At 42.9% G+C, this 144,179-nt stretch overlaps 1 protein-coding gene across 1 annotated transcript; it reads right to left on the bottom strand.

The window, feature by feature from the left end:
- Positions 1-34,857: 34,857 nt before the first annotated feature.
- UCK2 (uridine-cytidine kinase 2) lies at positions 34,858-111,144 on the bottom strand. The gene is made up of 7 exons (XM_058539724.1): positions 110,781-111,144; positions 55,095-55,254; positions 54,165-54,261; positions 49,460-49,602; positions 42,782-42,879; positions 40,283-40,331; positions 34,858-38,794 (listed from the first exon to the last, which is right to left on the bottom strand). The coding sequence occupies exons 1-7, from the start codon at positions 110,877-110,879 to the stop codon at positions 38,655-38,657; spliced, it is 786 nt and encodes a 261-aa protein (XP_058395707.1). The 5' UTR covers positions 110,880-111,144; the 3' UTR covers positions 34,858-38,654.
- Between the last annotated feature and the right edge of the window lie 33,035 nt (positions 111,145-144,179).

The raw sequence follows: 144,179 nt of genomic DNA, 5'->3' as shown, positions 1-144,179 counted from the left end.
TCAGCATCTGCAGCACTGCAGATTGCTGCACATGGTGAACCTCCAGGTTGCTTGAGAATAGGTGAAACTGTAAGTGGTAAATACTGTAATTCCCACTTTGCAGAGTTCTTGTGAGTGTTAGAGACTAGCCCAGGCAATGCCTGGTACACCATAGGCACTCAATAAGTGCCAGTGTGGTTACAATGTAGCCTCAATCTAGCTACATATGGACATGCACATGTATCCCTAACATAGTGGCCTCTCCAGCCCCGGCTTACTCTCTCTCTGTCTCTCTCTTTCTCTCTCTCTCACACACACAGTTTCCTCTACTCCCTGCACAGTGTCTGAAATTCTAACACTAGATATTCTGTTTTTTATGTTTGAAAATATTATGTCTGTCCAAGAAAGGCCTCTAGGAAAATGAAAATAAGTTTATGTGACAATATAAGCCTTCATCATCTAACATCTCATAGAAGATTCTATAAGTAGGGGCCAATCCAAGGAATGGGGTTTAGGATCATGAACACTATCCAATTGTTGGGATAATGGAGGAAAGAGACCCAGAAATATAGAAAGAAGATCTTTGGCCTTTAGAGCTAAAAAGATCTTGGAAGTCCTTTAGGTCAACCCCTCATCACAAGCATGAGGACACTGGACCACAGAGATATGAAGTGACTTGCCCACAGTCCCAGACCCATTGATGAGAATGCTGGTTCCCCATCCCAGACCTCCTGACTCCCTCTTTACTGTTCTTTCTACACCATGCATCTCCTGAAGACCGAGGTTGGGAGGCCTCAAGGACCACGTTGCTGGAGCCCACCCTACACAACCATCCCTACCTCCTCCTTCCCCTGTCCCAGGTGTCCTGTCTTACAAAAGTTCACGCACCCACACAGCAACCCCCTTTCCTATATCACCACCATTGACAGAAAATTCCAGTAATTAAAAAAAGAGAGAAAGTTGGTGGGGAGGGGAGGAAAAACAAAAAAAGGGGTTTCCCCACGTATAAAGCCCCAGCAGGCCCCAAGGAAAGCACAGCTGCTCCAGCCTTCTGATTTGAGCTGTTAGCAAGGATTCCAGAAATTCAGCTGCTAACAGCAGCAACGGAAGTCTTGCCTGCTCAGCCTCCCGCATCTGCTCCTGGGCTCCAGGAGGGGGAGAGGAGGCCAGCCCAAGGGCCTCCTAACAGATGGCAGCTCCTCTCCCTGTGGATGACTTCACTGGGGTAATTACGACTGATGAGGGGGCAGGGAAGCCTCCTTGCTGATGATAATTAGCCAGGATAAATAAACTGAGCCCTGCTTGGAGGTCTGGGAAAAAATGAAATACTAATATTAGTGGCTGCTGCTCATGGAGCACCTACTAAGTGCAGGCACTTTACAAACCTTTTTTTGATTAATACTCTCTATAACCTATGAGGTGTAGGCTTTATGATCTCCATTTTACATGCAAAAAAACCTATAGCTCAGAAAACACTAAAGCAACATACCCAAGATCACACAAGCAGTAGGCAGCAGCTTCAGATTTCAAACCTTAGTCTGACCGGTGGGGGAGCCCATGTGTTTTCTGGGGTGTCACACACATACTCATGATGTCACTGGTGATCCAAGAATGTGGCTAACCAATGTGAATCCAGTACCTGCTCTGTGACAGACACTACAATGGCCCTGAGCATCCAAAGACAAATAAGACACCATCCCTTACTGAGGACCTTACATTCTAGAGGAAAAACAAAAACAGAGACATCAACAGTAATTACACCATCAAGTGGGAAATTCCTTCACAGAGGTAGGTCATCACCTGGATGATTTTTTTTAGTTTACTTCTTTTCCAGTGTTCTCAGGACCACCCTAAATGGCCATAAGGGCATGGATAAATAATAAAATGTTTTTGAGATGAAGAAATACGTCATAAGCGTGAGAAAGAAAGAAGAGAAAAGAGAATTATATACCTATGTGTTAGAACAGGAATCCTCAAACTAAGCTAAGAGGATACAACAGGGCACTTGTCACAGCCACTCAGGTCCTAGGAGGGTTGGCTACCAATCACCAGGGCTTCCTTCCACAGCTCAAAAACATTTATAGTGGATAAGAGATCACTCAAGTCCAACAGCCGCCTTCCTTATTGACAAGAGACCCTATGGCTCACCTCGTGTCTTCCCACCATTGGTCTCAAAAGGTCATCAGGCCTCCCCATTGCAATAATCTTTCCCCTTGATAAGCAAGACTGGAAGTAGAGCAATTCCATACTCAAACCAGCTCCAATCTGCAGAGGTTGGATGGTCATCTCCCAGGATGGGACACGAGGCTTCCTGCACTGAATAAGTCAGAGAATTAAATAATCTATAAGTTTCCATTTCATTCTGAGGGTCCCATGCTATGTAATGTAATCTCTGACAAAGAAAAGGATGAGAAGAAATCCATTTAAGGATTGAAGTTACTGGAAGATGACAAAGAACCAAAAATGAAAAGGTAAAGAACGTAATAGGCCAATTTTACTTGTGAATCTATTTATTGAGCACCCATTATTCACCAGGCGGCAGTTCTCAGGAGCAGTGACCAGGAGAGACCAGAAATCTTCACCCTCAAGGCACATACCTTTTAGTGGGAGGAGACAGACAATCACCACATAAACAAAGAAATGTAATAAGGTAATTTCAGGCTCCAGTAAATTCTAAGGAGAAAATAAAATACGATAATGTGATATAGAGGCATTGCAAAGCTTCCTAACTAGGAATCTCGGGAAGAGGCTCTCTAAGAAAGGGACATTTGAGATGGGTTATGAATAATGAGAAAGAGGTAGCTCAGAAAAGATTTAGGGGAAGAATATTGCCCAATGTCAGAGTAAGGGTGGTATGTTCAAAACCAAGGCTGCTGAAGCTAGGGAACAAGGGGGAATGCGGAGAGAGAGGTAGGTGGGAGTCAGATAATAAAAGGTCTTGCTGGTCATGATAAGGAGTTTCATTTTATTCTCATTACAAAGGTAAGTCATTGGAGGCGTGTAAGCAGGAGAGTGACCTGATCTGATTTATGATTTAGAAAGACAATTCTGGCTGCTGTGTGGAGTTTGGGCTGTAAGAGTGGAGGCAGGAGGACAAGTTAAAATATTACAAATGGGATTCGGTACATTAAAAAATAATCTCCAATGATGAAGTAAAGTGTATCCCATCAATACAAGGCTAGTCCAACATTAAGAAATCTGTGAGTATATCATATCACAAGTTATAGATTATTTCAATAGGTGTAAAAAGGGCATTTAATAAAATTTGAATGCATTCCCAATAAACAACATTTTAAGATGTGAGATGGGTTGTTCCTCAACATGATAAAGGGATTCTATTTCCAACTGACATCACTTTTTGTGTGTAAAACACTAGAGGCCCAACACAAAGACACCCACCATTTCCATTGTGGTTTATTATTTTATCCATAAAGTTCTAGACAATTCAATAATATACGAAACAATAAATAAGAAGCATCATTTGGAAAGAAGAAAATTATCATTATTGACAGAGAGTCGGATTTATTTTCCTGCTGAGAATCTAACCCTTGACATGAGCCTACTGTGGGTCAGGTGTTTCTGATACACTCCCTCGCCAAATCCTACAACACTTTAAGGGTGACATCTTTCTTCTCATTTGATACATAAAGATACGTAACCTTCCCAGCTATTAAGAAGGGAAGCTGAGATCTGAACATAAGTTTGCGGTTACAAAGTCTGTGTTTTTACACCATGTTGCCAAAACATAAAAAGATAAAGTCAGAAACTGCCAGCACTTCCTCTTTCCTGTGGTCCTGGATCTGTGGAAATGTTATCCCACCTCCAGGACCAAGGTAGGAGCTAGAGCCTGCCGGCATCTCAAAAGTCTTAGTGCCAAAAGAAGGTGATATGGCTGGCAGCTGCCTCCTTCCCTGCATCCCGGGGTCCATTCCAACTGGGAAGAGGCTCCAGAGCCTCGGCTGCTCAGCATAAATAATGCTGAGAAACTCTGCATTTAAGTGTGAGTCTTAGCCCTTCCAAGGAATATTTAAATTTTGAAAGAAGAACATTTTTTACCCAGATGAGGCTATAATTGGTTGAATTGTGAACACTATTTTAACTGTGGGAGGGTCGGTCTTTGTAGTTTCTCCTGCCTCCTCCATGCTGCTGCCACAGTCACTTCCCTCCTTCCTAGAAGAGGGCTATAACCTTAACCCAACTCTGGAAGTGTGCCAGTCCTGCCCAGAAGTCACATGTTGCTGCACAAGGTGACTCAAAGAAAGATCTTAGGCCCTTGACATATGACTGCACCTGACTTATCTCTTCAGACCCAGAAGAGGCTCAACCCCACATCTAGGGATGCCGAGAGTTGTCCCTAACCAAGAAACTCTGCTGTCTGAAGCTCCAAGTTCCCACCAGGACCATGGAACTTTCTCTTTCCATTTCAAATGACAACATCAGAATAAAGTATATCTCTTCCCATTTTCAATAGAAATCCTCAATTCAAGGAATTGAGGCCTATCACCTCTCCAAGATAGAATTGACTTACATCACTACATTTTCCTCAGTACTCTTGAAATACCAGTGTCATGGGCAAAAGGCAGTTCACGAGCTGCCTCAGATCTGCCTGAATCCAAAGTTGGCAAGACCAAACTGGCCTCTTCCCAGTTGTCAGTCACTTTGAAGCTTTTCACTCTCCTTTGGATGTTTTCTTTCCTCCCACCCTGAACAACACAATACCCACCTGCAAGCAACCGCCACATCCTGGCACATCTCCCATCTCATCCATCCAGCATGGAGCAGGTGTGGAGCTTGGATATTGTAGAGAGGAGATGGGAGGAACAGAGAGGATGTGCAGACGGGGAGGGAAACAGGGGAAGAAGGGAAAAGAGGAGTACCTGAAGAAAGCCAAGAGGATGCCAACAGAGGACTCTGAATCCACAGGGTGGTGGCACCTGGCACCAGTTCTGTGTCTTAGAAGCACAGATCCTAGGGGAAGTTTCTCTGTCATAGCCTGAAGCACTTGTTACTGTACCATGAGGACCAAGCTGTTCTCAACTCATGTTCCAGCCAAGCAGCTGAGCACTGAGGAATGTGGTATTTCACTGTCCTGGAACCTCAGGAATTCTGTCCTCAAGGAGGTCTCCCATTTCTTCCTGACCAAACCTTGCTCAGTACTCTGGAAGGAGAGCCAGCAGTGCTCAGCAGCCACTCTATTCCCCACCCCAGAACCCTGGACAGCTCCCAGAACCCTGGACAGCTCCCTACAGCCCCTGCAGCCCACCCCTTTCAGAGATTTCTCACAAAGCTACGCAGTTTACCTCTCTTGTGTTCCAGTCACATAAACAATAAAGACAGACAGATTTTTCAAAATAAATTTGGGACCACCAAATCCACAAGCAGCGTTGGGTATTCTGCAGAACACCAAGTCTCTTTAAACATGGCTCCCACGTCCCCCTCTAGTTGCCCCGTTTATCATTTATGACAAGATGTTTATTAGCAGGAGAGCAGTAAACGGTGAGTGAACATCTGAAAACAGGGCTATAAAATCCTGTAAATCACAGCTCTGCACAGGCAGCCGGTAGCACTGGGACAACCTCTCCCTTCATGGCTCTGGAAGTCATGGCAGGCCACCATCTGCACTGGAGTCATTTACCCTGCTCAGGTGCTGCATAGTTCCATGTGGCAGGCTTTTTCCTAAGTAAACTTGCTCTGTCCCCTCCTCACTTTGTTTGCAGAGTTCCTACTGTGTGCCAGATGCTGCACTCAGTATCAGGACCTGAAAATGGCCCCAGCCTTCTGGGAGCTCATAATATATAAGCAAGAGGCAGGGGCCAACACCAGAGTTGCATCCTTTGCTCTCTGAGGGATGCAGTCCTCCTTTCTTTCTGTCTTTATGTCTCCTACCACTACCATGTACCCTAAGCTCATATTTCTTGTGCAAGACCATTTGTATGTATCCTGAAGTGAGCTTGGCCATGGATTACTGATGATCCTCCAGAAGGGTCACATGGCACTACCACGTACTTATAGGTCACAGAGAGGCAAGTTTGGCCATGATTGGAGAAAGATTCATTGAACTTCATTCATTGTCTTCCTGGCAGAGGCCACATCACTGTAGTGCTTCACCTGCACAGCTAGCTGGGCCCACTGCTGCAGCTGCTTCCAGTCTCCCATATTGCTCAAGGCACATGTGGCAACATACCTCACATCTCACAAGTCATACCTCACGCCTCGTGCATCCCACTTTCTACACTGCAGGACTCACTGAGCCCCACTGAGCCACTGTGCATACTCACTGGCTGGCCCATGGGGCTTTTGCTGCAGACAGGCAGGGAAGGAAGGTGTCCACTGGCTCATGCCTCCACCTATGTCATGGTATGTGGCTTCCCCAGCTGCCCAGAGGGGCCAGGGAACACAATCTGGGAATACAGAGGAGTTAAGACTGCATGGGGGAGAACTTTAACTGATCAGAGCAGGAAGATAGGAAGGAAACAGTGGATCAATTCTTTTCCTTCCCTCCTCCCAACATCCTATTACCAGACTCAATGTTTCTGTACAACCTCTCCAGAGACGTCCCATTTGATGGATCAATGTTTTTTGGTAAACTGTAGCCCGTGTGTTAACTCACCTCCTTGTGTTTGTTTTCCCTTCCTCCACCTCATTTCCCTTTTCCCCTCACTCTCGCTGCCCTGGGATTGCACTCTGCATAGAGCATGTGCCCATAAGTTGTGCTTCAGGCTCTGTTCCTAGGGAACTCACGCAAAGACACCTCTCAACCATAAATGATCAAAAATAACTTCCTCACAACCTTCTATTTGGCCTGTTCAGCCAGTGTCCACACAGCCTGCTTCCCGCTTTGCCTCAGAGCCAGCTCCCTGCTGCAAGTGGGAGAGGAAACCAGGAAGGAACTTTTCAATGGGGTAACAATGGAAGGTGAAGAAAGTTTACTCATGGGTAAATGGAATGAGCTCCTCTATCAGCCTGGGAGGCCAGGCCCCTCGTTGACTGGAAGAAGCATGTCCCCAGCTGGGAAGACTAGCTCTATGACATACACACACACACACACACACACACACTACCATCCTAAGTTCTCCAGGGCCAATGATGGTGTATGTGGGGGAGAAGGAAGGGAAACTGTAAGATGCTTTTCAGTTTGGAGCACTATGACGAGCCATTTCCCAGCTGGCCTTTGATGGGGCAGTGCCAGCCTTCATGGGTACTTATGACATGCTTGGCACTTTGCTGAAGATACAACAGCAAATAAGGTTGCTCCTGCTTTTAAGGAGTTTACATCTCAGTAGAGTGCACACACACTCCAAACCCATAGCTCATCAAGCTCTCCTTGAGATAAATGGCATGCTCTTGCAATACAACTGTCCAAGAGATGGGATGAAATGTTAGTCCATGAAATGGCCCATTGACTGAGGTGTAAGGTAAAAGGCCATGTTTGCAATGTGAACTTTTTGTAAGGTTCTGTACTTACTACATACAAGCAGGCTAGAAGCTAAAAATACAAAGATGAATGAGACCCAGATCTTAACTTCAAAAAGCATAAGTCTATTTCAGGGCACAAATGCGTTCATAGTTTTAATATAATGTGGTATCATAATAGAAATACATGTTGGGGGCAGAAAGGAAGATATCTGGTCTAATCAGGAATGCTGAGTTAAGTCTTGAAGAATGTATAAGAGGCAATCTGATAAGAGAAGGTGATACAGGAAAAAGGAATGACATATGAAAAGGCTCAGAGGAATTCAACCATTCTAAAATCTCCTACTAACCATTCCTTCAAGTGTTCCTCATTGAGAAGCCCCTTGCTGCTGCTTCTGCTGCTGCTGTTTTCACCACTCCTACCACCAGCCACACCCTGCGATGACGTAATCCGGGAACCTCCGCATCTATTTGGAGTACTACTTACTTACTTCTGGCCTTTCCCCCCAAAGCTTTCATGAGTATTTACCCTACTTGTTACATGGAACAGTGGCTTGGTTAGGCAGATACATAAGAGGCCTCCCACATTCCCATCTATAACTCAGCTCAGTGGCTCCTCAGGCAGTGATCACCAGCCTGGAGGGGTGGGGTGCGTATGGGGGGAGGAGAGATAAGGTAAGAGATTGGAATGTGTGCAGTATGAAAAAAAATCTTGGAGAATTTACTAGGAAATCCTTGAGGGGAGATGGAAAAGTTCTGTATCATGATAGGGATTTGGGTTACAGGGGCATGTTCATTTGCCAAAGCAGAATAGTTAAAATCTATGCGTTTCAATGTATATAAATGTTACCTTTAAAAATTGTAAAAAGATAATAATAAAACTGAGTGGAAGCTGAGTGGTGGAGAGAGGGATAGATGAAACAAGGATGGCAAAATGATGATAACTGTTGAAACTGGATGATGAACACATATACTATTTGGTTAACTGTGTATATGTAAAGATTATATTATTTGTCATGAGTGGCCAATGAAGTCTCTGTTCTGTTAGCTTAGTGGCCAGCTAGTGTTTGACAGAGATGTCCTTAAACACCTGGAGCCAAAAAAAGCAAAAGGAAAAAATACTTTCCTGGTCTTTGCATATGGGCTGTGTGTAGGGGCACTCTTTCAATACTTAGCCAGGCATTTGCAGCTCTGCCTTAGCCTTCACTTCCTGCTTGCCTGGAATGTAAAGGTCAACCAGAGGTGAAAGCTTAGGATCTTCTCAGGTCTTTTCTGAGCATGCCTCCAGCCCTGGCCATGTGTGTGGCCTTCCAGATTCCCTGGTATAGGCAGGAGATTTTCAAAGCCCTTATTCCATATCTCCTTCTGCAGGCTCTTCCTTCCCAGGACTTTCTCTCTGTTCACTGCTTGCCCTGACTGTTACCCTTTGCCACAAGTGTCTGCAGCTAGTATCTTCACCTTTAAGTGCATTCAACACACACCACGTGGGGAAGTCGCTTCAGCCCTGAGAAAGCTCCCAGGCAGGAGAAACAAAGGCAAGCCCTTGAGCCTATCCTTCAGGGAACTGCCAAACAGATCAAAAAACACACCACAATTCTTTGAAAATAAGGTTTGTGTCACTCCTTCCGGTATCAGCAAGCTTCTTCAGGAATGCAGATCACCATCCTCACAGCTGCTGCCCAGCAGCGGAGTGGGGGCTGGTGAGTGGGTAACTTAAGACAACACAGAGCTCACTTTCCAAAATTCAGCAGTTTTCTTCTTCATTAAGCGTTCTCTTGGTTGTTGCAAGTTTTTTTATTAGATTCTAGAGTTCTGAAAACATTGATTCTGACCGTTTTTGGCAGCTTAATCATTGCTTTAGTGGAGGGACAGACGTTTTGAGTTCCCCCCTCTGTCATTTTTGGTGACATCAATGCTATTTACTCTGTATGTATTTCAAGTTTTTGTAAAAGCCCCAGGTAACTCATAAATTATAACCACTTTGCTTCATCCAAGTGTTTAAAAATCACTGGTTTACATGAATTCTGGCTTTCTCTTTTCTGATATGAGCAACTTTAACTCACTGCCCACCCCCACCTCAGTCCTTTGGGGTAAATGAACCCTAGAACCACACTTCATCAGTGTCCCCCATGTTGTCACCGGTATCCACCAGGGGACCCTGTGTCAGCCAGCTCTGTTGGTTCACCTCCAGCCCCTGGAGGATCCAGAAGTGATGAGATGTTACACAGAGCACATAGATCAAGACTTACTGGATGGGCGTTGGTTTTCCTCCTTCCAAATTCTGAGCATCCCATCTTCAGTCTTTCTCTGTCTTTGCGTTATTTTTCTCTTATGAGAAGCAGCACACAGAGAGGAAAATGAGGAAATTACACCCAGATAAGCACATCTGTGATCCCAAGGACCATTCATCACTAAACAGGGTCTGGCTTTGTTATTGTTCTTTTGTTTTGTTTTCAATCAGTGTGGACATTACTTACTCCCACTTCCCACAATCTCCACCAGACCCTTGGCAGACGGGCATCTAAAAGATTAGGCTTTTTTCCTCTTGAACACACTTCGAGGAAATCTTTTCTAACAGCCACCTACCTGCTAAGCAGCTGACTACTTTTGAATGCTTTCTCTGACTTTCTCTTTTTTCCATTTAACCATTTTAGAGGATGTTTCTGGCCACCTAGAGGGAACTCTGAGTAACAAACAGCTCTCCATGTGCTTGTTTTTCCTAAACCAGATGCATGTAGCACCTGGCAGCTGAGTGACTTGGGGAAAATAGCTTCTTGTCACACCTCTCTGCACTCCACCAGCCCAGGGAATCATTAGGGATTTCAGAAATGGTGGCATGGAGCCTGGCATTGCCAGTTCTTACTTTTCACAGAACTATGGGGAATGTGAAACTCTGCAACCGTTCTTTCCCTTTTGTACAGTTTCTTGGTTTCATCTTCGAACAAGTTACGAGTGTATTCCTTTTCATTTGTTAATATTTTTGTTAAGGTATAACTTAACATCATGCTACTCTATGCCCAAAAGAAATCTCAATGTCTCCTCACTGCCAACAAATTAAATCCAACATCTTTTCAAGTCTCAAACAACCTGAATCTGACCTATTTATCTAATTCTATTTCATATTGCATAGGGTGCTATGATCTAGGCAAAATCAAACATCGTCCACTTTGTGAACTTGCCCCTCGTTATCCCTCTTGTGCAATTTTGCTCATGTCATTCCCTCCACCTCAAGTACCCTCTCACTTCGTTGTGCCTGTTGAACATCTAGCCATCCTTCTGGAGTCAACACAAACCTCAACAAATTCAGAGCTCACTTTCCTCTTAACCTCCACAGCACTTTACGGGTGCCTCACATACTACATGTCACATTCTGCTTCATATTGCAGCTACTGAGCAGTAGGTCTGTCTCTTCCACTGTGTTAAAAGTTTCCACTAGGTAGGGAAGTTGGTAGAGCCACTTTTGTTACTGACAGTATCTCGTATCTATTAGACACTCACAAATGTTCTCCTGAATGAATGAATGTTAAGTGAAAGGAGAAAGAAACAGCATGCCAGTTGTTTCTCCTGGGCACCAAGCAGCCCCCAAGTAAAATTAAACCAATATCTGTCTCCTTGCAATACTCTATTTAGTGCCTGTGAAGCTGCTGAGTTCAGTTCCCCAGTGTAGTGCTCACTGAATTGACTGATCAATGCCTAAGGGATTAGAAAAACTCCATTCCAGATGCACTGCCTCTTCGCTTGCTAATTATCTTCAACGTCTCCTGAACAAATTGCTCTGTAATCAGTAACTTCATCCTCTGCAGAGAGAGAGCCTGGGTCTAACTGAAGATGTCTGAAAAACAGCTCTGTCCTCTCCCACCTCCAACAGGGATAAGAGGGCAGTCAGCAGGCCTGAGAACAGGGCCTCACCCAGAAGTGGGTTCAACACACAGAAAGGAAGGCTGCAAGAGCTCAAGGGAATCTTTGTGACTATCTGGCCCAGTGCTCTCCTCTTACACACAAGGAAAGTGCAGACCAAAGGAGGGGAGGCATCACCTCCCCAAAGTCATGTGGGTTCCTTAAAGGCAGAAATGGGACCGGAACTCTGAAGTCCTGATTCTCAGGACTGTTCTTACCGTCAATATGCCAGTGTTTTCCCAAACCTGCCTGAGCACACAAATCACCTTCTTGATAACAAGAAATAATCGTTAAACCTTTGTTACCACCGGGTTATGGGTGATAAAGAATGCAGGCTAAAAGGTGACTGAGGTTTCATGCTTAGGGGGATTGGAAAAGGAGAAGGGCTTTAAGAAGAGAGAGGGGTATCACAAGTTGATGCTGAATTGCAGAGGGGAGGGGAGAGGAGTTCAGTTTTGGAAACGTTGACAGCTGCAAACCAAGCACCGAGCTAGACACTGCAGGCAATGCAGAGGACAACAAAATGTTTTACGATCTCACTGTTACAAACTAGTCTAGGGCATGCCACATCAGTGGCTTTGGATTAAGCGCTACTGGCATTTGGAGGAGAGGAAATGACTGTGATCACTAAACGATTAGCAAAGACTCCTTGGAGGAGATGATACTTGAGCCAGACCTTGAAGGAAGAGCAGGGTTTAAATGCTGCTGCAGAGCACTGAGGAGCCAGAGAAGTGGGAGGAGGCGCCATTTGCAGGGCATTTGAGACCAGCCATCATCAATTAAGGGGCCAGGGAGACTTAAGAAAAAATGTTCAGATCAGTCAAGTAAATGATGTTTCTTTTCCACGGTCTCTTCCACTTCTCTCCTCTCGGTGCTCCTTCCACATCCCTGCACACTCACTTTCCCCACCTACGTTGCCCAGTGCCTGCTCATGACAACATCCCACTTGGATCTGTCTGGCCCTAGACGATTCCCATAGTCTCAACCTTCTCAGTCCTTCTCCCCAGTTCCCAAAATAAGCCATCCCCATCCCATTTCTGATCACCTCCCGGCCTTTCCAAATGACTGACTGAAGAAACTAATACCAAAGTGTCCATAATAGAGAGTAATGCAATATATTATTCCAACAATAATACTTGTTAACTGTTACCGAGGGTTTGCTATGTGCCAGGGCCTGTGCCAAACAAATGACATATAGCAGCTAATTTAGTGCTCACAGTTTAGTGTAGTAGATATGGTTATTATTGGCATTTAACAGAAGAGTAAAACAGGTGTAGGAGGCCAAATAGTGCCCCCCCACCCCATGAAGATGTCCACACTCTAATCCCTGGATCCTAGGAGTATGTTACCTCCCATGGCAAAAGGGAGTTTGCAGGTGTGATTAAGTTAAGTATCTCAAGATGGGGAGATTATCCTGGATTCGCTGAGTGGGCACAGTGTAATCACAAGGGTCCTTATAAGAGGGAGGTAGAAGCATCAAAGTCTGAGAGAAGATGTGATGGTGGAAGCAGAGGTTAGCTCCATGCACCTTGAAGATGGAGGCAAGGGTCATGAGCCAAGGAATGCAGGCAGCCTTTAGAAGCTGGAAAAGGCAAGGAATTGGATTCTCCCCTAGAGCCTCCAGAAGGAACGAAGCTCTGCTAACACCTTGATTTTAGCCCATAAGACCCATTTCAGGCTTCTGATCTCCAGACTATAGGACAATAAATTTGTGTAGTCTTAAGCTACTAAGTTTGTGGTAGTTTGTTACAGCAGCCATAGAAAACTAAGACTGGGTTTACACAAAATTTGCACTTAAACAAAGATCTTTACTATCTTAACTCTATGGAGTTTCTTCAAACAAAGGAAATTTTATAAAATCTGGCAGGCCGGTAGGAGAGACGTGCATGTGTGTGTGTGCATGTGTGTGTGTCTGACTGTCTGTCTGTCTTGCGAGGTGTGAGTGGGAAAGTGTTGTAAGGAGCAGCTGCTTGAGTACTTGGAAGTTCATCAAAATGGCAACAATCTGGAGAGAATTCCCTGAGTGGTTAATGCCACACCCAGGATGAGACTCTGACCCAGGTCACTAAGGAGACCTGGCCAGAATGGACCACACAGAGACGTCACTCCTTGTAGGGCTTTCATAACCCTTTCACTGCCTTAATACTGGAATCGGTGGCTGCAGTCTTTGTTCTCCAGGAGCCTGCTGTCAACCCGACTAATTAGGGTGGTGCAATGATCAGAAATGGGAATGGTAAAGGGAAAATTGCTGAGCGGTTGGCTGCTCATTGGAGAAGGGCTGTGCCTATTACTCCCCATTAACAACAGAAAGGTGGGACTTTGCATCAAACCTCAGCCCTAATGTTGCCTGGCTGGTTTTTCTCAGCCGTAGGAGACTCTGGGCAGGAGTTGCTGAAACAGTTGAAAAGCACTTTATCATATAAGATTTATTTTGCATTCAGCAAGGCAAAGTAAAGTTGCTCTGCCGGTGGTTAGCTGGTGGTGGGGCACCCGAGCATATATTTCAGAAAAATATAGTCAGTTATTGAGAGAAAGAAGTAAAAACTACGCTATGATATGATGAAATGGTGTAAAAACTATGATGTGATGAAGTGGCTCTTTACCTCCATGGTCTTCCCCCAAAGAAACCCATATCCCAGTCTAATCATGAGAAAAATATCAGATAAATCCTAATTGAGGGACAGTCTACAAAATATCTAACCAGTTCTCTAAACTACAGCGTGTACTGGCAGCTACAGAGACCGCCATGCTCCGCAGTGTGTGAAAGCTCTGGCTCCCTGCTATAGGTCCCTTACCACTGAGGCCGTCCTAAAAACGTGGCCTCAGGATCCAGGCATGCAGTTCTCCTAACCTGAGAAATAACCGCAGTGAATAAGTACCTACACTTGCACATTCAGGGCTCAGGAGACAGGAGACATGACCTTGGGCGATCGTCCCCTCCAGACTGCCGGCTCCCCATTTGTACAGTGAGGAGGTCGGTTTAGATCAGGGCTTGTCAATCTCTAACTGCAGTCGAATCACCTGAGGACCTTGTTAAAACGCATTCTGATTCAATAAATTTGGTGTGGGTCCCAAGAGTTCACTTCTAACAAGTTCCAAGATGAGGTCGATGCTGCTGGACATCGACCACATTTTGAGAAGCAAGGGTCTGGATCTGTGGTTCTCAAATAGAGAGGATTTTGCCCCACAGGGGACATTAAGCAATGCCTGCAGACAGTTTCGGTTATCATAACTGGAAGGTGGGTACTACTGGCATCTAGTGGATAGAGGCCAGGGATGCTGCTCAACATCCTACAACGCACAGGACAGCCTCCACGACAAAGAATTATCCAGCCCAAAATGTCAATAGTTCTGAGGTTGAGAAACTCTGGTCTAGATCAGAGTGGCGCAGATCAAACTTTAGTGTGCATCAGAATCTCCTGGAGGACTTGCTAAAACACAGATTTTGGCTCTTCCCAAGAGTATCTGATTCAGTAAGGCTGAGTGGGGCCTGAGACTTCACATCTCTAACGTGTTCCCAGGTAATGCTGGTCCCAGGACACACTTTCAGAACCCCTGGTCTTGATGATAGCTAAGATCCTTGCAGCTCCAGCTTGCCTTGCTCCTCTCACTGCCCACACAGAGGAGGCAGCAACTCCTTATTCTAGAACACTTCAACACAGTCAGAACTTGATTCCAAGGCAGGAAACTCATTGCTCCCCTGTGACAGCATTAGATCAAAAGATAGGGCAGAATTAAGAGGGTGGAGGGGGACCAACTCCATCTTGAAGAATATTCCTGATGCATCTGGCCTCATGTTTAGGTGGACCTACTTTTAAAAGAAACTAAGAACAGTCCTTTTCCTGAGGCTATAAACAAAGTATTGGGGGACAGCCTACACCCAATTTTACTGCCCCCTCCATTTTTCGTTCCCACAAGTGAAAATTAAATGTCAGAACCATGTACAGGGATTCAGCTGATAGGCAAAGGATGTCGTCTAGGATGAAATCTTGGTAGGCCCATGAGATGGCACACAGTTTGACCAAACCACCCTAATGCCTCCATTCTCCTCCCATGAAACAGCACAGAAAAAACTATCCCAATTAGCCAAGATCACGTAGGAATGAGTAGGTGCACTCCCACCTCTCAGCTTGCCCACTTCTCTGTTTGACCTTGAGCAAGTCACCGCACCTCTCGAAGCCTTGGTTTATAATTTGTAAACAAGAATGGTACAAGTACTTCACAGGGTTCTGGGGAGGACTTGTGCATGAGGTCACATGTTACTGATTTCCTACTATGTGCCAGCACCATTTTAAGCATCAGGGCTACAGCAGTGGACAAAACAGACAAAAATCCCTGCCCTGCTGGCTCACAGCAGGCCTTCAAATTTTTTGTTGAATTTACCAAAGGAAAATTAATGGGGACACCTCTCCTAAGAGATCTCCTAAGCAGCCTCCAATCCACTCAGAAAGAAAAGCTCCACCAGGAGAGGTAGCTAAAGAAGAGAAAATGGAGCCCAGTGAGGCCCTCTCCAGCAGAATTTATTTTTAGCTCAGTATGGTACAGGGCTGTGGCTCCCTGAGCTTTAAATATTAAGGGTGTCATTATGACTATTTCATTACCCCGAGCAGTACATTGCAAGAGACAAAGTAGCTCAGTGTGACCAGGCAGGAGGTGAGGTTGGCTGGTGTCAGAAACCTGGTCCTTTTGGGCAGGGAACTGAGAGCTCCTGGAGGACAGGACCGTGTCTCATTCATCACAGCAATAATGTGGGGTGGGCCCCGCTTTGCACCAGGCATGGTGCTGGGTACTGGGGACACAGTGGCACTCTGGGAATGGGTGCTGAGTAACTGGCTCTGCAGCAGACTGCCAGACCCCGTCCCAGGACTGCTGAGAGCCAGAGTCCTTTCTGGATGAAGGCTTCTTCTAGAAGATAGCCGTGAGCTCCTGGCCAGTCAACAGAGCAGATTTGTCCAGGGCTTCTGCAGGCCCAATGTCGTGGGTTCAGTTCAATGGGGCCAGCACCTACCCTAAGCCCACCCCTGACCTTAGTCTGCCTCCCATCCTCCATCACGACTTTTCTTTCAGAGCCCCACCTGGCCCCACTGGGCTGCTTATCCCTGTTGCCTCCTTCTCCCAAGGTAAGACTTCTCCCAGCTTCTGGGCCTTTCTATCTATATTCTTCGATGCTCACCCAGCCTGGGTCCCTTTCTCTCTGTCCCCACTACCTGCTGTTGATGGCTACCTAGATGAGATCAGTTATTCTCCGGGCGGGGGTCAGCGGAGGCGTCTTACCTGTGTCGCTCCTCCTGCAACATTGAGTCAGTAAACATACATCTAAATATTTTCTGTAGAACTTATGGAGACTATTTCTTAACCCAAGGGAATAATGGATGTGGAAATTTGCGGCACGATGAAAAAATGTCGGAGGATTAAAAGTAAGATATACTGGGGGTGGGGACATTTACTTCCTGCTGCGATGGGCTGCTAAGGTCACAATAGCCCTAAGAGATAGATATCGTTGAGGCAAATTTTTACAAGTGAAGAATCTGTGGATCAGAGAGCTTAAGGAACTTTCTCAAGGGTCACACAGCTGGCAAAAGACCCTCTCCCACCCTAGGGTTTTCTGACTTTGAAATCGCAAGCCCATCACCTCTCATTGGAGGAGGGAGAATTAGCGCAGTAGAGACCATCCAGGAGGATCCTGGCCTGCTGGTAAAATGAGGCCTCCCCCAACATCTGCACTGAACCCACTCTCTCACTTTCCCTCCTAGCCCCCCAAAGCCCCAGTCTTTGGAGTGTACCTGAAACAATTAGAGAAAGAAGTCCTGCCTGTGCCGACGGTGAGAATGAAGACAGTTCGGGTGTTCCCTGACAAGAGTCGCAGTCCAGATCCAGGTGGGAACCCATCCGAGACCTCAGAGGTCCAGGCCAGCCAACTCTGATGGGGATAGCTGGCCCTCTGGAGCGTGCTTCCCCGAGCTCTTCCCCGGGAGTTGATTGAAGCTACACAGGCCAACTGAAGCAAGTTTCAGCCTAACAGCTGGTAGTGGCTTGAAACGGCAGCCTTCCTGGGTCACACTGGCATTTTAACAGCCGTCTCCACGTTGCCACACTGGGAAAGAGGAGACACATTTGAGAGAGAAGCAGGGCCTTTCTTAGACCCAGAAAATTTTTTGATTCCCCAAGTGCTGCATTTCTATTTCTTACACAAACCTTCCCACTGAGGCTGCTTCTCATTTCTTTCCTATCACAGTGGGAAGAGCTCACTGGCTTTCAGGGCACCCTGCCTGTCTCTTTTCGGCAAGGCAGCTTAGCCTCAGCTGGGCTAAGCTGCCTTGCCTAATTAGGCAAGGGCTCCGTCTAATGGGCTCCCTCAGCTCTTCCCCAGCCCAGGCTGGGAGTCTCGGAGGGATCCCTGATGTCCCTCCTGTTGCCTCTCTGACTCTGGGCAACCCTCCTCCACCCCAGTGCCACCTCCCTCCTCCCCACACCTGCCTGGGATTTCTGTCTCGGAAATGCCACCAATGCCTTTGACTGCTGCACTCCTGCCGGCTCCAAGCCGACCTGCTGATCACATCCTCCACCACCCCTACCCCAATGCATGTGACAATCTTATCACGCCCATGGTAAGATGGAAAGGGCCTAGCACTCAGAGCCAGGTGATTCAGGTGTGATTCCCAGCTCTGCCACTTGTTAACTGCATGGCCTTACTTAGGACACGTCATCTCTAGCCTCAGTCTCCTCACCTGAGAAAGGGAGAGGAAATTCATCCCTGCTTCTCTCACAGGGTCATTGTGAAGGTCAAATAGGATCGTGCATTTAGCGGCCAATAAATAATCTTCCTATCTTCTCCTCCTGAGCTCAGAACTAATTGAGAAAAAAGACAAATATGAAACAGAGTGGGGTTTTTTAATCAGTTTAATTGGTAGAGCTGAATTGGAGAACATGGATTGGATTTGTGGCCACTGGGGCTTCCTAATATATCCCTATATGTCCCTCCTGAATGCAAATATGAAAGCAGAAGGAATTCATGAGTGGCACTCTGGGACAAGGAATATAACATTTTTATCTCCAAGAATGACTCACGAGACCTGAGGCAGGTGGGACTGTCACTTGTTACAGAAGAAAAGGCTACAGCCCAAAGAGATGAGGTAACTTGTCTAAGCTCACACAACAAGTAAGTTGCAGGGCTGAGATCTGAACCTGAGTTAGTTGATTCCGAAGCCCAGGCTCTCACCACTAGCCGGGGGGGGAACCAGGCCCAGCCAGCAGGTGAGTGACTTTACAGCCACTGGAGGCAGAGGCACAGAACAACAGTTTCAACCCAGGGGTAATGCTTCCACTTTCAGAGCGATTTCACACGCATTATCTTGTTTTATTCATTCACCCATTCAATAAATATTTATTGAGTATGTCCATGTGCTAGACAATCCTCTCAGCTCAGAGGACACAGGAGAACACAACACAAAGTCTCTGCCCACAAATGCTTACATTCTAGTGAGGAGACAGACCCAAAAGAATTATCTATAGAAGGAAAGATCGATAGATGGATCCAGACCCAGACATAGATGACCTCAGCGAAAAAATTAAATCAGGGTTAAAAGATAGACAGAGTGGTCAAGGATGGCTGCTCTGAGTGTCACACGCAGCAGAGACCCAACTGAAGTGAGAAAATGTGAATATCAGGAGAAGAACATTCCACGCAGAGGGAACAGCCAATGCAAAGTTCCCAAGAAGGGAGCCATGCAGTGATCAAGTACCAGCAAGTAAGATATTATGGCTGAAATCAGCAAGAAGGAAGGTGGTAGGAGGTGAGGTCTTAGAGCTAAGGGCAGGTGGGGGACAAGGGAGACAGGGAGTGGGATACACAACCTTGTAGATCACAGGGAAGACTTTGGATTTTATTCTTAAATGTGTCGGGACCTGGAGGATTATGGAACAAAAGAGTGGTTTGATTTCATTTACATTCTTAAAATATGGCTGTAGCTGTTATGGGGAGAACAGGCTATAAAGGGCAGGAATGGAAGTAGGGAGACCAGTCTGGGTAAAAAGCTACTAGAGAATTTCATTGGACAGTACTGGCGGCTTGTACCAGGGGTAAGCAGTGGAGATGTTGAGTAGCAGTTGGATTCGGGATCTATTTTCAAGGTAGAGTCAACAGGACTGTGATCCTCACAACCTGCCTATGAAGGCAGCTGGTGAGTTTTATCCCCAGAAACAGAAAAGGAAACCCAGAGCCCCAGAGCACGGGAGAAGATGAGTGTGGGTGTGGGAGGTGAGCAGTTAATGAGAGCAGAACCTGCTCTGGAGGCAGCTCCTCCAACCCTGGCCAGAGACCTCTGCACTGGAGACACCAGAACGATGCAGAACGTCCAGCTAGAGGCCCAGCACCAGCCACTGAACCATCCTGGGTTCCTCACCCCTCCCCTGTCAAGATGGCAGGCCAGATGCACCATCGAACGCTTGTTGTGTGTTTTTCAAATGACATTTCCCTAGTAGTGAAAACACAGCATGCCACTTGAGTGCAAGATGGTGGAACAAAGGCACAACTCTGGGGGAGGCATTTCAAATCCCTCCCATCCAGGGAGCCACGCCGTATGTCCCACCGAGAAGCTGCTGACACTTCCTTTCAATACACGTTCCTGAGCACCTGCTGGCCAGGTGGTTCCTGAGGTGCCAAGTTGTACATTACAGGGCGCTGTGCTCTTAGCCTGGTGGTGGGGAGAGAGGCCGCAGGGACACAGGAGAAGGAGCAAAGGATGAACCCAGGAGTGAGGAAAGGGGGCCAGGAAAAGGTCTTAATGTGTGCCTGAGCAGGATTTGGTGACATTGAGGGGGAGGGTAGACAGGTAGGACAATATGTGAGCAGAGGCATGAAGGTGTGAAAAGCCATGGGCACAGAGTATGCCCGCACAGGGAGAGTCTAGTGTGACCTGAGCAATGGAAGCTGCAGCAGAAACAGCTAATATTTACTGAGCAATGTGCCAGGCAAGCCCTGCACGAAGAGCTTGAAGGCATTCACTCACTTAGTCCTTGCAACACCGGGAGGCAGGCATTACATGGCCCCATCGAATGGGATGAGGAAACTGAGGCTCAGAGAGCTTAAGTGACTTGACCAAGATACCACGATTAGTAAGATATAAAATTTGGATTTTTTAATAAATTTTTTTTTACTGAAATATAAAACACATACAGAAAAGATGACAAATCTTAAGTGTACAGCTCGATAAATTATCACAAAGAGAATACACACAGTAACTATCACCCAGATCAAGAAACAGAATCTCACCATTCTGAAGCCCCTCTCCTGCCCCTCCCCAAACCCTTCCCTTCGCTCCTCCCCAAAGGTAAGCACTATCCTGACTTCTGACTCCAGAGAATAGTTTTTGGAGTTGAGATTTGCATCCAGGTCTGTGGGAATCTTAAGACCAGGATTTTTAGTGGGCAGAGTGAGATAAATGGACTTCTCCAATCTGGTTGGGTTGGCATACCGTTGCCAGGATTGTTTTCCCAACCACATGCCATTCTGTGCTATTCTCCTTGCAGTCTCCTTGGTGGCTGCCGGGAGATGGGTGACAGCTCTAAAGAGAACTCTGGAAACAATTTGGAAGCCGCCTGAACCCAGTCCAGAAGAGTCCCTTCTGTGCTCACTGACACAGATATGCACTAAACTATAGGTCAATGAGGTTTCCCACATCCCATCTTCAGGAAAATACGATTTAATGACTAGTGTGTCCTTTTGGAGAGAGCAAATAAATAGCCCTGAACAGTGTCCTTGAATAGATTTAACCATATTCTCAAAATTAGGGATTTTAATTTGTGAAATGTGAAGAAAACTCTATAGTCATTGCAAAATAAAATTTAAAAACTCCAGTTTGTCAGCTGGATGATAAGACTCATCCCCTACTCCCCCACCCCACCACTTGGTCTGTGTTCTGTCACAAAAACAAAAAATAAGCATAAACTTTGCTGAGAAAGACATTAGCTTGGGTTCCACTGAAGCCCTGAGTAACACAGGCTCTAACCTTCACCCCCAATCACATTTTAGCTGAATCCTCAATGCAGAATTCCATGGCCTAGGTCTTTTCTGACCACCGTTCTCTCAACAAATCTTATTTTCTGTGTGGCTCTTCACTCAGGACAAGATCAACCCCTGACTGTCTCAGGAAGCTTCCATAAGGACCTGCTCTCCTTACCTAACAGTACCTGAGTATTGTTGGTTGGAAACAGTCTAATGAAGTAATATCCCTCCCCTACATGCTACTGTGAGTTCAGGGAGGAGCCACCTAAAGGGAGACTTGGGCCAAGCCACAGAGCTGATTAAAAGAAATACGCATGAAAAGATGTTCAACATCACCAATTATTAGGGAAATGCAAACCAAAATCACAATGAGATATCACCTCATGCCTGTTAGAATGGCTATTATCAAAAAGACAAGAAATAACAAGTATTGGAGAGGATGTGGAGAAAAGGGAACCCTCATATAGTGCTGGTGGGAGTGTAAACTGGTACAGCCACTATGGAAAACCGTATGGAGACTCCTCAAAAAATTAAAAATATAACTACCATATGATCCAGCTATTCCACTTCTGGGTATTTATCCAAAGAACACAAAAACACTAATTCAAAAAGATATATGTATCCCTATGATCATTGCAGCATTAGTCACAATAGCCAAGACTTGGAAATAACCTAAGCGACCATCAATGAGTGAATGGATAAAGAAGATGTGGTATATATACAATGGAATACTACTCAGCCATAAAAAAGATGAAATCTTGCCATTTGTGACAACATGGATGGACATTGAGGGTATTATGCTAAACGAAATAAGTCAGATGGAGACAGACAGATACCATAAGGTTTCATTCATATGTGGAAGATAAATAAACAAACGAACGCATAGATACAGAGAATAGATTGGTTGTTACTGGAGGGGGAGGGGGCAGGGGGAGGGCAAAAAGGGTAAAGGGGCACATGTGTACAGTGACAGACGGCAACTAGACTTTTGATGATGAACACGATGTAGGCTATACAGAAGTTGAAATATAATGATGTACACCTGAAACTTAATATAGTGTTATAAACAAATGTTACCTCAATTAAAAAAAAAAGAAATGCAGATGCTTCAACAGAGTCTGAGTTAGAGAAGTCAGTGATGAGGGCCTTTAAAATGCAGATATGAACGATACAGTCCCAAATGGGGATGTTATATGGGAACATGAGGCACAGGCCAGGAGGCTAAGGTAATAACTATCTACTGGTCACATGAGCAGGGACCTCCTGGGACTAGCTTAGTGGAGAGCAGGGCACTTGCAAAGATATCCAAGAGGGCGAGAGTGGGAGGCCAAAACTCAGTCTTTGAGATAGCATGAAAGAAGGGGCAGCAGGAAGTAGGGTATAGAGTTTAAGCTGTGCCATCAGAAAAGACATGGATTCAAATTCTAGCTTCTCCATGCATTGCTGATTTGACATAATTTACTTAACCTCTCCTAAACCTCAATTCCTTTTATGGAAAGTCAGGTAATATAACCCACCTCATAGAAGTCAAGTGAGATTTATAACAAAATAATGTATTTCAACCATAGACTTACAGTAGAGGCTAGCTAGATAAATGGTTGATGAATGAATTGATGGGGAGAAATTTCAATTATGCCCCCTGGTGGAGTTTTGAAGCCTAGCACATTGGAGAATGAAAAGCGCGTTTAGGAGATGGTGTAACTATAGGATGTGTCATGGCCACCACACACACACACAAACACACACACACAGAGTCTACCTCTGCCACATCCTCCTTGCTGCTATAGCAGCAAACAGAGGCGACCGTGTATTAGCCCTTTCTCCCTGTGTTCACGCACACAAATGCAACCAAGAGAAAAGTCTCCAGATCTGAGTGTGTCCAGAAGCCGTATTACAAAATATCTGTCAGTGGGCCGGCCCCGTGGCTTAGTGGTTGAGTGCGCGTGCTCCGCTGCTGGCAGCCCGGGTTCGGATCCCAGGAGCGCACTGACTCGCAGCTTCTCCGGCCATGCTGAGGCCGCGTCCCACGTACAGCAACTAGAGGGATGTGCAGCTATGACATGCAACTAACTATCTGCTTGGACTTTGGGGGAAAAACAAACAAATAAATAAAATTTAAAAAATGTATATCTGTCAGTAAAGTGGATGGTATTGTTGCTGACTGAGTGATCCTTTCAAGAATAAATGAATATCTAACATAAAACAGCAGTCAGAGAACCGATTAGAACCATCTCAGAAGAAATGCTCTTCTGAAACAGCCTTTCCTTTCGTGCCCACCCCAGCAGTCCCCTACACACATGTACACACACTGCTAAATGTCTGCGTGGAAACCTCACTGTAACTGAAGGTTTTAAAACACTGGTTGTCATCAAACTGATAAACAGATTATTTTTAAAATAGACTCTAGTGGCAGAGGGACCTAAGAATCTCACTGAGGTGTTCTTTGGTGCAGCAGGAAGATAAGCATGGTGACATCTCCCAGGCTGTCCCTCTCTCCCCTCTTCCCACGGACTATGGATAGGTACCTGAAGTCTCCCATCAGCTGGAGAAGGAGTCAGTCCCTCAAGAGTGAGCAGGGATGGGAAAGCCATTCACTAGCCATTCGGTTCCTTTATCACATTGGTCCTGAAAAGTGAGTGGCTATTCTTCTTGGGAGCTTGTTCAGGGGTTAGGGCAGCATCACACTCCACCCATACAGCCCAACTCCACCCTGAATCTCCTCTTCCCCAGGGCCCCTGCCTGGGGAAGGAAAGGAGCCCCTCTCCCCAGGCTGAAGCAAATCCCTCCCACAGAGCCTGAGACAGGTATCTCCTGCTACGGGAGACACCCCTTCTCAGATGTGAGGCTGCATCGTGCCCGGGGAACATCACAGCATGATGTCCAGCCCAGCACTGCAATGACACTGCTATTATCTCAGCTCTGAAGTTCATCTGAACCAGCCTGGTATACATACAACAACCAGTGGTGGGTCTCCTCTTCTGGAAGAGTTTACATTCTAATCAATTCAATAAATGTCCACAGCGGACCCAACTTCCCTGAGGGCATTTTAGGGAAATTTATATGAACAATTATTTTACTGCCTCGTAAGCATACGGTACTTAACGAATTTGCAAAGCATTTTAACTATTACTTCACTTAAATATGACACAACCCTGTGAGGTGGTAAGGACTGATATTATGATCTCTAAATAAAAAAATTCAGGCTTAAGAGAGTGGTTAATCCCGGGTCACACAACTAGTCAATTGCAAAATTAGGCCTAGGAGGCCTCTGGTAGGAAACCCTGATGGGAATGATAAGACATATACACATGAAACAACCATATGAAGAGGTTGGGTGAGACTGAGAGGGTGGGTGACACAGGTCCTGTAGGCTTCCTTCTTGCAGACGGAGCATTCTGAGTTCTACAGGGAAGATATTAACAGTTCCTTCTTCCTGAGACCCCCCTGGTCTAGGAACTGGAATCATCCCTCTTTGCAGACATTCCATTCTGCCTTGTAAGAGCGCTGTGTCTATACATGAGTGGCCACTGGCCATTTAAGAGGTCCCTGAGACTAGAGCAGGCTTGGCGCAGTACCTGGCACAGGGAAGGTGTAGGATATTTTTGAATTGACTGTCCTACAGCTGTTCTGAAGGTTAAAACAGGACTTAACTGTGCTGTGGCTCACTCCCGCCATCTAGTGGCTGGTTCTGAGAGAAACAGACCACAGATCGAGCTGTTTCCCAAGCCTATCTGGCAGCATCCCCATATCTAGGCTACAGTCCACCCTTCCGGTCAGGAACAACTCAGACACTCTTTAAAAATATATGTGTACCTCATGCTAACACAATGCCTGGCTCCAAAACGAAAGCCAAATAAGGAAATCAGCCAACTATTAGGCATGGAGTATGTGGACAAGTACTATGCTAGAGCACATTGAGATACTACAGGAAAAGAACATTTCACAGTTCCTGACCCGAAAGAGCCTACAGTTTAATTTGGAGTAACTATACTCCACAGCCCAGACATCCGGCACACTTCACATACTTAGAGCCGTGGAAGTTTGAGAACGTCAAGTAACATTTGACCCTGTAGACAAAGCAGAATTTTTCTGGAGAAAAAAGTTTGAGAAACCAATGGGATACTTGTATTTTTTTCGCTATCATGGCTCAGCTAACCAGAAAACTCTTTTGCTACAAAATACCTAGAAATTTTGGATGAAATACAAAAAAGTTTTCTTAATGCATACTTGAGCACATAAGAAAATGAAGAAATTTTACATGTAACTGCAGACTCAGAGAGAGAGAACAGAGAGAATGGTGGGGAGGCACATTAGAAAGGATAAGAGCTTATAAACTTTCTAGAATAAATGAAACCCATAGACCTTGCTAATCAGGAAGCACAAGTAGGATAATGAAAAATAAATCCACATCTCAACACTTCATGGCAAATTGCAGAACATCAAAGACAAAAAGAAATCTTTAAAAAAAAAAAACATGGAAGAAAGTAGAAAAATATGTTCAAAATGTTGAGAGAAAATACACAGCTAAATTATCATTCAAAAGTGAAGATAAAGACATTTTCCAACAAAGAGTGTACCACTAATATCCTTTGTGAAAGAATCACTAAAGGATGTACGTTAGGATGAAAATGGAATCCAAAACGAAGAACAACAACAGGAAATGAAATCATGAACAAAAGCATTAGTAAAGTTCTGGGTAAATCGAAACAAGCACTGACAGCATAAAACAATAATGATTTTTAAAAAATAATAACGATAACTAATTAAGGGATACTAAGGTGGTGCTGTAAAAGCAAGGTGAATCTAAAATACTTAGCAACACTAACACGTAAGATGGTCAGCGTGATCAGAATTAAAGCTTTCTAAAGCTCTCCTATTGTTTGGGAGGAAGTTAGAGATTTTGTCAAGTCAAGTATGCATGTTAATTCTGAAAGATAATCACTAAAGTAAGAAAACTATAACGTGTAATTTCCAAACCTGTAGAGATAATAAAAGTGAATATAGAAATCTCAAGAACTTTTGGTTAAACATGGCAGATTGAACCACTGTGTTATCCCTCCTGAAACCACTCTAAAAATAATATTAACACTAAGTGAGCTTAGCAAGGTTACAAGATAAAAGACCAGCATACAAAAAATCAATTGTATTTTTATATACTAGCAACAAATAATTGGAAATTTGAATTTTAAAAAATACTATTTAGAATAGCATTAAAAATATGAAATACATAGGAATAAACTTGACAAAAGATGTACAAGACCTGTAAACTGAAAACTATAATGCATTGCTGAGAGACATCAGAGAAGACCAAAACAAATGGAGAGAGATACCTTATCCATAGGTCAAAAGACACAACATTGTTAAGACGTCAGTTGTCCCGAAATTAATCTATGGATTCAAAACCATCCCAATTAAAGTCCCAACAACACTTTTTGCAGAAATTGCCAAGCTGATTCTCAAATTCATATAGAAATGCAAAAGACCTAGAAAAGCCAAAACTGTTTTGAAAAAAAAAGAACAAAGTTGGAGGGCTAGTACTCTCTGATTTCAAAACTTATTATAAAGCTACAGTAATCAAGATAGTGTGGTATTGACATCAAAATAGACAAATAGACCAGTGGAACAGAGAGTCCAGAAACAGGCCCACAAATATGAACAGCTGATTTTTCACAAAGGTGCAAAGGCAATTCAAGGAGGATGGTCTTTTCAACAATGGTCCTGGAACAAATGGATATCACATGCAAAATATTGTACTTCTGTCTATACCTCACACCATAAACACAAATTAACTCAAAATGGATCATAGACCTAAATGTAAAACCTAAAACTATAAAACTTCTAGAAGACAACCGAGGAGAAAATTTTTGTGACTTTGGTTTATGCAAAGATTTTTTAGATATGACATCAAAAGCACAATCAATGAAAGAAAAAATTGATGAATCAGACTTCAAAATTTTAAACATTAGCTCTCTGAATGACAGTCATAGGAAAATAAAAAGACAAGCCACAGATTGAGAGAAAATACTGAAAAGGACTTGTATCCAGAATATATGAAGAACTCTCAAAACTTGTTAAGAAGACAAACAACCCTCCCCCCACAGAAAAAGGGCAAAAATTTAAATCAAACAATGTGGATAATTCTCAAAACTATGCTGAGTGAAAAAGCCAGACAAAAAAAAGGAGTCCATACTGTATGATTCCACATACATAAAATTCTAGAAAATATAAAGCAGTCTATAGTGAGAAAGCAGATCGGTGGTTACCTGGGGAGGAGGGGTCGGAGAGAGGATTACAGAGGGCCATGAGAACACTTTAGGGGGTGATGGATATATTTACTATCTTGATTGTGGTGGTTTTACTAGTATATACATATGTCAAAATTTATCTAATTGTACTTTAAATATGCACAGTTTACAGTATGTCAATTATACCTTAATAAAGCTCTTTTTTTAAAAACAAAACAAAAATTTTATTGAGCTATCATTTATTGAGCGCTTGCCATGCTTGACTGTTTTTCTGCTTATATTATCTATTTTACTCAGAGCAGGAATGCACTCAGCTAAAAGACCACATTTCCCCATCTCCCTAGCAGATAAATACAGACATAGACTAAGTTCTGGCCAATGAGGTGTAAGCAGAAGTGTCATGTCTGAAAAATCTTCCTTAACATGAATGACATGAAGCACGCCATTCTTTTCTTCTTCTTCTGTATGGAATGCATACCTCTTGGCTGGAGCTCCAGCAGCCTTTTTGGACTGCAAAGTGATCTTGAAAATATAAGCCAAGCACTGATAATAGAAACATAAGAGGCCTGAATTCCTGACAACATGATGAAACCATCATATTAGCCCTGGACTTCCTATCCCTAGACTTCGTTTATGAGAAAAATAAACTACCTTACTTAAAACCAATTATTTGGGGGTGCTGTTGTTAGCTTTTCTGTTATATGCAACTGAACCTAATCCTAACTGAAAGAGCCTATTTCAATGACGCTTGGTCTGGTGGAGCTACATCTCAGATTTTGGGAAGGCTAGATCTTGTGACAGGTTGACACTTTGACCCAGAGGTAAAGAGTGAACAGCATCCTCATGCTTCCCGCTGGTTCATGGACGCTGCATCAAAGCCATGCTCTCCGACGCAGGCTTTGACTCCATGTATCCACTTTGCTGTTTTATCTACTCTAATCTCTTTTCTGGCTGTGTACAGACATCTTATTTTCCTCGCCAACGCATTGGTCTGAGTCAATTTTGATCATTTCTTAATACCACTTTGGCCCGGTTACACTTGCTACTGAAAATAAATAACACACTTTGATTGTATGACAGTTTTTATTGTTTCTAACTCATGTTATACCTATTCTTTCACATGATCTACTAAACCATTAAGTTGAGGAGGGCAGAGATCACGCTCTCATTTCTCAGAGGGAGAGGACTGGTAGGGGAAGTGATGTGACTTCCAACATCACAAGGAAAGATTGGAGGTTCAGACCAGAACAAGGCTCCCCAACTCTGCGCCCATCCTGCACTGCATGCAGAGCTCTCCCCCCTCACTCAGTCTTCTATTCCCCTTTGCTTTTCAAATGTCTGTCAAGCACCTGCTCTGTGGCAGAACCAGACCGTGCCAAGCGTTGGGGATACTAAGAAGAGCCAGACACACTGGTAGCTCTCAAGGAGCTCCCTGTGCAGGAGGAGAGACAGCTACTTATACATAATATGGTGCTGTGGACTAGCATGCTGGCAGGAGTGTGGCATCTCTGTGTAAACGGCTGAACTGCGGTGAAGATGATTCCCTGGTGTCTTCCCTTATCTGTTTTTAGGAAAAAACTAAAGGCTTCTGGGACTTCCTCCTCTTTTCATCTCATTATCAGTCATTTCTACTTTCCATTTCACAATCATCTCCTTTTGACCTCGGCAAGATAAATGGATTGTTAAGGTGTTCTCACCTATTCAATATCATCTCAAAGATTTTGCCTAACCACATTCCCTATTGACAGCTTTCCTTTTGTTTCCCTCCACCCTGAATTTCTTTGAAAAAGTCATTTTATCCTCATCCATTGCTTAACCAACATATATTCTTCCTGCTGTGTGGTGATCCCTTCTGCCGTCGCTGAATCTCCCTTGAGCCCTTCACTCCTTCAGGATTTCCTCTTTAGCTGTTTTCCTGGCATCACTCTTCACTGGGCTTTCCAAGGGGGCACCCCCAAACCTGGGCCTCTCCTGAAGGACTAAGCCTTTGGCCTCAGGGCTGGAAAAATGTAACCTTTCCCAAAGGGCAGCATGATGGCGAACCCCCACCAGACCAGGGCCTAACCAAGGCCCAGCTTTCTAGCTGACTAGCCATGACCTTGGGCAGGTCACTTGCTCTCTCTGGGCCCCAGTACCCCCTTTGGTAAAGGAGAGCATTCAGCTGGAGCCCTTGCCCGGCCCTGACACAACAGAATTCTAACTATATTGACCTGCACTGTCCAATATGACAGCTACCAGCCCTGCAGCCATTGTGTCCTTGAAATGTGGCCAGTCCAAGTCAAGATGTGCTGTGAGTGCAAAACAGACACCAGATGTCAAAGACTCGGTACCAAAAAAGAAAAATATTTCATGAATAATTTTTATATTGATTATATGTTGAAATAGTATTTTGGATATATTAGGTTAAACAAAACACAATGACAAAATTAATTTCACCTTCTTTTTACTCTTTTAAATGTGGTTCCAAGAACATTCTCACTTACTTTTGTGATGCTCACTGTATCTCTATGGGCCAGCACCGCACAGCTGTCTCACAAGAAGCCAGCCCAGCGCCACGGCTGGGGCCAGGATCTCTCAAGACACAGTGCAAGGGAACACCTTTGTCTCTGCCTTTGTCACCAGGTGACCTGGAAGATTTGGATCTAGCGCAGGGGTTCTTAATCTGAGGATTAAGGACAGAAGCCTTGGGCAGAATTCAGGTGGTCTACGAACTTTAAAGTTTACGTCTTTATTTTCACTAGCCTCTAACTTGAAATTTAGCATTTCCTTCCAATATGCATGTAGGCAACAAATCACAGGAAGATTAGTTGGACTTGTCTGTCAGCAATAGAAATCAGCTATTTTATACATTACAGTCATTGCAGAATTTCAAAATATCATTTAGGTCCATCACTGCTACACAATCGTGGTAGTCATTAGACCTGCTGCTGGATCTTGGTATTTGATGTGTTAATAAAGAAGCACATATATATCTATATCACAGATTTGTTTTTGTTTTGATAACTGTGTTTCAATATAATTTATTTCCTTTGACGTTTTTTGGATGTTATTTCATGTATGTAAAAACATTACTCTAAGAGGTGGTCCTTAGGCTGCAGATTGCTAGAAGGGTCCATGGCACAAGAAAAGATTAAAAACCCTAATCAAGAAAGACGAGGTACTTTCATCAGCCAGGGTCCCAGCACATCCTGAGTGGTGGGGGACACCTGCCCAGAAGGGGCTGCCACGCACAACGTAGGCTGTCCCACTGAAGGTGCCCAGTGCCTCTCAGCTTGTCTGCCCCACAGACTGACTCTTCAGCTACAGAACCAGAGGACGTGCTATCTGATCCCTTCATTTTGGTGCCAGGACTTTTGATAGTCACTATTTTGAGGTCTTAAAATGCACACCATTAAGTTTTCGGATCTATTTGAAATGACTAATAATATGTACAACAGATGTCCTTCCTTACTCCATCCCTGAACCCAACTCCAGTCTCAGAGCACCACACCAGGGGAGGCGTTGGGGTTGACAAGAGGCCCAGAAGTGGATGGGTCTCAGTTTGGGAAGCTCCTAGCCCTGGGGTGAGCTAAAGCTGTGAACCCCGTTGAGTACGTCTCTGAATCAAAATATCCTGTTTTGGTTTTGCTAAACCCTCCTCTGGCAGCAGATGAGGTCAGCCTGGGGGCAGGGCTCTAGCAGTGGCTGCAGAGAAATCTAGTTTAGGGATTCTTCCCTAAACCAGCCAGCCTCTCCCAAATGCCTTGAGCTGCAGAGAAGAAACGGCCTTCTAGGAACTCAGTCTCACAGCGCAGCCCAATTACTAAGAGCACAAAAACAGCCACCACTCCCTGGGCACCTGACCCCCACGCACAGTCCTGCCTCTCTGCCTACACACCCTCATTCAATACTCAGGCCAAAGCAGGGGCCTTGTCCCTGGGTTACAGCCTGCCCAAGACCACACAGCTATTATGTGAAGGGGCCAACATTTTAAGCTAGGCCTGTTAACTCCAAAATTACTTCCCCCAACAGGCTGCCTCTCCCTTAAGCCAAAGCCAGACAACACTGAAATCGTTGAGCAGAGCGAGAACATCCTTTTACAAAACGCAGCTGACACCAACTAGTCAAATGTAATTTTTAAAAGGTTCTCAATGATCCTCTCTCCTCATTCTCCTGCCTTCTGGCAACTGAGTGTGTATTACCCAGGTCCTCCTTCCTGTAGCTGCCAGAGAGAATCAACCCAAGAATAGACTCATCTGAACTTTTGCCACCAACGCCTGCCCCTGGAGAAGCTCCGAGAGGTCGTGCAGGAGGGGGGATTTTTTTTTAAGCCCTGATCGGGTCCACTGCAGACCTAGAGCCAAGTAGTAGGATCTTGACCCAGTCACTTTGCCCTTGGCCCCTCGTTTCCTCATGTGTAAAATGAGAGGCTTGAGCTTAAATGATTTCAAAGAAAACTCTGAGAATTCTCAAGGGAGAGGCCGGGAGACTCGAGACGCCCTCTTGCCAGCTTTAGCCACATTTCTGTTTTCTACACTGAGACTCCAAGGTAAGACTTCAGGAAGGACTCCATGACTGTAACCTGCTTGAAGGCCACTGGACTAGACGACTCCTAAAAGCTTGCTCAGCTCTGAGGACATCCTAAGGAACCTTCCCAGGACAGCTAGAGTTTAGAGTCTCCTGGTGGGGAGGGGGGCGTCTTACAACCTAAGAGGGCAGTGCTGGACTTGAATGGACTTAAGAGCAGACTCAAACCCTTTCTCCAGTCCCCACACAGGCAAGGAAGAGCCTTAAGCAGCACAGACAACATTTCTGGGAGAAACGGGCTCCCCAGTGCAATGAGCACGACAGATCTGACTGATCTACATGATTAAATACACAAGGCCCCTGGTTTCCAACCCTGCCTATGCATCTAATTCACCTGTACAGTTGGTTATACAAGATTCTCTCCCTAGACCTACAGAATCAGAAGTCTCAGGAATAGATCAGAGTGATGGCTTTAACAAGCCCCCCAGGGATGATGATGGTCAGCTTGGAGAACCACTACAAGAGATTGCAGCAATAGAGAAACTAAGAGGGTCAGCGCCTATCTGCCCTAGTGAAGCCTTTAATAAAGATTTTCCAGGAAAAGAACAAAAAGGAAGTCACAGCAGCAGTTAGACTTTTTGGCGCATTCTGACAATTCCCTTAGAAACCATGGCAGCCAAGCAAATGACATTAGTCCCATAACCCAAGGCCACCCTCCTGTTGAGGTGAGTCCCACCACTAGGTGGCAGACACGCACCAGACAACCTTCCCATGCAGCCTGTCCCACTTCCTAGTAGCTTTAGGTTAAGTCTGTTCCCTCCTCAGTTAAACCAGAGCAGAACCACATTCCTTACATACTTTGCAAGACTGCTTTAAGGATCAAATAAAGCAAAGTGAAAGTGTACGGAAGGCTGGAAAAGTCCGATGTAAATATTACCATTAAAGTTCGAAATTAACTGAAAAGAACGAACATGGAATCTTGAAACATCTGCAACTCTACCTTGCATGAAAGAATCCTGGGCTTTTCACCATAAAACCCCATCATACACGTGAGCTTTTCTGGCAGAGGCCATGCTGGCTTTCCCTGGCCCAGGAGCGGGCACTCAACAAACACTGCATTGGACTCCATGTCATTCTGGACGACACACCACAGGCACCACTGATCTAGTCCAAACAAACCCTCCATATTAGAGGGGCAGACCAAGCATGGATTGGACTGTCTGAAAAAATGAGCTTGTGTAAGGCACAATTTCGTGTTCTCTGCCCCCTCACCTCCACTCACTAAATGAGAATATATGTCTGGATTTAGTCCCAGCTCAAATTGATTCACACGGCTATTTTATGTTACTTTAGTTCATAGTTTATTGAAAAAATATATAAGCATATATCCAGGCATAGCCCAAGATTTAGCAAGTGGGTTAATTTCATTCTGGGTTTTAGAAAATGATCTGTATAAACTCTGCTTTAAAATAGAAATCTAAACATGCGCCAGGACCAGATGATGATAGAAATCCATCTCTCTGGTCCCATCCTCTCAAAGCAGACTTTCCCACATCCCAAGTCTCCTTCCCCACCCCTCTTCTTCAAAACCTTTAAGCAGGTTCTAACAGGTTTCTTTTAATCTGAGCTGACGAATGGTTTGATTAAAGCAGCTCTAGTCAAATGGGTGTCTCCTAGTTGTGCAGCAGAAGGTTGGCTCAGAGGATGTTATGACAGAAGGGTGGGAAGACAAAGCAAATTCGCTCAAGGGCTTCACTGGCCTGCACCACTGTCCGTCCAGTTAAGACAAGGAAGCAAAACTGAGTTCTGAGAAGTGAGCTGAGTCCCAAGCAAAGCACGAACTCCAGAGGTGGTCCACATAAGACAGGCGAGATGTGAGAGGAACACAGAGAAAACTGGATCACAGCTCAACTGGCTTGCACAACCACTACCTGTGCGACCCAGGCAAGCCACTTACTCTGTGACTCACAGTGTCTTCATTTGTCTGAGGACGATGGTCACACTTGATAATACCAGCTCTTGCAGAGACACCTAAGTGTTATTTAAAAACACAGCAGCCTTCTGAAGGTGGATCCTCTTAAATCCTTTGGATCTGCTGAACTTCTTGATGGGTTTGCACCTGCCAGTGGAATAAGTCGCTAGAAAGAGCAGTGGCTCTGCACAATAATGAGGGTCATTTGTTGCCTGGGAGGCAGTGGGGGAAGGGATGAAAGGGAAGCTGAGAAAGGTGGAGAGGTGGTGGGGGGCTAGGGTGCTCAGAACAGCACAAAAGCCAATTCTTTTAAAATCCTCAGTGGTGAATGACCTGGGTCTTCTAGAAATGGGGAGATATATGAACATCTATATTGACTGATATATGAATATCAATTAGATGTATTCAGAGTAATCACTTTTCATATGTATGTGTATTCAATTTGAAGTTGTTTGCATTGTTATAACATAAACTTTCCTCCATCCACCCCCAAAAGTTTACTTTGTTTAGGTTTTGTTTTGGTTTTGAGCATAGAAGTTGAGGAAGGGGTAGTGAACGGCCCAGGGAAGGCAATGGGGGAGGAGACTGCATAAACCAGATGACATCAGTGAGAGCAGGGAGCCCAAACATCCCAGAGAACAGAGTCTCCAAAAAAGGGACAGAGGAGAAACGTGCAAGTCACTCATCTTGCGCCAGCTGACTAGCCCAGGATCGCGAGGCTTAGCGACAGCGTAACCATCTCCACTCAGCAAGCTCCCCTCCCACCAGCCACTGAGCCCTCACAGCCGCTGACCTCGCTCACTGCGCCTCCTCCAAGCACCACAAAGAAGGCAAGAGCTGGCTCTTTTGGTTCAGTCTTTATTTACAGCAAAGTACATAGTATGTGGTCATTTCCGTTAACTACTAACAATAAAGGCAGGGCAGCAGAAAGAAAAGGAGAAGAGCAAGCATCTGAAAGAAGGAAAAAAAGCCTAAGTCTTGCTTTAGCTACTCACCCTGTTCCTGAGGCAGGACCGGCTAGGCACTCATGCCTCTAAGGGCAGCAAGGAAGCTGACAGCCACATCAGGTACCTGGCCCAAGCAGGGCAGCAGAGGGCTCAGAGACAAAAGATCCAAGGGGACTCGGAGCTCCTGACTCCATGATGATCTTTCCAACCTCTCTCTCCCTTGTTTCATCTGACACCACGACTGTCTCCCCCACTCCACCCGAAGCACAGGTGAAGAGCAGGAATGGTAGGGAAGTCCAGTCGGCCCTTCCCAGAACAGCTCTGGAATGGCTGACAGGCAGCTGGGAGACTTCAGGGCAGAGGAAACTCTTTCCTGCAAGAGGCTACTCTTTCCCTCCAATGGCCTTGGGCGCTAGCAAAGGTCCAGGCTGCAAAGTCAAGGAAGCTGCACAAGGGCAGCAAAGCAGGTGATGCACAAACGAGCTGGGCTCCAGTCCCTCCTGCTTCCCAACAGCTCTGAGGAGCGTGCGAGCCTTCAGCCTGACCTAGTGGCCTAATGAAACTGGCAGCCCACCCTGGGCATGGAGACAAGTGTCCAATTCCGAGCCCAGGAGAGGCAGGAAGCCAGTGTACATACGACCGCCTAGCCGCCAAGGCCAGAGCGGGTTGTTGCAGGAACAACTGGTTCCGAAGGGTGAACTGGAGACCTTTCTCTCCCACCCTGCCCCAGACTGCTCTTCAGAGATCCTGTTGTCTAACCACCGCCTCTTCGAGGGCTCACCCTATCCACTCCAAATCAAAGGACACCTGGGGTCACAACACTTGCATCTTCCTTATACAGACTCCCACCTCTCTGTTCCTATTGGTCTCAGGCTGCCCCAAAAAAAAAGAAACCTGGGTCAGCAGAAGCCCCATTAGCGTGAAGGAGTGTGAGGCCAGGCCTTCCCATGACACAGCTTGGATGCTTGTGTCCTAAACACTTGGTCCACGGACAATACCTGGGCAGGAAGGGAGAAGCAAGTGCCGTTGGGTGGCTCTGAAGCCAAGGGATTCCCATACACACACAACCGACATTGCTCCAGTCTGCTCATCGGTGTCTCCTCCCTGGACAGCAGAGGACCCAGATGACTCGTGTCATGATTTCTGGCCTAATGATTTTTCCCCTGACTCTCCAATGGAATCAGAGAGCTCTGAAAATATCAAGTCCAGGATTTGTCATTTAGAAAGCTCAAGACCAGATACTTGTTGGCCAAATGCTGTGGTTGCCATAGAGGGGCAGAGCTTCCCAGCCCTTCGTTGCCTCAGGCGCAGTGTGTCACACAACCAGAGGAGTCATCAGCGCTGCCCAGTGAGCATGGCCCAGTGCCCCCACCCCAGCCACCAAGAATTGATGATGGTTCTACCAGGAGGCAGGGCAGCCCTAGAGTTGTTGCCCAGCTAGCACTGGGCTACTCAGCGACATTGGAGGCTTGGTCCCAACACCATAGGTAGATGAGGAAGCGGCTAAGTAAGTCAAGGCTCAGAGATGAGAAGAATCCATCTTCCAAGGCAGTGGGATACACAGCCAAGGCACTAAATGGTTTGGCACCTGGGAGCTTCAAGTAAAGTGGAGCGTGCTACCCACCGAAAGGCCGGGGCTCCCCCTACATGGGGATGGGCTTCTCCTGAGCACACACAGGCCCCACCAAGGCAAGAGGCCCTTGGATCCTCAGGATCCTAACCCAGGCCTGCCACCCACCCTTCATCTCAGAACCCTACAAGGCATGACTAGAAAGATAACAAATACTGATTCTGAAACACATACTCCAGAACTTATCCATCCCAATGAGTACCGGCCTTCAAAGGAGGCACCTCGGGAGCCTTCCCTTGATCCAACCAGGTGGTTGCTGCCATTGGGGGCTCCCTCCAGAGCCTGTAGCACAGTCTCCTGAATGTCTCAGGGGTGGCAAAGCTCTGATGGAGATCATGTCTGATTTTTTGAAACAGCAAAACAGAATTTAGAATCAACTTGAGACCAGAAAAGGGGAATCAAACGAGATGGTGCTGAGGTCTAAGGGGACAATTCAGGGTGACCAGAGAGTAATGGCATCAGATTTACCTGAATGGCTCCAACGGCCTATGAAAGCAAAGGAAGGAGAAGAGTTCCCCAAAATGTTCCAGGCAGTGGCAGCCACATGGAATAACTAAGGGCATAGCCTGCCAGGCACTGAGATGGTCAACATGGAAATGACAAGGCTCTGGCTCTTCTGCACTTAAAAGCTGAGGCTTTAGGACTTATAATCATACTTCCTTGATCTTGCTTGGTCCCCCCATTTCCTCTACCCCTCCACCAAGAATCTTGAGGAATCTGTACTTCTTGCAAAGAAGGAAATTTCCAACAAGAGGGAGCCCTCGGGAAAGTCGGAATTCTTCACCCCAAATGTTTTCAACCTAAGACTCCAACTATGACTTAAATACTCTCTTTCTTCTTCCCTGCTCTACATACCAAGCAGCCACCATATCAGGCAGCAGTATTGTAAGTAAGTAAATCAGGTTGCCTGTGATACTGCTAGTGACAATCGCTGCTGAAAGGTACACGCTACCCTCATCTTGCTGTAAACCACCACGCCTCGGTGAACAAAAGAGACTACTCCCTACACAGGCAGAGCTCTCTTCCCACCCTGTGAGGGGCTGCCAGCTGTCCTTCAGCCAGCAGAGGTCCTCAATCCAAGCCCAGGCTGCAAGGGGCCACTGTGCACTCCACAATCCAGGAAAGAGCCCAAGGGATCTGATCACTGACTTCCCTGGGAGGCAGGAGAAACCAGGGTTTCCTCCGACATCAACAGGCACGGTTCTATCCCTCCTTCCCCATTCTGTCAGGAAGCAACCCCATCAAGTCCCCATCAGGGAAGGAGAGAGAGGCAGCTCTGGCTTTTGGAGAGACTGAGAAGGGGGAGAGTAGGAAAGGAGTTAGGGAGCTCCCCAAGCAGCCAGAGGTCGGGCGCAGGCCAAGAAGAAAACGCAGAAGACTTGTTCTCCTCAGTGGGCCTCTTCCCTGAGTTTGATCTTTGAGTGGAGGTCTTGCCTAATTTCAACTCAGAAAAAAAGAAAAGAGTATCATCGACATATCATTGAGTTCTGCTCCAAGAAGGCGGCATCTGGTAGGGAAGACAACCAAAGGTCCCCAACTCTACTCCCCTCGAGTCCCATAGGTACTCAGAGCAATGAGACATGAGCCTCCCTCCTCACCCCCGTCTCCCACACAGACGCCTGAGCTGGCCCCACCTGGAACACAACAGGCAGTTTCCCCTTGGTGAGACTCCAGCTCCAGTCCCAAAACACTCAAGTACAGGTCCTCCTGCAAAATACTTATGGCAAACAGCTTTACAGTATTTGTACATTTACACAAAAATAGATCCTTTTATATATATATATGTATTTATAACTGGTTACACGTTGGATTCATAATTAGGCATCACCAGTAGTAGTTGGCACAGTTTGTCATTTAAGCTCAGGGTCAAGTTCTGTTTCATTCTGCCGCTCCAATGTACAAAAAAAAAAAAAAAAAAAAAAAAATCAAAGGCATTTCATCTCCATGGTCTTTTCTTAAATACAGCAATGTCATAGGAAACCATATGTACAGATGAACAGTGCCTCCTAACCCCTCCTCTTGTCTCTTGAAGATAGGGGCCAGGGTCCGAAGGAGACGGGGGTCAATGCGGCCGGCTGCTGGACTCTGAAGCCTGCCTCTTGCGTGAAGGGGTATAGCCGTTGAGATAGCCATTGGTCTGCCGTTTGGAGAGCCCTCCGTTCAGGATGTCCTGGATGTGCTGCACGATGAGGTTGATGGCCACTGTGGGGCAGAGACGAGCGGAGTGTTAGGGACGCACAGAGGGATGGGAGCACACGTGTAGGGCTGTGTGTCTATTTGCATGGAACGGCACACAGGAACCAGAAGCTAAAAACTCTTCCAGGTAACTGGCTCTGCCACTTGCAGGCAAGTCACTCCAACTCCCCAACCCTCCAATGTGGCTAATATGACCTCCCTCACAGGAGAGTTCTTAGAGTGCAACAGACAACGCCTGGGACACAGTAAACCCTTAATGAATGGGCTTCTTATCAGGAGATGATCAGAGTCACGACTGGATGAAAGCAATCAATCAAAATTCTGTAGACGTCAGGACCAGTCTTCATTCTGACACCATCAACTAGCTGTAAGACGCTTCCACTGGGCAACGTACCAGCTCCTCATCCCAAGTAGAGCGACCCCACAGAAAGCCTCTCCTCCAAAGATATTAAAAAGATGGGACTCTCTTTTCCTAGCATTAGAGATAAGTTATACACCTAAGGAAGTTATCAACATTAACATCACCAGACATGGGATAATCAGCAAGAGCTCTCTGAGGTGATGCACGAAGAACACAACGTCTCTTCCCTGGTACTCTCTAGATTGTATGAAATGAATCCAATCATGAGGACATGAAGACAAACCCGAGTTGAGGGCCGTTCTACAAAACAATGGGCCTGTACTCCTCAAAAATGTCAAAAGAGATTTTATCAATATTAAGTTTCCTGAATGTGATGATGGCACTGTGGATATGAATGAAAATGCCCTTATCTTTAAGAAATACAGAGTGAAATATTCATTGCTGTGATTAACTCCCAAATGACTCAGAAAAAAAATAAAAACTTTTTAAATGGAGAAAAACTGAAATAAATTATAAAGATTATATAAATTATAAATAATAAATTATATTTTATAATAAATTTATAAAGAATAATTTTAATAATGATTATTTTTTTAATTAATTAAAATAATTAATTTTAATCTAATAAATTATAAAGAAAACAGGGTCTTCTTACAGATCAAGCCTGCCTCACTATGCCTATGTCCAAAGATATTCCTACCTCCTGGACAAGCCAAAACAAATAAGTAAATGCACTAGTGGTAGCAACCACTCCCTTTAGGAAGGGCTACCTTGATGGCAAGTCATTCTAAATTAGATTAAGAAGGAAATCTGCTTTTACTAAAAAAATGGCCTCAGATACAAGGTGTCCAAGTGTCATCACTGGGAATGACAGTAGAAGATAGTCTACAGTCCTCTGATTTCTGCCAGAGAAGCACAAGTTCACATCTGCCCTCATATACATACATACATATTCACAGGGGCCTGTTCCCAAGGCCAGAAGTATAGGTAGAAATTCTTTTCTGGCTCATAATAGCAGCCTAGTGGGTCAGCACATCCATAGAGCCTTGACTGGTCACCACATCCTGCCCCGAAGTATGATTGACAAAGAGCAGAAGCAATGCCCCACAGGATGACACCCCACGAAGACTCACCTAGATTATCTGCACCTCTAGGAATTATCACATCAGCGTATTTCTTTGTCTGTGGAGAAAGATATTTACATTGCATTAAAGAGGAGTGCAGAGAGAAACTGGCCCAAGGCCCTCTCCCAGGGAATATGGGGAAAGGGCCAGCCTTCTCACTACCGATTCCAGAGGGCGGCAGCTTGAGGCTTCAAACGGAATATTTTTTATCCACTTTATCTAAATCATAATAAATCAGCTTTTTCTTGAGTTCTGATTATTGACGTTTAACATTGTGTCAGCTTACAACCTGCACAGAGAACATGGTCTTTGAAACCAAACACGTAATTGCCTCTTCCCCACTAGGAAAAATATGAATTAAAAAAACCCAGGGGCGGGCCTGTGGTTTAGCGGTTAAGTGCACGTGCTCCGTTACTGGCGGCCCGGGTTGGGATCCCGGGCGCGCACCGAAGCACCGCTTCTCCGGCCATGCTGAGGCCGCGTCCCACATACAGCAACTAGAAGGATGTGCAACTATGACATACAACTATCTACTGGGGCTTTGGGGAGAAAAAGGGAAAAGAAGGAGGACGATTGGCAATAGATGTTAGCTCAGGGCCGGTCTTCCTCAGCAAAAAGAGGAGGATTAGCATGGATGTTAGCTCAGGGCTGATCTTCAAAAAAAAGAAACAAAAAAAGAAAAACCCCAACTAAAAGGGGGAGCAGTTCACCTTGGACTTCTACACACAGTCTTTCTAGCACAAGCGTAAACCCGGAAAAAGTAATCCCCATTGATGACATTTTCATTGGCTCTGTTATTACATTATTGTTTTTTCTAAAGGCCATGATTAGACATAATCCTTTTTTTTTTTTAATTGTTTGAGATTTTGTGGACCATTTTACAAATAACTGTGTCCTGGTGTATAACCTAAGTTTAGGGTAGGACCACATGAACAACGCCTTCAGTACGTGGGCATCTTTACTCTGTGCAGCTTCCAAACAAGAACTGCTGAAACCCAAGTAAGTGTGTCAGGATCAAACCCAACTTGACCTAGGCAGACAGTTTATCAGGTCCAAGCTCCTGGCTCACACGGGAATGAGCTGATCTTCCCTGAGCAGAGTGGCTAGATGGTGGGAACAAGGAGAAACAACCCAGAAAATGTTTGTGCAGAATTCTGAGCTCTATTATAACTAAGTTAAACATCAGAAAATTGGTAGTTAACTCTAATGTATGTCCAATAATAAGTTTACTTTGTGTTCTTATTATTAAGTTAAAAAGAGCAGGAGAGGTCCTCAGATGGATGGACAGATGGATAGAATTTCACAGGTCCTGGCCCCCTCTGCCCTCTTCCCAGAAACCTAATCCTGTAACCCGATCCTCTCCAGGAGAATGAATAGGACATACTCAGGCTGACTCACAAAGTCCGCCAGTCCCCATCTGAAACAAAAGTCTGGTTTGACGCAAAACCTACTAACATACTTAAAGAAACAAAGGCGGTTTGGGATCTTAGTTTTCCAGGAGAGGAGAAAGAAAGAAGTTAATTATTAGGAGAAGCAGAGAAACTCCCACACTCGGCCTCACTCTACACCTCTTCTCAATGCCCTCACAGACTCCAGTCTCCCAAAAGATATCGCCCAAGACCAGGCTAACACCCCACCTCTCCTGCTGGGTCTCAGACCTGAATTATAAATCATGAGGGAGTTAGACCAATGGTTTTGCCAACCTGGAGAAGACACCTGACACAGGTGTAGGAGTCTCCTGAATTAAATACCTCTCCTTCCAAAACCACATCTTCCTCCACCACAACCCCACCACTCCACACCTCTTGTCCCTGGCTGCCTTCTCTCAACATTCACCTGTCTACCCTAGAAAGCTGAGGGGTTTCCTGGGCTGAGGGCTAATTCACTAAAAGCTGAGAATTTCCCCTGTCCCCAACCTTCCTTCTCTGAAAGCCACCTCACTAGAGAGTTCCCAGCTGCCACAGGGAGGACTAATGAGTCCGTGCCAGGATGGAAGTTAGGAAGCATATTCCAGCATGGCTCGATGCTTCCCAAATGGGAATTTATACAGGGGCCAAAGACAGGCTCAAAGCAGGGCTCAGGTGTAGTGGCAGAAGAGACTCAGAAGGGAATACCCTGTAGCTGAGCACTCCCTGCCCCAACACTCCAACCATCACAGACCTTCTGAAGATCCAAATGGTCCAGTCTATCCTTAGATATGATGCACCCTCAATAAAGGGTCTCACATCATGAGCCCAAAGCAAGAAGCATAGAGCTTGCTGGAAATTAGACAGCAGGATCCTAAAGGGCTACCCCGAAAAAGAGTGGCAGGACAGAGCTCCCAGAGCACACAGTGTTAGGACCCCAAGAGCCACAGGCTGTCCTTTCTTGAGACTTCAGGAGAGAGGGTTGCTCAGAGAGAGGAAAGAGATTCAAGCTGGGGAGCACCGTCAATTTGCATACCTTTATTTGTATGATTAAATTTTAAATGGTCAATTCAACAAAAAACAAACCAAGAACCCAACTCACTGGCAAGCAGAATTCCTCAAAGGCAGGCTTGACAAACGTAATGTACTGAGATAAAATCTGCTCAAGGTCCCTCCCTCTTTCGCTGATGTCCCTTAATACTAGAAGAGAAAGAAAAACAAGAATCAAGAAAATGGTGCATGAGCCAACACAGGTCCACCCTCCAAGAGGCAGACCAGGCTCACACAGGCTCCACAATGACTCTGCATGATTCACAAGCCGGATTCCTGAGAGACCTGGCCAAGAGCAGGTCAGCAGCAGCTTCGGGAAAAACAAATTACATTTTTATGTCTCACTACAGTCAAATTCGGCTACGACAAAATGCTCTCTGAGGCAAAAGGCTGTCCAGCCTAGGCCGACCGTCTTCGTGTTTCAAGCACCATGTGACCCAAATAAAATTTCATTGTGAACCAAAAAAAGCAGGACAGTTCTGGAGAGCTCCTAGCAGGAAGTGGACGGGGCCCAGAGAGGTGGTGGGGCTTCCTGCCAAAGGGGGCGGGTTGCCGGGAGACTTCCTCCTTTGCTCACCTCGGTCCTGTCCCCTTGCACGCACTTACCTTACCTGTGTGCATTCCAGTGACCTGCTTCTGATGTGCCACCCCATCACGCCCGGCTCCCACCCACACTCCAGCCCCTGTGGGGTGGAAGGCAGGCGGAGGGTCCGGCTGTGGTCAGCCATTCCTGCTGACCTCCAGAGGTTTGCGAATAGATAACCATTTAGGGAAAGACGAGAGAACCATGGTTTAGGAACCTGTGTGCTAGAGTTCTGAAGCAGCCCAGATTGACCCAAACTCAGCATCTTCTACCTTCTTCCTCTCGGGCATTGTTATTCAAGGACTTTCATCAAACACTGTTTTTAATAGAGTCTTTTGGGGGCCGGCCCTGTGGCTTAGCGGTTAAGTGCGCGCGCTCTGCTACTCCGACGCACCGCTTCTCCGGCCATGCTGAGGCCGCGTCCCACATACAGCAACTAGAAGGATGTGCAACTATCACTGGGGCTTTGGGGAAAAAAAAAAGGAGGAGGATTGGCAATAGATGTTAGCTCAGAGCCGGTCTTCCTCAGCAAAAAGAGGAGGATTAGCACGGATGTTAGCTCAGGGCTGATTTTCCTCAAAAAAAAAAAAAAAAGAATAGTCTTTTGTCAAAAAAATGGAAAAGGGTATAACCATGTAAGCAACTGGAGTACTGGTTCTACAACTGTACATGAACCTCCCTGAGCCTCAGTTTCCCCCAAACTCAGCAGTGAGTTTGGAAGGAGATTTGTTTTAAATCTTAGTGCCATGAGCTGTTAAATCTTTCACCCCATCCATCCATCTACAACCACTTGCGATGGCCCCTGGGCTCCTCTCGACCATTTCTCAGGATGCAGACTCAAGCGTGGGATGAAACGCACCGTAAACAAACATAGGGAACACCTATGAGTGAATTTCTGGAAAGCCATGCTTCTAAATAATTCCATGTTTATGTCCGCACATGGGTGCGCATGAACACACGGCGGGGGGTGGGGGGGGGCAGGAAAGAGGGCAAGTGTTGTGGTTCTGATCCAGGCTGGCACGACGTCTGTAAGATCAGATGACTAGGAAACTGTCAGGAAGACCACATTCCAGACAGTCAGATCCCAGTGCTACCACCACCTGACTTTTCTACCAGCTCCTCGACTTACAAGGGTTTCTCCCACACGAGCACTGGTAATAAAATGGTTGGTTGGTTCCTAATGCGTCAGGACTAGCCTCGGAATCCTTCCCACCCACCCACCCACCCAGACCAGCGGCGGAGCCTTCCCCAGCCAGGAAACAGTCTCTGTGGATATTTCGACACAGGGCCTACTCTGGCTGCCCCAGCAGCTCTGCCAGGGAGACTCGGCCAAGGAGGAGCCCGAAGAGCTGCCACGTGGCTCACCCTCGTAAGCCTCTGGCACACGGGGCTAACAAGCTCAACGCGGCCAAAACACACAGCACAGGGGCCTCCAGTTCTTCACACGTCTCCAGATAAAGTCCAAAGAAAAAAGGAAGCCAGACCAAAAGGCTATCAGAGCTGGGAAAAAACAAACACGCGCCTGCACTTAGACAGCTTTTACTTATAAGCCCTGCAAAAGCCTGGTGCCGGGCTTGTTTCGCAAGAATATGGCTTGCACACAACTGCTGACAGCTTTAGCATGGTAGGAACCTTCGTCCTTCCCCCAGCACGCACCTACATGTGCGCACGCTCCTTTCTCATAGCTCTCCACTGCCCTCAGCCCGGGCCTGCAGCTCCCTGCCATCTTGCAGACCTGATAGCTTTACCTGTTACGTCACTGGAGTGAGGACGGGCCAGGGAGAAAGCAGGTGGCACAGGTGAGTCACACTGAGGCTGCTCAGGAGCCCAAAAGTCACTTCTTTTTCCACCATCTGGAGCAATAGGGGCAAAACTGACCTGGATTTGAATCCTGAACCCATTAACCACGACCTCTGTGACCTCAGATGAGTTTCTTAACCTCTTTGAATCTCACTTTCCTTAACTGTAAAATAGAGGCAATAATAATACCTTTCCCATAAAGTTGTTCCTTAGGAATACAGAGAGATGTACATAAAAGTCTCTATTTAGCACTGCGGCGGGCACACGCGTTCAATAAACCTGAGCTTCTATGATGATTACGGTGACAACAGAACCTGAGGAAGCTTCAGGAGGGGGATAGCTCCTGATAGAGCAGACCATTGGGAGACCATTGGGAGGGCAGGAACCACGAACTCAGGGAAGCGTGTTGGACCCAGCTGAGAGCAGGGAGCCTGCAGAGCAGCTGGAAAGGTGGGGGTGGGAGCGCAGGAGGGGTCAGCAGGGCACAAACACATGGGAAGCCTGGAGGGAGACACAGGGAAGACAGGGAGGAGTCATCATCCTACAGTTTCCACCCTGGAAAAGGAAACAGGAAATGGGTCAGAATGTTGCCCAGACATCGGGAACGTGCAAAATCAAAAGGCATGGCCCGCCTCTGCTCCCCAAGAGGCTTCCATCGAGTTATCACCTTAAACAGACCGAGACCCCTCCTTGAGCCAAGGACAACACAGGGCCAGCCAGTGTACTGCGCTGAAACGCCCTGCTCCTCAGGCACAGTCAGGAAACGGGGCCAAGCCAAGGACTGCGTCAGAACAAGGTCTTGGCATAAACCGGAAACTCGAGAGACTCAAAACTGGCTCCCTCACCATCACTCTGACCCCAGCACATTTGCTGGGTCAGGATGGGCCCTTTCAGAGGAGGAGTGAAGGGCAGGAAACTACGAGTCTACCCACCTTCCCTGCTTGGCTTCCACTTCAGCCCTTCCAAATCCATCAGTGCTCCTTCTGGTCAGCTAAAGCCAAGACTATTTAGAAGGACCCCGAATAAATACAATTCCTCAATGGTTACGTCAATTCACTTTTAAAATCAGTTGAGGAAATGTGTTATTCTAGTAAAAGGACAGACTATCTCAAGACCCCAGCCTTAACTCCATGTGAACTGGGCACAGAGAATTATGGTGGGAGACAGCCTGGGTGTCAGCAGTCCTAGTCCCCCATCTCAGTTCTTCCCTGTCCCCAAATTCAAGGGTGGGTTAGGGTAAATAACACACATAGAGGGAAGGAGAAGGCAAGTACTGCTGAAAGGAAACCAATTCTCTAGAAGTACAAGGGGTCCCCAGGGGAAAGAGGTCTTTCCAAGGCTGCAGAACTCAAAGGCAGATCCCCTCTCCCACATGATGGTCAACTTGGAATGTGAGGGTCACATGCCCAGGAGGGTGTGACACACAGATGGGTAAAACCATGGGGCTAACTCCAGGAACGTTCTTATGCCCAACAGCTGCTCCTGACCAACCCATCTTCACCCTTACCATGCACCCTCCCATCCGACAAAGTACACGCCAGGCATGTTTCTTGTCCTATGTGGACGGAGAATTAATTTGTAGAGAGAGAACGTGGAAAAGTCCCACAAGTCCACCAGGAAAGTGACTCTCCAGTGGGTGACATGAAAAGACAGCAGATCTGAAAGAAGAAAGCAGCAAGGAGCATCAGGGCAGGCAGGGGCTATAGAACTGACCCTAAGAAACCCGCAGAGAGGACTACCATCACCTCAAGTCTTTCCCCCATTTCACATAAGGATCCCAGTACAAGAAAGGGAGAGAGAATTTTCTGTTTAATCTACACTATGATTATCTGTTTGATTTAGAGGCCAAGATTCATTTGATTGCCAAGGACATTGCCACTACACAATTTTGGTTCTAATTTCTCTTGCAATGCCTTGCACTCCCTCCTCCTCAAGCATAACTGCATCCCCTGGGACCTTAGTATCACCTGCTGGACTAACGATGGCACAGCCCAATGTCACCAGCTCCTGAAGATGTGACCACTCAAGAGGTTCTCACCAGCCCTGAAGGAAACTCAGGAAAACAGAACAGGGGCCGGCCCCGTGGCGTAGAGGTTAAGTGCGCACGCTCCGCTGCTGGCGGCCTGGGTTCGGATCCCGAGCGCGCACCAGTGCACCGCTTGTCAGGCCATGCTGTGGTGGCATCCTACATAAGTGGAGGAAGATGGGCACAGATGGTAGCCCAGGGCCAGTCTTCCTCAGCAAAAAAATAAAAAGAGGAGGATTCGCATGGATGTTAGCTCAGGGCTGATCTTCCTCACAAAAAAAACAAAACAAAACAAAAACAGAACAACATCTTACCACCTCGGGTGAAGCAGATTTCTGATCTACCACATTGATATGTATTGACTAATGCACTGCCAGGCATTTACGTGCATCACCTCTAATCACCACAACTACCCCAGGACTACTAATCATTAGATGATTAACCAATAGAAAACTGAAGTACAAAGAGGTTAAAACATAATTTACCCCAAATCACACATCTACCAAATGGTGGAACCAGGATTAAGTCCAGTTCATGTGACTCCAACTTTTTTCCCGCAATGCGTCATGCTGCCTCCCTAATTTGCCAAGCTATTATGGACATGGAGCAGATCAACCAAGGCAGGACCTGGGTTTGTGGATTCAGGTGATAAACCAGGTCCTGGAGCAGATGCATGAGGGATTGTCAGGCTCAGTTATCTCAATTATCTATCAAAAACGACCACGCAAGTCTCAACTGGCCAGAGTCACACCCTAAAAAACAGGCCTGTCTCCCTCATATTACCCATAAAGAAACCCAAGCCTGCGAGGTCACAAGAGCCCCTAAAGTCACAAAGCTGGCTGAAGGTTCTGCTGGGACTAGAATACAGGCTTCTCACTCTCCTTCTTTTTTTCGTCACAGAGTCCTACCTCTCCCCCACTCACCTGGGAGCTGAAATGTAGCTCCATCTTACTAATAAAGTGTGGATCCTGTTACTACTTGGGAGTGCAAAACCCAGGGACTTGTTTCTCCATATTCTGCTGGTTCCATTTATAGTTCCTGCAATGAGAGTACTGAATTGGATAAACTACAAATTTGTTTCATGAACCGAGAAGAGAAAATTTCACAGACTGAGACTGGAGCTTACAAAATTTGAATTTGCCAATGATTTGCTCTGTGACCAGGAGCTAGCCTTGTCATTTCCTGTGTCTCGCTTCTCGTTCGCATAATGGACACTCAGAGCCTTAGTCACCTTCCACTCCTCTCTTCGGTCACCGCCACCCCACTGCCTTTGCTGGGTCCTGTCAGTTCTAACTCTGTGGGTATCTTTCTCATCTCTCCTCATCTCTCCATCCTCCTCCCACCATCTACGGATGACAGCTCTACCTGTAGTCCAGATCAGCAAAACAGTCCCCCTGGCTGCAGTCTTCACTTATATTTCCCCAGTCAGAATAATCTTCCAAAAGAGATCTGAGGCCGCGTCATTGCCCTGCTCAAAAGCCCTCAGTAGGAACCAAATTGGAAGCTTCAGTCCCCACAACCTGCCCCAAGCTACTTTCTCGTGTCTCTTCATATAGCCCTCTGTGAACTCCAGCCACCTGCCTGTCAGAACAAGCCATGTGTGTCTATATTTGCACCATGTACCTTCTTGGGTTGCCTACACCATCACCCGACCACATCCAAGACCTACCCCTCTTTCTCCTGAAGACTCCCGATCGCTCTAGGGCAAACAAGCTCTCTGTTCAGTGTCCTACAGAGCTGAATTCACAAGCTCAGCTCCCCAACCCACAAGCAGTCCTGTGTCTTCAGTACACAGGCACGAGGGTCTCACACAGGCCCATGCTCAGTAAGGCCTGCAGAGGGAACCACCGACTTTGCTCTGGAGCTAACTGAACAGAGTGACACAACCTCCATAGAGCTTTCTGGAAAATGAAGGGCTAGAGAAGCAGGCTGGTAGGATGAGGTGCCCAGCACTGCAGGCACAGGGTGTTCCTGCCCACAGATGTCCTACGGTTGTTCTTGTCTTGACTGCGGTGCCTGGGAAAATCAGAAGGAACTGAGCATTTAATCAAACCTTTTTCCAGCAAAACCGTAATGTAAACTTCTTATTTCATCTCCGTGATCTCACAAGTCTTGTGTTATCCAAAACAGTAAGTGACTAACCCCTTCTCAAACATCACCAAACATTTGGGCAGCAGTACACCCTGGGGCTGAACTGACGCAGCTGGGCTGGGCCACGTGGCCACAAGGCCACCTCAGGGAAAGCACAGGCTTCAGACTCAGGGAGGGCAGGGAGCTGTGGCAGGCCACCAACAGGGCCACCGAAGGCTTTGAGAACGCACCTCTGCGGGAAAGCCGAGTGTCTGCATCTGTGTCCACAAAAAGCTTCATCTGGAACAGGTCCCGCACCTCCTGGGAGTAGAAGGCCAGGATCCCTTCAAAGAGCACCACGTCCGCGGGGTACACAGTGACCGTCTCCTCCTTCCTGCAAAGCACAGAGCAGATGACGGGCCCAGCCAGGCAGGGTGAGAGAGGGAGAAGGAGAACAGAAGCAAGAGCACGCTGGGGGCTTGGGGTCCTTCCCCCTCAGACCTAGGGTGGGGCTGCAAGGGTTTAGCTAACACAGCCTTATAGAGCCCTCAGACCACCACCAAAGACCCAAAAAAGGGCGATCACGGCTGGGGCAAAGGTCTCCATTGACCAGTTCTTCTGGGCTTTTGCCATAAAGCAGAAACAAAGGGCAGACATCCTTCTCCTTGGGAGAAAAAACCAGCTGTTGAATGAAGAATAAAGACAGACAAAAACAGATGTGCTTTTTTTTTCTCTGAAGGCGTCTCTAGGAATGCTCTCAGGCCTGGCATTTATGGAACCTAACACTCTGAACTTTCAAAAACAGAAACTCACAGTTTTCTCCCAACAACCCCACTCCCTCCTCCTCCAATCCTGAGGCAGCTGGAAGGAGGGAGGAAGGGACAGAGGGAAAAAAGAAAGCTCAGAAAAGAGGATGGAGAGGAGAAAACTTCTACGTGGAAGTAAAGACTCCCGAAGTCTGTGTGGTCTGGCTCCGCCACAGGCCAGCTTTGTGGCCAGGGGTCAGTCCCCGAGTTCCCTAGAGCTCCTCTTCCTTATCAACAAAGCAAGCACACACATTACCTCATCCATCTATCCCACAGGGGTGGGAAGCCCAAGGCAGATACTAATGAAACATGACTTTTCAAAAGCCAGGGGGGTGAAACATTGCTAAATGGATAAATGGGGCCTGCTGGATCCAGCTCGCCTCGCCTCAACTTTCATTGTATTCTTATCCTTTGAATCTGTCCTAAAACTACCTTGCACGTCACCTACTGACTCTTGCTCAAAATTCACCGAAAGGGAAGCAATGAGTACCACTGCAAGGTTCACTACTCACCCCGACTAGTGGACCAGCAAATGTCTGTGAATAAAACAAAATAAAACAACTTTTTTTAAAGTCTTAAGACAATAGGTTTATCTGCGCAAACACAGGGAGGTCAGAAGCAGCCGCCAACTAAAGAGGATGACACTCGAACTTCCCTCCCATAAACTCTCAGATTCCTTCTTAGCTCAGACCCTTGGGTTTCTGCCTAAATTCTAAGGCAGGCACTGCTGGAAAAGCTACTAAGGAGGCAAAATATGCAGCAGAAAAGGACCAGGTTCGTAAGATTAGGAGACTCTCTAGAACAATGGTGTAAGTCCAGATGTACACAGAATCATCTGGGGAGCTTTGAAAAAATATTTATACCTGGACGCCATCCCCCTGGGGCTCAGATTTCATTAGTCTGGGGTGGAGCCAGAGCAATGATATTTTTAGAAAGCTCCCCAGGTATTTCTAATGTGTAGCCAGGGCTGAGGAGCACCAGTTTAGAGGAATGTCAGCTACCAGGAATCAGGCTGCCCACTGTGGTTCAGGATAAGGAAGCAAACTGGGCAGAGTCCAGAAGGGAAATGGATAGGGAAATGGATCAATGAGTGAGTGAAATAAAGCGACTCCAGGCAACCGCCCTGGGCCAAGGAGAGGATGAGAAAGGCTTTGCTGGAAAGCAAAGAAAACATGTGTCTGGGATTCCCAGGCTGCCATGTAAAAAACACACTAACGGAGAGCACAAGGACCATGCTGGGTTTACATATACTGACGCTCCCTCAAGTGTTGATCAGGATGCCTAACTGATCAACACTAGAAAGGAATAGGTGGTTTTCCAACTCAACAGACACGCCTCTCCAATCCTGGGAAAGTAAGGAGAACACAACTGCTTGCTTTGTGGTTCGTGCCCAAAGAAGTTGGAATCGATCATGTCCCAAGTCCACACATAGGTCTGGGTGGAAGAAACTTTCAAAACAGCTCAGAGCTAAAAATATTTATTGAGCAACTACTAGCCCAGCATGTGAGAGGAGCCACCGGTGCAATATTCAGCTTAAGAGTTTAGAGCGTGGCTGGGAAGTCCACATACGAAACCCAAACTATCAGAGAAGTCCAACCTTCTCATTTCACTTATGAGGAAGGGAAAGACCAGAGAAGGGTATTTACAGCAGATATGTGTCTTCTCTGTCTTAGTTCAACATTTGTTTGTATGTCACCACGAAAGGCCCATGGGTTGGGCAGGATCTGTTAACCCTGAAGAGCTGGGTCCCTAATGAGTGCCCCTTGAGAGTTAGGGGTATTGCTGGTGCGGGGGTGGTGGGGGCAGGAAAATTTTCACAGAAGAGATGGGTTGTGGACCACTGAAGAACAGAGTTTTAAAATGTAAGGTATGAAAGGAATCAGGAGAAAAAAGTGAAACATGTCTGGATGGGAATTCTGCTGGGGTTTCTTTGGTTAATACATGAACTTGATGGAGGTGGTGCAGCACAAGGCACTCATCTTCTCCTCCATCCCTCAACTCTACGCTGGTCAGGTCCTGACTCCTGCCAACTACCCTCATGTCCACTGCCTTACTTCAGGCCCTTATTGGTCTCTCATCTGGGCTACTCCAAGGGCTTCACAAATAGCATTGCAGATCCTTTCTTCCTGTCACCAGAATGACCCTTCCAATCCTACACAGCAGCCATTGTGGCTCCCTACTGCCAACACATCTGCACTCCTGGCCTTGGCGTCCATAGCCCCTCCTGATCTGAGGCCTGCCTAACTCCCAGCTTCCTTCTTCTCCTGCGGCTCTCCCCACACACCAGTCCCATCCCTCCACACCCACCCAACTGCAATTCCCTACCAAGCTTGTCCCTAAAATGCCTCCCTACCCATTACCTTGGAAATCTCTTTCCTCAACAACTTCTTATGTTTTCCAATATACAGCTTAAGTATCCCCTCCTCTATGCCACCTACTCTAAATACCGCAGCCCTGCCTCCCTCCCTTACACTCCACCACAGGCCCTTACCTTCGTTGTCATGCTGCATTTTAATTCTGTAGCAGTGCCCCGCCTTGGACCTGAGAGGTAGTGGGCTAGACTGTCTCTTGTCAACTTGACATTACCACCACTCCCTGCACAGGCTAGAAACTACAATTCCCAGAATCCCTTTCCCCACAGGTTCCTAGGTTACTTTGCCAATGAGAGACTTAGAAGATGAAGTGAAACAAAATCCGTAATTTTTAGATCATAATAGCCAGCAAGGAAACTTTGCAGACACTCCACAAGTTCCCACCTCGAGGCTGTGGGCTCAGATGCGGCAGCTTCTTGGACTTGCCATGAACCCTGGCTTCTTCTCCACTGCCTCAGGCTGAGTCGGTGGGGACTATTTTCTCTGATTCTCTGGCTGCAGCCTCCCAGATCTTCACCCTCCCAGCCCCTTCATCATTCATGTTAGCTCCAATTTCTACACTAAACCTCTTTATTCCTGCACGGTCTGTAGTGGTTTGATGCTGGAGGAGGATCTTGAACTTTGAATCTCCATCACAGTAGACTCTGGTCCATAATAGGAAGTGCTCCAGAAGATACTGGTGAGGGATGAAGGTGAGTACCAAAGCAGCCTGGCTTTCCATCTCAGTGTGCTCTTTCTCTTGTTCCTCCTCTAACCAAATCTCTGCCACACCCTCAAATTCTGGCTTGTGAGACAGGCATAGAACGTGTGAGGTTTACTGCATTAGAGGCTGCCTGAGATGTGTACTAAAGGAACACACAGGGAGATAAAGATTGGGCTTTTGATTATAGAAACATTTGGTAGCAAAAGATGTAAGAGACCTAATTTCTCATTTAAAAAAAAAAAAAAAAAAAACCCAACTCAAGAGAGAATGGAATCCAGGAAGGAAGAATGAAAAGCAGATGGGAGAAACTTTCAAAACAGCCCATGGCTAAAAACAACATTTATTGAGCAATTACTAGTCCAGACTATGGAAGGATCTACACGTGGTACAAGATACTATTTAAGAGTTTTGAGTCGGCCTGGGAAGTCCCAAAGACAACAGAATGAGCAGAGAGCTCTGCACAGCTCTGAAGGAGCGTGGGGTCCGGCCAGCAGGAGTGAAGTCCTCCAGGAGGCCCTTCCCACCACTCAGAGGGCAGGGAGATGAGATTGAAGTCAAGGCAATCCTCTATTCCTCATCAGGAGCGTGAAAACAGATAAATGGAAAGGACTGGTCTGATGTGGTTGAGGAACTCTCTGGAGGGTTTAGTCTTTGGTCTCTGGCAACCTCAGTGCCCTTACTCTCTCCACACAGTCCAATCCCAAGTAAACCAAGAGAGCAGAAAGAATAGTTCTTTGTTCTTCTTCCTGCCCTTCCTCTGCCCCACCCCCTTATATCTTATTCCAGGAACAACAGTTCGGGGATGTGGATCAGGACAAATGTCCCTGACTTGAGCCCAAATTCATGAACCCATCCTTCAGTGTTAACGGAAGGTGATGACCGGACTGTTCCAGGAAGCACCTGGATAAACTCTCTAACCCGTGCACACCCATGGCACACGCCACTGCCACTGCCCCCTCACAGACAGGCTGCAGCGGGCAGCGGACAGTGGGAGGACAGAGGCCTGGTGCTCGAGAAATGGGGATGCTCTGGGGAGCAACAGGTAGCAATCCCCAGCCCAGAGCAGCTCACTTACCGGGAATGGGAGACAAAGTCATACACGGGAATCTGGACTGTTTTCCCTTCGGTGATTTCTTTGAGTGTTTTGAAGATGAGTTCATTGTCAAAGGCATCTGAAGGAAAGCAAACTTAAAATGTTTCTTAATTTTAAAATGATTTCTCCTATAATCATGCACAGGACATCCCTACAAACCTGTGTTTCACATATGTATATCACACCCTAGAGAAGCATATCCCCCCCTCAAAAGCCAGATTTCTACCCAAAGCAGAATGCAAACTCTGTGTCTCAAAACAGAATGTATGAATGAGTTCTGAGAAGTGGATTTCTTTTTTCTCCCTTGATAATGCATCCCTGGCCTCAGACACCTCTCTCCTCCCTCTCAATTCAGCTGCTGTCCTGGGAATTGGCATGTTAACCTGGAAAGCATGCTCACGACGAGGGGAGTGCAGCAGGCACCACGCCAACAAGTTTTGATTGCAACAATGATAAGCAACTCAAACCAGCTAAAGGGGCAGTGTGCTGATCTGGGACTGTCAGGGCAAAAGTCATTCAGATAGCCATCCTGGACCATCCATCTCCGTTTCTGCTGGTCAGTGAGTTTCACACACACGCTATGTGCGTGCACATGCAGGGTGGTGGGGGAGGTTGTGACACAGGCTGCTTCAGATCAGAGGAGGCAGAAGAACCAGCTGTGTATGTTCTATCCTGTGTCTGGCCCATCTTGAGTAACAGGCTCATACAGAGTCACCCTTGTTCAGACACAGATTCGATCAGTATTTAAGGAGCCAAGCACTACATGATGTGTTGCAAAATTCCTTCATATAAGCCCCACCATACCCTGTAGGTACCTATTAGTCCTGTTTTATAAATGGGAAACAGACTCAGAGAGGTTAAGCAACTTCCTCAATCCACAAACACACATACTCCTTCAATTCCCCAACTTACCCGGGTGATCAAAATTGAACTGGCCCTTCAGGGCTTTGGCCTTCTGCTCTGAAGTGAGGACACGGTAGAAGCTATCCTGGCTCAGGATGACCACTTGTTTCTGGCGATAGTCCACCTCATTCTGTCCAAGGAGCTGCACAATCTTAGCACAAACGGAAGACTGTAAGGAAAGAAGAGAACACCAAGGAATACAGGGAAGTCCAGAGTCACCAGGCTGATGCACAAGCCCTAAGGAACAGCTTTTAGAAGGAAGAACCCAAAGGCTACCATCTTGTATGATGGATCAGAAGGATACGCCTGCTGAGAAGGAGGTCTGGGTGTCCCAAAGTCTCTTCTTCCCCTTCCCTAACACAACTTATTACTCTCAGGTATCCGCAGGGAAGGCAGGGGAAAAGAGGGCAGTAATTTCTACCTCCTCTTCCATAAATCCTTTCCCAAAGCCACTAATAAAAGATTACACTAATTTATTCTTCCCTGCTTGTGCCCTGGCATAGATATACAAAAAGGGCAGCAGGAAGTGGAAAGAGGGCACATTGATGATGTAGATAGGCCAAAGGGCCTCTGGGTCATGAAGTGACTGGGCATCCATGGGACATCTCTCAGCCCCTGCACATCTCTTTGTGTCAACAGAGTCAAAAACCACAGCAGAGAGCTCAGCTAGTTAGTAGTAAGGCCAAGGTCGTGGCTTTCATGCTACTTCTGTTGGTTTCTTTTGCTCTAGTCCATGGCCGTGGACTTCTTCACCCTCACAGTAAACCACGTGGCCTTTTCACAGATGTGTGTCACCACTTACGGAGCTGGAGTGATGCAGAACACAAGCAGCGTCATTACCTAAATTAACTAGTGGTATCCCAACAAAGAGTGGGGATGCCAGTTCCACAGGAACTCAAACCCACACGCTTCATGTTGTGTTGCTAGTAACACACCTATCTACCTCTTTTTATCTCCAATAACACACACTCTTTGTATCTCCAATAACACACACTCTTTGTATCTCAAATAACACACACTCTTTGTAAAGGAAAAGTATAAAAACACAGGCACTCAGGGGCAGGCCCGTGGCTTAGTGGTTAAGTGCGCGCACTCTGCTACTGGAGGCCCAGGTCCGGATCCCGGGCGTGCACTGATGCACTGCTTGTCAGGCCATGCTGAGGCGGTGTCTCACATACAGCAACTAGAAGGATGTGCAACTATGACATACAATTATCTACTGGGGCTTTGGGGAGAAAAAGGGAAAAAAAGGAGGAGGATTGGCAACAGATGTTGGCTCAGGGCGGGTCTTCCTCACAAAAAAAAAATAACTAAAAATTTAAAAAATAAATAAAAACACAGGCACTCAAAAGCATGAGATAGTGAAGGATTGTCATTACCAAATAACTCATTTCTTTTTTTTTTCACTTGATACAAAGATTAGTTAAAAAGAAGAATGTCTACATTACAAAACCTCTAGAAGCTATAACCCAAGCCTCCTTTATGGAACTGGTTGACCTAATTACAAGAGATGAAAAAATTAGCATAGTTAGAGGTTACTCGGGCTCAGTCTTAGGAGCCTTAGTATAAAACTTATTTTACCAACTGACTTTAACAGCAAAAACCAGGAAACTTTTAAAAGTTACAATTCTTAGAAACCCATGTATTTGATTTGTCCAAGCATAAGGAAGACTGGCCATTCCTGTCGCATTAGTCAATGCAAATTAAACTATTTTGCACAATACGTTCTGTTGTACAAGTTGTGACACACAATCAAATAAGGATCTTTGGAGGAACAATACTTTGACTCAGTTGTTGATTATTTGAAAACTATTTTACTTTTATGACATTTTTTGCATATTAACAGAGAAAAGCATTTAAAACTACTTAGGATTTTTGAAACAGCAGATATGTCACCAAAAGAAAAAATCATAGGAAGATGAAACTCATGTCTTAAACTAGATTCAAAAATGAAAGTAATACAAGAGAATCAAGGGCTCTATACAATTACAGTCATGCACCACATAATGACCTTTCGGTCAATGACAATGATCCCATAAGATTAGTACCATACAGCCTAGGTATGTAGTAGGCTATACCATCTAGGTCTGTGTAAGTACACTCTATGGTGTTCGCACAACAACGAAATCTCCTAACAACACATTTCTCAGAACGATAGTATCCTCAATGTTAAGCAACACACGAGTGCATAAACTATACGTTTTTAAAGATGTGTAGGCCCATAATTTCCTTTTCTTAATTTCTATCTACTTCTTATATCCTAAGGGTATAGGAGGGTAAAGTTTATACCTATAGCCTTTACCAGTAGATAGAATTTTTTCTAGAAGTCCAAAGAACAAAAATGAAAAGAGGGATTTATGGAGCCAGATATATAAAATGTATCTGGTTATTCAAATCATGGAATTTTTTATTTATAGTTAAAACCTACTAAATGTTTTTTTTATTATGAATAGTAATCCCACCACTGCCCCCATAAAAAGCATATAAAGAGGTTGTACTACTTAATTTTGCATTAAATAATCATTTTCCTTAACCCAGGCACAACTGAGGACAGAACCTATACAATGGCCAATAAAATTGGGTTAATGAGCAGACAATAGGTGCAATTCTAGAAAGTTAGTGCTTATCACAACTCTCTTTATCAAGGGTAAAGTCAGGTTGTCTTGTTGGTCCACAGCTGCCATGTCTCGGTCCCATGTTTTCAAGGACCTGGTTGATGATTCTTCTTTCCACAGACGCAGCATCCCCAAATACTAACATCTTCACTGATTATTTATCAGGTGTCAGGTCCTAGGCCAAGTGCTCCATTACAGCCACCCTTAGAAGTCACAAGAGCTATCCTTTACAGATATGGAAACCGAATTACACGACTCGCCTACAATCATACAATCCTGGTTCCTTTTTTCCTCAACCTAAAGGCAATAAGAAGTTTCGAGATAGAAGAAACCCTTTATCACTCAGGAAACAAACTTCGCTGCGCGAACAAGCAAAGAAACACTTGCCTCTAGTGTTATTGATCTAATATTTTCTTCTTCCCCACACTTGTTAAAAATGGGCCCCCCCAAAAATCGAGATAACTGTTGAATCAGGACAACAGGTACATGGGAGTTCATTATACTATTCTCTCTACTGGTGTGTAGGTTTGAATTTTCACACAATCAGGAGGAAGGAGCCCTACAGAGGCTTCACGCTGCCGTGAATGAATGGTTTTTTTTCTTACTTAATGCCCTCCTTTTATGTCTCCTTCACTTTAATTTCCCTTTTCCCTAATCCTGCGCTCTTTAAAAGAATGAAATGGAGCTGTGTAGTGTGTTGTTCCCTTACGAAAGGAAATAATTCATTAATGATGAGGGTTCGACAAGGCAGGCAATCATGAGGTTATAGAATACGAAAAATGGGAGAGGGTGAGATTGCTATGGTGGGCTAAGACTTAAAAAAACTATGGTCACAAAAAGACAAACTGTATGATCCCACTTATGTGAGGTTCCTAGAGTAGTCAAATTCATAGAAACAAAGTCAAATGGAGGTTGCCAAGGGCTGGAAGGAGGAGGAAATGGGGAATTGTTTAATGGATGTAGTCTCAGTTTTACATGAGGAAAAAGTTCTGGAGATTGGTTGCCCAAAAGTGTGGATATACTTAACACTACTGAAATGTACACTTAAATATCATTAAGATTGTAAATTTTATGTTATGTATATTTTACCACAATTAAAAATAATAATTATTATTAGTATAAGAATCCACGTGTAATGGGCAATTTCTTCCTATGTGCTAGGTACTGGGCTCCACATTTTTAAATTATCTCATTAATACATTACAACCATATATGATGGAAATTATTAATATACCCACTCTACTGATGGTGAAGACTGAGGTGAAAAGAGGTTAAACGACTTGCCCAAGGAGGGCGGCAGTGAAGCCAGGATTCCAACTTGAGCGGTCCAACTCCATCCTGAGCCCACCCTCTTACTAGAGGCACCTCAAAGGCAAACTGATACTGCCCACTGGAGCTGGGGCTAGGCTTAATTATGCATAATGTCTCCATATTCAGTGCGATGCATCCAGAATATATTCAGTCCCTGCCACTTCTAGGACATTATTTTAAAGTGGGGTCGGGGGGATCAACCAGCTAAGACTGTGGATTGCTGTCTGCATACAAAGTTAAGACCAGGTCAATATGAGGTTATCTTTAGGAAAAGAGAAAAAAAAATCATATAGAAGAATCAGTGAAGGTGATTTACAATTTCTTCACTTGTATGGCATTTTGAAGACATTGTGCTCATTTAATTCCATTACAACAGGATGTTACTGTTTTATCTTTTTTTTTCTAATGAGAAAACTGAAGCTTGGAGAATCAATCAAGTTAAATGACTTGCTCAAGGTCACAGAGCTGCATCTCAAACCACAGATCTTCTAGCTCCAAATACACAACTCTCTTCTCTATTCCAGAACTGAAGAGGCTTTGGCATGGGCCCCAATATTCTCCATAAAGTTACTCCACTTCTAGAGAACAATGATGGGGGAAGGGAGACATGGAGGGAATTGGTTAGAAATATAATACTGTTTTGTCCCACTGCATCATTCAAGTCAACATTTATGTTAAACTTCATTGAATTTCATATAACTAAAGGCAGGCAAGTGATTTGTATATTCAAAAGAAGCTCAAAGTATGTACACATATACACATATGTTGGAGGTATCTGGAACCTAAATTTGGATTATGTTCATAAGAATCCAGCTGTTAGGAGCCAGTAATTATGGCCCAGAGAATTCTCTGAAGAAAAACCTGTAGGACTAAATCTCATAAGCATCTACAAGTGATGGGGAGCAACTCACAATGATTTTAAGATTCCTTCCAGCACTGCAATTCTGTGAACAGGCCAACATTCAACTTCACAATCAGGCCAGTCCACCAGATGTGCTAAACAATGTGCCAGACTCCTTCCTTTCTCAGAGTCACTTCCCATCCGGGAAGTCCCCAGGAGCAGTCAATAGCTACTCAATGGGCCCTTCCAGCTCGCAGGGCAGCTGTTGAGTCTGCACTGGTACCTAAATTGCTACGGGATGTATATTTCTCTAAAACGATTCTCACATAGGAGGTGGCTCAGACAGCCTAGACATCATCTTAGTGTGCTATTTCTAGTGTGTGTGTCTTCCAGGATCTAATCTTTAAGATCTCTCATCCACTTTCAGTATTGCCGAATGGGTAAAACAAACAAAACAAACAGGGCAATTGAGCTCTGATAGCCTCCTTGTTAAGAACCTTCCACCCCAACACCTACCTGCTAAGAACCTGGACGGAGCTTGAACCGGACAGCTCAGAGTAGCTTCAGGCTGGGTGTGTCCCCAGGGGAACGGGCGGGTATTCTCATGGGCAACCCTACAGAAGAGTATAGGCTAAGGGCCATGCTGCCCACAATTTCAGAATCCCATCCAGTCGTCCGTCCCACTCTGAGAGCTGCTTCAGAATCAGAGGGAGGGCTGTTCAGATGGAGGAAACCTAGCAACCGCACAGCCCAGGGCTTACAAGCGCCAGAGAGCTCCAGGTGAGGCACATCAATTCATCACTTCCTCCCCGCCCTTCAGAATGGGTGGTGGACATCCATTAACACCTGCCCTGAACTCACCACCCAGCAGCTCACAGTGCCAGAAGGCCAGACAGCCTCTTCAGGCAGGAAGACCCCATCCAGCTCCTTCACTCTGGGACTGTGTACAAGTCACCTCAATTACTCTTGACAGTGGCTTTCCCCATCACTATCATTAAGTAAGAAACACACCACTAACTTATATGGGGTCCAGCACGGCCCCCAGACGTTACATCACTCCTTTGGGGGCAGGGGTTGCTCTCCCCCAGCTCAGAAGCTCTAATTTACAGGCATGAGAAAACCAAAGCACCAGCAATTTGCTCTGGGTGAGAGAGAACAAAGCTCAAACCTGCTGACTCCCCTCCTGATCAAATCAACTGTGTGGCAGCCAATACGGAGGTGTCACTCAATGCTTCCCTGGGAATATCTCTAAGGCCATCCAGTCTTGAGGACATGGATGACCCCAGAACCCAAGCATTGCTCAATTACAATACAATTACCACCATCACACACACACCCACAAATAAATAAGATCTAAGTCAGACACTACATTGCTATGTAATAAAAGTGTCTTAGATGCCAAAAAGCAGCCACAGGTTAATCTAATAACCTAAGAGCTCCTAGAGCACGGGGACCAGTTGTGACTCAGCTTTTATTCCCAGGGCCTGGCAGGACTCAGCACCTGGGAGGCTCACTCAAATGTGTGTTAAATGGATTACCACAGGAAATGTCTGAATTCACCCAGCAGTCTTCTTTTTCCTTCAGACCTGAAATTCAAAATTATAGTTTGCCCTGCTCATCCTTAGCATCAGCCTTGATTCCATGCTAAAGTACATAACATACTCAGGCAGAGACAGCTAGTTGTATACCTAAATCTCAGACCCTGAGTTTTAGGAGAGAACATGACTACACTTCACAGCCTCCCTTGCAGCTCATTGTGACTGTCCTAAGTTCTGGCCAATTAGATAAGCAGAAGTGTGAAGTGGCAGCTTCCTATAAAGATCCCTTTTTGACTATCTTCTTCCTCTTGGCTGGAATGAAGACTTGATGGATGGAGCTCAAGCAGCCACTTTGCAGCATCAATATCATGCTAATTAAGGGTAGTGGAACAACTAAATAAAGGAGCCACAGACTCTAACGATCATAGAACTGAGACAGGAATAAGAGTGAGGTAAATTATCTTGTTTAAATCTCATTGTTTGGGCTGACCCCGTGGCTTAGCGGTTAAGTGCGCACGCACCGCTACTGGCAGCCCGGGTTCGGATCCTGGGCGTGCACTGACACACTGCTTCTCTGGCCATGCTGAGGCCACGTCCCACATACAGCAACTAGAAGGATGTGCAGCTATGACATACAACTATCTACTGGGGCTTTGGGGGGAAAAAAGGAGGAGGATTGGCAATAGACGTTAGCTCAGAGCCAGTCTTCCTCAGCAAAAAGAGGAGGATTAGCATGGATGTTAGCTCAGGGCTGATCTTACAAAAATAAATAAATAAACCTCATTGTTTGAGGTTTTCTGTCACTTTCAACTAAAATGATCCTAATACTGATGTCAACACCCACATACCCAGTGTACCTTAGTGTAAATGTTCTCTTGAAAGCTGGGGTAATCCTCATATCCTGGACCAAGAAGCTACCTTATGCATCACAGGTGCCACAAGCATCTCATCAGCCAAGTTACTTCCATATGAGTTTTAAAAGGTGAGGTAAGGAGCATTTGCCTGGACCAATATCCCCAGACAACTGGGCACCTCTCTGCCACCTTCCAGCCTCTCTCTATGTATTTGCCCTGATGTGTCAGCACAAGATTAAACATCCTCCCCATCTTTCAGCACCTTGTTTGTGCTGTAGGCCAAGCTTTTCATAGAGGAAGCAGTCCCTAGGAGGGGGAAACCCAGAAGATTATAATTAGTACTAGATACAAAATTCCCCACAATAGATGCTCTCAGTTTTAACTCCTGATCCATATGCTGGTGCTGCCAATGTGTTCCAGCCTAGAAAAACCCAGATGTTAGATTGCAGCTGAGAAAAATTCTGGTTGATCAACAGTCACCAACAGAAACATGTTGCCAGGACTTTTCGGTGAGTTGTCAACCTCGTTAAACTCTATTCCTAGGAAAGCCATTTTAAAAATTCACTTCTGGGTTTGTAAAATTACATGTTTGGCTCTGCCCTCTTGAGAGTCATGAGTATACTGAGAAACCCCCTCAAAGAGCACTTACTCATGAAATTAAACAGGTTTAGAGTCAACTAACTGAGGGATCATGAACAATAGCTGACACACAGAACATACTCGATGCCAGGAACTGTTCTAAAACGTTACATATCCTATGTTATTTAATCCTCAAACCAACTCTATGAGGTGGGTGCTCTTGTTACGCCCATTTTACATAGCAGGAAATGGAGGCACAGAGAAGTAAGCTAAGTGACTTGGCCCAAGATCATACATTGAGAATGCAGCTGAGCTAGTCTTCAAACAGGCAGGCTGGCTTCACGACGCATGCTCTTAACAATCACACACACTGCCTTGCCTTGCCACACCATCAGAAGGGGATGAAAACCTCTTCTCTTTCCAAGAGCCACAACAACGCTACAAACACAGGCATAGTGCCAACCACAAACATCCAGGAGCTTCCAGGAGCAGAACATTCTCAGCAGGGCTCTGCGAGTTCCTCCCTGCGGGCTCTGGAGAGCAAAGGCTTGTTGGGCTTCCTGAGAAGTTAATATTCTGATAAATATTTTACTAGGAAAAGAGCATGACAAGTCACTTCTGATCCCCTACAATTCGTTCTTTGGTAGAAAACGGTATCTAAGGGCACGCTAAAGGGGGCTGAGACTGACGTTCTGGGAAACAGGCGAACCCACGCAGGCATTCGGGGGCAGAAATGAGCAAACTTGAAAACCTCTCGCCACATTCGAGCAGATGCACTCTTGCTGGCTGGTGTGTTGTGACGTGGCGCCACCCTTTTAGAAAGCAGTACAGAGTAAGAATCATAACAACATTGCTACCCTTTTACCAAGTAACAGACTTACAACGAGATCAATGAAGGTTACAGGAATGTGAGTAAATGTGTAAGCGGAAAAGACAGAACAGAAACCGGCATGTATGCCATGACTAAAATCATGTAAAAGATATGAGTCAACACGAGGGGGGAATCAGGATAGCAAATTGGTCAAAAATGAAAATTGCTGTATTTCTTCTACATCATCTTAAAAAAAAGGGGAGGTGGGGGAGAGTGCCCATACTCCTCACGTGAAGCCAAGTTCTAGTCTCACCCGCAGCCTTGTTAGCAGCTGCCACCAAACAAAGGCAAAATGTCAGGCAAGACAGGCCTGTGCCTGGACTCAGTGGCAATAAAGGCCACACAACAGGATTAAAATCATTCAGGATAAAACAATGACTGATTTCAGTCTCCTCTTGCTGATTCTGAGCCTGAATATGGAATTTGTGGATACTTCTTTGTATTCCCTACAGGACAAACATAAAAAGGTACCACACACACACCCACCCCAAAAACCTGAACGCATCTCCGCTGATTGCTGGCTTTGATGAATTTGCTGCTCATGAGGCCCTCTCTGAAAGGTGGAAGCAAACAGGAGCCTGCTGGAGGGTCGATTCTCACAGCCTCGTGGGTGCAAGTGAGGTTGGGTCTATTTCCTTCCCCTTTTTCTTGAGGGTTAGGAGGCAAGCTAAGACCCAGCAAAGTGAGCCCCTTATCCTAGGAAAAGACGAGGACATCTTTGGACGAGGCATACCAAAACCCACCCACTTGCTACAGTCTGGCTTACTGAGCAAGGATAATGTGCCTGTTACAGGAACTGTGGCCCAGGACGCCAAGTCCTTCTCGGGGAAAGACACAAAAAGCAAGCTGACTTCCCCTCTGTTTTTAAAAAATGAATGGATAAAGGAGAGCACAATGTGCCAGTTGGATCCTCTGCTGAATCTTTTCCAATGGAAGGCCACACATGGGTAAACATTTAATGTGGACTTAAGAGAGCACAACAGTGCTTTGTTGTACAAAGTATGTTTGAGTTAACTCTTCCTCTCCAGCAGTCCTTATCCAAACCGTGGAAAACCAGAAGTCAGACTATCTGGTTATCAAAAGATTTTTTTTTTAATTTCCTCTTTAGGTCTCCTCCAGCAGCCACATCTAACTACAGAGCAGCAGGGGGAGGAAACCGAAAGCATGCGTCAGTCCCCCAATTCCCTTCCTTTTTGAAAGTCTCATTTACTGTCTTTGAAAACTCAATTTACTAATTATTCCTCATAGCATTTGAAGAAAGGGTTCAAATCCTCTATCAGCAGACTCAATTCCCTTGAGCTGCTCCTTCTAGATTTTGACAGATTCACCATTCATCACCACCTCCTAAGCCTCCAAACTCCTCTGGAAATCAAAAAATAAATAAAAGGACTCCCAAAGCTACACAGACCATGTTACTCTATAAAGGATGATGAGTTTACCACATTGAAAGTCATCATAAAATTTTAGGGCTAATCTACTGTTGGCAAATAGAAGGAGTTAAAGGAAATATCCTTTGAAGAGAATGATTTTCTTTTAGTAATTTGTGAAACTGAAGCAACTATCATTAAATACAAGCCAAACTTTTGGTTTAGACCCACACGAATATGTCCGACTGATTTACAAACATGCAAATGCAATTCAGTGGAGGAAGGACAGCCCAAAAAAATGAACCTTGACCTAAACCTCATACCTTATATAAAAATTAACTCAAAATGGATCATGGGCTTATCTAAAACATAAAACTATAAAACTTATTAGGAAAAAACATAGGAGAGAGTCTTCAGGATCTAGTGCTTGGCAAAGATTTCCCAGACTTGACACCAAAAGCATGGTCCATAAAAGGGAAAGTTGAGAAAAGGAATTTCATCAAAACTAAAACTTGCTCTGTGAAACGTTCTCTCTTACGAGGATGAAAAGACAAGCTACAGACTGGGAAGAAATGTTTGCAAAGCACATATTCAACAAAGGACTGGTATCTAGAAATATATATAAGAATTCTCAAAACTCAACAGTGAAAAAACAAACAATCCAGATAGAACATGGGCAAAAGACATGAAGAGGCATTTCACCCAAGAGGGTATACAGATGCCAAATAAGCACATGGAAAAATGTTCAACATCATTAACCATTAGGGAAATGTAAATTAAAACCAAGATGGCATGTCACTATACACCTATCAAAATAGCTAAAATAAAAAAAACATTAACACTAAATGCTGGTGACATTGGGGAGAAAATGGATCACTCATGCACTGCTGGTGCAAATGTAAATGGTTCATCTACTCAGGAAAACAATTTGGCACTGTCTTGAAAAACTAAACATACAAATACCATATGATCCTGCAATTGTACTCCTGGGTATTTATCCCAGAGAAATGAAAATCCCAGAGAAATGAAAACATGTTCACGCAGACACATGTACACGAATGCTCATGGAAGCTTTGTTCATAATAGACAAAAATTGGAAACCATCCAGATGTTCTTCGATGAGTAAACAGTTAAACTCTGGTGTCTCCATCCCATGGAACACTACTGAGCAATTAAAAGGAACGAACTAGTACCTGTATGAATCTCCAGAGAATTATGCTAAGGTTAAAAAAAAAAGCAGGGGCCAGCCCGGTGGTGCAAGCGGTTAAGTGCGCACGCTCCGCTTCGGTGGCCCGTGGTTCGCAGGTTTGGATCCCGGGCACGCACCGACGCACCGTTTGGTAAGCCATGCTGTGGCGACATCCCATATAAAGTGGAGGAAGATGGGCACAGATGTTAGCTCAGGGCCACTCTTCCTCACGGAAAAAAAAAAAGGGAGGCGGGGAGGATTGGCATCGGACGTTAGCTCAGGGCTGGTCCTCCTCACAACAAAAAAAAAAAAGCAATCCTAAAAAGGTACATACTGTGTGATTCCATTTATATAACATTCTAGAAATGACAAAATTACGGTAATGGAGAACAGGTTAGTGGTCGGCAGGGATTAGGGACGAGAGGGGAATGGCTGTGGTGAGAGAAGGCAGAGGTGGCTAATAAAGGGCAACATGAGGGAGGGATCCTGTGGTGATGGGGATGTTCTGTATCTTTGCTTTATGAATGACAATACCCTGGTTGTGTTTTGTAATACATCACCAATGGGGAAACTGAGTAAAGGGTATATGGGATCTCTCTGTATTATTTCTTACAACTGTATGTAAATCTACAATTATCCCAAAAAAGTTTACCTAAAAAAAAAAGGTAAATTAATGACAATCTATCTTCTGCGATTTGTCTTTTATTTTATACCAGAAATTCAACCTCTCACCTTTCAAAATTCTTTCTTCCTCACAAACCACTGTTAATTACTAATTAATTGGAATGGAGTGAATGTATTTTGCATGTAGGACAGACATGAAGGGGGGGGGGCAAAGGAACAGACTGTGACCCTGAAAGAGATATGACTACGTCCCAACTCCAGCAACTTCAGAATGTGATCTTATTTGGAATAAATATCTTTGCAGATGTAACTAAGGTTAAGGATCTCGAGATGAGGGCCGGCCCCGTGGCTTGGCGGTTAAGTGCACGCGCTCCGCTGCTGGCGGCCCGGGTTGGGATCCCGGGGGGGGCGCACCGACGCATTGCTTCTCTGGCCATGCTGAGGTCGCGTCCCACATACAGCAACTAGAAGGATGTGCAACTATGACATACAACTATCTACTGGGGCTTTGGGGGAAAAAATAAATAAATAAAATTTTTAAAAAAAGGATCTCGAGATGAGATCATCCTAGATTAGAGGGGACTCTAAAGCCAAAGACAAATGTCCTCATAAGAAACAGAAAAGGAGAAAACACCGAGACATGGGGGGAATGTCATGTGAAAATGGAGTTAGAGAGTAGAGTGATGGATCTATAAGCCAAGGAACTTCACCAGAAGCTGAGAAAGAAGCATGGAATGGATTCTCCTTCAGAGCTTCCAGAAGGAACCAATGCTGCCAAACACCGAGATTTTGGATTTCTGGCCTCCAGAACTGTAAGAGAATAAATTTCTGTTGTTTTAAGCCAGCAAGTTTGTGGTAATTTGCTATTGCAGCCCTAGCAAACTAATAAACCCGTCATTTTTTAACGGGTGGGTTCAGTTTCTCTCTTCTTTTTTTAATCACAGAGGATCTGAGCACTTTCCCTCAACTTCTACTTATGTATACTCCTGGACACAGTTTTCTTCTTCTTCCAGAGGATCTATGCCATAAGGATGTATCATTTCATTTTATAATCTTTTCCCACAGAGTTTTTCCTGGTGTTTCTGTTTGCTCTCATAGTACACTATTGCTAGCAGGCATTATTGGAGTGTCTACACATCCAATGTCCTGGTTAATAATTATCATACATGCTAAACAGCCTCAATCAATTTTTAAAGGCTTCAACTATACTTAAAAGTAAAAGTACACTGAGCACTGGACTTAATCTAATGTTTCCCTGGTAACTCAGAAGCTGCTTCTAGATCCAGCAACGTGCTTCAGGGTCTTCAAGATGAGTAGCAATTATTAGGCTGCAGATGTGTAAAAGTGTCCTTCAAGAGAGCTTTTGTGCTTTGATAGAAATGCCCAACAAACCTCTGGGCAAGATAGATTAAAAAAAAAAAAAAAGGCACGATGGATGAAAATTACACACTTATCACAAAGTTCTAAAAGGTAAAAAATGGGTCCTTCAGAATCAGGCTGGGCACACAGGACCTGGCTTCATTCCTGACTACCACACTCACACCTTATATCTCAGGCCACTCAACCTCTCAGACCATTACCGTCCCTGTTGCAGACTGTGAGGAATGATACCCACTCTACAAATGGGCTCTAAGTATTCATGGGCTAATATACATAAGACGGTGGCTAACACAAAGTACATGTTCAATAAAAATTATTCCCTTCTCTAAGAGCCCTCAAATTTTCATTTATACAAAGATTTCCTGGAAACAATCTATTGGGAAGCTTTTGATTTTGTAACTCAGTTGAAGACTTCATTATGATTCACGCTCATTTGTTTTATTTTCTTCACATCTACAAAACTCTACAAAAAAACTGCATCTCTGTCTCGCTTAGAATTCTGTAATTTGTCCCGGCTTCATTGTTAAATCTCGGTGATCTTAAAACCTGAGCTGAAATTCTGGGTTTCTTTTTTCGTAGTTCTTACTTTGGTGTTTCTATTTACTTCTCTCTATTACCCTTTTCAAGGTAGTTAACTTTTTGACTGGCAATACCTCCAACATGGTACAAAATAGCAAAGAGTACAAGTCCATCCTATATCCCAACCACCTTTCTGACTACTTCTTGGCAACCCCTGTTTTCAGTTTCATGCACATCCTTTCAGAGATGGTCAGTTACTGCATATAAAAACATGAGTGTGTGTAAACTTTTCATAATGCTGTCTGTACTTTCATTCACTTACATATTTTGAAGATTATCCCATCAGTACATTTAAAATCACTTCCTTTTTAAGGGCTTCATAGTATTCCATTGTACGAAGGAATAGCAGCTAATCCTCCACTGATAGACTTTTAAATTGTGCTCAACTTTTGCTAAAACAATGTATGGGCATATATATCTCTCTGTAGAATAAATTTCTAGTAGTAGATTTGCTAGGGCAAAGAATCTCTTTTTTTTTTTTTTTTTAATTTCCATGCATAAGACCAGATAGCCCCAATTATCAATAATTTATAGGGCCCGCCCCGTGGCGTAGCAGTTAAGTGCGCGCGCTCTGCTGCTGGCGCATCCCAGGCATGCGCTGAGGCACCGCTTGTCAGGCCATGCTGTGGTGGCATCCCACATAAAGTAGAGGAAGATGGGCACAGATGTTAGCCCAGGGCCAGTCTTCCTCAGCAAAAAGAGGAGGATTTGCAGATGTTAGCTCAGGGCTGATCTTCCTCACAAAAAAAATAATAATAATAATTTACATACACCTATTTCCTCATTATATCTAACTTAATGCTATCTGTCTAATTTACTTTTCTATTTTACGTGAAGAAAACATCTTTTATATGCCTAAAAGCCTGTTTTTCTTTTTCTGAAACCAGTCTGTTGATATCGTATCCTCACTTCTCGGTTGAGTTAAAGGTCTTTTCTTATTGATTTATAAAAGCTCTTTCTATATTAAGAAAACTAGCCATTTCTCATTTGTATCACAAATATTCTTTCCAGCTATCTTTTTACTTTAAAGTGATGTTTCCTGAGGAAAATTTTTATTTATATAAATTGATAATTTTATAATTTTTTATTATGTTATATTTAGAAAGGACTTCCTCACACAGAAATTTTATAACAAATTCCCCTAAGTCTTCTTCTCAGTGACCCTCTCACTCTTTCTTTGCCTTCATCTCCCAAGATCCCAATCAGATCAAAGGAGAGCCACAAGAGGGCACCAATCCAGCAGCTCTCTGAACCCTGAACCTACAGGCCAGACACTGAGGGAGCAGAGGGCAAACAACTGAAAGGAAATGAGATCTAACAGAGTGGCTTGTATGGAACTTCCTGTGCACATACAAAGAGTTACAGAAAACCTGCAGCTGTGTCCCTCTGGAATTCATCCGGAAAGAGGCACAGGATCAGCTTTCAACCTTTTGGCCCACAGCTGCACACGTGCTAAGGGATCTGGCTTGTGGTACCACTTTAAGAGCAGAAATCTGTAGCAAGTTTGGAAGACATCATTGGCAAGATAAAGGCCATTGGTAAAGTCAACTTTCTTTAAAACACAAGGTATATTTTCCCACCCCATGCAGAGTATTCTCTTAAGACTGTGAAATCCTGTTTCTCCCTACCATGACAAATTGCTAAAATAAGCGCGCGCGCACACACACACACACACACACACACACCAAAAAACACCACAAACCAAAGACTAATGGGGAATTTCAGTCCAAATAAGCCTTCAATTAATAATACATATATAACTGAAGATAGGAAATTAAGAGGCACATTAAATATCATGTGTTTCTAATCTTACCATGATAATTTCCTTCTCCTTCCCCCATCTCACTTGAAATGGCTTCTGCAGATTTCTAGGAAATAGTACGTAGAAAGTTCCCTCAGGGAAGCTTCCAGTGTGCTGTCTGTCCATAATGAAGTGAGAGGCTTGAATCTCTTCCTCCCACATCATTCAAACAGAACCCTCTTGCCAGAGACTGCAGCTCAATAACTCCCGTGAGTAGCAGCTAAGCATCTTCTTTCATACATTAAATTTATCTTCTCACAAATTGTACTGGGAAAACTAGAGATATCCACATGCAAAAAGAATGAAGCTGGAACCTTACCTTACACAATATACAAAAATTAACCCGAAATGGATCAAAGGCCTAAACGTAAGAGCTGAAACTATATAACTCTTAGAAGAAAACACAGGAGGAAAACATCACAACATTAGATTTGGCAACGACGTCTTGGATATGATATTAAAAGCACAGGCAACAAAAGAAAAAATAAACAAGATGGACTCCACCAAAATTAAAAACTTTTGTGCATCATATTACACTATTAGAGGCCAGCCCCATAGCATAGTGGTTAAGTTCAGCACGCTCAGCTTTGGCAGCCTGGGTTCGGATCCCAGGCAGGGACCTATACCACTCATCAGCCATGCTGTGGCGGTAACCCACATACAAAGTAGAGGAAGATTGGCACAGATGTTAGCTCAGGGCACATCTACCTCAAGCAAAACAGAGGAAGATTGGCAACAGATGTTAGCTCAGGGCAAATGTTCCTCAACCAAAAAAAAAAAAAGTGATTATTTTTAAAGGAAAAAAAAAGTACACTATCAACAGAGTAAAAAAAGCAACCTAAGGAATGGGAGAAAATATTTGCAAATCACATATCTGATAAGAGACTGGTATGCAGATACACAAAGAATTCCTACAACTCAACAACAACAACAAAAACCTGATTTAAAAAATGGGCAAAAGACTTAGACAGACATTTCTCCAAAGATATATAAATGGCCAATAAGTATACGAAAAGATGCTCGACATCACTAATCATTAGGGAAATGCAACTCAAAACCACCTCTTCACACGCATTAGTATGGCTATTATCAGAAGAAAAAAACCCACAGAAAATAATAAGGGTTAGCGAGGACGTGGAGAAATTGGAACCCTGTGCACTGTTGGTGAGAACGTAAAATGGTGCAGCCACTAAGGAAACCGTATGGCGATTCCTAAAAAATTAAATCGAATTACCATATGATCCAGCAATTCCACTTCTAGGTATATACCCAAAAGAATTGAAAGCAGGAACGATATTTGTACACCCTTGTTGACAGCAGTATTATTCACAATAGCAAAAAGATGGAAGCAACCCAAGTGCCTCAAGATAAGTGGATATACAAAACATGGTATATATACACAATGGAATCTCTATTCACCCTTAAAAAGGAAGTTGTGACACACCCTACAACATAAATGTGCTTGAGATAACTCCTCAAGGAATTAAGCCAAAGGAAATAAGGCAATCACTAAAGAATAAATACTGTACAATTCCACTTATATGAGGTTCCTGGAATAGTCAAATTCATAGAGATAGAAAGTAGAATGGTGGTTACCGGGGGGTGGAGCAGGCGGAACGAGGGGTTCTTGTTCCATGAGTGCAGAGTTTACGTCGGAGAAAATGAAAAAGTTCTGGAGATGAATGGTGATGATATATGTACAACAATGTGAGTGTACTTAATGGTACAGACCGGTCACTTAAAAATGGTTCATGGGCTGGCCCCGTGGCTTAGCGGTTAAGTGCGCGCGCTCCGCTGCTGGCGGCCCGGGTTGGGATCCCGGGTGTGCACCGACGCACCGCTTCTCTGGCCATGCTGAGGCCGTGTCCCACATACAGCAACTAGAAGGATGTGCAGCTATGACATACAACTATCTACTGGGGCTTTGGGGGGAAAATAAATAAACAAATAAATAAATAAATAAATAAATAAATAAAATCTTTAAAAAAAATGGTTCAAATGGTAAGTTTTATGTTATGTATATTTTACCACAATAAAAAAGTTATCTATATTACTACTTTCCTCTCCATCACTAAACTACGTAAATCAAGGGCAAGGACCTTATCTCATTAATCTTTGTACACCTATCCCAGTGCCAAGCCCTCAATAAAAGCATACTGAACCTAAGGCACATTTCTCCGATCGAGTCTCTAAAACTAAGATGTCCTTCCTCCAGGTTCAGGTTCAGACTGCTGAGAAGTAGCACCCAAAACCATGAAGGGGGCAGGGAGACCTTGTTATATAACCATTTTCGCAGTTATAGCAATCAATTCCCTCACTAACAAATACTTAATTAAAAAAATCAATAGCTTGCATTACTAGTTACCAACTTCAAGCCAAGCTCTTCAGAGGTGCTTTCTTCCTGGTACAGGCTACAAGCACAGCATAGACTTCAATGTCCCAGAGTTAACTCCTCTTCCAGGAAGACTCACAAGATAGCTCTTTGAAAGTACCTTTGCTCCCTGCTCCTCCTTTTCCTTCTCCCGCTACTCCCTATACTGGCCAACTGCTTAGTTTTCAGCAGCCGTTGCTCAGTTTCCAGCTGCACACCAAATAACTGTTTAAAAAGCCCAGGTTTGTGAAGGAGAGTTAGATTTTGGTGCTACGTAGATGGAGAGTATTAGACTTGGTCTCACGCCTTTAAAGAATCAAGAATCTTGACATGGGTTCTGTCACACCTGATGGGAGGCAAGGCTGGTTAAGTGAGTGTTCTGTAATTAGTTATCATGGACATGGTTATCCTAGTTAACCACCTTCCTCCCTTTTCCAAGCTTTCTCACAGAGTCCTTGGCTATGATCAAGGGTGTACTCATTTCAGATCTCCTTGACTGTCTTCTCACAGTAGATACTTTGTTGGAAGAGCTTCCTACTGAAATGGAATGGAGAGGCAGTGGCTCACTTTTTTGTGCAGGCAGGAGGTTAAAAAAGACAATATAATATAGGTCTTTTTACATGAAAAACATAAGATATATATAAATAGGGCTGAGGGGGAAAAAAACACCAATTGACCCTCTCCCCACCAAAAAAAAAAGGCAAGAGCAAAAAATGTTAGGAACAACAACAGTTTTTCTAGTTTTTTCTGCTGTGGCTCTCACTGCTGCCCTTGCCCTGCCTGCTGTGGGAGCCTCACTGCAGTGCCACCCCAGCAACACACCGTATCTGGGACGCAGCTGTCCTGTGAAACTACTCACAGTGCTGCCAACAGTAAGCACCAAGGATTTTGCCCACCAATTTGGCAAGAGTATGAAAAGTGTTCATCCTTTTAACCAATAATTCGACTTCTAGGAATTTATCCTAAGGAAATAAAGAGAAACAAAAATTTTATGAAGATGTTCATCACTGCAAAAAAAGTTGATGACACCCTACATAGTCAACAATGAGGGAAGTGGGATTTGTTAAGTAAGTTTTGGACAATGCATACAAAATGTAATACAGCTACCAAGCCATGTTTGCAAAGAGTATTTGATAATATGGGGAAATGTTCAGGGTACATTAAGTTTAAAAAATTAAGATACAAAACTATTTTTATCCTCAATTTTGTCCAAAACCAAAAATAAGTTCCAAGGATGTATATATATTAAAGTTCAAAGAGAAATATAATAGTTTTAACAATGGTTAGGTCTGGGTGAAGGAAGTAAAAGTCATTATTTTTCCTCTTTATACTATTCTAATTATTTTTTATATACCAAATGATAAGGCTCAAGCAGATAAGAGGTCCAACCCAGAACCCCATACACGAGATGCTAATACCCATAAAAATAATAAAACATTTGTTTCTCAAATGTTATTATTTTTTTAAAAATCAGTCTATTTACAGTCCTTAAAAATGACTGCTAAGAGGAAAAGCTGTGCACTCTGGTGAGGTTTAAAATCCATTATCATTAGGACAGGTAGTGCTTGGGTGGAGATGGAAAAAATTCTGTGGTTTCCTTTTCTCATTTGGCACCCCGCGCCTGACCACTAGCCAAGAATGCACAAAAACAGGTGGCAGATCCAGGACGCTGATTGTGTGGGGTCACTTACCTGGTTGTTGGAAAAATAAGGCAAGAACTATTAAAGAATAAATGACATGACTTTTTATAACACATGTAAGGTGACTGCCATATTTAACAAATACTTAACATAATTGATACCTACCATATAAGCTTTCTAAGCACATTTCAGAGAACTTAATCTTCATCAAAGACCCAATCAGTTTGCAAACCAGCAATTAGGAAGCACAAATGACCTCTATGACTCCACTACTAATAATCTGCATTTCTAGAACACCCTATTTGAGGTTATTCAGGCTCGATCATACTAAGTCCAAAACCAATTTCGAGCATGCTTTCTTAGCATCTGGTTCCAATGATGACTCCCCTTTAAGCCCTGGCTTAAAAAGAATGTTTCCTTCTTTACAAAATGCTTTACAAGTAGTCCCTAACTTACAGACACATTGCCATCCAAAAGTTCACTGGCTATGCAAAAGTGGGAACACATTTTTCCATACAAATGAGTGGGGATTAGGTTTCCAGCATAGCTTCTAATGTCAGTTTAACCCATACTGCTGATGAAATACTGAAGACCTACTCAATAGAGAAAACAATACTGCAGCCATTCTAAAATTCAAATAAAAAAGAACACCAGTGCAACTGAGTACATGTTGGTGCTTGGGGACATAGAAAGACCTATGTTTCTTCTGAAACGTTTTTCTTCATGCCACTCACAGAAAATGGGCAAAGTGGCTTGTTCTCCAATACAACCTGCCTGCCTCCCTTTGGACTTCTCTACTCCAAACCTCTCTGTTCCACCAATTTCCTGCATCCCCAGAGATGAGTCCTCAGGTGCATAAATCCCTCTTATGGTCAACCTGCAAAGCAGACCTGGGTGCCTGGCACAGAAGACGGCATTGCCCTCTGAATGGACATCCCAATAGGTCTACGTATCTTCTCTCGGGGCCCATAGGTTCACACATAATTACATGTTTCTTTTGTTCCAGATCTGGCTGCAGGCAGCTGAGAACCAGACAGTAAGAATTATCTCTAAGTAGCCAAATGGCTATCAAAGGCCCTGATTTAACTAAAGCTTTGCTTTTTCTACACAGAGAGATCCTCAATTATAGGTTATTTATTCTTAATCTTTACACACAAATCTAAGGAGCTTCTCTTCCAGATTTGAAGTGAAAAGGAAGGTAACTAACAAGTGTTGAATGCCTCCGTGTGACACTATTTTATTCTCATTTAAGGGTTTAAGTGTCTTGTCAAGGCCACAGGACCTGTGAGCAACGACACAGGACCTGTGTGCTGAAACTGGACCCCACTTGGCTGGTTCTGAGGTCACTGGAGGCAGGGTCGCTGCCAGGAGCCAGCAGCCACCTGACTGTCCTATGAAGGTAGTAAAACAAGCTGGCATAAGTCTCATACTGTAGCAGTTCCATTCACTAACTTCTCCTTAGGGAAACAAAGGGTGTTGGGAATACTTCTCAATCATTTCTCTCTAAAATTAAGTTTTCCCAAGTGTTAGTACTTAAAAGGGGCTATGTGAAACACTATTAACCCCGAGATTCTAGGGAGTGGGGTTCTTACTCCCAAGGATGTCATACTTCCAGTTACCTCAATTCACCATCACCTTGTGCATCAACACGCTGAGCAGTGGTGATGTGGCCAGATTACAGCCCTGTGGATGTTTTCTGATGTGGATGCAGCCCTGCCCTGGCCCAGGCTGCCTTAGCAAGGGCTGCTTCCCTCTTCAACGAGGGTTTGTCGTGCGGCAGGAAGAGACACTTAATAGCATAGGGGAAGGGATTAGTTTCTAAGAGTTTTATTATCTGAGACTACTCAAAAGGAAGGAAAAACAAAATGCATATGAACAAAGAAACAGGAGAGACAAACCAGGCGACTTTAATGTTTTTAGTCAAGTATTTAGAAATCAAGGATTTCTACCAAGGCTGTAAGAGGACTTATGATTTTCTTTTCAATAAGCAAGGACCTTTAAGTGGGAATCATTAAAGAATAAAAAATGGTGAGGGCCTCCATCAGAACTCCTGTTTCCCAAGGGCCACTCATAATTATCAATCAGTTTACTGAAAATGATAAGCTAATTTATTAAAATCATAAAAGTGGCATGATGAAATTGGTATATATTTCCCTGGAGGCAGGATAGCATGGTGAAGAGAAGACCGGCTTGAGTTACGCAGATCTGTGTTTGAATCCAGATGTGGCTGGGTGACCTTGCAAAGTGGTTAACCTCCTTTAGCCTCAGTTTCTTCATCCATAAGATGGCCAGGTAGGGGATATCTATCTCATAGGCATGTAGTAAGCAGTCAATAAACCACAGCTAATTCATTTTACTACTGTTAAGACACAAATTATATTTGATAAGTTGCTTTCTTTTCTTTTTTTTCTTTAAACGAAAAGTAGTTTCAAGCACCTACTTACATCTGGTAAAGTATTAGACATTTAAAGCAAACTATGTAGACTTAGTCCCTACTCTCTTGGAGTTTATCATCACAATCCTAAGGATACTAACAAACAAGGGAGTGAAAAGATATGAGATTAAGAATTTATTCTGTATAAACATCCTGCATAATTGCAGGCAGGTGAGCTGGAGTTCTTGGATCATGGTCCCCTCCCCTTTTATCAACAGTGGAAAGACTTAACAGAGAAAGAGGCAGCTCCACAGTGGGGGTGTGCACCCTTAGAGATAACTCCGGGGAAGAAGGGAACAAAAGTGGGAAAAAAGAACAACTAAGAAGTTAATCCTGCCAGGCAGGTAGTCAACACAGCCTGAAAACAGACAGTGGGACAGAGGGCGAACATCACAAATCTACCCTGCAGCACAACCAGCGCACATGGAGTTAAGGCCTGAGTGGGTGCCAATGCAAGTCCAGGGCTCCTGTGGGACAGGATGGGTCCGTACCACAGTAAATACAATGGTGATGTGAGCCTATTCACAGCTGTGAGCAATGAATGCCGATGGCCCTGGGCCCACATAGCAATCCAAAGAAGAGTGCAAACTGTCCACCCACAAGGAGACTGGGGGCGAGGGGGCGGGTGCCGCAGTGGAATGGGAGGCCTGCTGTCATGGGCAAGGCAAAGAGGGCAGGGAGGGCAGAGTGTTCAAAAGAGAAGGAGTTTGGGAAGGGACTTTCACTTTCATTCCAGTTGAACCTGTTAACAGGGTCCTATTTAGGTCTGAAATGCAGGGGAAGGTTCAGAGATCCGGGCCCAGAGGGCAGATGACACTTGACTGACAGCGGGGACACGTGTAGTATGGAGAGTAACTGAGAGACCGCCGCAGAGGGCAGCTGAGGTTGACCAATTCAGACAGCAGCCAAGGATGGAGGCTGAGAGTCTCCAACACAGGAGGAGGATGGCGGCTCTGGACTTGAACATCCAGAAAATTTAGGGGTAGTGACGGATGTCAACCTCCACTGTTGAGCTGCCAGCAGCCTCCTCAGCAGGGGAGGATGGGAGGACGGCCACCCAGAACACCTGTCCCAGGAAGTTCAAAGTACCTGTGGAGAACATGGCCTTTAATTACAGTTCTCCTTTCTCCGTGTCATAAATGTCACAACTCAGTGGACTGTCTTATCTTTTTCATTCTTAAAAACATATGGTCATTAAACATGTAGAAATAAAAAGCCATCTCCGCAGAGGATTTATTTATCCAGCAGATGCCAATCTAGAGAACTTGATTCGTGGTTCTCTCAGCCTTTCAACACTTACTTTGCTAACAACACAGTCCCTGAAGGCCTCACAGTGATGACTACAAAGCAGCACCCGCTCCCACAGTTATTTTCGCTGCCATGAAGAAGGCTGGAATGCCTGGCTACTCCTAGTCACCGCTGCCTCATCAGCAATTCATCTGTTCTTGCAAGAAGGGTCCCTGGCCCGGTCGTTGTGACCATCTTCTCAGTGACCATCTTCTCGGAGATAAGGAAAGGAAGGAAAGATTCCTATAGTGCAGGCGCTAAAGTCTCTGAAACTCCCCCTCCTGCACTTGGGCCTCTCCTGGGCTGAGAGATGAGCACCAGGCAGGGAGTCAGCACCAGGATCACCGTCAACTTAGAGAAGGGGATACGAAGTGAGCACTGCTGGCTCGGCAGTTTCTGCTGACATGTCCAGACACTTCTGCTGCAAGGCCTGGCATAACCTTTCTGGACTTGGCCACTGTCTCCAGGGACAAGTTCCCAGGCCTATCAGAGCAGCTGGCTGCTTGCTTGTTCATCTGTCAGCAAAATCGAGCTAATGTAAGCAAGACTGCCAAGGGAGCAAACTGGGAACCATAGCCACTCTCTGCATGACACCCAGGGCAGTACCAACAGACCCACCGACACGCGCACACGGCATGCAGGAAGCGTTGGATAGACCCACATGCAAATCCTTGGTTTCATCCCTTGTTGGCTGAGCAACCCTGGGTAGGTTAGTTAACCTCTCTGATCCTCCATTCCCTCTGCTGAAACAGAGGACCAGGACCTCCCACCTCAGGATATTAGTAAACGGGCACCTTTTCATCCTTATGTGCACCTTGCACAGTGGCTGGAACACTCACTAAATGCTAGTGGCACCTCCCACGCCCGCCTCATGCACACACCTGATATACCCTAACTCCAGAGTTTTTGTAATGGCCTAGAAAGCAAACCTTTCTCCAGTCCTCACCACGCTTACCCCCCTCAGTTTCTCAGAGTGCTAATTCTAGAGGCCAAGATCCTCAAAACTCCTTCTGTAGGGCTCTCTGGATCCCTCCAGCAGATACAGCCTGGGGGAAATCTCTCCTGGAGGACACAGCAGGCCCGGTGAGAGCATCTAACTGTTCAATGTGTGAGGCCAACACTGACAGCCTAAGGCAAAAGCTGGGAGGGGTAAAAAGGGGAAAGTAAGACACCAGGAGGGAGGTGCAGAATGACAGACAGATGACAGCCAGAGCACCAGGTGAAGGACATGTGGCATACAGTAGCAACGGGATGTCATTCAAACGCCTCGGCTTGGCACAGAGGGTTGTCAAGCTGGCCTTCAACTGCTGCTCCTGCCTCTCACTCCTGCTCCGTACCGGGTGTGAGCACACACTGCTGTTTCCAGCCCGCAAGTTCTGTCTGGAAGGCCACCCTGAGCAAGTCCCTACCCCCTTTCCAATCTGGCTAACTCCTGCTCATCTTGCCTACTCCGACTCAGCCACCACCTCCCGTCATCTGCCTTCTCCACCTTCCCACCCCTGCAATTACGTCTCCCTCTGGGTGTTCCCACTGTACCCGGCACTCCATATCATGCCACTTACACAACTGCACTGTCATCGCCTATATTAGTTATGTCTTCTATTGCCTTACTCATCTCTGTATGCCAGGTACTAGGGATACAACAGGCACTCAATGTTTGCCAAGTAATTTAACGACTCAGGTGGTACTTGGTTCCATGGCTTGCCTACTGCTTTGATGGAGCCTCATCAGCTTAGCAGAAACCAGGATTCAGAGAGAACAGCGTTCAAGTCCTGGCTCCGCCATCTGCTGTGTGTGCCTGGGGAAGACACTTTCATTTCTGAACCTTACGTTTATCATGTATTATAAGAAGGAAGGATGAATAAGACCGTCTACCTCACGTGACTGTGGTTGACCTCAGGATCACTCGAGAAAGCAGGTGTGAGGGAACTCGGGTAACTGTAAGTCCACATGCTTTCCTGGGCCCCTAAAACCATTCTCACTGCAGAGAGTGAAGCCACAGCACATGTACAACTGCCTTCCGAGTCTCATCCGTGTCAACCTGTTGCCAAACGTTAAAAAGAAAACCCAGGAGCCTGTGAGGGCAGCATTTAACGCACATCCTTAGTTCTCAGGCTCTAAATACTGGTCCCAGTTGACATCTGCAGCTGCCAAAAGAGTGGCATTTGACTCTGGAAGTGTTTTCCAATTAATTTATCTATTAAAGCTCTCCAGCTCCCACTAGCAAGCCCAAAGCCGAAGAGGTAGGCAGGTTAACAGTTAAATCACCACCTGGCCAACTACACACAAGCAAGCCAACACCATCATGGTCACAACTCCTCGTTCACTCACTGAAGTCATTCCAAGTCTCTCTTCCTAAGAGACACCCTCTGGCCAGTTGCAGGATAAATACACACAGGAATGTCGACTAAGAACTAAGGGTGGAGTGCTTAAAAAGAGGAAGATATTTTTTTAAGCCCAATGCCTTTAAAGCTCATTACAATTTACTTAGGGAAAAAAATTTAAAGGATGACAAACTATCGTTACCTAATATCTAAAATGCCAGGTATTAGGGATACAACAGGCACTTAACATTTGCTGAATAAATTAATGTATCAGATGGTACCTAGGTACCATAAGTTGTCTACTGCTTTGATGGACCTCAATCAGCTTAGTAAAAACCAGGTTTCAAAGAGCAGATTCAAGCACTGGCTATGCCATTTACCAGCTTTGTGAGTTTGGGGAAGACGTATCTCTGAGCCTTAGTTTTATCAGCCATTATAAGCGGGGGTGGGTATATATTGTATATAATATGTAACATATTGTTTAGAACATATAATACGTAATACCCTCTACACTGAAAGATACACATCACCTTACCATAGATAGTTCTTTATGGTTTAAAAACATTTTCACCTATTATCACATTTTATTCTTTCAACACCCACATGCCACAGACACCTTCTGCTTTACAGAGATGATCGAAAACTGCGGAGGTTAGACAGCTTGCACCAGCGCACTCCCAGAGGCTGAGCAGAGAGCAGATTCAGAGCATTTCGACTTCTCTACTCGGCGACTCTTACCAGTGTTCCATGCTGGCCAGGACTAGGAAACAGTACCAACTCTCCCCTGACCAGGCTGCTCTGTGATGCTGCACAGGCTCTCTAGCCTCACCTCTGCACCACCTGCTGTCCTGTAACCTCCACGTTCTACATCACAGGTGGCCCCTGCTTCTAAGCACTGCAGTCTCAGACACAGCGACTGCCAGCACATCACCCAAAGCAAGGTTCAAATAGCACATATTCTACCGCCCTGCGTGTGTCCAGGCATCAATGGAAACCCTGGGATGTGCAATTCAGCTGACAGAGCTTATGTGGGTCCCAGTTACACAGGACAGAAGGAGCTTGTGATAGAAAATGCAAAAACTGGGAAGTGACTGAATATATATGTAAAGACAGTTTTACTTCCTACCACGCTGGATTCTGTGCCTGTTGAAATGTGTTCAATTGTGAGCTGTTCTGAAACAAGATGCAAGGAAGTAGGTAGGATCTGTTGCTATATATAAGCACCTAATTTTGGGACATCTTTGCTGCAAAATACATGGCGATTCAGACGGGGACTAGGAATAGGCGTTTATGGAAGGCATTCAGAAAGCCTGACTCATTGCAACTAACCTTCACATACTAAGGCCGACTACTCCTGGAAAGAAGTCCTAAAGAGAGCTGGTTGGACCCTGCCAATTACAATTATGTCATTTCAGAGATAAAGAACATCCTTTTCATTTATTTCACAAGCATCCATCCCTCCAAGTTCAAAAGAGGGAGAAAAAAAGCATAGCAAACACTGCACTACTTACTGTTCACAGCTGAAAAAGAGGCCATCGTCATGTTCCCCCGGGACATGCTTTATTATAATTTTATTTATTTATTTATTTTTTCCCCCAAAGCCCCAGTAGATAGTTGTGTGTCATAGCTGCACATCTTTCTAGTTGCTGTATGTGGGATGGGGCCTCAGCATGGCCAGAGAAGCGGTGTGTCGGTGCGCACCCGGGATCCGAAGCCAGACTGCCAGCAGCGGAGCGCACGCACTTAACCGCTAAGCCACGGGGCCGGCCCGGGACATGCTTTATTATAGATTCTGTCCCTTCTCTTTTCAGTGCCCCTGCATACAAAGTACCTAGCAAATTATTAACTACACCTTCAGAAGGGAACTTATTTAACTTTCCAAACCCAGTTAAAATCTTCTCGGGGGCAGCCCCGTGGCGTAGCGGTTAAGTGCGTACAATCCACTGCTGGCAGCCCGGGTTTAGATCCCGGGTGCCGACGCACCACTTGTCAGGCCATGCTGTGGTGGCGTCCTATATAAAGTGGAGGAAGATGGGCACAGATGTTAGCCCAGGGCCAGTCTGCCTCAGCAAAAAGAGGAGGATTGGCATGGATGTTAGCTCAGGGCTGATCTTTCTCACACACACACACACACAAAAAAATCTTCTCAATTATCTTCTCCTAAAGTAGGGTTCAATAAGTGTGAGTGATCTGTAGGAAAAACATGGGGTATAAAGGAAAGAGTCTGAGCACTGGAGTAAAGAAAGTGAGCTATTATTTATGGACTAGAAAAGATACGGAGAACAGCTAAGTGGGGAGGGGAGGGAGCTGCTTCAGAGTGAAGAGCTGAACAAAAACCAGGACAGAAACATAGAAAAATCCAGATTTTCTTTAAATCTAAAGAGGTTCAAAAGATGTATTGTTTAAAAACAAGGAGGCTGAGTTAGCAACGTGCAGTCTAAGAGGCGGGGTTGGGGCGGGGGGCAGGATACGCGTCACTGAAAAGGCCCTGGCACCCTGCGACACAGCTCCACTGGTACACTGATGCACTGGTCAGGGTGGTGATGGGGCCTTACCCGTGCTCTCAGTTCTCTGCATTATTTGAGTGATCAGGTCCTAGAGGGAAGGCAGAGAAACCGAACTTTCCTTTCCCATGGGATGTGCGAGAATCACCTGAATGAAGCGAACTGACATCGCAGGACCAGACACCATTTGTTCTCCCGCCCTGTGGTGGGGTGGTTTCAGAGGCAGAGCCCCATTCTCTGTGTGGGATGGTGCAGGCACTCTCAGGCCTGCCACCACGCTCTGTGGTGCCTGGGGAAGCCATTCCAGAGCCCACCACTTGACTGCTTCCTACCTCTCCCTCAGGAACTCTCCATGGGCATTCTGCCTCACAGCCGGAACCCCAAAACGAAGGGAGACATGAAGGGGGCCTTAACTTGCACGCTTTCCAGGGAGCATGGAATTCTGACTGCATACCTCTAGTTGAGAAGGCTGGTGAAAGTTCAGCACCCAAGAATCTAAAACCGTCCAGGAAGAAACTTTGAAAGATGAGATCTTTATATTCAAGTAACTAAATACAACTGCTCCCATAAACGGACATTCCGAAAGCCCTGCCTATTTATCCAGAGCCTTATGCTTCTGTGAGTTAAGAGCTCCCAAGAAGATAATTCGCTTGTCCCCAGTTGCGAAATACTCAAGAAAGGAGACACAATTAGGGCGTGGAGATGGGAATAAAAAAGTTCCAAGAAATCACTGGTATCTAAACCTGGTAACCCTAGGAGCCCAAAATAAATACTTTCCATTATTTTCACAGGTAATAAGCACTAAGGGGTGGAGGGAGTGGAGAAGAAAAAAAACAAACTATGAAATGCATTCTGACTGCGGGATGACATTCAGGGAGGGAGACACTGAGGTTAAGCAAAAGAACTGACCTCCAAGGACTGAAATTCCTTTTTGGATAAAGACTCTTTCTGCCAATACCTGGCTGGAGATGGAGGAGGGGGAAAGAGAACCCACTGGATTTAGCAGGCAGACATCATACTTGGCCTGCTTTCAAAAATATAAATATTTGGTATATTTGGCATGTTTCATTTATTTTTCATGAAGACCAAAAAATCTCATAATTATGCCTGACAAGTAAGGGTTAGAAATGCAATATGGGAATATCTTTCTCTTTTTACTTTGCAAATACAGGTGGGCATTAAAATCACTGAGGTGGTCTGCTCTACACTGAGTTGCTCGCTAGCAGCTGAATTTTCCCATCTCCCCCCCGTCTCTGATTAGGTCCAGGAGAGAGACACCGTCAGTCAGTCCTGCTCTTCCTGGTGCCTCCCAGCGCCAGCCTGGAAGCCTGACAGCAGTCCACAGTTTCAGTCTGTTCTCTATGCAGTGCTGCCAATCTCTGCGGGAAGATGGAGCTCACAGAGGCAGGACTGGGACCCTCATGGTAACCCACAATAAAAGGGGCAACCTGGAAGAAAAGAAACCAGAGCCAGGGCACTGGGAGGGGGGCAGCTTTGGGAACAAACAGCCTTTAAGAGGAAGACCGCTCTTTGATATTTGAGAGACATTTGACTCAAAGCAATAGCAACAGCTTTACCAGGTTGACTCTGATTCTCATCACTCTATATGAGGGCTTTTCAGCAAGTCCCAATTAGGGCAGACTGTACCAGGTATCCAGGCTGGGCTCTGGGGTCACTCCTGAGAACCGCACCCAGATCCGGGAAAAAGAACAGGGGCACAAAATGAAAACGATCAAAAAGAAACTAAGACAAAGGAATGAGCCTGAGAATCTGTGTGCTTGTGGGTGAAGCCAGGAGACAAAAGGATAAACCAGAGAGAAAAGCCATCATCACAATGTCACCTTTTACACACTCTTCTGCTCCCCCCTGGGGGTAAGGGGAAGGACGTGATCTGAGAGATACCCAGGTGCACTGGGCCAGCTCCAAAGATGAGACATAGGTAACAGGGGGAACAGAATCTTGTGTTTGCCTTCCTGAAGATTCAGACTATGTGACCCGGAAGAGACTTTAAGGGCTGTTTAACCCAGTTCCCCTCAATTTGTACCTAAGGAAGGGGACTATTCTGGGACACACAGCGATCTCAGGTTCTTTTCCCTAGTCCACATCATTTCTGGGATTTGATTCCAGTCAAATCCAGTCAATCGTTCTGAGTAACAGGTCTTATTAATTATACCTACTTTACATAGAAGATGACCAAGTACAGAGGTTATGACTTTCTAGGAGTAGCTACTCAGCAAAACCTGGTAAAGGCTGGATGAAAAATGTGGATTAGACACCACACCAAGAACAGAAAGGGAAGAAAAAAGATACTGAACAAGAAAACCCTCTGCTATTCATTCCAAGAGACATGTATTCCTGTCTAAAACTAGCTTTTCCAGTTTTTACAAATATTCTAGATTATCTCACTGCAATCACCCTCCAAAACTGGTGGCTAACTCCCAATACCAAAAGTTTAGAGCCAAAGATAGGAAAAGGAACTCTATTTTAAGCAGAAATTAACCTTGTGTTTCTCCATTGATGCTGGATCTTATCATTTTCTATAAAACTATAATTAGTATCCAATCACTGCCTTCCGCATCTTATTTCTGCACCTTCCCACCCCACCGCCCTGCCCTGCCCACTTCCCTCTAAATCTCAGAGGCCAGAAAGTCCCAGACCAGGGTCACTTCAGGACTACTTCATTAACTGCAGCTCCACGGAGAAATTCTGCTTTGGTTCTGGGTTTCCTGCACCCCCTCCCAGATCCAGAACCCACAATTTTGCCATGTACTACACAAAGACGATGTTTTGCCTCCAGTTCAGATTCTCAGAGCAGAAGCTCTGCACCACCTGACCTCTTCTATCTGGATCATCAGTAAGCACCCGAGATCCAGGAAACCACAACTCTCCCTTTTCCCTTATCCTCTGCCGCTCACCCCACTCTGGGTAAACTGTACCAAGTAAAAGTAAATCAATATTGACATTCCAACTATGGAAATCTACCTAATCCTTCTGTTGAATGCATTTTTAAGAAATCTCTGCTCCTCCCTACTATCATTCTCATTTACTTTTCATAATCATATTAATTTGCCTTTTCCCACATGGGGCTCATTTTGTTCCAACTAAGCAGTCCCACCTTTGCACTCTCCTGTGACACACCAAAGGCTTTCTATCCATAGATGACATCAGCCTAAGGATAAGGACATGAAGGGCAGCTAGTATCAAAAGCTGACACAGACCTATAGATGACCCATTTCTACTCCAAACTCTCAGTCTATCTAAAAACCAATGTTTCTTCTAGAAGTTTAAGCTCTACCAATTCTTTATAAGATTCCAGGATGGTTGTACAAACCAATGAGGTAAAACTGAACATCTGAGGAAAAAAATGAGCAGGTCACAAAGTAAAGCTAAATTGACATCAACCATATGACAACCTTTAACTTCACTCATAACTAAAGGCAAATCAACAATACCCCATTCATCTTTTTCAACTCAGATTAGCAGTTAAAATGTTTGCTAACGCCCAGCACTCTCACACATTGCGTGACTCAGGCGTGAACAATGTTTCTACAATCATAATAATGTAAACACTAAATGCCACTCTAACCAAAGCTTGATATAATTATATTAGAAGAAAGAGAAGATGTGTGGGGAAGGGGGAAGTGTCAGTTAAAAACCTAATTGTCTACAATAGGAAGTCAATAAAGAATGCCTAACAGAGGGCCAGCCCTGTGGCATAGTGGTTAAGTTTGGTGCCCTCCACTTTGGTGGCCCAGGTTCACAGGTTCAGATCCCAGCCAAACCTACACCACTCATCAGCCATGCTGTGGTAGCATCCCACATACAAAATAGAGGAAGACTGGCACAAATGTTAGCTCAGGGCGAATCCTCCTCGGCGGAAAAAAAAAAAAAGCCTAATATAGGGATGGGGAAAATCAGGAAATAGCAGTGTAAATGTGATTTTTTGAAATAGAGATAAATAAAAGGAGAAATAACCAAGAGTTGAAAGTGGCTGTCTCTGGGAAATGGGACAGGCTGAAGGAGGAAGGACTACTGATTTTTGGTTTTGGCCTTGCAGCAGAGATCATTGTCTTTCTTGTCATCATCAGCTTCATCTTCACAAGCAATAACATCTACTGGCTGTTTACCATTTACCAGGCAACATTTCAGTTGCCTTCTTTGTATTATTTCATGTAATCCTTACAATCTTTGAGAGGTAGACACTATTTTGGTATCCACTTTACAGATGAGGAAAATGAGGCACAGCAGGAAATGTTGCCCAAGATCGCTGCACTAGGAAGTGGCAGAGCTACAGCAGTCCTATTTGTCTTTTTATACCATATACATTTTTAACTTTTAACAAAGTAATAACATACAGGCTAAACTGTAATCATGTACATGCACACAAGCAGCAGCATTTGGAAACAAAAATGGCCAGTTAAATATGAGGGTGTGAGCTATTTCCAGTCTACATGATATAAGGCTCAGATGGGGACACTGCTGTCACAGCAAAATGTGATTATTTAATCTGAACAGGTACTCCCTGCATACAGGCTGAGCCTACATGTCCACCCAATTACTGAGAACCTCTGTGCCCTACGGCGGAAAACTCCAAACTGCCCTCCCTGGAGTTTATTCACACCCACCTCATTTTCTGAGACTAGAAAAAAATATTTCTAATTTCTAAATGAAGTCAGCTTCCAGGATTCTTGTAGCCTGAGACTGAGAGTACATTAATATCCATACCACAAAGGGTTCTTTGCTGTCCTCATGCTCATCTCTGTGATGGAACACTCTCCTCAGCAAAATGTGCCCACTTAACAAAATTCTACATATAGTTTCATGAGATTGATGGCCCTTCTGAAGCCCATCCATGGACCCCGGGCTAATCTAAGAATGCTTGCTCTGGGCCGGCCCCGTGGCTTAGCGGTTGAGTGCGCACGCTCCGCTGCTGGCGGCCCGGGTTCAGACCCCAGGCGCGCACCAACGCACCGCTTCTCCGGCCATGCTGGGGCTGTGTCCCACATGCAGCAACTAGAAGGATGTGCAGCCATGACATACAACTATCTACCGGGGCTTTGGGGAAAAAAAATAAATAAATAAAAATTTAAAAAGTTTAAAAAAAAAAAAGAATGCTTACTCTGCAGGAAAACCCTCTGCTCCCACTGGAGGAGAAGAGAAGGAAAGACAAGACCTAACCACCTCCCAAATGTTATTATAAAATGTTATCATTAAAAAAAAATTTTAAAGCAGTCTTTTTTTCCCATCAGCACAATTATAGGAACTAGGAAAAGACCACAGTCAGTAACCAGGATGCTCAAAACTCCAAATAAGGTATATCCTTAGAATTCTACATTAACTTTCTTTACAGAGATAGCATCTTCTAAAAATCCACCGAAAACAGATGGCAGCTACCATTGCAGAAGCATCCTCTCCCCAGGATATTGCTGATAAGGCAAAAATGTTTCCCAAATCTCAAGGAAACTGACATTTAGCTAACGTAAAACAACCTCAGATTCTGTTAATTGTTGCACAGCTAAGATAATGTCACATCTCAAGGGACATGGTCCCCAAGGAGTCATGGAGAAAAAAAATGTTTCCCAAGAGGGGCAACATTTATGTAAAGAGGACTATATCTGTGCATAAGTATATGATTGTAATCGAAAAGAAAAAGCTTTATAAGGAAAACAACCTAACTGTACTGAGGAAGGGTCCTGAAGGACTTTTCGCTGGTATATTTCATGTTCCTTCCACACACCTGAGTTTCAACAGTGAGCAGAGCCTCCTGCTGGGTGCTGCCTCCAGATGCCGCAGGAAGTGAGCACACCTGCCCTGTCGAGGTCACACTGAGACTCACTAGAGCAGAGTGGATTTTTTGGACTCTGGAGGGAGGTGACTTGGGTTTAAATTCCAGCCCCACCACTTCGTGCTGACAGCCTTTTGGTTAGTTACTTAACTTCTCTGTGCTGAAATCTCCTCATCTGGAAATTGGGGATAATTACAGTAACTTACCTCACAGGGCTCTTAGGATTAAAGGAGCTAATACATATAAACCACTTAAAAGAGCACATAGTCAGTGCTCAGAAAATATTAGCTATTATTAGTAAAAGTTTTTTGAAAGGAAATAGATAATAAGCACACAAATAATTTCAGATACTATTAAGTGATATAAGCAAAATAAAATAAGGCAGTGGAATAGAGTGACTAAACATGCTCCAATAGTGTCATGCCAATGTTTTACAAAAGCATGTGTTACTTCTGATTAAGAAAAAAAAAATGTGGGGCCAGCCCAGTGGCGTAGTGGTTAAGTTCGTGCGCTCTGCTGAAGCAGCCCGGGGTTTGCAGGTTCGGATCCTGGGCACGGACCTATGCATCGCTTATCAAACCATGCTGTGGCAGCGTCCCACATATAAAGTAGATGGAGATAGGCAGAGATGTTAGCCCAGGGCCAATCTTCCTCAGCAAAAAGAGGAGGATTGGCAACAGATGTTAGCTTGGGGCTAATCTTCCTCACAAAAAAAAAAAAGAAAGAAAGAAAGAAAGAAAAAGAAAAAGAATGTGGCAAAACGTGATAAAAGTCTTTCTTTCTAAAAAATTAAAACCCTGTGGGGGGCCGGCCCGGTGGCCCAAGTGGTTAAGTGCACGCGCTTCGCTACAGCAGCCGAGAGTTCGCCGGCTTGGATCCTGGGCGCGCACCGACGCACCACTTGGCAAGCCATGCTGTGGCGACGTCCCATATAAAGTGGAGGAAGATGGGCACGGAGGTTAGCCCAGGGCCAGTCTTCTTCAGCAAAAAAAGAGGAGGATTGGCAGATGTTAGCACAGGGCTGATCTTCCTCACACACACAGAAAAAACCCTGTGCCACCCCTTAAAACACCTCAACTCAAATCTGAAACTCAAACATCTGCCTAAGAGCTCAGTAGAAAAGCAAAGGTTTTTGCTATAAATAGAGTTCATTTAAAGTTGCCTTTCCCATGCTTATATACAATAACTCTTGACATAAACCAGTGGTTTTTAAACTCATGAGATCAAAGTTTTTGGCACTAGTCTCATGCTCCAAACCATCAACCAACAGTCCATCTGCCCTCCCTATACCCCATGCCCAGCCCTCTCACCCTCCACACACCTACACACTCACATGGCCCATCTCACATGGCAGGCAGGGTAGAGGGTAAACCATATCCAACACAAACACGTGTGCCTCCTGCAAGTACACTTCTTACCAACACTATCCTAATGTTCAGCTCTGTAAAGAGCAACTACCACAAAGATCAGTAGCATTATCAACTAAGGACTATATAAATGAGATTAACTTTCCAGATCTCAAATTCTGACGTTAGAATGAAAAAAAAAAAACGACCCAGATGAACCCCTATGTAACTCAATCCCACAACTGTGGCAAAAAAAAGAAAAAAATACCTCCTTAAATTCACTGAAGTATTTTTGAGCACCTATGATATTCTAGGCATAGCAGATAGAGATGAAGGACATTGCTCTTCAAACTCACAGTCCACTGGGAAGACAAGTAAACAGCAGCACAGGGTGCTAAAGGAAGAAAACACAGGATGGGAACCTCAATTCAGACTGCAGTGGAATGACTGAGAACACTTCCTAGGGGTCTGAAGTGACCAGACAAAAGGGGAGAGGACAACATGTCAAGCAGAAGCAGCAACACGTCCGGAGGTGTGGAAGTGAGATCTCTGAGATCCGGGAACTGGAAGGAGCTGACAATTAGGATGGGAAAGGACAGCCATGGCCTATGGGAGTGGCAGGAAGTAAGGCTGGAGAGACTAAGCTGTAAGGCTTACTTCGGAGATAGTGTTGGCAGCAAGACTGAAGGCAAAGAAGAGCCACTAAAGAACTTTAAGGGAGTGACAGGCATGATCAGAGCTGCATTTTTCTTAAAGATCACTCCAGCAGCAATGTGCAGAATGTTTTGAAAGAGTTCCAGATTGGCGGCTGGGAAGTCAGCCACTGGAGAGTTATCCAGACAAGAAATGATGGATGGGAGCGGGAGGGTAATTTCAAGAGAAATTCAGAAAGCAGAACTGACAGGACCCTGGAAGCCTGGATGGACGTGGGAGGATGCAGGAGCACTGGTTGGAGAGCAGCAGAGATGGCACAAGGTTTCTGTCCTGTACATTTGTGTGGAAAGAAAATACAGGTAGTGTAGCAGATGTGTGGTTGGAAGGAGAGTAGGTTAGGTATTAGGGGTCTAGTTCTGAATAAACTTAGTTCAAGAACATCAAGTGGCAATGCCCGGTAGACAGCTAAATAAATGGGAAAGGAAGCCAGGAAAGGACTCAGGGCAGGAAATAACCAGGGAGTCATCCATAAATGGAGGAAACAGAGTATTGAGAGGGAGAAAATGGTGAAACAAGAAGGGGGTTCTGAGACATGAACATTCACAGGCAGAAAAGCACCCACAGAGAGGACTGAGAAAGAACAGTGAGAGAGGTAGGAAGAAAGCCAGCCAAGAGTGGAGAAATGAAGAAAGTTCCCCAGAGGAAATGGTCATTGTCAAATGTTACAGAACAGTAAGATAAGGAATGAATCACTTTAACGTATTTAAGGATGGAAGTGATTACTAGTGACCAGCAGGAAAAGCTTTATCATAGCCATTAACACTTGTCTCCAACTCCTCTCAACCTCTGACAGCACTTACTGACTGCAACACTTACTCGGCACTTATCACACTTGCAATAATCAGGCGGAAGCCCTTTCTATGTAAGAGGCTAAGAATACAAAGATGGATAATCTGCATTCCAGGATCCTGGAATCTAGAAGCCAGAGGTATAACAGCTGATCATAATACAAGAGGATGAATGCTACAGAACAGTAAAGGGAATATATTTAGTTCAGTTTGGCAGACATTTATCAAACATCTTCCATGTGGTCAGGTACTATGTTAGGCACTGGGTTAGCACAGATGAGTCAGACCTGGACACGTAAGCTCCATGAGGTCAAGAGTTTTACCTAATGCACTGCTGTATTCTCAGCATCTAACAGAGTGCCTGGCACTTTGTAAGAAATCAATAAATATTTATTGAATGAAGACATGGACCTCTTCTTTCAGGGGCAGCCAAGGGTGAAAGCTTCAGAGGAGACACTTTGTCATCTGGATTAGAGGAGCAGGATTTTGCTAGGCACATGGTGACTTTATTTTCATATTTATGTATCTCCTATACAAGACTAAGTTCCTAGAGACACACAAGTCTTGGTAACCCTACAGCTGTAAAACTGCCCTGTCTCTAGTAGGTCATCAGGAAACTGTTGATAGGAGGGGGCAGTGACGGGCGGGGCTCTCTGAGGTGCTAGTCATAATCTATTTCTTGACTTGGAGGGTACTTACACAGGTGTGTTCACTTTATGATAATTCACTTAAAATTTATACACTTTCCTATGTGTTCTAATTTTAATTAAAAGGCTTTCTAAAAAAGTAATGTTAATAAACTGCTTTCTCGTCCCCTAACTACCCATTCTAAGAGTTCACTTAACTCTTTTAAAGAAAAGGTCCAACTTAACAACGACAGAAAAGGATTGCTAAGGCCTACAGCAAGGTGATAACAAGAGAAGAAAACTGAAAGGCCAGTCATAGAAGAGAGTGGCCAGTATGGTGACTAGTCATGGGCCTTATCAGCAAAGAAGAAAGGTCTCTGCCTCAAGTAAATAACATCTCAGCAGTGAGAATCAAACTGTCCTAACAGGTCATTGCTATCAGTGCCAACATGCCTGAACACCGTCAGGCTCACGTGCACGGGCAGCTGTGCTGGTTAGAAGTGGACAGCAGGGCCGACCCAGTGGCTTAGCGGTTAAGTGCGTGCGCTCCGCTACTGGCAGCCTGGGTTCGGATCCCGGGCGCGCACTGACGCACTGCTTCTCCGGCCATGCTGAGACCGCGTCCCACATACAGCAACTAGAAAGATGTGCAACTATGACATACAACTATCTACTGGGGCTTTGGGGAAGAAAAAAAGGAGGAGGATTGGCAATAGATGTTAGCTCAGGGCCAGTCTTTCTCAGCAAAAAGAGGAGGATTAGCATGGATGTTAGCTCAGGGCTGATCTCCCTCACCAGAAAAAAAAAAAAAAAAAAAAAAAAGTGGACAGCAAGGTGGCCAAAGAGCCTGTGGTGACAGCACAACTGCCCCAGGGCACAAACCACGGTGTGGGCAGGCGAGTATACCCACTGCAGAAATATTGGTACGTATAAACTTTTGCATGCATTTTCTCATGGGATCCTAACAACTCTCCAAACTAGACACTATCTCCTTTCCATAAGTGTAGAAATGAGTTCAGAAGAAACAGATTAAAAGTGGTCAAGCTGGGATGTTAACACAAGCGTGGCTGACGCCGAAGCCCATGTTATTTCCACCCCATCGTGCCATTTGGACTTACAGCAAGAAAGCATTTTCCAACAAACCAGGGAGCTCTGCTTCAATCCTTGTTTGAAGTGGAGACATCATAAAGCTTCGATTCTATTACACCAAAAAGACCTTAAACCCCACCAACACCCGCAAAAGGAGCCTGGTGGCAGACCTGGGATTTAGCTCTTCTCAGAGGACATGCCCAAAACACAAGCTTTTCCACCTCAAGCACGACATCTCTGGATCATGTCCTCCAGAAACCAAATGGTCCACCCAGTGCACACTCTGGTTTGTGTCCTCCATAGTCAGACAAGGGGGACTCCACTTGCATCTCCTTCCAGAAGAGTATTCACTGCCTCTCTTGTTCAAATACTACATGTCACTCAATATTCTGCCCCTTCTGCTTTCAAGTGTTTACTGTCTCTACAAAGGAGGTGGAGAAAAATGAACCACCGACTAATCAAAATAGCATGCTTTACCTCAATAGAAAAATCAACAGGTCTCCAGTAGATGCGCCTCACCTGAAACAGCAGGGCTGTTAGCCAGTCTCCTCATCAAACTTATGAAGAAATTCCAGAGAAAGTTCCCTCAGACAACCAATATGCCATACAATAGAAACGCACCCTCAGAAACCCTCCACTGAGACAATAGGCAGGCACGCCACAGCTGCTTCAATAAATATCCACTGATTCCAGCACACCTGATGGCTGAGACGTCAACCCATGAGTCACAGAGATGGGACAGGCTATCCATGGCCCCCTGGGTATTTGCCCTGGGTTCTGAGTTCTATTCCTGCTCAGAACTACTTCTTATTACCAATCTTATCATAAATTTACTGGAATAGTAAAGACCATAACTGCTTCAGTTTACAGAGTGTTTGCATTTCCTTTGTTAAAAAAAGAAAGCGTTTTAAATAGCAGCATCTCAGATCTTAACACTGCTGTTTTACAGCACAAACTAAAGTTTATACTACATATAATTATACATCATCTGTGTTGATGAAAGGAAGAACACGAATAATCCCAATGGGACAATACAAAACTACACACATAGCTTTGGAAAGTGTCTTTGTCATGTCAGGTCTCTCCAATTCAATAAGGACATATCTTATTCCCTACAAGCCACACTAAACTCAGAGGAAGCTAAAACGCTACCATATTTTCTCACTCTATAGCTCTGCTCAGCACTTTCCCAACTCCAATCCATGCTACAAACGGCCTATATTCAGGCTAATGCAAGCTGCCCAAAGCAGAGACAGCTTTTCTCTAAAGAGGCTGGATCTACCTTCCCCTAAGATAGGAAAGACAATCATTTTGGCTTAAAAGATCTACTGTTCTAGCATTTCTTGAGTTAAAGTAAAGATCCAGTTCATATCAACAAGCATTTAATTAAACAAAATAGATGACATCTCTAGTAAGAACTTGACAGCAAGATGTTAAGGTTACTCACCAGTTGATTTTATATTTTTAAAAATGCACCACTAAACAGGCCCCTAAGCCATCTAGCGTGTACACCTACACTGAGCTCTGCGGATGGCAATGAGCCAGGAATCCTATCCAGGGACCACAAAAGGAAGTACAAACGTGACGAGCAAAGGGACAACTACCCACATCTCCCAGCAACAGCCAAAGCAACCAGGTCTAAATGCTGATAACTAATATTAGAAGAGGTAACTGAGCAAAGAAGTAATGCACTCTTCAAGCATTTCTTCAACAAATACTTGAGTGCCTGCTGTGTGCAATTTTAAACAGGGTGACCACAAGAAGGTGAGCGAGTTAATCATACTGATCTCTGAAGGAAGTGCTGTCCTCGTAGAAAAGAACAGCCAATGCAAAGAACCATCTGTAAGACCTTGTGGATCTTTGTAAGGACTTTGGCTTTTATTGGGAATAAAATGGGAAGCTGTTGCAGGATTTTGAGCAGAGCAGGGAAATTATTATCCAACCTTCATTTTAACAGGATCACTCGGGCTGCTGTGATGAGAACAGAGCACATAAGAACAAGGGCAGATCAGAGAGATGAGTTAGGACACTACTCCAATGATCCAACTGAGTGATGCTGGTGGCTTGGACCAGGTGGAAGCAGTGCAGGTGAAAAGTGGTCAGGTCACGGACATATAGGAAAGGAGGCAGGGCCATCAAGATTTCTTAATGACTTGGGTACAAGTGAAAGAGAGTAGTCAAGAGTGACTCCAAGGTTTTAGGCCTGAGCAACTAGAAGGATGAAGCTGTCATCAACTGAGATAGGGAAGCTTACACGTTGAGCACGTTTGAGGGGAAGCTCAAGAGTTAAATATTGGACGTACTGAGATTCGTGTTATATATCCAAGTGAAGATGCCAAGGAGTTTGAGAAAAAGGTCCTTAATATTTAGTTAGTCAACAAACATTTATGAAAACCTACCTAGACTGTTTTTAGCCCACGTATGAGCCTCAGACAACAGTGAGGGAAAACATAGTCCCTGGGCCTAAGAGCTCAGTCTAGAGAAGAAGATAGACTAAACAAGCAAGGATCACACAGGGTGGCGGGGATTCTATGACTGAGGTCTGTTAAGATACTTTAGCAACATAGCATAAGGACACCCAGTCATGCCAGAGAGGACTGCCTAGGAGAGGCCATGACAGAATGCATACAAAAAGATGAGCAGGAGTTATCCAGGTAAGAAAAAGGAAGGTGGGTGGAGGGAGGGATGCTAGGAAAAAGGAGCAATGTCTGTGACAGAAGGCTACAGGATCCTAGGACCTATGAGAAATCCAGCTGGTATCCAGTTGAGGTGAATGTTGGCAAGTGGCAGGGGATGTCAGACTTTCAGGACCTCACCAAAAGATTACAAATGCCAACCACATTATGCAGGTTCAGATTTGAGAAGTACTTGGTATGTGTAATCAGTGGTGAGAAAACAATTATAGGATACTCAAAGCTAGTTACAAAATTGTGGAATGTTAAGGGCTGAAAGAACCCTCTTCTATAGATGAATATACTGATGCTTAGTAAGTAACTGGCAAAGCTAGGCAGGAACCCAAGTTTCCTAAATCAAAGAGGTGATGTGAAATACTAATGCTGACACGAAAAAGTGAATGCAAAGAAAAGAAAGAAAGCCCTGAAAGGGTGCTAATTACTAACAAGAACACATATGAAAGAATAAATGTCACTGGAAAGGTAAATATATAGTAAAAGTAGTAGATTAATCACTTATAAAGCTGGTAGAAAGGTTAAAACACAAAAGCAGTAAAAATAATTATGATTATAATAATTAGTTAAGGGATATACAAGGTAAAAAGAAGTAAAATATGACATCAAAAACAAAACATGGGGAGGAGAATAATAATGTTGAGCTTTACAATGGGATTAAACTTAAGTTGTTATCAACATAAAATAGACTGTTATAGATATAAGTTGTTACATGTAAGCCTCATGGTAACCACAAAGCAAAAACCTATAGTAAACACACAAAAGGGAAAGAGAAAGGAATATAAACACACCACTAAAGAAAGTAATCAAACCACAAGGAAAGAGGGCAAGAGAAGAAAGGAAGAGAGAGAAACTACAAAAAGAGCAAAAAAAACCCCACAAAACACAATTAACAAAATGACAATAAGTACATACCTATCAATAATTACATGTAAAGGGACTAAATTCTCCAATCCAAAGACAGAGTGGCTGAATCAATTAAAAAAAAAGACCCATCTATATGCTGCCTGCCTACAAGAAACTCACTTTAGATGTAAGGACACACACAGACTGAAAGTGAAAGGATGGAAAAAAATATTCCACGCAAATGGAAACCAAAAGAAAGCTAGAGTAACTATACTTATATTAGACAAAATAGACTTTAAAACAAAGACTGTAGTAAGAGACAAAGAAGGGTATTATATAATGATAAAGGAGTCAATCCAATAAGAAGATATAACATTTGTAATTATTTATGCATCCAACATAGGAGCACTTAAATATATAAAGCAAATATTAACAGACCTAAAGGAAGAAACAGCAATACAATAATAGTAGGGGACTTTAATACCCCACTTACATCAATGGGTAGATCATCTAGACAGAAAATCAATAAAGAAACATCAGCCTTAGATGACACATTAGACCAGATGGACTTAACAGATATTTACAGAGCATTCCATCCAAAAGCAACAAAATGCACATTCTTTTTTTTTTTTAAGAGTCTCAAACTTTTTTTTTTTTTTTTTTGAGGATCAGCCCTGAAATAACATCCATGCCAACCCTCCTCTTTTTGCTGAGGAAGACTGGCCCTGGGCTAACATCTGTGCCCATCTTCCTCCACTTTATATGGGATGCCGCCACAGCATGGCCTGACAAGCGGTGCATCAGTGCACGCCCGGGATCCAAACCTGGGCCGCCAGCAGTGGAGCATGCGCACTTAACCGCTACACCATGGGGCCGGCCCCAAAATGCACATTCTCATCAAGTGCACATGGAATATTTTTTAAGATAGATCATATGTTATGCCACAAAAAAAGTCTTAAATAAATTTAAGAGGACTGAAATCATATCAAGCATCTTTTCTGACCACAAGGGTATGAAGCTAGAAATTAATTACATGAAGAAAACTGGAAAATTCACAAATATGTGGAGATTAGACAACATGCTACTGAACAACCAATGGGTCAAAGAAGAAATTAAAAAATACCTTGAGACAATTGAAAATGGAAATGTAACATACCAAAATTTATGGGATGCAGCAAAAGCAGTTCTAAGACAGACGTTCATAACAATAAATGCCTACCTCAAGAAACAAGAAAAGTCTCACATAAACAGCCTAACTTTACATCTCAAGGAACTAGAAAAAGAACAAAGCCCAAATGCAGTAGAAGGCAAGAAATAACAAAGATTAGAGAAGAAATAAATGAAATAGAGACTAAAAAGACAATAGGAAAGATCAATGAAACCAGGAGTTGGTTCTTTGAAAAGATAAACAAAATTGACAAGCCTTTAGCTAGACTCACCAAGAAAAAAAGAGAGAGGACTCAAATAAATAAAATCAGAAATGAAAGACATGTTACAGCTGACACCACAGAAACACAAAGGATCATAAGAGACTACTATGAACAATTATACACTAACAAATTGGACAACCTAGAAGAAATGGATAAATTCCTAGAAACATACAGTCTACCAACACTGAATCTAGAAGAAATAGAAAGTCTGAACAGACCAATTACTAGTAAGGAGACTGAATCAACAATCAATAACCTCCCAACAAACAAAAGTACAGGGCCAAACATTTAAAGAATACCAGGGGGCCGGCCTCATGGCACAATTTTTAAGCTTGGCACGCTCTGCGCTTCGGCGGCCGGGGTTCACAGGTTCAGATCCCTGATGCAGACCTACACCACTCATCAGCCATGCTGTGGCAGGAACCCACACAGAAAATACAGGAAGACTGGCACACATGTTAGCAGGGTGAATATTCCTCGAGCAAAAAGAGGAAGATTGGCAACAGATGTTTGCTCAGGGTGAATCTTTCTCAACAACAAGAAAAAAAAGAATACCAATCCTTCTTAAAATTCCAAAAATAGAAGAGGAAGGAACACTTCCAAACTCATTTTACGAGGCCAGCATTACCCTGATACCAAAATGAAACAAGGACACCACAAGAAACGAAAATTATAGGCCAATATCCCTGATGAAAATCCTCAACAAAATATTAGCAAACTGAAACCAACAATAGATTTAAAAGGCTCATACACCACGATCAAGTGTGATTTATTCCAGGGATGCAAGGATGGTTCAATATCTTCAAAAAATCAGTCAATCTGATATGCCATATTAACAAAATGAAGGATAAAAATCATAGGATCATCTCAATAGATGCAGAGAAAGCATCTAACAAAATTCAACATCGCTTTATGATAAAAACTCTCAACAAAGTGGGTAGAGAGGGAACATACCTCAACATAATAAAGGCCACATATGACAAGCCTACATCTAACATGCTCCACAGTGAAAAGCTGAAAGCTTTTCCTCTGAGATCAGGAAGAAGACAAGGACGCCCACTCTCACCACTTTTGGACATAGTATTGGAAGTCCTAGCCAGAGCAATGAGGCAAGAAAAAAAATAAAAGGCATCCAAACTGGAAAGGAAGAAGTAAAACTGTCACTATTTGCAGATGACATGATATTATATACAGAAAACCCTAAAGACTCTATCAAAAAAACTGTTAGAACTATAAATTCAGTAAAGCCGCAGGATACAAAATCAATACACAAAAATCTGTTGTGGTTCTATGCACTAATAATGAACTATCATAAAGAGAAATTAAGAAAACTATCCCATTTACAATTGCACCAAAAAGAATAAAATACCTAGGAAGAAATTTAACTAAGGTGAAAGAACTGTATATTGAAAACCACAAGACACCGATGAAAGAAATTGAAGAACACACAAATAAATGGAAAGATATTCCATGCTCATGGATTAGAAGAATTAATATTGTTAAAATGTCACACTACCTAAAGCAATATACAGACTCAATGCAATTCCTATCAAAATTCCAATGGCGTTTTTCATAGAAAGAGAATAAACAATCCTAAAATTTGTATGGATAAAAGATTCCAGGGGCCGGCCAAGTGGCGTAGCAGTTAAGTTTGTGCTTTCTGCTTCAGCGGCCCGGGGTTTGCTGGTTTGGATCCTCGGCCCGGACCTACTCACTGCTCATCAAGCCATGCTAAGGCAGTATCCCACACAGAAGAGCTACAACTCTACAACTATGATATTCAACTATGTACTGGGGCTTTGGGGAGAAAAAAGAAAAAGAGAAAGATTGTCAACAGATGTTGGTGCAGGGTCAATCTTCCTCAAAAAAAAAAAAAAAGATTCCAAATAGCTAAAGAAAACTTGAGAAAGAACAAAGCTGGAGGCACCATGCTCCCAGATTTCAAACTATATTACAAAGCCATTGTAATTAAAACAGTATGGTACTGGCATAAAAGCAGACACATAGATCACTGGAAAAGAATAGAGAGCCCAGAAATAAACCCACGCATATATGTCAATGTACAACAAAGAAACCAAGAATATACAATGAGGAAAGGATAGTCTCTTCAAAAAATGGTGATGGGAAAATTAGACAGCCACACACAAAAGAATGAAACTGGACCACTATCTTACACCATTCACAAAAATTAACTCAAAATGGATTAAAGACTTGAACATTAAGATCTGAAATCATAAAACTCCTAAAAGAAAGCATAGGTGGTAAGTTCCTTGATATAGGTCTTGGTAATGATTTTTTTGAATCTGACACTAAAAGCAAAAGCAACAAAAGCAAAAATAAACAAGTGGGGTTATATTAAACTAAAAAGCTTCTGCACAGCAAAGGGGACCACCAAAATGAAAAGTCAATCTACAGAATGGGAGAAAATATTTGCAAATCATATATCTGATAAAGGGCTAATATCCAAAACCTATAAAGAACCATACAACTCAATAGCAAAAAAACAAACAATCCGATTAAAAAATGGGCAGAAGATCTGAATAGACATTTTCCCAAAGAAGATATACAGATGGTCAACAGGTCTATAAAAAGATGCTCTACATCAGGGAAATGCAAATCAAAATCACAATGAGATATCACCTCACACCTGTCAGAATGGCTATTATCAAAAAGACAAGAAATAACAAGTGTTGGCAAGGATGTGGAGGAAAGGGAACTCTTGTGCACTGTCAATAGGAATGTAAACTGGTGCAGCCACTATGGAAAACAGTATGAGGTTTCTCAAAAAGTTAAAAATAAAACTATCATATGATCTGGCAATTCCACTTCTGGGTATTTATCCAAAGAAAACAAAAACAGTAACTCAAAAAGATATATGCACCCCCATGTTCACTGCAGCACTATTTACAATAGCCAAGATATGGAAACAACCTAAGTGCCCATCAACGGATGAATAGATAAAGTATACACACACACACACACACACACACACACACACACATATACATATATACACCCATACACACACACACTGGAATATTATTCAGCCATTAAAAAAATGAATGAAATTTTGCCATTTGCAACAACGTGGATCGACCTGGAGGACACTATGATAAGTGAAATAAGTCAGATGCAGAAGGACAAATATCTTATAATCTCTCTTATACTTGGAATCTAAATATATATATTACAAGCTCTTAGATACAGAGAACAGATTAGTGGTTGCCAGACGCAGGGGGTGGGGTGGTGGGAGTAATTTGTGGGAGCACAGTAACATTGTGAAATGTTTTTCATTTTTTTAAGTTTAAAAGAAAGGAAAAAATATATATATATTTAATCCTAAATATCCAAAATATTATTTCAAGATATAATCCATATAAATAATTAACAAATGAAATTTAAAAATACAATTAAAAAAAGTGAATGACTTAATGACTGGGTAACAAACCCTTTTACAAGTCTGGAAGTTTCCAGTTTTCTGCTTTCAACAAAATAAAAGGTGGCAAATGGCAAGCTGGTTGATTCATAAAAATACATCGGGTTCTGACATATAATTTGAAAGGTAAAAACTGAGTGACCTTGATATAACAAAAGTCCTTCCATTCCCATCTACTTATGTCAACAGTGTTCTCAAGGTTTATATCTATACAAGTGAAGAATCTTATTCTAGCATTAGGTAGTCATGATCCACTAATACATGAAATGCTTGGTTCCATCTATCTCAACAAGTTGCTTTTCAACAAAATTCTACCTTTTATGTTTAATTACTTATCAAAATGTATATCTACTTGTCTTGACTAATTTATGCTAATAGCTAGCAATGCAATCCAAAAGAAATTAACACTGAAGAGACTTATGAGAACAGGAATTAAAATCATTGCAACGTACCTACAGATTTTTGTTGCAGAAGGATGCGAGAATGACTAAGAAAAAAATTTCAAGCATAAAAATAAAGGAAACTAAGTTAACATTTTGTGGGAGAAGTGGAATTGAAAAATAATTTCACAGAGAAAAAAGGAAAAATGAACATTTCTGACTCAAATAAGAGTTTATTCATGTATTTTTAAATGAATGACAACAGGTCATATTATTACAGTATTTAGAGCCCACCAGATACATTTAAAAGCATGAACCAATTACTTTAAAATATTAATATTTACAATATATCAGAAATTACATCCTTAGCAACTCTTTACTCACATGATGAAAAAACTGATATCAAAACTATGAGACAGGATAAGAATTCCCCAAAATTCTCTTAGCAGTTACGGATGCAAACATGTTTGAAGACCCTGGTCCAAAATCACAGATCAGTCACTCTCAGCACCCCATTCCACTACAAGCTCTCTCTATATAGCTGAGAAGGACTACCGACCTGCACAGGGCAGACAGCGCACCCTCCACTCTCAGGTGGAGGCAATCCTAGAGACGTCTGCGGATGTTGGACTTCCTAGAGGACAGAAAACAGAGGATGCTTGCTGATCTAGATAAAAGCATCTCAGGTTTTAAAACGGCTCTTCAGCCAAGAAAAAAAAAAATGACCAAAAAGTCAGACCAGAAAGCATTCTTCTGGAATGATTAAAGCAATGAAGAAGCATAACTCTACTTTACCTACACACACCAAATTCTTATGCTTCCACCATGTATGCGCCAGGCAAAATTCTTACAAAAGCCCTACAATAACATGCCACAAGTCACACAGAGGGCATGTGGCAGAACCTTCTGTCACTATTATTGCGAAAATTAATGCTCTACCAAAGTGAAGTGTGTTACCTCATAGGACAGGAAGAAAAAGCACTGCTGGGCATGTGTTCTGTAAGGTACTCAAGGTTACTATGTAGGGTATTCCAGGTTACTATGTAGGGTATTCAAGGTTACTGTGTAGCGTATTCAAGGTTACTATAGAAAGTATAGGAGGTTCAGAGACACTCTTACACTTTTCCTGTGGTTCCATACAGAGTAACCATGTGAAAATAACTGCTTTTTAAAAGAAACCTATTCTGGGCCAGCCGCGTGGCTTAGCGGTTAAGTGCTTGAGCTCCACTACTGGCGACCCGAGTTCGGATCCTAGGTGCGCACCGACGCACCGCTTCTCCAGCCATGCTGAGGTCACGTCTCACATACAGCAACTACAAGGATGTGCAACTATGACGTACAACTATCTACTGGGGCTTTGGGGAAAAAAAATTAAAAAAAAAAAAAAAAGGAAACCTATTCTATAGAAAGATCACTTCTAGGGGCAGGCCCCATGGCATAGCAGTTAAGTGCACACGCTCTGCTGCTGGAGGCCTGGATTGGGATCCCAGGTGCACACCGACACACGGCTTGTCAGGCCATGCTGTGGCGGCGTCCCACATAAAGTGCAGGAAGATGGGCATGGATGTTAGCTCAGGGCCAGTCTTCCTCAGCAGAAAGACGAGGATTGGCAGATGTTAGCTCAGGGCTGATCTTCCTCACAAAAAAAAAAAGAAAGAAAGAAAAAAAGAAAGATCACTTCTAATAGGTGGCAAAACAAACTGATTTTTTTAGAATTATCACCCTCTCCCACCATCATTCAAAATTCTCAAAGCATATGCAATTGGTTTTATAACCAATGCCCCCATATCTAACCAAATTGCTACTTACGAGAGCCCTGAAAGCCCAATGCTTTATATGATTCTTTATATTTTTCAGGTTAATGTGTTAAATAGTCTATTGACGGTACTTTTATGACTGTAAATACTTTGGCTCTCTCTGCGTGAATTCTCATGGTAGACTAACTCTTGCGTGCGTGTGAACTGAATGCAGATTAGGATTTTTTTTTTGTCAACACCTCACAACTGTTACATCTTTTATTTTGTCTTTTAGAAAATCGTCTTTTCTCTTTTATTTTCATGTAAATTTTGCAGTTACTTGTTCATTTGGAAATATTTCACTTTCAAAAATAAAGTTTTGACTTGCTGTTTTATGTAGGATTGAAAGAAAACTAATATTTATTAAAATCAAATGATCAAATTATCTGTTAAAAAGATATTTGAAAATGTTTCCACTGTTAAGCAACTTTGTTGCTAAAAACCGTGTGCACCTATAAAACTCATAAACAGAAACAAACTTGCAAAATACTCCAAATGAGGATTTTCACTGGGTTTTTATTTTTATTTTATTTTTTATTTTTTTGTGAGGAAGAGTGGCTCTAAGCTAACATCCGTTGCCAATGTTCCTCTTTCTGCTGAGGAAGATCAGCCCTGAGCTAACCTCTGTGCCTATCCTCCTCCACTTTGTATATGGGATGCGGCCACAGCAGGGCTTGACGACAGGGAACATAGGTCCACGCAGGTGAGGGGGGGTGGGGGGGGATGTTGTTCAGAACCTGCGAACCCCGGCCGCCCCGCCGAAGCAGAATGCAGGAACTTAACCACTACACTACCAGGCCAGCCCTCAGTGAGTTTTGAATCTATTAGTTAAAAAAGTTTAAATGGAGCACCTCGGTTTGCAAAAACAACTGATAGACAACAGGGAAGACGAAAATTTTCTAGCTGGTTTTTAACAAAATCCACTGCATAATTGGGGGATGGGGGATGGTTATTTGGTAAACACTGCAAAGGATGAGTTTCTTGTACTTGGATCTTTTTAGTGCATAACTTTTCCAAACATGACAGTCATTAAATTAAGATTCAAAAGACTAAACTTAGAATCAAAAATTCAGCCTGGTATTATCACCAAGACTAATATTACCAAGATTATCCAAGATCCATGAATCACCACATATGAAACAAGATTTTTAAAAATAAAACATTCTTCAGTCACAAATAAAAAATATTTTAGTAAAAGCCAAAAAGTTTTATACCATTTTTAAAAACCACAATTTTTAAGTGTTTATTTCATTTTTCTCATCCTTTCATAATTCCTTTTTGTTTTATAATTATATATGGATTATACTTATATAAGTCATATATATACATGATACATTATGATAAAGAGATGACCAAATGCTTTAATGATAAGTTGACTTAGTGATAAAAATGGTTTAACAGACAAGAAAGCGTACACACACACACACACACACACAGAGTATACCTTCCAACCATTTTTATTGATTTAAAAAATTGAGACACACGTCAAAAAGACCTCAGAGAGTCTGAGCAGTTCCAACAGCACCAAATCAGAGCCAACTAGTAAAAAAGGTCAAGTCTTCAGCAGCGAAATTCCCAAATACAATCTGTCTCCATCACAGAACCTCATACAAGCCAGACTCAACAAAGCAATGATGACATCAGGCAGAAGACCTAAGCAAAGGCTACACAGTGAGCTGGAGTTAGGTGACCACAGACAGAGTGCACATCAGAAACCACACTCCAAGACACTCAAACAAGGAATAAAGGAGGAAGCAGCAAACCACAGGCACAGCTGAGGAAAGGCAGCTGCAAGAGAGGAACTACCAGAGGCTGCAAGACCTGCTGTTTCTTCTTTATTCTACCAGCCACGGCACTAGCCACTGGCACAATGAATAAGAGAATTTCAGGCAGGGCAAACAGCAAATGCGAAGATCCTTGGGCGGGGAGACAGCATGGTGTGCCAAGCAGTGGGTGTGGCTAGAATAGAGAGAGCAAGGCAGTCAGTAGGGCCAGATCAGGCTGGGCCTTGATGGCCATGGCAGCAGTTTGGGGTGGTAGAAAGCATACAATGCAGCTCTGAGAAAAACAGCAGAAGGACCAAACCAGTCCCGTGGCTCTGAGAGCACCTGACAGAAGGAGGGTATGGAATGAGCGGTCTGGCCAGATGGCCATGGCTGCTGAGGTTCCAGGAACAGGGCAGTGGGAGCCAAGGAGATGCAGGTCCAGAGCACATTCCAGAGCACTCCCAAAGTAGATGCTGACTCATGGTCAAGCTGAGCTGAAGTGACAGCCCACATCTCTGAGGGGATTGCAATTTCCTCTCTTAGTCTGTATTACTCATACAGTCAGACAAACCTCCCTAAAAATACCAATAAGGTCGCTGCTTGTGGAGAAAGTTCAAAACAGGTATAGATTTAGAAAAGGGAAAATCCAAGTTCTATCACTTACTAGCAATGTGAACTCAGGCAAGTCAAAAGTTCTCCTAACCTCATCTTCCACTGTCATCCACCAATGGAAGACATGTGCCTGACTTCAAAGGGAAGAGATAATCAAATGCTTTCATGATACACTGACTTGATGATAAAAGTAGTTTAAGCAGCTTAGAACTATAAAATACCGAAGAGACTTTCTCTTTTATTTCCTTATATCCTGACTTCCCCTCAACTCCAAGCACTTAATACAGTGTTGTGCACAATGACATTCATTCAACAAATATCTATTTAGTACATACTAAATAAATGTTAGGCTGTGAACAAGCAATACCAATGTATTATGGTTCAAGGGGCTTTTTAATTTTTGGTCATTGCAACATGAGTAACACAGTTCAACATGGTGTCAACTGTGGCTTCAAATCGTAATTCAAATGGTCTTATAATTAAAAAATGAAAGGATAATTATAAATTATGGTCTGCCTAACTCAGTACAATAAACACCAAACACTAACACTATATCAAACTCGGTAATGGGCATTAAGGCACAAATAAATGAGATGCTCATATAGAACTTTTATTATAGTGGGGAAGCAGTCCACAATTAACCACAGTACAAGGCAAAAGGTGGTAAACTATGGAAGCATTAGAGACAAAAAATAACTCTGATTAAAGAAATGGAGGGCCGGCCCCGTGGCTTAGCGGTTAAGTGCGCACGCTCCGCTCCTGGCAGCCCGGGTTCAGATCCCAGGCGCGCACCGACGCACCGCTTCTCCGGCCATGCTGAGGCCGCGTCCCACATACAGCAGCTAGAAGGACGTGCAGCTATGACATACAACTATCTCCTGGGGCTTTGGGGGAAAAAAATAAATAAATAAATTATAAAAAAAAAAAACGAAATGGATAACAACGCTCCCTGGAGGAAGTATTAACAGAACTGAAGCCTTAAAAGGATTAGATAGAGGCCATTCCAAAGAGAAGACCATGAACAAAAAGTTTCAGTGAAAGCAGGTCCATAGATGTGTCTGTGTGCATCTGGGTGTGGGGGAGGGGGATAAATAAGAGTGGGAAAATAAACAGTCTGGGAACACATTTGGGGGGGATCGTGCTGTGCTGAAATATCTGACCTGTAGTCTGGGCAATGGAGAGTCACCCAAGGTTTCCAAAAAGGAGAGAGACACAATCAGAGCTCTAGCTAAGGAAGACCACTCTGAGAAGCTATTTTAAATGGGCCAAAGAAGTCACAAGGGCAATAACATGAAGAGAGGGAATGGCATCTAAAGTTATGGATATATACACAAGCAAAGAAGCTTAAACTGTTCCCGTCCAGGGTTAACTTCTTACTCTCTCTAGACCTTAGGAGGAAATACAAGAATCTGGTTTTTAACATAGATCAGAATAACTTTCTCAACCCACCACAAAGTTGTAAGATGAGTTTTTAACAATGATTTGCCATGTCAGCCTAGCAAAGCTTACTGTAAAGTTCTAATTCATCTTCTTTTATAAAACAAACTAAAAAGTGTGGTATATGGAGCCACAATCACTCTTTTTGCCTTCTACAACCAAAATAATTTAGTCTGAGATAAAATACTTGTACTCAGGGCAGCCACAACATTAAGACTAATTAGAACCCTCAAGGGAAGCTGAACAAGGAGTTGTTTTTTCTTATAAAGGAGGGATGGGAGAGGGGAGAGAACTATCAAGATCTACACTGCGAGGCCACCGGTACAAAGCAATCGGCATTTCCGCTTCCTTTCAGGTCAAGTACCTCTGAAACATTCCTGTAGCCATTCCCAAGTAGCCCGTTTCCAAGCTGAAGGGGTAACTGTGTTCTTCCCGAATGCCTTACTCAATTCTTCTTAAACAAGGCAACAACAAGGACTGAGCAGCACTGATCTAGCACTGGCTCCGCCACCAAATACGTGATCTGAATACATTATTTTTCTCATCTGTAAGTGACAAGACTAAGAGTTGGACTCCAGAGGCTCTGAGGTTCCTTCTAACTCTAAAATTGTCATTTTTGATGATGCTCTTAGGCCCTTTGCCTTCTCCCAAATTCCTTTAACAGGCACATAACAAATACCCAAGAGCTAGAGTATCAACCTTGCTTCTAGACCTTCCTACACCACAAGGTTCAGGCCTTAGACTTCCCAAGGAGGTCCAGTTTGTTGATGCTGACCATCCTTTAAAAAAAAAATAATCCCTATTCCTTGGAGGAATAACAGAATCAAGATATAATTGCAGCAAACCAACTGCAATATGGAATTTTACAAGTCCAATGCTCCTTTGGACTTTAATAAAAAAAATATAATCTTAAACAGTGACAAAGTACTTATCAATGCCCAGAATGTACAACATGCTTTGAAAACTACATGCAAACAGACTGTTTCTTGGAGTTTTTATAATCTTCCTCCCTAATGAAAATGGAGACAGAGAGTTAGTTACTCCCATAATGGCTCACCACCAGCTCCCACCTGACACCTTAGGGAAGTAACTCTTGCAACTTGGACTGATTATCAACTGAGAACAGGTGATGACCGAGGAACATACAAGAATAAGAAGAACGGTTATTTCACCTTTTAGGATCTCAGTTTCCACCTCTGTAGTGACTAAATTTTTTATTAGATTACCAAGGTCATTTTGTTTCTAAATGCTACACTCATCTGCCAGTTTAAGTCTCCTTCCCCCAGGAGGACTGGCCCTCAGGTTAACATTTGGACCAACTGTATGCCAGACCTCGTGCTGGGAGCGCTGGGAATACAGCCAGGAACAACAGGAAACGGTCCCACGCAACAGGAATTGCTATAGAAAGAGGGGGGGTAAGAATAATTCTAAAAGAACAGGTAAAGCTTCCTGAACGAGCCGGCATCCTGGTTTTGCTTCCAATTACTAGTAATAGTACTAGTAAAGAACATGTAAAAATTTTAAAAATAAAAAATGCATTCAACTAGGAGCGAATGCCAACCTACACTTCTGGGACCTAGAGTAGGCAGATTCCCAGCCCTAGGAGCCAGGGAGGAGATTAACTTAATAAAGAAGTTCCACAGCACCAGCGGCCGTGCCTGGGCGCCAGGCGCCCAAGTAGTCCAGACCTGGAGCGAAAAATGTAAAACCAAAATGGAGGAGGGGCCACGGAAAAGTCGACTCCGGAGCGAAAACCTCGTGGCTGGTTTCTCATGGCGCCAACCAGCCTTCCTGCTCTACTCTCCCCAACCCTCGGAGGCATCATCCCGCCTCGCCAAACCCAGCGCGCAGCACCCATCTCTCGCAGACTCCCCTTGAGGTGCCCGTGCTCTGAATGAAGTTGGAGGTTGTCAAACGGTAGGGGAAACAAGTAGCCACATCTTAAAGGCAGTTAGGGGAGCAAAGAAAGAAACATCTGGGAGGACTCCACCCTTCTCCACCTGCAGAAAAAGCCTGGGGTAAAGGGTAAAGCTAGGAAAGCATTTCCTTAGTCTCTCCTTGCCTTGCTGATAAAACAAAGCAGGCTCCGAGGGCAGTCATTCACCCAGAGGGTGACCCCTTTCCGTGGACCCAAACCGCGTGCGCCCCAGACATCTCAGAGCATGGAGCCAGTACAACTTTCTCATTGAAGCCGACCACGTTTCCTCTTATAAGCATAAAAAAAGAGAAGCTCCGACTATTATTATTTCATTGATGTCACCGCACCTACTTGGCTCTCAGGATTTTACCCGGAAACCCCTGCAATCCCCAGCCCCCACGTCCAGCCCAAGTGGGGCTCCCCTTCTCCGGGACGCCGCCTCGCGCGTTCTCGCAGCCCTCCGGGCTTCCCGGCTCGCTCCGCCCTTGGCGCCGGAGCCGCGCTGCTGGGCGAGCTCATCAGTGCAAGGCTGGGGGAAGGGGGTGCATCGGGGGCTCGTTGGGGACCCTGCTTAAAGCCCTCTCCCCCAATATCGGACTAGCAAAACAATAAGCATCCGCTTTCTCTACCACTCCCCCATAGGACCCCTGCCGCGAGTTACCGCCGCGGGGGAAAAAAAGCGAGAGGGTGCGCGCCAGCCCTATGATCTGTGGCCGGCGTAACCTCAAGGGCCCGAGTCACCGCCCGCCCGTCCATGCCCCGCCGCGGAGCCCCGAGTCCGCGCCGGGAAGACTCGGCGCTGGAGCGCGGCCAGGAGCCGAGGCGCGCGGGCCACGCGGTGGCTGCAGCAGCTGACACGGCCCGCGGGCCACACGCGCCGCCGCCGGGCCCGGGGTGGGGAGGGGAGCGCGGCCCGCGGCCCCGCCGTACCTTGCCGCTGGCCGTGCCCCCGCTGACGCCGATCAGGAAGGGCTCGCCGCCGTTGGGCTGCTGGTGGTTCTGCAGGGTCTGCTCGCTGTCCCCGGCCATGGCTCGCGCCGCCCCTCCTCCCGCTGCCTGTGCGAGCGGACGCACGCTTCCCGCCCGCGCCCGCGCCGGGCTCCCTCCGCTTCCCGCAGCCGCCGCTGGGCGCTGCCCGGATCGAGGCCCTGCGAGCCGCTCGGAGCCCCGCGGTGCTGGGTTTCCCGGAGGAGACGAGAGCCTTCCTCTGCCCGCAGCGCCTGTCCCGGTTTACATCCCAGGCAGAGGTCAGCGTGATGCTGCTGCTCCAATCCGGGCGGACACCGCGCTGCTATTCGCCGAGGCGAGGCGGCGAGGCGTCTGGCCCCAGCCTCCGCCCCTCCCGGGCCCCGCCGCCGCCCGAGGTCTCTGGGAAAGGTGTGAGCCCGACCCTCCTCCCTACCCACCCGGTTAACCCTTTTCCCGACGACCTTCTGCGGACTAAGGGAAAAGAAACGAGCGTTCTGCGTTTTAATTTGGTATGATACCACCTATTTCAAAAGGGATAAAAAGCTAGAAGGGCAGATCAAATAGTAGAGGGAATGCACCAGGTTTGAGAAGCAAAATTAGAACAAGCTTGTAAGATGAAGATGAAACAAAGAGTTAATATCTTTTACCCATTATCCAAGCTAAAAACTTGTGTTTTCCGAAAATGAGATTTTTTTTTTCCCCTTCTATTTGCCAAAATAATATGTCAGCCGCTGGCTATAAATATTTCCTCTCGTGGAAACCCCCCAATACCATGCTCCTAAATAGGCGACTCCCTAGAGTCCTTCTGGGTAATTTGAGGGGCTTATCTGAAGGGCACCCTCCCTCTTAACATCAACGCCCTTTCAAACCACAGTTTGAAATCCCAAATACTGAGATTCCTGCGGAGTTAGGGTTTTTAGAAGCATTAAAATATGTAATGCCACGTTGACCCATTAATACCTGTAATTGAACTGGTTTTTCGGAGATGGGCAATTAGTCTTGGTTAGAAAGGCGGTATTTGCTGGTGACTCAGAGCAGCCTCTGAGTCTGGATTTCTGGAGCCAGACTTCTGCATTCACATGCAGTTCCATGAGCAAGTTACTTAATCTCCCTGTGCCTCAGTGTTTTCATCTGTTAAATGGGAATAATAATGGCAATCATATCCTAGAATTCTTGTGAGTATTAAATGAATTATTATATTTAAAGTTCTTAGAATAGTGCCAGGCACAGTCTAGACTGTACATAAGTGTTCAAAGAGAAAAGGCCCCTAAAGGGCTGAAACTGGAAAGGGAACTTTTTTGGGGGTACAGGGGAGAGAGGTAGGATGTGACTAGTAACTTCCAGCCTCTGCCCTGTGAACCTGCAACTGGTATCAATGAGCTGATGGGGGTCCTACAGTCTAAAAGAGAACTTAAGTTGGTAGCATTCTCTTTTAAAACTCAGTAAATTACCTTAAATTCAGAATTATTTTGAAAAAAATTACTAAAGAAAATTAAGAGTATAAGAAAACAAATGTTCTTTTCACTTTTGAAATAGTTCAGGTCACCATCCAAAACCGAGCTGCACAGAAGCTCAGATGGGAAACTAAGATGGGGAGAGTGGCTCCCCGGTACCCAGAGGCATTTAGGAGAGGTTAGCTGGAAGGAGAGTGCCTTACCAAATGGCTGTGGGGTAGGTGGGTTTTAGCTGATTCATGAGTCTGCCTCTTCTCACCAAAGTCTTTTCTCCACTAAAGAGATCTAAGGGTCTTCAAGGACTTTTGCAGAGCCTTTTATAGCCCAAGATAAGGCCAAATGGAATTTGGAACTTGATGGACCCATAGCTAAGGGTAGCTGAGAGGAAGAAGAAGAGGATAAAAAAATACCACATCCTCCATGAGCTTTTCCCAAATCCCCACCTTCCTTATCATTCCTATAACTTTTTTCCATTATGTTTTATTGTAAAAATTTTCAAACGGCAAGTTGAAAGATTTTACAGTAAACACTGATATACCCACCACCTAGATTCTGCCATTAACATTGTACTAGGCTTGCTTTATCACACTAGTCATCTACCCATCCCTCTGTCCATCACATGTTTATTATAGTATTTGTTTCCCTTTGCTTTGTTAGTTCTAAGTGGATTACTCTGAACTTGTTTATACATTTCTTGCTTTTTTTTTTTTTGATTACTATAGATCCCCAGTACCTAGAACAGTTTCCGGCACGTAGTAGGGCCTTAAATAAATATTTGTTGAATAAATGACAAGACACCATGTCTCATTTCTACATTCCCAAGGCCCGCTGAGCAGAATGACTGGCAAGTAGGAAGCATTCAATACATCTTTGTGGAATGAATGAAGGAACAAATGAACGAATGTGGAAGAGGTAAGAAAGTACCAACAAGTAAACTTCACTTCCACCATTTTCGAATGAAAGGTGGTGTTCACTAAATTGTATTTATGTGATTACTACTCTTATTTCTGAATGTTTTCTTTTACTGGCATTCTAGGTAACTGTTGGTATCTAGTCCTAGTGTGTGCATCTCTTAACCAGTTAAACTAACTCATTAACTGAGATCACTCATTACACTTTTCTGCACCCTGTTTAATAATAATAATATTTGACCTCTGTGCGTGAGTTAATATACATAAAAGTGCTCTGACAGAAACAAAAGCTGTCTATATAAAGCTAAGGCCTAATTAGCAGAGGATGTCCAGCTGCACTCCGCACTCCCTGTTTTCACTTTGCTGCTTTCCTCTCTCATTTCTGTCCCTAGTGCTTACTTACCTACATATTAGGAAGTTACCCCCATCCATTTAAATTATTAAGATTATTCACAGCACTGGTGACCTCAACAAGGACATTTGCATCTCTGCTCTCTATAAAGCAAGGCAGGCTATCTGTGCTGTTCCCTGTGCTGTGTCATCCTCTCTTGGGAGCCTGGTCACCAAATCCCATATCTAGGGATGTTCAAATCACGTTTGAGCCTACCCGAGCAATTACACTGCAGATTCTGAATTAAGTGATTTCCAGCTGTCCTCCTTCCCCTCCCACTAAGAAAAAAAATCAAACGTTTTCAATAAAATCCAGAGTTAGAACAGATTCAAGGAAATACATTTTGTTGGTATCTGTGATCTTTCTTTTAAATATATATATATACACAGATTTCAGTCTGATGAAGTTCTGGCCTAGTTAACGTTTGGGGATGAAGTCAGCATGAGTATGCAACTGCAGCTAGCCAAAGGAACAGTTAGAGATATTGCCGTTGATAGTCCTCTGTCTGCCTGCCTTCTCTCCTTAAGTAGCTATAGTTCCAAATTTTGCCTCCAACTGAAAAGTTCTACCTCTAGGTGCTTCATGCACTGTGGTTAATTCTCTGATTGTTTATCACATTTCCCAACCAGAAAAAAATATTATCACACTTTAGCTTTTCCCTGAAGCATTTTAGTTCTCTGTAGTGCCTTTCTAACTACTTTCCGCCTTTTATCAATCAGCAGTTGCTTTGACAGATCATAAATATTGTTCTGAAAAGATGACCAGATGATATTAAAGCTACTTCATCATCTAGCTCTGTGATCTTAATCAATCACGTTCTCAGATACTATTAGGCAACATGATATAGCACAGTCTCAGAACAGCAGTGTCGGCAGCATCTGGGAATGCAGATGCTTGGGCCCCACCCCAGAACTAGTGAATCTGAAACTGTGAATGGAGCCCAGCAATTTGTGTTTGATAAACCCTCCGGGTGACTCTAGTGCCCAACGAAGTTTGAAAATTACTGATCTCATGGAAAGAAGACAATGAGCTCTAGTCAAAAAGCAAGGTTTACATCCTTGCTTTGTTACTTTGTAACCTTTGGCAAGTTACTTAATTTCTATAAACCCCAGTTTGTTCAACTGTTAAAAGATACCTGACTTGTAGGATGGTTGTGAAAATCATGAATATATATTGGCACATAGTAGTTGTTAAATAAATATTTCCCTTCCCTTTCTATTTCTATCACAGATCTCTGATTTATCACAGAAGTTCCACCATTTAGGGATGAGGAGTTCCAAAGGTAAGAATTCTTAATCCCCAAGGACACTTTAAAGTAAAAATTAAAAGGTAATGTCCAGAATAGGCAAATCTATAGACACAGAAATTTCTAGGTTAGATGGGAATGAGGGGTGGCTGCTAATGGGTCCAGGATTTCTTTTTAGGATAGGGGAAATGTTCTAAAATTGGTTGTCAAGATGGTTCCACAACTTTGAATATTGTAAGAACCATTGAATTGTACAATTTAAATTGGTGAATTGTATGGTATGTGAATTATATCGCAATAAAGCTGTTTAAAAATAGGTCTCAACCAACAGGCTAGGAGGGGAAAGAGATTTTTAGGAATTGGGAACAGAAATGGGCAAAGGCACAGATAAAAACTGAGAATTAAAAAGACAATGTCACAAGACTTCATAGCCTATAAAACATTACACAAATGCAAGTTTTTAATTTTGTTAAATTCAGTCTATTGATTTTTGCACAAACACCCTTCCCCTGAAAAGGTAATAGTCATACAAGGGCCTTTAAATTTTGGTTGGCCCAATGTCAGAAATCCCATATGCCCCAAGAAGCCTTCCCAGACTTTGAAAAAATTAACATACTTTTAACAGATTTTAGTTCTATAGAGATTTTCTGATTTTCTCTCCCCTCCCCATACCGGGATTTATTTTCTAATGTGGTTCTATGAAAATAAGGCAGAGATAAAGTTAAGAGTTCAGTTGTCTTGCCCAGCCAGCTACCAGCATCCAATAAGGGCAAGCTCCCAGCATCCTTATTGTGTTCACTTTCCATGTTGTAAGCCATTAGATTCATCTGTTCGTAGGTCTTTTCCCAGACCTGTATCTGACCCTTCATTTCTTTTCCTGTCTCCAGACTAAACCCGTACTATCCTATTTTTCTGTAATGACTTCCTTCACCTTCCCCAATTAGCTCCAAGGTCACCTTCTTTGTAAATAATCTACTTCTACCCTCACCCACCTCCTGGGGCTGATGCTGTGTCCATCACATCATAATGGATGCATTATAGTTGGTGATGTACAGTGCTGGGACTACACTAAGACACAGGAGACCCCAAGGGTGCAGAACAGAAGGAGGCTCTGACTCTCGGATGGAGCAAGTACAAGTGTAGGGTGGGGCTTAAAAAGCAGCACCTCCTTACACATTCGCCCTAAATGCCTTCCTTGCCTCGCCCCAGTCCCAGCCCTAGTAATTGTCAACAAGAGGTACAGCTGATGGCATCAACCTCAGGGGAGTAGTCACATTTAGTCTGGTGGCTTGTATTTAGACTGGTGGCCAAGGATGGCGGGTTTGACTGTCTTTGAGATGATGGGTTGAGGTGCCAATTGGTGTTGGAGGCCAAATGAGATTAGCAGACTTAGCAGGTCAGTTTTTGCTCAGGGTTCAAATGGTATGTTGTTGAAAAGTTATTTTGGTACCTTTTTTTGTTTTGTTTTGTTTTTTGGGAGGAAGACCAGCCCTGAGCTAACATCTGATGCCAATCCTCCTCTTTTTTTGCTGAGGAAGACTGGCCCTGGGCTAACATCCGTGCCCATCTTCCTCTACTTTATTTGGGACACCGCCACAGCATGGCTTAACAAGCAGTGCGTCGGTGCGCGCCCGGGATCCGAACCGGCGAACCCCGGGCTGCCGCAGCAGAGCACGCGCACTTAACTGCTTGCACCACCGGGCCGGCCCCTATTTTGGTATCTTGAAGTGAACTCTCCCCAGGTCATTAGGAGAGAAAATTAGTTCAATTCTGCTTCGTAATAAAATCACAGCTCTTCCTGATGGCAAGGAGACCTAAAGTTTCAAGTGATAGAACCTAGTGTTTCAGAAATATTTTTAGTCAGAGACTAAAAAAACTAACAAAAGCAATAAATTCCCCAGGAAAACATGTGCACACTCACACACACAAGTAGAACTTTGAATATAATTTTCTGAGGTGCAGCGTAGCTCCAGTTATCAGCCTGGTAACCAGGAGAGGAGGTCAGGGTGAGGGCAGCCTCAAAGGAGAGCACTTATCGCCAGCAGAGTGGAAGTGTTAGCTCTTATTAGGGAATGGGCCATCTCTGCAAACACAGAGGGTCCAGGGGCATAGTGGATGCAGAGGCAATATCCTCAAAGGCATCCATCTAGATGTCCCCACCCATATTTCAGGACCCTAGGTTTTTATCACCAAGGCCCTAACATTCTGCTAACATTCCTGCCTTGGCTGACCAATGCAAACAACTATGGAGTTCTAAGACTTGAACAATCAGGTCTTCAGCATGCTGCTCAAATGTGCCTGCCTTTCAACTGCAAGACATCAGGGCCTCTTGGTAAGCTACCACAGAAGATCTCTGACTCGCACACTTGACCCTTAACTGCCTGCTAACAGTAGTGTATCGCCACAACTTAGCAGCAACCAGCCAACTCCACTGTCTTTGTAGGTATTGGTCCCCCATGTTTTTGAAAGGGTTGAAACATTGCACCTGCCACAGCTTTCTCTTCCATTGGGACATTTTCTCAGGTCACCACTAGTGAAATCTTCAGTGACTGAGCTGCCACATTGTGCCATGTCCCACTCCCAACCAAGACAGCATCCTTTTCATCTGATGTGCAGTAGGTAAGTCAGTCCAAAATCCCCATCTGACCACCTATTTTCTTGGACCACTGTTGGTATCATTTGTGCTAATCTGGGTCCTCTAAGAAGCAGATGCCAAGATGGGATTAAACATACAAAGATTTTATTAGGAGAAATGGCTGTGAGAGGAAATAGGGAGGGAGCTGGATAAACCTAGGAGAGAAAGACTGCAATATAGGCCTGACCCTGAGTGAAGGAGAGAGACAAGGAAGGTTGGGCAAAAGCATCTTAGACTACTGTGCAGACTAAGAAAGGTTCAGCCAAGCCATTGGGAGTCCTCAAGTCAAAGTCGTTAACAATCAGAAGACCCTCATGTCTCCTAGAAATGAATCTACCTTAGTATTCCAATGACATACAGTCACTGGCTGGGAGTAGCCTATGGGAAGCATGGCTAGGGAGCAAATGCAGCAATTTATTTCACAGCACATTAGCTAGCTGGGGCTCGTGGCCAGTTATATTCCTTGTAGGGGGAGGTCTTTGAGGCACTTTTCCTGGCCACCTCATACCAAGAAGGAAGTGTTGAAATCTCCAACTAAAATTGTTGAATTATCTATTTTTCCTTTCAGTTTTGTCACTTTTTTGCATCATGTATTTTGAAGCTCTTTTGTTAGGTGTATATACATTTATGATTGGGTTATTTTTTTGATATATTGATCCTTTTTCATTATGAAATGCCCCTATTTATCTCTAGGAATATTCTATGTCCTAAAGCCTGTTTTGTCTAATATTAATATAGCCACTCCAGCTCTCTTATGATTGCTGTTTGCATGGTATATCGTTTTCTATCTTTTTTTTTTTTTTTTGTAAGGAAGATCAGCCCTGAGCTAACATCTGATACCACTCCTCCTTTTTGCTGAGGAAGATTGACCCTGGGCTAACATCTGTGCCCATCTTCCTCTACTTTATGGGACGCCACCACAGCATGGCTTGACAAGTGGTGCGTCGGTGTGCGCCGGGGATCTGAACCTTCGAACCCCAGGCCACCGAAGCGGAGCACGCGCACTTAACTGCTGCGCCACCGGGCTGGCCCCTCATTTTCTGTCGTTTAATTTTAACCTGTTCATGTCTATGAATCTCAAGTATGTCTCTGGTTGGCAGTATATACATGGATCTTGCTTTTTTATGCAGCCTGACAATCTATAGTAGATCTGGCAGTACAGTAAGTCTGCTAGTAACATAGTCTCTCAGTGTTTGGTAATGTTTTTATTTCAATTTCCTTTTTAAAGAATGGTTTTGCTGGATATATAATTCTTGGTTGAGAGGTTGATGTTTTTTCCAGCCCTTTGAATATGTCATTCCACTGTCTTTCTAGCCTCCATTGTTTCTAATGAGAAGATAGCTATTAATTGTATTTTAGTCCCCTACGTATGATGAGTCGTTTTCTCTCGTTGCTTTCAAGATTTTCTCTTTGTTTTTGGCTTTCAGAAATTCGAGTAGATACGTTTAGGTGTGGTTCTCTTTTAGTTTATCCTATTCGAGTTTCATTGAGCTTTTGGATCTGTAAGTCAAGGTTTTTCATTAAATTTGGGTAGTTTTCAGCCACTATTTCTTGAAATATTTTTCCTACTCTTTTCTCACTCCAATCCCTCCTGGGACTCCCATTACACTTAAGTTGGAATGCTTGACTCCAAGGTTTTTTTTATTTTTCTTCAATCTTTTTTTCTCTGTTCTTTGGATTGGATAATTTCTATTAATCTATCTTAAAATTCACTGATTATTTCTTCTGTCATCTCAGATCTGCTATTGAGCTCATCTAATGAATTATTCATTTGAATTATTGTATTTTTCAATTCTAGAATTTCCGTTTGCTTCTTTTTTTATACTATTTCCCCATTTAGATTCCTTTTTTGTTAACTCATTGTTAGCATCTCTAAAATTATTTGTATTTATAATAGCTGCTTTGAAGTGCTTGCCTGATTAAGCTAAAACCTGGGCCCACTCAGAGTCAGTTTCTTCTGTTTTTTTCCCTCAATATGGATTGGACTTTCCTCTTTTTTTGCATGCCTAGTAATTTTTGGTAAAAAACTGGACATTCTAGATAATATATTGTAGCAACTCTGAATTCTGTTTTATATTTTTGATTGTTGGTTGTTGGTTTGTTTTTGTTGTTTTTTTTTTTTTTAAATAACATGCCTGGATTTAAACTGCAGCATCTGTCTCCCTGGTGTGCCGCTACTAATGTCACTGCTGTTTTATTATTGTTTGTTAGTTTGTTGTATTTGTTTAGCCTGGCTACCTAGGTATTGCCTCTGTGACTGCATAGCTTAGTGGTCAGTCAATGATTTGGGCAGAGGTTGTGCTCAAACACCTTTTTTTTTTTTTTTAATAATTTTATTTATTTATTGTTTTTCCCCCAAAGCCCCAGTAGATAGTTGTATGTCATAGCTGCACATCCTTCTAGTTGCTGTATGTGGGACGTGGCCTCAGCATGGCCGGAGAAGCAGTGCATAGGTGCACGCCCGGGATCCGAACCTGGGCCGCCAGCAGCGGAGCGCGCGCACTTAACCGCTAAGCCACGGGGCCGGCCCTCAAACACCTTGAGTCAATTAGGCATCTACCCTCTGCTGATTGATATGTGTGTGGGGTGGGGAATGCATTCAAAGTTTCAGCCAGTTCTCAAGTCTCTGTTGCCCTTTCCTTTTTGCTGGGCTCTCCTGGGTGTCTTGGGTCTCCTCCACCTATGTGTGGTGCCCCAGTCAGCCAAAGATGCATGAGGAGCTCATCTCAGCCGTTCTGTGCCTCTGTCATTTCCGGGATTTCTTTGTTGCATTTCTGGCTGCTTGACCCCTTGCTCTGAACCAGAACCTGATCTGCAAGCGGCCAGAGCTGCCTGAAGCATTTTTCCTGTTTGTGCCCAACTCAGTCCACTACTTATTGCTGGCAAGTCTCTGTGGCTCTGCCCTCCATGATGAATGGATTCTGACTCCTCTTGCAGAAGTGAAGTCCTCTTGCAAAATTGAAAACTTTCCAATGAGATAAAACACAAAAAAATAAAATTCCAGGCCCTGATAGTTTTACCAGTGAATTCTACCAAACATTCAAAGGAGAGTTAGGGGCCAGCCCCGTGGCTTAGCGGTTAAGTGTGCATGCTCCGCTGCTGGCGGCCGGGGTTCGGATCCCGGGCGCGCACCGACGCACCGCTTCTCCGGCCATGCTGAGGCCGCGTCCCACATACAGCAATTAGAAGGATGTGCAGCTATGACATACAACTATCTACTGGGGCTTTGGGGGAAAAAAATAAATAAATAAAATTTAAAAAAAAAACAAAAAAACAAAGGAGAGTTAATACCAAGATTACACATAGTCTACCAGAGAGAAGGAAAAGATGGAACACTTCACAACTCATTTTATGAGACCAGCATAACTTTAACACTAAAACCTGACAACATATTACAAGAATGGAAAATTAAAGGCCAGTTTCTCTCATGAGCATAAAATGTATACCTCCTGAACATGATTTTAACAAACCAAATCCAGCAATACGTAAAAAGGGTAATACATCACAGCCAAGTTTTCTTCATTCAGAAAATATAAGGTTAGTTTAATATCTGAAAAATCTATACTTTTTTTTTTTTTTTTTTTGTGAGCGAGATCAGCCCTGAGCTAACATCTATGCCAGTCCTCCTCTTTTCTTGCTGAGGAAGACTGGCCCTGGGCTAACATCCATGCCCATCTTCCTCTACTTTACATGGGACGCCGCCACATCATGGCCTGACAAGCAGTGCATCGGTACGCGTCCAGGATCCGAACCCGGGCCGCCAACAGCAGAGCGCACGCACTTAACCGCTACACCACGGGGCCAGCCCCGAAAAATCTATACCTTAAATAATCTAGATTTGGCTCAAGAAAAATGTGCGATGACCAGTGTAAATCCCGTGATAAGTAAGAAGGGGGAGAGCCCTTCATTACCCCTCATTATGAAAAGAACTCTTTCTTGAACATCCTAAAGCAGTGTTTCCCAAAATACGTGCCTTGGAACAGTGATTCTCGGAGGAAAAAAGATATTGAGAACAAATAAGTTTGGAAAAGCCCATGTGCTACACTCTGATCCTACTTTAACTTCTTGGAGAGAGTCACAATGTGCATTAGCGTATTCAACACCCTGAGAAATACTGCAGTAAAGAAACTTATTTATGTTTGTTTAAATCAATGTTTTACCAAAGTTACCAAACCACAGAATCTTTTTGCCTAGTATGCCTATTACCAAGCGGCAGAACTAATGTTCTGTGGAGCTCACCCTAAGAAATGCTTCTCTATAGTACCAGGTATCCATACAACAAATTAACTCTTAACAAGAAAATAAACAGTATTTTGCTTTCTTGGAAGAGGTCCTAAGAGACCTATTTATATCGAGAAGGATATTTATTGACTTTAGCTTTCTATTAGATAGATGTCTCATGTTTAATATTCAGTTATTAATAATTTATTATAATTGTTTTCTGGCTTAAAAATTATAGATGTTTAATGTAAAAAATAAAACAATGAAGAAAAATTTTATATAGAATATGAAAGCCCTCTTTCATCCCCTCCCTTAGAGATAATCATTATTAGCAGTTTAGTTTATTTATTATTCAGTTTTTTGTGTATGTGTGTGTGAAGAAGATCAGCCCTGAGCTAACATCCATGCTAATCCTCCACTTTTTGCTGAGGAAGACTGGCTCTGAGCTAACATCTATTGCCAATCCTCCTCCTTTTTCCCCCAAAGCCCCAGTAGATAGTTGTATGTCATAGTTGCACATCCCTCTAGTTGCTGTATGTGGGTCGTGGCCTCAGCATGGCCGGAGAAGCAGTGTGTCGGTGCGCGCCCGGGATCTGAACCCAGGCCGCCAGTAGCAGAGTGCGCGCACTTAGCCACTAAGCCACAGGGCTGGCCCAACTATTCAGTTTTTAATATTTATATTTGCAAAGTTTTTTAGAATAACTGCTCACTAGCAGAAGAGTTGGTCAGTTTTTCCTATCTAATGAAAAATACACATATTAGTATCATAAAAACATTTAAGCTTTCAAATAAATCTGAAAATAAATATTAGAGTTTAAAAAAACTTTTGGAAAAGGAAAATATTAAAAGTTATATACACAAGGGAAGATTAAAGAGGAAACAAACTCTCACGAAAAGAAATCTGAAGATTGTGGAATCTGATAACTTCAAACAAGAAATAGAACACACCAGAGATGTGAAACAAAGGGATAATTTATTTATTTTACGATACACAAAACACTTATCTTTTGAATGCTCTGACAATATCATAAAAAACAATTTCCACTATGGCTATTATAAATCAAGACATACTTACACAGGAAAATATTCATAGGCATAAAACTATTGTTAATGCCAAAAAAAGAAAATGAATAAAAGACATCAGTGGTAGATAGTTATGATTGATGGGGAGGTGTCTCTCATCCATAACAATCTAGGATTTGGAATGAAGTGAAGATCCACAGAGGAGGGGCTCCAGATAAGTGTCATCCTGTTGACACCTGAAGCATCACTAATGGTCACCAGAGCAAACCACAACCCCTCTCCATTGGTGGTGTTTCTGGGGACCAAGTGGGGTTTGAAATGACAAGGAATTTTGTAAATAAGACCATATGAATGATCATACTGGATCAGTCTTATGGGTCATTTAATTCATTACAGAACGTCTGACAGTAGTGTCCAGGGCTATTTTGTGTAAGGGTCTCATTTTCCTCTATGCTAACAACTGCAAAAGGTTCAGGTGCAGTCCCAACAATTACATTTCTTTCAACAGCTCAGGCTGAAATGTCAGAATGTTTTTATCCTATTCTCAATCCTTCAAATTCTCAGATCAACTTCATTTCCCCTTGTAACCTTTCTCTAGTGTATTTTTCCTCTGGTATGGACACAGAACTCACACCATATTCCAGATGTGAAATTTTATTGTCTGTTTCCTTTACAATGCCATGCCTAGTGACTTCAAATTTTTGTTGGTCTTTGTGGCTGAAGAAGCAATCTGGACCAGCATGTTCAAAGAATAAGATGATTGTCTCTGACCCTTTTTTCTTGGACTTTGGTGATAGTCAATCCTTCTTTAAGTTTGATGGAAAGAGAACAAGACCAGCAAATCAGGAGACCTGACTCACGGTCTGGTATTATCAAAGCAATAACGAGCTATGTGACCTTGTAAGTTATTTAAATTGTATTGGCTTCAATTCATCTATTAAATGAAGGGATTGACTTTTAGATGTTCTAAGTTTCCTCCCAGATCTGAATTTATATAAGTATGACATTGTAACTTATCTGCCACTTTTCTCTACATTATTACACCTCATGGGGACTTTTAGTGGTATATACCTATTTTGGCATTTCATTTACTGGAATTGGTTAGTGTCAGCTACAAACATAAATATTTCATCTTAGAATCTCACATCTTAAAATGTAACATACACTTCTCCATCAGTGTGTAAGGAACCATCTCCATTGTGCTTTTTAAAACTCCCACCATTTATTTCCTAGCTCTAAATTGGAACTCTATCCATTCATTCATTTATACATTCTTTCATTAAATATTAAGTTCCTATTATGTGCCAGTAAGACAGATATCATTCCTACTCTTATAGAGCTTACAATCCAGAAAGACAGGTACTTGAACAAGTCGTGACAATAAAAGTGATGCTCGAGAAAGTACTAGGGAATATATAGCAGAGACATCTAACCAAGTCCCAGAGCAACTTCAGTTTTTTAAAATAACCTTTGGCTTCGCTATCTGAAACTCTGAAAATTTAAATTTTACGTCTGTTGTTCTCCTTTATTTAAGATAAAGTAATTAAACTAATAACATTTAGAAATTCTGCTTTCCCTAAAAAAGTAGCTACATTCCAGCACCTCTGTATCAATAACACCTTACAACTCAGGAAAATATTTTCCAAATGGCTTTATATTTCCTAGTAGCTGGGGAACTGCTTCCTTCCTTTTATACATTAGTTGGTAAACAACCTGGCATTTTCCCCAAGAATTGTGCAAAAGTGGCCTGACATAGGTGAAATAAATCAAATCCAATATAATTTATCCATTGTTCACAGAAATGTTTCGGCCGTATTCTACACAGAACGCCCCAGAAATCAGTGTAATGCATTCGCTGCAAAGGAACACAATTGGCCAACACAGACAATAATCTTTTGTGTATTTGAGAGAGTAAGGCTTCACTGCTGTTGTTTTTGTTGAATATTTTTAATCTTACATTTAATGGTTTTGGCTTTTATTATTCTCCATTATATAAGTAATATAGAATTATAGACAAATTAGAAATTCTTAAGTGAGTGAAAAGAAAACAATTACCTTGAAAGTCCCAGTCAGAGATAACTACCATTAACAGTTTAGTGTATCAAGTCCCAGATGTTTTTTCCCTTCCCTTTCTTTTATTTCTTTAATGGACTTCAACTATATAGGTTTGAAATGTTTATAACCCTTATTTTGTAACACATTCTCATCATTGACCCTCTTTATTATTTATTTAATAAGCTAATAAACATCTGCTACCCTATGCAAGATCTAGAATATTGACAATAAATTATGTTATTGTCAATATTCTAGATGTTTTACTATGTATAATATATATATTATATATATATATAACTTTTTAAAAAGAGGTCCTTTTTAGCCAAAATCTCATTAGCCAAGTCCTCACAGTTAAGAGATTGCACTAAGAAGCAAAATTGTCCAACACACACTTACCAACGAACTAATATAGTCACACGATATATTGTGAACTTTCAATGCAATCAATATATATTTATATTATTTTAAATACTGAACAATATTCCATTGAATAAATTTGTTATAATTTATTTAACCAGTCCTCTTTTTTAACATTTAGATATTTTGCTTTTTTAATTAGGTAAGGATATCAAAATATCCTTAAATATGCTTCTTGGTCCATCTGTCTTATTATTTCCTCTTGTTGAATCAAAGGCTATGCACATTTTTAAGGCCTTTGATGCATCCTGCTAAATTGCTTTTAAAGCTTAAGCCAGTTTAGGCTCCAGTGGCCTCACTCGAGAGGCAGAGGTTCCTGATGCCAGAAGACCTCAGGCAGCTGGAAGTTGGGAGAGTAAATACAGCAGTCAGACCCGAGGGTGGGCAGGGCACCGACAGAGTCTGCTATGTTTTAGGAATAAATCATATACAGATCATTTAATTTGAGATATTTCAGCATATTTTTAGGTTATATTTACAAGAGTAACAGTAAAACCCATGATGGAATAAAAAGTCACAGAAACAAAACTTAGTGTGGCCAGGGGTGCAGAGTTCTACCAGAAAAACCAAATTATATGATGAGTGTGGAAATCATTTAGAAAAACAAAAAGTATGACTTTTAAAACCTATCCAATTTTTATGTATCTGTAACCCTTAGGCCAACTTGAAATGTGTAATATGTAAGCCTTCAGGTACATGAAGACCTAGAAAAAATATTTTTAAACTCTTACTCGTACATGCTTCTATATATGTGTGTATTCCATGCTTCTATATATATGTGTATTAGTCGTATTCCAACATCATTCCAGTCCTCCTGCTTACTAGTTATTTTAGGTGTCAAAAATGGTAAAAAAGAAAACCTTGTAAAATAAGATTTATTGAATGTATTGAATAGGTATATATGTATTGAATAGGTAATATATGCACAAGGTAAAAAAATTAAGTAATAATAAAGAGTATACAGTAAAAAAGGTAAATCTTTACCATGTGTATTCCCAATGTTACTACCCAAAGGCAGTCACTCTTACTGGTTTCTCATGTATCCTTAAGATAGTCTATGCATTTAAAAAAACCAATAGACACACACAAATATACACGAGTATATGTATGTGTATTCTCCCTCCAGTTAAAAAAAAAAAAAAAAAAAGTAGCATATGCCACAAATTGTTCTGCAGTTTGGTTTTATCATTATATCTTGGAGAACATTCTATATCAGTACAGAGGTATTTGCCTCATTAAAAAAAGTAAATTTTAAATTAAAGGCACAAAACAAAACAGTTTCAAGGCCTAGAAGAAATTACTCTTGAGGAAAGCTAAGTAGATAGTCTGAGATATGTTATTGTAACAAGAAAAAGATGAGGGAGATATCCATTCATTCATTCATTCCTTTACTCATTCAACATGTTTTGAATGTTTATCATGTATGAGGTACTTATTGAGTATAAGCAGTATAAAGATGAATTAGAAACCATTTCTACCTTCTAGAAGTCACAGACTATTAGGAAATATACTCATATAAACAATTAAGCAATTATAATATTGTGTGATGTGATATTATGGTATACAGTGGCAACAAAAAGGATTAAGTAATCAATTCAACCTGTGCTAGGAACAAATGCTAAGCACTTTGTAGGCATTATCTCGTATAAGACTCACTGCAACCCTATTAAATGCCTGCAGGGGGTACTTATTCATCACAGCTTCATTAACTATGTCCCCACAGTTAAGAGATTACACTAAGAAGCAAAAGTTGCCCTACCATATATTTACCAATGAAACAGTCATTTATAAAATTAGTCATCAAACATCCCTCCTCACTTAACATATCTTTCTGTTCCCCTTAGTCTATTTGCAGGTTCATTCCAAACTGTTTGCAGAGTGAAATTGCAAATCTCTTGCAAAAGATGTAGGACTTTCATAAAGTCATGGAAAGTAATAGTGGAGAACTGCTCAAATAACAAGCAAAGCCACTGACAAAAATAAGGATGTTGTGGAAGTAGACTAGTTAATAATTAAAGAGAAAATCAACAAGAGTAGTGATATAAACTGACATTTCACAAAAAAATGCTTTGAATGGAAAGGATTCAAAAGTAAAACATTTTTCTGTTTTATGTAAGCCCCATGGTAACCAAAGGCAAAAACCTATAGTAGATACTCAAAAGATAAAAACAAAGGAATCTAAGCATACCACTACAGAAAATCATTAAATCACAAAGGAAGAGAGCAAGAGAAGATGAAGGAATAAAGGAATTACAAAATAGCCAGAAAACACTTAAAAAAAATGTCAATAGCAAATCCATACCTGTCAATAATTACTTTAAATGTAAATGGACTAAATTCTCCAATCAAAACACACAGAATGTCCAAATGGATTAAAAAACAAACAAGACTCAACTATATGCTGACTACAAGAGACTTACTTCTGCTTTAAGGACACACACAGACTGAAAGTGAAGGGATGGAAAAAGATATTCTATGCAAATGGAAACCAAAAGAAAGCAGGAATAGCCATACTTAAATCAGATAAAATAGAATTTAAGCCAAAGACTGTAATAAGAAACAAAAATGGTCACTGTACAATGATAAAGGGGTCAACCAAAAAGAGGACATAACATTTGTATTTATGTATCCAACACAGGAGCACCTGAATACATAAAGCAAATGGTAACAGACCTGAAGGGAGTTATAGCAATACAGTAATAGTAGATGACTTCAATGACCCACTTTCAACAATGAATAGATAATCCACACAGAAAATCAATAAGGAAACATTGCACTTAAACTACATGTGAGACGAGATGGACTTAACAAACATTTAAAGAACATTTCATCCAACAGAATCCCAGCAGAATACACGTTCTTCTTAAGCGCACATGGAATATTCTCAGAATAGATCATATGTTAGGCCACAAAACAAGGCTTAATAAATTTAAGAAGAATGAAAATACTAATTTGAGAAGATATATGCACCCCACTGTTCTTTGCAGCATTATTTACAATAGCCAAGATATGGAAGCAACCTAAATGTCCATTGATAGATGAATGGATAAAGAAGATGTGGCATTTATATATATATGTCTCTATATATACTCAATGGAATATTACTCAACCGTAAAAAAGAATGAAATCTTGCCATTTGCAACAACATAGATGAACCTAGAGGGTATTATGCTAAATGAAATAAGTCAGACAAAGAAAAGTACCACATGATTTCACTCATATGTGGAATGTAAAAAAAAAAAAAAAACAAAAGAACAAACATAATAATACAGAAACAAACTCACAGGTACAGAGAACAAACTAGTGGTTGCCAGAGGGGAGGGGGGTGAGGGGATGGGCAAAGTAGGTGAAAAGTATCAAGAGATAGAAACTTCCATTTATAAAATAAATAAGTCATGGAAATGTACAGCATAGGAAATATAATCAATAATATTGTAATAACAAATGGTGACAGAGTCTAACTAGATTTAGCATGGAGATCATTTCATAGTATATAAAAATATCAAATCACTGTGTTGTACACCTGAAACTAATATAATATTGTATGTAAATTATACTTCAATAAAAAAAGAAAAAAGTTATAAATAATGTCAAAAAATAAATTTAGGAAGATTAAAATCATAACAAGCATCTTTTCTGACCACAAGGGTATGATACTAGAAATCAAGTATGAGAAGAAAAGTGGAAAATTCACAAATATGTGGAGATTAAACAACATGTTACTGAACAACTAATGGGTCAAAGAAGAAATTAAAAGACAAATTAAAAAATATCTTGAGACATATAAAAATGGAAACACAAAATACCCAAACTTATGGGATACAGCAAAAGCAAATCTAAGAGGGAAGTTCATAGTGATACTACCTACATTAAGAAAAAAGAAAGATTTCAAGTAAACAACCTAACTTTACACCTCAAGGAACTAGAACAAGAGGAACAAATTAAGTCCAAAGTTATTAGAAAGAAGCATATAACAAAGATCAATGTGGATAAATGAAATAGAGACTAAAAAGAGAATAGAAAAGATCAGTGAAACTAAGAGCTGGTTTTTCACAAAGATAAATAAAATAGACAAACCTTAAGCTACACTTACCAAGAATAAAAGAGAGAGGACCCAAATAAATAAAATTAAAACTGAAAGAGGAGACATTACAACTGATAGCACACAAATACAAAGGATCATAAGAGATACTATGAACAATTATACACCAACAAATTGGACAACCTAGAAGACATGGATAAATTCCTAGAAATATACAACCTACCAAGACTGAATCTAAAAGAAATAGAAAATCTGAACAGACTGATTACTAGAAAGGAGACTGAATCAATAATCAAAAACCTCCCAAAAAACAAAAGTCCAGGACCAGATGGCTTCACTGGTGAATTCTACAAAACATTTGAAGAAGAATTAATACCAATCCTTCTCAAACTCTTCCAAAAATAGAAGAGGAAGGAAGACTCCCAAAATCACTTTACAAGGCCAGCATTACCCTGATACCAAAACCAGACAAAGACACCACAAGAAAAGAAAATTACAGGCCAATATCCCTGATGAACATAGATGCAAAAATCCTCAACAAAATATTAGCAAACCGAATTCAACAATACATTAAAAGGATTGTACACCAAGATCAAGTGGGATTTATTCCAGGGATGTAAGAATGGTTCAACATCTGCAAATCAATTAATGTGATATGCCTCATTAACAAAATGAAGGATAGAAATCATATGATCCTTCTCAATAGATGCAGAAAAAGAATTTAAAAATTCAACATCCATTCCTGATAAAAAGATAATAAAGTGGGTATAGAAGGAAAGTACCTCAACATCATAAAGGCTATTTATGATAAGCGCACAAATAACATCATACTCAATGGTGAAAAGCTGAAGACTTTTTCTCTAAGATCAGGAACAAGACATGGATACCTACTCTTACTACTTTTATTCAGCATAATACTGTAAGTCCCAGCCAGAGCAATTAGGCAAGAAAAAGAAATCAAGGCATCCAGATTGGAAAAGAGGAAATAAAACTATTTCTATTTGCAGATGACATGATAATATATAGAAAAGCCTAAAGACTCCATCAAAAAACTGTTAGAACTAATAAATTTAGTAAAATTGCAGGATACAAATCAATATACAAAAATTAGTTGTATTTCCATACACTAACAATGAACTATCAGAAAGAGAAATTAATAAAACAATCCCATTTACAATTTCATCAAAAAAAAATACGTAAGAATAAATTTAAGCAAGGAGGTGAATGATCTGTACACTGAAAACTATAAAACATTGATGAAAGAAATTGAAGAGTACACAAATAAATGGAAAAATGTTCTGTACTCATGAATTGGAAGAATTAATATTGTTAAAATGTTCATACTACCCAAAGAAATCTAAAATTCAATGCAATCCCTATCAAAATTGCAATGACATTTTCCACAGAAATTGAACAATTTTAAAATTCATACGGAGCCACAAAAGACCTGAATAGCCAAAGCAATTTTGAGAAAGAAGAACAAATCTGGAGGCATCACATTTTCTGATTTTAAACTATATTACAAAGCTATAGTAATCAAAACAGTGTGATATTGGTACAAAAATAGATACATAGATCAATTGGACAGAATAGAGAGCCCAGAAATAAACCTACACATATATGGTCAATTAATATACAACAAAAGAACCAAGAATATACAATTGGGAAAAAATGTTCTCTTCAATAAATGGTGTTGGGAAAACTGGACAGCCACAAGAATGAAACTGGACCCCTATCTTGTACCATACACAAAAACCAATTCAAAATGGATTAAAGACTTGAACATAAGACTTGAAATCATAAAACTCCTAGAAGAAAGCATAGGGGGTAAGCTCTTTGACGTTGGTCTTGGTGTTGATTTTTTGGATTTCTCACCAAAAGCAAAGGCAACAAATACAAAAATAAACAAGTGAGACAACATCAAACTAAAAGCTTCTGCACAGGAAAGGAAACCATTAACAGAATGAAAAGGCAACCTACTGAATGGGAGAAAATATTTGCAAATCATATATTTGATAAGGGGTTAATATCTAAAATACATAAAGAACACATACAACTGAATAGCAAAAAAACACCAAGCAGTCCAATTAAACAATGGGCAGAGGTGAAGCTGCTGATGTTGACAATTGTGATTCTGCAGCAGTTGGATGTTGTGTTCTATAAGTGTCAGGTCAAGATGGTTGATAGTGTTGGTCAAATCTATAACATCCTGATTGTAAAAAAAAAAAAAAAAAAATGGGCAGAGGAACTGAACAGACACTTTTCTAAAGACATAAAAAGGGACAACAGGTACATTAAAAGGTGTTCAACGTCATTAATCATCAGGGAAACGCAAATCAAAACCGCAATGAAATTTACACAATGTTATAAGCCAATGTGACCTCAGTTAAAAAAAAACCTCAATGAGATATCATCTCGCACCTGTTAGAATGGCTATTATCAAAAAGACAAGAGATAACAAGTGTTGATGGATGTGGAAAAAAGGAAACCTTTGTGCATTGTTGGTGGGGATGTAAACTGGTACAGCCACTATGGAAAACAGTATGGAGGTTCTTCAAAAAATTAAAACTAGAATTACCATATGTTCCAGCAATCCCACTTCTGGATATATATCCAAAGGAAATGAAAACAGGATATCGAAGAGATCTCTGCACCCCCATGCCACTACAGCATTATTCATAATAGCCAAGATATGCAAACAACCTAAGTGTGTCTCAATGGATGAATGGATGAAGAAGAGGTGATACACACACACACACACACACACTGAAATATTATTCAGCCATGATAAAGAAGGAAATTCTGCCATTTGAGACAACATGGATGGATTTTCAGGGCATTATGCTAAGTGAAATAAGCCAGACAGAGAAAGACAAATACTGCATGGTATCACTTATACGTGGAATCTAAAAAAAAGAAAAAAAAGGCAAACTCATAGAATAGAAAAGTTGTTGCCAGGGGCTGAGGGGGTGGGGAAAATAGGGAGAGGTTAGTAAAAGAGTACAAGCTTTTAGCTATAAGATGAATAAGATCTGAGGATCTAATGTATAACATGGTGACTACAGTTGATAATGCCCTGTTGTATAACTGAAAGTTGCTAAGAGAGTAGAACTTACATCTTCTCAACACACATACACAAGATAAATATGTAAGGTGACAGATGTGTTAATTATCTAAATGGGGGGAATCATTCACAATGTATACAAATATTAAATCACCATGATGTGCTTTAAAAAAAAAAAAAAAAGCTTTATTTTATTTATTTATTTATTTTTTTTTTGAGGAAGATCAGCCCCGAGCTAACATCCATGCCAATCCTCCTCTTTTTGCTGAAGAAGAAAAAGGAGATGGGATAAGGCTTTAGAAAAGGAGATAAATGAAAAGATTGGCAAAGAGTATGCAAGACCAAGCTGAGTTTGTATAACATGGTTTTTGTTACAGATCCATTTTCCCCTCAGCCACACTAGAAACACCAGAATAATTTTCACTATTTCTCCTTTCTCTATTCCTCAAGCCATGCTAAATTAGTCCCATGGATTACTTTCCTGGTTTCTCTAGTATTCATCTTTCTTTTCAATGACACCCTAGTTCTGGCTCTTTTTTCTGTATGTCTAGACTTCAATAATAGTTTTCTTTTCTTTTCCTTTCCTTTTCTTTTCTTTTTGGTGAGGAAGATTGGCCTTGAGCTAACATCTGTTGCCAGTCTTCCTCTTTTTGCCTTAGGAAGGTTGTCACTGAGCTAAAATCTTTGCCAGTCTTCCTCTATTTTGTATGTGGGGCGCCACCACAGCATGGCTTGATAAGCAGTGTGTAGGTCTATGCCCAGGATCCAAACCTGCAAGCCCTGGGCTGTTGAAGCAGAAGCATGCGGACTTAACCACTATGCCACTGGCTGTCCCCAAGTTTTCTAATTAATCTACTATCCAACCTGAATTGTGTTGCCAAATTCATTTTCCTAAGGTACCACTTTGATCATGTCACTTTTTTTTTTTTTTCTCTTTGCCTCTTACTCATTAACTTAACAAATACGTACTGAGCACCTACTATGTGGCATTAATCTAAATGCCAGTGATAAAGTCACTTTCTTTCAACCTAATTTAATGGAGATCTGATCACCTTTATATGAATCCACATAATCAGGTTTCTGAACTTTCAAAGTTGCACATCAGACCTCAGATAGAGGTAAAATCACTATGGTATAGTCACTTCAGGAGATTTCACCTGAAATAGCCAACTGGCCTCTCTCCATGTTGAGAACCCATGAATGAATTAATTGCATGGGCTTCAAGAGAGAACACTGAGAACAGACCACAGAAAAATGAGTGAGAATCATATTGAAGTGAATGAAAGAGGTCTAACTAGTCCTGCAGAGAGCAATTTCCCTCTGCCCGGGAAAGGATAAGTGATCTGTATCACATGAATGGAAAGTTAAAAATGCCCTCTGCTTTGGTGGAGTGCTTTTATATGCAGAACATGTGTTTCATCCCTTTCACAAATATTTTTGAGTATCCCCTAACAGGCACTGTGCTAGATGTATAGGTCAGTTTGAGACTGACTCCTGAAAAGGCCTCAAGTCACAGAAATGAAGCATGGACATTCAATAGTATTACTCACGGTATTTATGTTTCTCCATGAATAAAATCACTGTCTTTTTGGCAGCGAAGTGAATCACTCAGGTAAAGGCTAAGAGTCTAAATAGTAGGTAAATGTGAATTACTGGCCAACAATATATCATAGGAATACTGAGTAAGCACTACAGTGTGTATTTGTAGTGGGAAAAGTCACCCCAGGTTTTAGCTTCTATTAAGATGGTCCAGACTCACACATGAGAAGAGGAATGTGGATTTGTTTAGGTATTTAAATATTTTCAAAGGCTCCTTCTATTTCTAATGTTAAAGTTTATTGTCAAAACTGAGGTTTTTATATTTTTCTCTCTTAAAAAGCTACCCTTCCCAGCAACTCTGTATCAGGTCTTTGACTATCCAGGTTAAAATCCAAAGACAGATTTACCATGAAATTAATGAAACTTAAGTTTCTGGGATCATCACTTGCACTGGCCCCTTCCAAATGAGGATTCACTTTTGTACCTAATTTTGACTTGTAATTTCATATTCATTTTCTTAAAGACAGTCCCAAGAATGTATAAACTGTAGGTCATATAAAACCTAGAAATGCCTCTGGTAGAAACCTTAGAATTATTGAAGTATTCTTATTCACCTCTTCATATTTAATTCTAAGAATTACTATTTAATCCTTCAAAATTCTCTTGGATTTGCTCTTTTTTTTCAATTTCTGCTGATACTACTTATTTAGTTCAGGGATTCCTCGCTTGAAAACTGCATCATGGGCCGGCCCCGTGGCTTAGCGGTTAAGTGGGCGTGCTCTGCTACTGGCAGCCCGGGTTCAGATCCTAGGCGTGCACCGACGCACCGCTTGTCCGGCCACGCTGAGGCGGCTTCCCACATACAGCAGCTAGAAGGATGTGCAACTATGACATATAACTATCTACTGGGGCTTTGGGGAAAAAAAGGCGGAAGATTGGCAATAGATGTTAGCTTAGGGCCAGTCTTCCTCAGCAAAAAGAGGAGGATTAGCATGGATGTTAGCTCAGGGCTGATCTTCCTCACAAAAAAAAAATAAATAAATAAATAAAAATAAAAAAAAATCAAAAAATGAAAACTGCATCATGATGATAGCCTGAGAGTTGGTTTTCCTGACTGTAGTCTCTCTCCCAAATGAATCTATCCTCTATAAAGCTGCCAGACTAATTTTTTAAAAAAGAAACACTGCTTTTTTTGCAAAATTCCCATCTAAGCTCAAGATATTTTGGTGATTTTGGTGACTTTCCACTATCACTGATCTTCTAAAATTGGGGTGCTTAAATGCCCAGGCAAAACTGTCAATCAATCAGAGGGTAGCTGAAGCCACAAGAGAGGTGTGACACATTTTACTAGAGTGTCCTTTTTACTTGATGGCAAGTAATTTAAAAGATTACTTTCCCCCCTTTCTTCTCCTTACTTATATCAAACAAATATAGAGTTGAATGCAAAGAGAAAAAGATCTTTTGAGTTCAGATGCAGAGAATTAGGGTTATTATTATTCTTGGCTCGTAACACGTTCTGGGCATTGGTGCATTCATTCTTTCATTTAAAACAATAGAACAAATACCAATGAAATCACCACCAATATGAAAACTAGGACATGAATTTACATTATTCACCTCTTTGATCCTCTATTGTATCACCCAGCCTCTTCCTATTCAAGGTAACACTACCTAAATCATTCTCTTGCTTTTCCTTTTAATATCACAGGTAAATAGATTCCTAAACAGTGTTGGGGGAGGGGCTTAGATGTTATTAACTTTATAAAAATGCTACCTTATGCTGCATGTAATTCTTTTTAATTTTTAAAATTTTTTAAATTTTTTTGTGCCTGTGTGAGGAAGATCAGCCCTGAGCTAACATCCAATGCCAATCCTCCTCATTTTTGCTGAGGAAGATTGGCCCTGGGCTAACATCCATGCCCATCTTCCTCTACTTTATATGGGACGCTGCCACTGCATGGCTTGACAAGTGGTGCATTGGTCTGCACCTGGGATCCGAACCTGCGAACCCCAGGCCGCCAAAGTGGAGCATGCGCACTTAACCGATGTGCCACCAGGCCGGCCCCAACTGCATGTAATTCTTTTTTTTTTTTTTTTTGTGAGGGAGATTAGCCCTGAGCTAACATCCATGCTAATCCTCCTCTTTTTTTTGCTGAGGAAGACCGACTCTGAGCTAACATCTATTGCCAATCCTCCTCCTTGTTTTTCCCCAAAGCCCCAGTAGATAGTTGTACGTCATAGTTGCACCTCCTTCTAGTTGCTGTATTGTGGGACACGGCCTCAGCATGGCCGGAGAAGCGGTGCGTCGGTGCGCGCCTGGGATCCGAACCCGGGCCGCCAGTAGCAAAGGGCGCGCACTTAACCGCTAAGCCACGGGGCTGGCCCTGCATGTAATTCTTTTTTTTTTTTTTTTTTTTGCTGAGGAAGACCAGCTCTGAGCTAACATCTATTGCCAATCCTCCTTTTTTTTTCTTTTTTTCCCCCCAAAGCCCCAGTAGATAGTTGTTTGTCATAGTTGCACATCCTTCTAGTTGCTGTATGTGGGACGCAGCCTTAGCGTGGCCGGAGAAGCAGTGCATTGGTGCGCACCCGGGATCCGAACCCAGGCCACCAGTAGCGGAGCGTGTGCACTTAACCGCTAAGCCACGGGGCCGGCCCTGCATGTAATTCTTAAGGACTTACTCTTTTCACTCAATTTTATATTGCTCGGATTAATCTGTATTGTGGCATATATCTGTAGTAAATTCATTTCGAGTCCTGTATAAATATGTCCTAATTTATTTATCTATTCCTGTACCTGTAGATGGGCATTTGTGTTGTTTCAGATTTTAGTATTAAAGAGATTACTCACATGAACAATCTAGCACATGTGTCCTGGTACCTGTTCAAAAGTTTCTTTTGGGTATATACCTAGGAGCAAAATGGTAGGTCAAATGGTATACAAATGTTTGTCTTTACAGGGCAATGACAAACTTTCCAAGGGGGCTGTACCAATTTACACTCCCACCAGGAATGGTTAAGAGACCTCTTAAAAAAAATTTTTTTTAATTATGGTAACATACACAACACCAAGTTTACCATTTTAACCATGTCTAAGGGTACAGTTCAGTGGTATTAAGTATACACAGTTGTACAACAATCACCCACCACATCTGTCTCCAGAAGTTTTTCATCTTCCCAAACTGAAATTCTGTACCCATAAAACAATAATTCTCCATTCTCCCCTGTCCCCAGTCCCTAGCAACTACCATTCTACTTTCTGTCTCTATGGATTTGACTACTCTAGGTACCTCATATAGGTGGAATCATACAGTATTTGTCCTTTTGTGACTGGCTTATTTCACTTAGCAAAATGTCTTCAATTCTTATCCATGTTGTAGCATGTGTCAGAATTTCCTTCTTTTTTTTTTTTCTTTTTAATTTTTTGTTTATTGCAGTAACATTGGTTTATAACATTGTAAAAATTTCAGGTGTACATCATTGTACTTCTATTTCTGCATAGATTACATCATGTTCACCACCAAAATACTAATTACAACCCATCACCACACACATGTACCGAATTATCCCTTTCACCCTCCTCCCTCCCCCCATCCCCTCTGGTAACCACCAATCCAATCTCGGTCCCTATGTGTTTGTTTATTGTTGTTATTATCTACTACTTAATGAAGGAAATCATACGGTATTTGACCTTCTCCTTCTGACTTATTTCACTTTGCATTATATCCTCAATGTCCATCCATGTTGTCACAAATGGCTGGATTTCATCGTTTCTTATGGCTGAGTAGTATTCCATTGTGTATATATACCACAGCTTCTTTATCCATTCGTCCCTTGATGGCCAACAGACACATGAAAAGATGTTCAAAATCACTATCAGGGAAATGTAAATCAAAACTACAATGAGATATCACCTCACGCCCGTCAGAATGGCTATAATTAACAAGACAGGAAACAACATGTGTTGGAGAGAATGTGGAGAGAAGGGAACATACACTGCTGGTGGGAGTGCAAACTGGTGCAGCCACTATGGAAAACAGTATGGAGATTCCTCAAAAAATCAAGGATAGAACTACCATATGATCCAGCTATTCCACTGTTGGGTATTTATCCAAAGAACTTGAAAACACCAATTTGTAAAGGTACATGCACCCCTGTGTTCATTGCAGCATTATTCACAATAGCCAAGACTTGGAAGAATTTCCTTCTTTTTAAGGCTGAATAATATTCCACTGTATTTTTGTATGTATGTACACACACACACACACACACACACACACACACACACATTCTGGTTATCCATCGATGGACGCTTGGGTTGCTTCCACGTTAGCTGTTGTGAATAATGCTGCTATGAACACGGGTGTACCAGTATCTGTTCGAGTCCCTGCTTTCAATTCTTTTGGATATATACCCAGAAGTGGAATTGCTGGATCATATGTAATTCTGTGTTTAATTTCTTTAGGAACCAACATACTGTTTTTCACAGTATTTGCACCATTTTACATTCCCCCCAGCAATGCACAAGGGTTCCAATTTCTCCACATCTTTGCCAACATGTTATTTTTTGTTTTTTTGATGATTGCCATCCTACCAGGTGTGAAATGCTCATAGTTTTGATTTGCATTTCCGTAATGATTAGTGATGTTGATCACCCATTCATGTGCTTATTGGCCATTTCTATATCTTCTTAGGAGAAATGTCTATTTGAGTCCTTTGCCCATTTTTTTTGTTTGTTTTTTGGTGAGGAAGATTAGCCCTGAGCTAACATCAGTTGCCAATCCTCCTCTTTTTGCTGAGGAAGATTGGCCCTGGGCTAAAATCCATGCCCATCTTCCTCTACTTTATATGTGGGACACCTGCCACAGCATGGCTTGATAAACAGTGTGTAGGTCTGTGTCCAGGATCTGAACCTGCGAACCTGCGTGGAAGCGGAGTGTGCAAACTTAACCACTATGCCACCAGGTAGGCCCCCTCTTTGACCATATTTGTGTGTGTGTGTGTGAGGAAGATCAGCCCTGAGCTAACATCCATGCCAATCCTCCTCTGTTTACTGAGAAAGACCGGCCCTGAGCTAACATCTGTGTCCGTCTTCCTCCACTTTATGTGGGATGCCGCCACAGCATGGTCTGACAAGCGGTGCGTCAGTGCGCGCCCGGGATTCAAACCCACGCCGCCAGCAGCAGAGCGCATGCACTTAACCACTACACCACGGGGCCAGCACCCCCCTTTGCCCATTTTAATTGTTTTTTTTGTCATTGGTGTTTTGAGTTGTAAGAGTTCTTTATACATTCAGAATTTTAATCCCTTATCAGATACGTGATTTGCAAATATTTTCTCCAATTCCATGAGTTGCCTTTTCACTTTGTTCATTGTGTCCTTTCATGCACAAAAGTTTTTAATTTTAATGAGGTCCAATATATCTATTCTTTTTGCTGTTGCCTATACTTTTGGTGTTATATCCAATAAATCATTGCCAAATCCAATGTCATTCAGCTTTCCCCCTATGTTTTCTTCTAAGAGTTTTATAGTTTTAGCTCTTATGTTTAAGTCTTTGATTTTGAGTTAATTGTATATGGTATATGATAAGGGTCCAAATTCATTATTTTGCATGTGGATATCTAGTTTTCCCAATAGCATTTATTGAAAAGACTGTCCTTTCCCCATTGAATGGTCTTGGCACCCTTGTTGGAAAACATTTGACCATATATGTGAAGGTTTATTTCTGGGCTCTCTATTCTCTTCCATTGGTCTATATGTCTGTCTTTATGCCAGTACCACACAATTTTGATTACTGTAGCTTTGTAGTAAGTTTTAAAGTCAGGAAGTAGGAGACCTCCAACTTTGTTCTTCCTTTTCAAGATTGTTTTGGCTATTCAGGGTCCTTTGAGGTTCCATATGAATTTTAGGCCAGATTTTTCTATTTCTATAAAAAATGTCAGAATTTTGACAGGGATTGCCTTGAATCTGTAGACTGCTTAGAGTAGTACTGACATCTTAACAATATTGAGTTTTTCAATCCATGAACACAAGATGTCTTTCCCTTTGTGTCTTCTCTAATTTCTTTCATCAATGTTTTGTAATTTTCAATGTACAAATCATTTGCCTCCTTGATTAAGTTTATTCCTAAGTATTTTATTTTTGTTGCTACTGTAAATGGAATTGTTTTCTTAATTTCCTTTTTGAATTGTTTATTGTTACAGAAACACAACTGATTTTTGTGTGTTGATTTTGTATTCTGCAATGCTGCTGAACTTGTATACTAGTTCTAACAGTTTTTTTGTGTGTGTGAGTGTCATCTTTAGGGTTTTCTACAAATAAGATCATGTTATCTGCAAACAAAGATTAATTTTTTTGTGTGAGGAAGATTGGCCCTGAGCTAACATGTTGCCAATCTTCCTCTTGTTGCTTGAGGAAGACTGTCCCTGAGCTAACATCTATGCCATTCTTCCTCTATTTTGTATGTGGGTCCCTGCCACAACATGGATTGATGAGCAGTGTGTAGGTCCGTGCCCGGGATCCAAACCTGTAAACCCTGGGCCACCAAAGCGGAGAGCACAAACTTAACCACTATGCCACCAGGCTGGCCCAAAGATTAATTTCAATTGTTCCTTTCCAATTTGATGGCCCAACTTTTTGCCAACTGAATGGAATGGTCCTGAATTACAGTTTCCCTAATCACTAACAAGACTGAATATCTTTTGATATGGAAGCATTAATATGAAGCCTTTAATGCAAAATTCACAAATAATATTAGAATAAATATAAAGTCTCAATCTTCAGGCTCTATCTCCAGATCTTAAAATCTCATTCCCTCCCTTCTGCTCCTAAGGAGTACTGTAGTTGAAAATTTTTGAGGACTAACTGGCTACAGCATCAAACTTAAGACTTTTTATCAGTCTCTCAAATGCAAAACATAAATAATTCTTAACATTTATTGGTTTATAAACTTCTTTTGAGAATTTGATGAAAACCACAAATCCTCAATTCAGAAAAAAATGCACATACAAAGTTCCACATACAGTATCAGGGGATTTGTGGATCTCCTGAAGTTCAACTACGGACTCTTACAGATGTAATTCATATTCACTTTACCTAGTCAATTCTATTTCTACTGAATACAGCCTCTTCAGACATATGGGTTATTTCAGCTACACACCAGCTCTGGTGTCCTACCTCTTTCTCTTTCCCAACTCAATGCTTTTTTTTGTGTGTGTGTGAGGAAGATCAGCTTTGAGCTAACATCTGCCAATCCTCTTTTTGCTGAGGAAGACTGGCCCTGGGCTAACATCCGTGCCCATCTTCCTCTACTTTAAATGGGATGCTGCCACAGCATGGCCTGACAAGCGGTGTATCAGTGCGCGCCCGGGGTCCAAACCCGAGCGCCAGCAGCAGAGCGTGCGCATTTAACTGCTACGCCACGGGGCTGGCCCCCCAACTCAATGCTTTTGATCACTGCTTCATCCACATGCAAATTAAATTTTACTTTTTCTTCAAGACCCAGCTATAATTCCCAATTCTTCCAAGATATCTGTCCAATCTGTTGTCCTCTCTTCCAACAGTATCATCCATTCATTCATTCAATAAATATATATTGAGCATCTTCTCTGTGCCAGGCCACATTCCAAAAGCTGGAGATGCAACAAGGAACAAGACACGGTCTCTGTTCTCAAAAACAGTGCTCAATTACCCAAAAGGCAGATTAAACATGTATGTAAGACACACACACACACACACACACACACACACTCACAGAGAGAAGATTATTTGAAAAAATAAGATAGTTCAAAAAATAATAAACTTTTCACTTTAGTGTTAGTTTTATTTTTAATTCTATTTTGGGAAGTGGCCTCATAATCTTTTCAGTGCTTAGGGTTTCTGAAGGTTTTCATTTAGTCCTGCTAGCCTAGTGGGGGAAAAAAAAAAAAACACGCTTTCCCTAAAAACTTGATTCCTCTCCTGTTTTCTCTGATGTGAATATATTCAGGTGCCCAAGAAGAAAATCTGGAAGCTGCCCTCAACTCCTTCCTCTTCTACATTCTCCAAATCCAATCATCTTTGTATTTGAGAAAGATCACTATTGGCTACATGAAAAGAATAGCCTGGAGGGGACAGTAGTTTGGTGTATATCTGGAAATCAACCAGTTAGAAGGCTGTAACACAAAGGAAGACAATGGTTCAGGAAGACCTGAACTAAAGTGTAGTAAAGAGGATTGAAAGATGTGGAAAAAAAGATATATGAAGGAGGGAGAATTTATCAAACTTGGTGATTAGACATGTAGGATAAAGAAGGAGTTACTGAGGATAGTTGCTGTATTTCTGGCTTGAAAAACCAGGTGGATGGTGGTGCTACTCATTAAGAGAATAAGGGAAGAAGAGAAGATTGGAGTTTGGGTAAAAGAACTGGATAGGTTCAGTTGGGATATCCAAATGGAAATGCCCAGTTGGCAGTTAGATACTAGGTCTGAAAATCAGGAAAGAAACTTGGGCTATAGATACTATTTTACGAATCATCAGTTGGTAGATGGTAACTGAAGCTACTGAAGAGAATAAGATCACAAGGAAAATGAATAGAATGAGAAAAAGATTAGTTCAAAGATACTGTGCTAGGTGGCTTAATAGAACCAATAATAATAATAGTGAACACTGTGCCCTTTCTACGAGCCAGATACAGTTCTAAACACTTTATTCACATAATCTTTAAAAAAATAAATAAAACCTTTTGGACTTAGGTACTATCATTATTATGCCATTTTATATTCAAGGAAACCAAAACACAGCATGGTGAAATAATTTGCCCAAAATTGCATATTCAGTTGAGTGGTGAAGCCAAGATCTGAAGACAGGTTATCTGACTCCAGAACTTTGCTGTCAATCTATACAAACCTCACAGTAATTCTAGACGGTAGGTGTTTTCACCTTTACAGATTAAAAAAAAGGGGGGGGGTGGTTAAAGAAAGAAATAACTTGCTAAAGTAATATAGCTTACACGTAGAGGGGTTAAGATTCAAACCTAAAGCCCATATATATCCTTTCACCCCTCAGTTACAAGTAGGGATTTCTCTCATGATCTCACAATTTCTCTCACAATCTTTTACAGTGCCTAGCCTGGTACTGAACATTTGTTTAAAGAATAGTATTACTATTACCAATACTACTAATAATGTAAGAATATTGAAGGTTTAGCTCCCATTTACCTTTGACAGGAAGTTACCTAAGGTTGTACCACAACATAAAGTATAAACTACGGCAGAAGAGGTGGGTTCAGGAAATAGTGAGTCGTACCCTAGAGAACAGTAAAAGGAAGTCCCAGGAGAAAAGCCTCGTAGTAGTCGGAGAAATGGGAGCAGGATAGTGGAGCAGCACAATTGGAGGGCGGTATTCATGGGGAAAACTTTGAAATATAAAAATTAGTATAACAGAGAGCTTAGAAAACTTGGAAATATGATAAAGGAATCTGGTAGAATGTAGTAAAGGTGTTATTTGAACTTGCCTCTAGCACTGTTCTTCAACAAGGGGCATTGGGTCATGATATTGTGCTCTAGAGAAGGAAATGTTATCCTAGCAGTCCATGGTTCTGCAGTAAACATTTACATAGGAATAACTGCAATGTTTTTTATTACAGTATTCCATTGATTGTAAGAGTTTTTTTTTTTTTCACATTTTAACACCTCTGAATGGGATGCATCTTACAATCAATGGTGTGTCATGGTTTAATTAGTTGTTTATTTTGTTTCTTAGTAGTATATAAAATAATGGTGCATCTTACAATCAATAGGGTGTTGGATTTGATGGACTATGTGTGCCAGGCACAGCTTTAAATGCTTTGTAATACACTCTTTCTCATTTACTCTTCATAACAGTTTTATGCAGCTAGTATGTTTCTCACCATTTTGCAGATAAGGAAATTGAGGCTCACAGATGTTAAACAATATGCTCAAGGACTGCTATCAATCAAGTGGCAAAGCCAGAATTGAAAACCAGGTCTGACTTCAAAGGTCATGCTCTTACTGCACCTCAACATTTACCACAGGTGATAAAGGGTTGACTAAAAACCTACCCTAACTGAACTTCTACTCAAATCAAGGTCTAGCTCAAACGTGTAGCCTTCCCAACTCCTCCAGGAAGAACCAATCTTGCCCTCATCTCTACTCCCATACCATTTTATAAATACCTCTATTATACTTTATTATAATGTATAACCTCCAAGGAGCAGCTTAAGTCAGGAATAGTATCTTAATCACACATTCTGACCCTACAGTGCCTATTACTGTTCCTGACACATAGAAGAAGCTCAATGTCTGTTAAAAGGAGACAGGATCTCTGCTGCCAAGTCTAAAGAGAAGACAAGAAATGCGCATA

Source organism: Diceros bicornis, chromosome 4 (genome assembly GCF_020826845.1).
Source record: "Diceros bicornis minor isolate mBicDic1 chromosome 4, mDicBic1.mat.cur, whole genome shotgun sequence".
Classification (NCBI taxonomy): domain Eukaryota; kingdom Metazoa; phylum Chordata; class Mammalia; order Perissodactyla; family Rhinocerotidae; genus Diceros; species Diceros bicornis.
Note: the sequence above shows the minus strand (reverse complement) of the source record. Positions and strands in the feature narration are given on the sequence as shown.

Coding starts and splice junctions, on each gene's coding strand:
- UCK2 (XM_058539724.1), bottom strand. CDS start 110,879: ATGGCCGGGGACAGCGAGCAGACCCTGCAGAACCACCAGCAGCCCAAC. Junction 55,255..110,780: donor GGGGCACGGCCAGCGGCAAG/GTACGGCGGGGC, acceptor CTTTCCTTACAG/TCTTCCGTTTGTGCTAAGAT. Junction 54,262..55,094: donor GTTCAATTTTGATCACCCGG/GTAAGTTGGGGA, acceptor GCTTTCCTTCAG/ATGCCTTTGACAATGAACTC.